This window comes from Alosa pseudoharengus, unplaced genomic scaffold, assembly GCF_046254945.1.
Source record: "Alosa pseudoharengus isolate Yale_2024_CS ecotype anadromous, Long Island Sound unplaced genomic scaffold, YU_APseudo_1.1 YU_APseudo_1.1_scf_23, whole genome shotgun sequence".
In the NCBI taxonomy this organism is placed as follows: Eukaryota; Metazoa; Chordata; class Actinopteri; order Clupeiformes; family Clupeidae; genus Alosa; species Alosa pseudoharengus.
This window is the reverse complement of record NW_027468685.1, coordinates 11,871,030-12,010,829: the sequence shown is the minus strand read 5'-3', so window position 1 is coordinate 12,010,829 and position 139,800 is coordinate 11,871,030. Positions and strand designations below refer to the sequence as shown.

General features: G+C 41.1%; 12 protein-coding genes across 19 annotated transcripts in view; 6 read left to right on the top strand and 6 right to left on the bottom strand.

The window, feature by feature from the left end:
- Positions 1–2,946, top strand: part of rpl11 (ribosomal protein L11) — a 3,801-nt gene extending 855 nt beyond the window's left edge. The window contains exons 2-6 of the mRNA XM_076301511.1: positions 1–58; positions 327–433; positions 630–761; positions 2,593–2,703; positions 2,854–2,946. The exon at positions 1–58 is cut by the window's left edge and continues 93 nt beyond it. Coding sequence (XP_076157626.1) covers positions 1–58; positions 327–433; positions 630–761; positions 2,593–2,703; positions 2,854–2,883 — 438 coding nt within the window. The 3' untranslated portion in view covers positions 2,884–2,946. The remainder of the gene's footprint in view (positions 59–326; positions 434–629; positions 762–2,592; positions 2,704–2,853) is intronic.
- A 719-nt stretch (positions 2,947–3,665) lies between these two features.
- On the bottom strand, positions 3,666–12,708 carry klhl43 (kelch-like family member 43). Its single transcript, XM_076301509.1, has 6 exons — positions 12,497–12,708; positions 7,981–8,582; positions 7,154–7,500; positions 6,403–6,702; positions 6,051–6,226; positions 3,666–5,935 (listed from the first exon to the last, which is right to left on the bottom strand). Exons 2-6 carry the CDS (start codon positions 8,441–8,443, stop codon positions 5,146–5,148), a joined length of 2,076 nt encoding a protein of 691 aa, XP_076157624.1. The 5' UTR covers positions 8,444–8,582; positions 12,497–12,708; the 3' UTR covers positions 3,666–5,145.
- Positions 12,709–14,427: 1,719 nt separating this feature from the next.
- On the top strand, positions 14,428–27,377 carry eloa (elongin A). 2 transcript variants are annotated; one of them, XM_076301507.1, is made up of 12 exons: positions 14,428–14,579; positions 15,466–15,522; positions 16,130–16,242; positions 16,708–17,351; positions 17,664–17,953; positions 19,120–19,231; positions 19,703–19,855; positions 20,412–20,509; positions 20,961–21,141; positions 22,367–22,499; positions 23,466–23,602; positions 26,602–27,377. In XM_076301507.1, the coding sequence occupies exons 1-12, from the start codon at positions 14,469–14,471 to the stop codon at positions 26,661–26,663; spliced, it is 2,091 nt and encodes a 696-aa protein (XP_076157622.1). In that variant the 5' UTR covers positions 14,428–14,468; the 3' UTR covers positions 26,664–27,377. The 2 variants fall into 2 exon arrangements, with proteins under 2 accessions (XP_076157622.1, XP_076157621.1); XM_076301506.1 differs by lacking the exon at positions 14,428–14,579 and adding an exon at positions 15,277–15,354.
- A 661-nt stretch (positions 27,378–28,038) lies between these two features.
- pithd1 (PITH (C-terminal proteasome-interacting domain of thioredoxin-like) domain containing 1) lies at positions 28,039–33,550 on the top strand. The gene is made up of 6 exons (XM_076301505.1): positions 28,039–28,372; positions 28,631–28,674; positions 28,869–28,946; positions 29,085–29,189; positions 29,672–29,780; positions 33,223–33,550. The coding sequence occupies exons 1-6, from the start codon at positions 28,175–28,177 to the stop codon at positions 33,322–33,324; spliced, it is 636 nt and encodes a 211-aa protein (XP_076157620.1). The 5' UTR covers positions 28,039–28,174; the 3' UTR covers positions 33,325–33,550.
- An 821-nt stretch (positions 33,551–34,371) lies between these two features.
- On the top strand, positions 34,372–44,557 carry lypla2 (lysophospholipase 2). Of its 4 annotated transcripts, none has more exons than XM_076301500.1 (10): positions 34,372–34,421; positions 36,339–36,434; positions 37,426–37,457; positions 37,624–37,689; positions 39,968–40,015; positions 40,245–40,315; positions 40,587–40,660; positions 41,336–41,437; positions 41,853–42,029; positions 42,207–44,557. In XM_076301500.1, exons 2-10 carry the CDS (start codon positions 36,357–36,359, stop codon positions 42,255–42,257), a joined length of 699 nt encoding a protein of 232 aa, XP_076157615.1. In that variant the 5' UTR covers positions 34,372–34,421; positions 36,339–36,356; the 3' UTR covers positions 42,258–44,557. The 4 variants fall into 4 exon arrangements, with proteins under 4 accessions (XP_076157615.1, XP_076157617.1, XP_076157618.1 ...); XM_076301502.1 differs by having other exon boundaries at positions 34,388–34,421; positions 36,342–36,434; XM_076301503.1 differs by lacking the exon at positions 34,372–34,421 and adding an exon at positions 36,158–36,179.
- A 666-nt stretch (positions 44,558–45,223) lies between these two features.
- LOC143140533 (uncharacterized) lies at positions 45,224–58,638 on the bottom strand. Its single transcript, XM_076301499.1, has 2 exons — positions 46,006–58,638; positions 45,224–45,830 (listed from the first exon to the last, which is right to left on the bottom strand). Exon 1 carries the CDS (start codon positions 58,603–58,605, stop codon positions 46,042–46,044), a length of 12,564 nt encoding a protein of 4,187 aa, XP_076157614.1. The 5' UTR covers positions 58,606–58,638; the 3' UTR covers positions 45,224–45,830; positions 46,006–46,041.
- Positions 58,639–58,674: 36 nt separating this feature from the next.
- Positions 58,675–68,449, bottom strand: LOC143140740 (uncharacterized; the record flags this gene model as incomplete). The annotated part of the gene is made up of 1 exon (XM_076301816.1): positions 58,675–68,449. A coding segment is annotated over exon 1 (9,717 nt), but the record flags the coding sequence as incomplete, so codon positions are not given.
- A 25-nt stretch (positions 68,450–68,474) lies between these two features.
- LOC143140739 (uncharacterized) lies at positions 68,475–73,431 on the bottom strand. Its single transcript, XM_076301814.1, has 2 exons — positions 68,581–73,431; positions 68,475–68,495 (listed from the first exon to the last, which is right to left on the bottom strand). Exons 1-2 carry the CDS (start codon positions 73,426–73,428, stop codon positions 68,475–68,477), a joined length of 4,869 nt encoding a protein of 1,622 aa, XP_076157929.1. The 5' UTR covers positions 73,429–73,431.
- Positions 73,432–73,438: 7 nt separating this feature from the next.
- On the bottom strand, positions 73,439–79,222 carry LOC143140738 (uncharacterized). Its single transcript, XM_076301813.1, has 2 exons — positions 73,501–79,222; positions 73,439–73,453 (listed from the first exon to the last, which is right to left on the bottom strand). The coding sequence occupies exons 1-2, from the start codon at positions 79,207–79,209 to the stop codon at positions 73,439–73,441; spliced, it is 5,724 nt and encodes a 1,907-aa protein (XP_076157928.1). The 5' UTR covers positions 79,210–79,222.
- Positions 79,223–79,228: 6 nt separating this feature from the next.
- On the bottom strand, positions 79,229–101,359 carry LOC143140737 (uncharacterized). The gene is made up of 7 exons (XM_076301812.1): positions 101,196–101,359; positions 100,447–100,517; positions 97,377–97,625; positions 92,107–96,320; positions 80,658–90,930; positions 79,301–80,561; positions 79,229–79,232 (listed from the first exon to the last, which is right to left on the bottom strand). Exons 2-7 carry the CDS (start codon positions 100,466–100,468, stop codon positions 79,229–79,231), a joined length of 16,023 nt encoding a protein of 5,340 aa, XP_076157927.1. The 5' UTR covers positions 100,469–100,517; positions 101,196–101,359.
- Positions 101,360–104,555: 3,196 nt separating this feature from the next.
- sfpq (splicing factor proline/glutamine-rich) lies at positions 104,556–130,700 on the top strand. 2 transcript variants are annotated; one of them, XM_076301498.1, is made up of 12 exons: positions 104,556–105,235; positions 106,026–106,214; positions 106,320–106,621; positions 106,713–106,808; positions 107,035–107,231; positions 108,165–108,249; positions 110,281–110,395; positions 110,527–110,572; positions 111,690–111,787; positions 129,171–129,220; positions 130,409–130,502; positions 130,603–130,700. In XM_076301498.1, exons 1-10 carry the CDS (start codon positions 104,720–104,722, stop codon positions 129,195–129,197), a joined length of 1,671 nt encoding a protein of 556 aa, XP_076157613.1. In that variant the 5' UTR covers positions 104,556–104,719; the 3' UTR covers positions 129,198–129,220; positions 130,409–130,502; positions 130,603–130,700. The 2 variants fall into 2 exon arrangements, with proteins under 2 accessions (XP_076157613.1, XP_076157612.1); XM_076301497.1 differs by lacking the exons at positions 129,171–129,220; positions 130,409–130,502; positions 130,603–130,700 and adding an exon at positions 115,060–116,395.
- A 6,063-nt stretch (positions 130,701–136,763) lies between these two features.
- The window catches only part of LOC143140531 (zinc finger MYM-type protein 4-like), a 26,309-nt gene continuing 23,272 nt past the window's right edge, over positions 136,764–139,800 (top strand). For all 3 annotated transcript variants that reach the window (XM_076301495.1, XM_076301494.1, XM_076301496.1), the window contains exons 1-3: positions 136,764–136,905; positions 137,716–138,765; positions 139,121–139,168. In XM_076301495.1, coding sequence (XP_076157610.1) covers positions 137,739–138,765; positions 139,121–139,168 — 1,075 coding nt within the window. In that variant the 5' untranslated portion in view covers positions 136,764–136,905; positions 137,716–137,738. The remainder of the gene's footprint in view (positions 136,906–137,715; positions 138,766–139,120; positions 139,169–139,800) is intronic.

Below are 139,800 nucleotides of genomic sequence, written 5' to 3'. Positions count from 1 at the left end.
ACCAGAGCCGCTAAGGTGCTGGAGCAGCTCACGGGGCAGACTCCTGTCTTCTCCAAGGGTATGTGTGGCACCTTTTGGATTAATACTGAGAATGTTGGGGATGTCCTTGAATGTGTGATCTTGTGGACAAATATGAAAGTGAAGATGGAGTTGTCAACTGTTGAGCGGTTTCTTTTGTGTGATCTATAGGCCAAAGCATACCACTACTACTTAAAATATTGCAGTTATTCCTTACAGACTTTTCTTGACCTAGGTAACATTCATGTGATTAACTTGAGTTGTTTGTAAGTGTGTAATGGAATTTCTACATCCTTTCTCCATTCTAGCCCGCTACACTGTGCGATCATTTGGTATCCGTAGAAACGAAAAGATTGCGGTCCACTGCACCGTCCGTGGTGCTAAAGCTGAGGAGATCCTGGAGAAGGGTCTCAAGGTGAGCGTACTTCTGATGCTTCACTTGCATGCTAATAGATATGTAGATTTGGGTGTGTGTGTGGCAAACCTGACACTACTGCTAGGTATAGTTCATCATTTTTAGGTCAAAAATGATCTTTATTTGCTTTTGCCAGTTGTCTATAGAGATTGAACAGTCTGAAGCTTCCCGTCCTAATATTTCTCTCTGTGTATAGGTGCGTGAGTACGAGTTGAGGAAGAACAATTTCTCTGACACCGGCAACTTCGGCTTTGGCATCCAGGAGCACATCGATCTGGGTATCAAGTACGATCCCAGCATTGGAATCTACGGCTTGGACTTCTACGTGGTGAGTTCCTCTAACTTTTTTGGCTCCTACTTTGGGGTAGAGTCTCTTTTCCTTTTCCACCGTAATAGGGTAGGTTATGCTCCATTCATTTTAGCCTTTGCAACGTCTCCAGAAATCCACCTGAAACAACAGCAATCAACCACCAGTCTTTCTCTGATTGTTTCGTCTTGTGAGTGGGTTGTGTATGAGTTAGTTTGGTGTGGAGATTGTAGACAACTAAACGAGAGAAATATTTAGCAAACATGACAATGTTTAGCAAACATGACAATAGTAGGCTACATAAAACACCCACCCAAACATTTTTGTCCTGCTTAAAAACGGCCCTTGGAATTGTGTAGTTTTAGTGGTAGCCTCATCAGTCGGTAGCTCATAAAACTGGTAGAACCTTGTTGAGTCTGAAAACACTTTTTAAACTGCGCATAGAATTGATCTTCACCCAGTGCCCTTCATATTTGAGGCACAAGGGTTGAAATATGACACTGGAAAACTTACAAGACTGAAAAGGTAACTCCTGGAGCGTAAATTTTCCCAATTGAGTGTAATACTGATGAAATACAGAATCAACATATACAGAACTCAAAATATGAAAATACCTGTTTGTTGAGTGACTACTCGACCTGACTTTGTCAAACCGTCCAACGTCTTGGTTTTTCATTTGCACAGTATGTTTGATCAAGTTGCATAACTGAGATGAGATATTGGTCCTGATTTATAATGTTCATGGTGTAGTTGGTGTGAGCGTGGGGGGATTTTGCGCTCCCATCAGGGCAGCCCTTGGTTATATACAGTTGTGCCAACCATTCTGTCATTGTTAAAGGAACCTTATGTAAGTAATGTATTTTAATTAATCATAAAATGGCCCTGATATGTCACTAGACATTAAGAAATCATGTTCATTTCAAATATATCACTAACAACAGTAGTCCGGCCAGGATATTGTCATTTAAAAAGTGAAGTTGCAGCCCTCAACTGATGTTGATGTTTGTCATGTTGTGTTTTGGCCTGATGCGCCACCCTCCACCTATCTACTAATCACAAAGTCAGTAGTGTTTCGGCATCCGGGTTGCCAGCTCTGCCAGTCAGGGGGGAGAGGGAGGGGATACACCGCTCTACAGTAATTTGAAAGTGATTGCAGTACCAGTTTTGGCCACAATCTTACATACGGTTCCTTTAAGCTCCCCTTTATTTGATTGGACGATGAGATGACCGGAAATGAGTGAGATGGGAGTAAGCTCAGGAAATGGCCTCAGGCCGCACTAGTACCTGATTCCCTGTGGTCACTGAACCCTGTTTATGATAGACTCCAACACTACCATTGCACTACGGCTCCCCCGTTCCTACCTCTGTTAACTTCATTATTTACAATTTTAGCAAAACGTGTTCCTTTTGCCATCTTAATTACATAGCCTAAGCGGTCACTCAACAGTGCAACCTGTCCAGGCACATATTCTGCTGTGCTTTTGGTGTCCACTAATAACACTGAACACTAGAGAACGTGTGTTTTTTTTTTTTTTGGTGTCCACTAATAACACTTTAAGCACTAGAGGATCCCAGAAGTTGGTGACTATTAATGATTGAGGTGCTTGCTTGGTGTCAGTAATGACCTCTAAACTTGTAGTGTTTGGTATCGGCTGTTGGAAGCTGTGTACGTCAAAGTTGTAGAGAAGACCTGAAGACTACTTGTTGCTTGTTTGATTTGTAACAGTGGGTTCCCTAAAGTCCAACCCAGCGTTCCTGTCTTTGGAGCTCTGTGTGGTTGTGTGATGCCTGAGCTGTCACTTCGTGGGCTTCCCGTAGAGCTGTTGCTCATGATGTCCCGCTCTGTTTGCAGGTTATGGGCAGACCTGGCTTCAGCATTGCCGATAAGAAACGCAAGAAGGGCCGCATTGGCTTCAAGCACCGCATCCGCAAGGAGGAGGCCATGCGCTGGTTCCAGCAGAAGGTATTTTCTATAGAATTCTTGCTAATATTTCACCTCCTTTTGTAACATCTTCCTCTACTTTAAACTATGAAGTCGCATATGCATGTAATTTGTTAAGCAGCAATTTAGATCCGTTTCAATCCTGTTTCCTGTTTTTTTTTCTCTCAACAGTATGATGGCATCATCCTCCCCGGGAAGTAGTGGACCATCGTTTTTGATCTTGTTTATATCAAACAAATAAAAAAAGAAAACCCATTAAGTTTATCATTTGTGTTGCTTTCAGTTATATACTTCTGATGTCCTGAGTCATGGCATTGAGACGTTCAGTAATTCGGATTTTAGAAAATATGCCATATTTTATGTATTGAAAGTGTTAGGTTTATGAACTTGTGACCTCAGAACATTCTGTCTGCATAGAGTTTTATAACATATTGCTCAGTTCAGATGATCTATTTCTTCAGAGTGGCAGTTGGTTGTTTTGAAATGGCCATAAGTATTTGCAGAGTTTATGCACAGAGGTCAGACACACAGCACTCAAAAAGTCCTCCATAGAAATGCATGGGGCTAGTTTGTAACGCCAATATCAACGCCAATCGTGGTGCAATGTGAATACACTGAGCCAATCATATGCTGTGTTGTGAAGACATCGTGCCAATCATGTGTTGTGAACTCGCTGCTGGAGCAAGATTGATGTCGTGAAGCCTTGTGCACGCGCATTTCTGCCGAATAGGATGTCTGATGAGTGCCCAAAAAGCGTTGCAATATGGCTGCCAAGTGAAGGGACTTGCCTAAAAGGACTTTGGCCAAACTGCGCTAGTGGCTTGACTTGTACAGATGTATACTCTTAATGTAAGTCTTTAGGCACACATGAAATGTTTGTTCAGTTGAATGGTGAAATCAACATGGAATGGGTGATCAGTGATCCAATACTCAGTGTATTTAGAGAATGTTAGTGGTTGAGTCAAAGAAACACATTTGCAGGATTGGCTTAAGTTGGCTTTATTCAGTGAAACTTTTGGGATCTGACACAACCATTGCATCACTTTTCTGTGTCCCCTCGGAGGCTGTTGGCCTTCAGAACCCCATCCCCTCAATGACAACCTGTTCCTTTTCCCCAAACTTCATGAAGGGGCTTGCATACTGCAAAATAACAAAAGACTTTGCCACATTAATAAACCAATTCAATGTCGTCAATTCAATTCCATCAATTCCTCTAGCTTTTGTGCCCTGCTGCCCTATGCTGGTGTCTGGGCAAGCATCCCATCATCAGTTCCACTGGCACTCATGGCGTCATAAGGTGAGTGGTCAGTAGGGGGTGACACCCCTGCAGTCTCAGGCCATTTAGCACCTACAATTTAGACCTACCATACAGCTCAGGTCTGTAGCTTTTTTAATACATTCTATTGTAAAATGTGTGTGTTATTTAACACGTTTGTGTCTCGGGGAAGGAATTCGAAAGTAAGTGCAGGTGTTTAGTATTTGTTAGGGTCAAGGTTTCTAAAGCTAAGGGTTTGGCTCATGAAAGCTTTTGTAGATAAGTAAATCTACGGGGGCCACTAAATCAGCGTGATGACTAATGACTGAGGCAGTGGCTATCAAGCTGCATGTGAGGGACATTCTCCTCTTACGATGTCATAAAGCAGTCATCTCTATTGGTGCGTAGTGGGGCAGTGGGGGGGGGGGGGAGTAAAGGAGGCGGGTTCTGGTCCCCCTTTTGGCCTGTGACTGCATGGTGTGGGTGTCATGTTCACATTCTCATGTCTATTCCTCACCATAGCTCCTCTAATATCTCGGCATATAAAAATCATCCATGTCACTAAATTCTTTTTTTGTTTTTTGTTTTCAGAATGTTTTTTTTTTTTATTTAAACATTTTGTCAAGTATTGAGCTAAACTATTTTGAGAAATATTTTAGCCTATTACATAGCATAAGAATAAGCACTGTATATATTGATATATGATATATATTTAAATATATGAAATCTTCGGTTATTGATGTCATTTGCAGAGATAATTCTATACTCTGGGGCAAGAAGTGCAAAGATGATATCATTTTTGTCAAAGAACATTGTGGCTCAAATGCTAAAATTCACTCACACAAACTCAGATGCACATGTTCAGTCAGCTCTTCCACCAGCTACACACACACACACACACACACACACACACACTCAGACGCACTCAGACGTGGCTACATCACAGATTTTCATGTACTCATGTTGTACACACTGAATGCATTTCACATTCTTTAATGGCGTGGGCCCTGATTCGATTCCTCCGTACTCGAGAACACCTCAAACCTCATTTCCTCTGCCCTGTCCTGCTCAGACTCTCCTCTCTTCTCTTCGTCCTTCCACCTGATCTCTCTCCTCCCTCACCCCCTTCCTCTTCTCTACTGTTCTTATCTGCAACTACTCTCTTTTTCTCCTCTGTCCTTTCTCTATCCTTCCTCTCTCTCCTTTCTTCAAGCAGATGTAGGCTGCTCCTCGTGGCTAACTGAGGTGTTTGGTGGAGTGATAATTGAGGCGTTGTTCGGCGAGTTTGGGGTGTTGCGGTGACGCCGGGAGGCATGGCGTGGGGGCAAGGCCAGAGCGCAGCATGACACACCCACAGTGGGCTCAGGCAGCTCCTCGCTGGAGGCCCAGCTGTCGGTCTTGGGGTCGTAGCGCTGCACGGCCGCCTTGTACCGCTTCTCGGCCTCGTTCCAGCCGCCCAGCAGGAAGAGCTGACCGCCCAGGACCGAGAGTCCGGCGGTGCTCACGCCGAGCGGCAGCGGTGCCATGCGGCTCCACGCGCCGTCCTCGGGCTGGTAGACCTCCACGGACTGGACGTCCACGCGCTCGCCGCTGGGCCCCAGCTGACTGCCCCCCACCACGTATATGCGGCCCTCCAGGGTGGAGCTGCAGTGCCAGCCACGCGGCGTCTCCATAGGGGCCACCTCCTGCCAGCTGTCACTGTCCACGCTGTAGACGGACACTGAGCGCGTGTAGGCGCAGTTGACGTAGCCGCCGGTGACCAGGATGTCACCGGACGGCATCACAGCGCTGGCGTGGCAACATCGGGGGGCCTCCATGGGGGTGCGGATCTGCCAGGTGTTGGTCGAGGGGGTGTAGCTCTCAATCGTGGCCAGCAGCCCCTCGGTGTTGCGGCCGCCGAGGGCGAAGAGACGCCCCCCAGTGGCCACCAGGCTGAAGTGTGTACGCTTCTGGCGCATGCTGGCCAGGTGCAGCCAGGTGTTGAAGCGGGGGTCATACCTGAGCACAGGAGAGACAAAGTACAGAAACAGGTAATCAAATAAAGTTCTGGCCTGTTATTCAAGTCGAGTGTCGACTGGTGTGTGCTAATAAGTGTATGCTGGTATCAGCCTACCTGCTCAGGGTGCTGACGGCATGCTTGGCTTGATTACGAGCATCGTTCTGGTCCTCTCCTCCGGCCACATACAGGAAACCGTCCATCACGGCCACACATTGGTTAAAGCTCTTAGCAGGAAGCTGGGTCAGGTGACGCCAGGAAGCCACACCGTCACGAGGGTCTCTCCACAGAACCTGTTTCCAATATGAGGTTTGTGTTTTGCTGATTAATATTTTTTACAGGATAGGATAACAGTTTTTCTGTATTTTTGTGTTTACAGTGGTGTTTTATAGTGACTTATAAAGCTATTGTGTGGCGTTGTGTATGTGTGTGTGTGTATCCATCCGTCTGGTCTGTCTGTCTGGCTCACCTCACGGCTCAGTGTTCTCTCGGTAAGTGATGGTCGTCCGCCGATGGTGAGCAGCGCCACCTGGCTGCCACGCACAGCGGTGCGCTTTGACTGCAGCAGGTTCTGCTGGTGAGGCAGCAGGTGGTAGTTCATGGCGTCCACCATCAGGCGGTGGCACTGTGGGTCCAGCATCATGCGGGCCACGGGCTGAACCTCGCTGACCAGCTCGCTGGCCGGGATGGTCTCAAAGCGCACGTGGGACAGAACCTCGGTCGCATGGGCCTGACGCTGAGGGTCAAAGTCCAGCCACTTCATAGCCACCTGTCACACAGCCATATTTAAACACACACACACACAAAGCCACATTTAAATATGTACAGACCCAGTGTGCTTTATTAATAGTCAGCTTTCGGTGGATCCCACCTCTTCCCATAGACACACAGTTAGACTTCCTGTGTAAATATAGATAGCTGTAAATAGTATTCCCCTGTGGCTGGGTCTGAAATTCAGTTTACAGTGTCTCACTGATTAATATAGATGCAGGCCTAAGTGTTGATATATTTAAGGCATCAGATCATGGTAGTGTTTTTTTACAGCTGTGACACATTGTATCAGGTGTTCAGCACAAGCAGGTGTTGCCTTGCTAGCTGTGTGGCTAAGGTGTGTGCTAACTTGTCTGAACTGCACTATTTGGAAGCAGAGTAAAATGAGCAGAGTGTGTGTGTGTATCTGTAATGCATGTGTGTGTATTTTGTGTGTGTGTGTGTTTTACCTGGAAGGTGGTGATCTCTGAGGGCAGCACGAGGGCATCGTCCTGCAGGAAGGAGATGATCTGCTCCAGGGTGAGCTGGTTAAACTGGGGCGTCTCGGCGAACTGGGCGAAGTTCTGCAGCGCGTAGCGGCGGGAGGCCTCGCGCACGGCGTTCAGGCCGTAGGCAGTGGCGATGTTCCAGATGTAAACGCACGTCTGCATGCTGAGCTCGGCCAGGAGGAAATCGCTGCACATCTGCAGCAGGTGGGGGATGCGCAGCACCATGGCGGCCCATAGAGTGCAGCCCACCGTGTACAGAGACATGTGCACGCGGCCCAGGTAGGCGAAGGTGATCACATTAGCCAGACCTGAGGAAGGAGAGGTGGTGTCATGGCTGCTCATGTGGTGATGTCAGTATACTTCTGTAGGTTCATTTTCTGGCCTAACTATAACCAAATCAAGTCATGATCAACATGAGATTTTCATAGATTTTCACGTTTTACAGTTGTTTGATAGATGCATCCTTAAACACTGCAGGACTTTGCACATACCCTTTTCTCTCTTTTTAGACCCTAAGCTATGGATGAGGACAGGGGCGTCGGACTGGGGGTAAAACCACTACTGATTATAGGGGCCCAAGGGGACAGGGGGCCCTTGAAAAGTCTGGAATATATTTTATTTTAATAAAAGGAACATTGGGGGCCCATCAGGACTGCCTATGTAGGGGCCCAGGATCTTGTGCTACGCCCCTGGATGACGATGTGGAATGCTCACTGAGTCATTATTTACAGCATCAGTTGCAGTGTGCAACTGTGTTAGCCTACCTAGAGGAGAGAGTGTGGGCCTACCTAGAGGAGAGAGTGTGGGCAGCTCCAGGCGTTTCAGTGTCGGGTCTTTGGCCAGCACCTCCCTCAGGTACTGGCTGACCGAGGAAATGACCAGCTTGTGCACGTCGAAGGCCTTGGTCTTGCAGGCCAGCTCCATGTCGGTGAGGAAGCGTTCCTGGCGCATGCGGCTCAGCTCCTCCAGCATGGCAGCGCTGTGGAGAGGGCGTGTCAGCTCGTTCCCGATGCCCAGCCCCCTCTCTCCCGGCCGGAGGATTGGAGGAGGGAAAGGAAGTGGGAGGGGCAGGCCGTTGAGGCGGTTGAGGTGCTCCACGTTCAGCGGCGCCTCCAGCTTCTTCACACCTTCGGAGACGACCACACCCTCCGATGACAACATGGCAGGGCTTTCAGGTGATTTCACCAAACTTTCTGTCGGCTCCGCCACAACTTCCACCTTGGGGCGAGAAGCCTTCTTTTTTGGGGACATTCTCTTCAGTGATTCACTTCAGCGATAATCTGAGACACACGCTTTGCACGCGCACAGACAGACAGACAGGCAGACAAGCCTTGCAGATGGAGTTGGACAGCTGGTAAGCGGTGGTTGGCGTCACCGTGGATCACAGCTCCTGGGAAGACGTAACGATAAACATTAATTATCAGAGTGGGAGATGGATTGTCACTGTCTTTCAGTACCGACACATACAGGCAGCCGCATCGGGTATCGTGCCGATGCAGCCATCCTGGGTCTGGGTGACTGACAGCTGTGAGTGGCCCTGGGGGTAGGGCAGGGGAGGGGGTCAGAGATGGGGCCAGGGTCAGGTTTTAGTTCACAGTTCTGATAAATGCTGTTTGCGTTCAATAGGCTCGCTCATAAATTACACTTTGTGGGCCTTAATAAAAATGAAATTCCCAGAGCCATGCAAGATTTCTTGTTATTTATTTAGCTGTCATCCATAAATGACTTGCTTTAGGTGTGCATGACCATCTGTTCACCTAAAATACTGTACAGATAAATATATTTTATCTAAAAATAAATACAAATTCAGCACCAATTAAGTGAGCCACTCAGCTAATCTTAAATAAATATACAGTATGTGACTCATGTGAATTCACAGAATTAAAGTAGGCTGAAACATGAACATTCACATATGCACACACACACATGCTCAAGGCTAACCTCTCATATGTATACACAAACAGCAAGGTCTCACATGCAAACACTCACATGTGCATGCACAATATAATAATAACTGGGGCGATGCACACAAGTCGCTGTCTAAAAATATGTTCCATCCGAGGGGTGGGTGAGTCCCTGGCGCTTAAATTACCCTCCATCTGTCATTCTTACTGTGTGTGTGAAATCCCCTCCACTCTCTCCTTCAGGAATGCCCCCTCCTCTCCACTCCTGTCTGTGTGTGAATTGTTCTCTCTGTTTTCATTGATGACACGATGAAAGTGAATTAGATCTACTCTTTTATTCTTTTTCTGTGCACATTGGTGTTTGGTGTGTTCTTTTGTAGTGGGATTAGTTGGAAACTTTTTGTCCTGGTATTTATCAAACAGGGTATAGTTTACCCCAGGTATTGATGTGCCTATAGGGGGTATCTATCTACCCACTTACCATAATAGTGAGATTGTCAGGGAAATGCAGTGTCTTAAAGCAGGGATGGCCTGCATTTACATATCTGAGATCAGCCTCAGTAGTCGAACTGCATTGAACGTTTCCACGGAAGTTTCAAGAGTGCTAGGCTCTAAAATGTTTTGTTTCAACCAGGGTTCTGGTTTCAACTAATAGAGTACCTTCACAGGGCAAGGACTAAGGACTAGGATTTTGATAAGGTGAGTTCAACATTTAAATTAATTTGGATTATGATGTCCATTCTCCTTGGATATACACACACTCTCTTTTTCTGTGATCGTTTGTTCATACAATGAACTGACAGATAAGTGCTGAGGATATCTGAGCTTTTGATGTCAGCAAAGTCCTCAAAGTAAAAGAACATTGAGATCTCACACAAAGGACAGTAAGAAATCAGGTACTCTGTGTTCTTTGTAAACAAAGTGCCTGATGTTATAACCTGAGGCATAATGCCACAGCGATTAGCTGGAACAGGTGTGCTCCCCAGCCTGTTTCATACTTGAAGTCTGATACTTGCCAGCGGGGACTATTTATTCTCAGGCCCATGTTTACTAATAGCAGGTGGAAGTGCAGAAGAGTATTTGGGTCACAAGGCAGGAATGATCACCCAAATCAACCCCCTCATCTTCATCAAAACAACGTTCACCACAAACGTCATCAGGGGTGCTGACCATCAGGGGTGCTGACATTCAGGGGTGCTGACCAAAACCATGACCTTTAAAAGAAGGTGAATAGAACTTTCCAGAAAGATGGAAAAACAACTCTAGATGTGTAAGACCCAGACTAATGTGATCTTTACAATCTGATGTTATTATTAACAACAAAACTAAATAATGTATAAATTCACTCACTTCAGACTGGCGGTGTTGATGTTTTCTGAAATGTGTTATGAGAGTGTTTTGCTTTCTTGGATGTCTTTGTTCACAACATTCAGGTAGGATGTAATACGATTTAACCAGTTTATGTGTTTCAAGATATCCATCTTTTGTTTTGGTGCAGGCTGTTTTAGGTTTTGGGTATATCATTTTACTGAGATTGACAGAGATTGCAGGATTGTAGGATTTGCTATCAACTGGGATAGAGTGTGAAAGCATGGCAACAGGTCAATCAATCAATCAATTTATTGTCTGTAGTGCAGTATCACCATGCAACATGGTCTCAACACACTTGGTGTGAGATCATGTTCTGCAGCATGCGGTGGTTTTGAGGCTACTGCAATTGGATGAGATTCACACTGAAAGCAAGTCATAAACACAGGGTCACTGCCCTGACCTCTTTCTCGCTCTTTCATCAGCATATCAGTACTATAAAGTGTAGCATGACACTACAAACAAGACAGGCACTAAAATAATGCCCACAGACAGAATATTCATAGCAACACTACAGCTACAAGTGCATGACAAACATCCACTTGACCACCACCAGATATGATATAAAGCTACCGCTGCCGTCCCCAAGACATGTGTGTGTTAAACAAGGACGCCAAGTCCTAGAGAGAAAGAAATAAAGACATAAGAAGAGTGTCAGAGAAGGCTAAAGAGGGAAAAACAAAACAAAAGAATATTGCTTGGAGTAGTTTCAAACTTGTCATCAATCCTTGGAAAGGGAAGGAGGAAGCGCTGAGGAAGCGCTGAGAAAGAGGAGCTGACAGATGAGGATGATGTAAGTGTAGACGAAGGTGTGTTGGGTCAGTATGGAAAGATTGTGGAAAATGAGAAGAGCGCAGGAGCAAGGGGAGAGATGGGCGGAGTGGTGCAAGGTTCCAGTGGCTGTCTGCAGCTGTTGTGTTTGTCAGAGCAGGGGGGCCATCCTGAAGTAGTTGCCCCATCAGACTGGCATGTCAAAGTCACCATGCACAATATTCAGTCCTCGTTCCACCCCACCACCCCCATGAATGCCTTTTGCTATCGCGGCTAGTTATTTATAGGACTTCAGAAACACTCTGCGGACTGCACAGAGCACAGTTCTTCAGCAGTACACACACACACACACACACACACACACACACACACTGACACAAACAAACAACCAAACAAACAAGAATACCCAATCACAACCACTCCCATTGAGATATCTAGAGAGCTTGCGTAAAAGAAGTTAACTAATGAATGTGAATGATACTGTGGTGAGCTGTCAGGGTGAGAGAGAGAGAGGTTCCCTGCTGATTTATTCAGATAAATGTGACCACAGAAGCGTAAAGCAGAGACCCATGCACCCCCTTCTGTGCTTGTTAAGGCCCAGGGCTATGGGTGTGTGTGTGTGAGCATGTGACTTTTGTCATCAGATTTGACAGACAAGATGAAGCTGAGTGTAGCCAACAGTGGTACAGTCTATGACCTGCTCTTCTTGATGTAAGAGATGAATATCAGATATTTTCCAACTATGCTGACGTGCTTCTGTCCCTAAAAAGGTGTCTCAGTGGTTAAAAACAGCACTCACTGTGATGCACTTGTTCTTATTGTACTCTACCTTGTTGTTGTTTTTAAATAGTTTTAAAATGTTCTAGAATTGTTGGGAGAATTGTTTAAAAAAAGCTTTAAACTGTTTACCATGTTTTTAAGTCTCTTTGGTTAAAAATGTGTCAGCCAAATGTAATGTAATGTAATAGTTCGATGCCGTCTCTGCCAACTTGTTGTTACACATCAATAACCACTGTGATGGGTCCCAATGTAACCATATAATGATGGGCTTTAACAGCCAAGAGTGGTAATGGTCATCTGTTTCCTGTCAGCTCAAGTGTGTCATTCAGGTCTGTCTTAATTGGGCTATCTGCTGTTTCCTCTCAGTGCTTGGCAGCCATGCATTCAGTTGCACATTACTGAGTTATATCAGTCATGTCACTCATTGTTAAGACATAACCTTTGTGACAAACATAAACTCCACTTCAAGAGTAATATTTACCTTTATCTCTCTTGCTTGCTGTCTTTCCCCTTTGTTTCTTCCCTTCCTTATCCTTCTCTTTTCTCTCGTTATCCTCCTCTTCCACGTAGCAATGTCCCTCTGTCCTCTGCCTGTCTGACAATGTTCTGAGTGAGCCTGTGTGTGAGCAGGCATGTGTTTGAGTAGCCTGGCCTCCGACCAGACCTACGTAAGACGAACCCGCCGCTCATGCTCCCAACTATGTGTCTATCTCCAAATACAGACACACACACACACACACACACACACACACACACACACACACACACACAAGCTCACATACACACCGCCAAATACAGACAGCTAGCCTGCCAGAGTCACTCCATATTCAGTTACCCCTTCCCTCATATGGTAAGGGGCTGGTTTTGTGTGTGTGTGTGTGTGTGTGTGTGTGTGTGTGTGTGTGTGTGTGTGTGTGTGTGTGTGTGTGTGTGTGTGTCTGTATTTAAAGCCAGGCCTGATGCTTTGAAATACCTCTACTCTGAGTATATAATGTGCCTGCCCACAGAGGGCACTAAGTTGCAAAGCACTAGTAGGATAAAATAACAATAGCAGCACACTGATCAGGATATAATAATAATAATAATAATAATAATGATAATAATACATTGTATGTATAAAGCGCCTTTAAGATACCCAAGGTCGCTTCACAGTAGGACTTAAAATACAGACAATTTACAAACACAAAATAGCTTAATAAGTCATCATGGGCATCAAATCAAGCACAAGATGCCAGACTGAGCAGCGCACTCACACAAGATTCCCGTAGGGACAGACATCAACACATAGGCCTAGAAAAAAACATCAAGACAAGAGGCCACACATTGACACACAAGACAAAAGACAGAACGGAACAAAAACGAAATAAACAAAAAAGAATAAACAATAATATAATATGTTATATCATAATAAAATACATAATATCCCAACACCCAATGAGAAAATGCACATTACACACACAATATATTGTTTATCAATATATTTTATAGATAAATATTGTTTATCAAAATATATTGTTTATCTACCACAGGGGGATACAAAATATGCCTGCCGCTCAGTCCTGCACATTCTCTCAGCCAAAACAAATCACACTTGTCAATTTGTCTCCATCTCCTACTCCATTTTGTGTATGAGTGTGTGCATAGTGTGAGTTTGTTTGTGTGCGTGCGTGCGTGTGTGTGTGAGTGTGCACGCGCGCGCAAGTGGATTTGCTTGTGAGTGTGTGTGTGTGTTTGGGGGAGGGGGGTGATGGTGTGTGTGTGTGTGTGTGTGTGTGTGTGTGTGTGAGTGCGTCTGCATGTGTATGTTTTTTTTTGTGTGTGTGTGTGTGCAAGTGTGCTTGTGTGTCTGTTTCACATTTTTATATTTCAATTTGTGATCTAAACACCATAGTAAAAGTCCATGAAAATCCAGGTAGTGGAAATATGTTAAAATTATTTTTATGCATTATCCTTCTGCAAATACTGACACAACTGTAATTAGAGTGTTGTAGAATAAGCATTCTAAAGAATATCTGACTTCCTGAATCTCAATATTCTGATGAAGTGTGGGCAAATTATAGTCAGCAGTCAGAGGCTACATTAATTGTTTTGCACTTTTCACCAAAAGTATTGGTTTTAGCGAAAATATTTGCCAAGAGAACTGTATACTTACTTGTAGGCCTAGTTCAGGGACATTTGGTTTATACCTAAGGTTTGGAGTTAAGTTTGATCTGAAGGAAACTGCATACGTTCATTGTTTCTTTATATTGGTTGATTTTTATTTCAATTTCATCAGGAGAAGCAATTGTTCTATTTTCCAGCACACCAAACATCGTGTCCTTGCTGGATAATGATAATAAAATCATCAGGTGGAATCATCAGAGACTTATCCACTTTCTCCTGTCAGCTGTTTAATGACGTAGTTCCGGGATCTCCATGCCAGTAAAGGCAGACTGAAGCCGCGGAGCTGGGGCATGAAGCAGTTTCCGGGGCCTTCGGTTCCACTTGTAAACATGGCGGAGGAGCTGCTTGAAACGGTGGAGAGATTGCAGTCCAGACTCTCCGAGAACCAAGAGCCTCGGAAGGTAAAGACCAGTGGATTGGAGAGGGAAGGATGTAACCTAATGAAGGTCGATCGTGTTGTTTTTGGTTCTGTTCCAATGTGGCAACGCAGTGTAGGCTACTGAAAGTAGTAACTGCTTTACAACAGCACGTCACGCAATAAATGCGTTCACTTTCAAGCAGATTATGTGTATGAACCGCAGTTAGCTATTGTAATAATTTACTGTTACAACCATAACTGAAATGTAACAATCTCTTATGATCATTCAGTAGAAATCACGACGACACTTTTAAGCCGTAAACGTAAGCATAAGAAATGTCAACGACAGCTATTCCTGAAGTAGTAAGCGTAACGGAAACACACAGTGGTTGTAATAGTGTTGCTTGCACTTGTCATACAATGATGTTGCTTCTCAAATAGTGTTGGATAAGACCAGTTGGAAATATACGACACCACAACAGGGAATATAAACTCGATTATATTCTTGGCCTAGAAAAGAGTGAATATTTCCCCAAAGCCTCGTCAAGCTGACTTGCTGGCAAACAGAACTCTCGTTCTCGTAGCTCTTACGTAGGCTACTTCCCCCCACTCATGATTAGACCCACGTCACCATGCGTAGACACCGCCACCATGGTCACGCACGGGCGCAGGGCAGGAGTCAGATTTCTTCTTATGGTTGCACCTGGTGCCAGGTGTTGCGTGTCAACATAAAGTGCGAATGTAAACTCAGAGGGTCTGCTTCTTCCGTACTCCCTTCTGTTGATACATTCGGAATTAGACGTAATCCCTGCTTTCATGTAATAATTTGCTAAATTGACAGCACAGATTTCAGTGTTACTTCCTGCGTGTACTGTAGGTTGTTATTAACTATGTGTGTGTGTGTGTGTGTGTGTGTTTTATTTATTCAGCTGCTCAAGACGTTGAAGAGGCTGGCAGAGCTGCCCATGACTGTGGACATCCTGGTGGTGAGTCTGCACTATTCCTCCCTTTTGTCCTCAGAGAAACAGCAAGGGCATTATTATGAGGGGATTATGTACAGATTGCCTCGCGTTGCCCAGGGTGACTGTAGCACATCTTCATCACCAGTCTGTTTCAGCTTGTTATGGCTCCATCATGGCTTCTTTATTGAATGTAATAACACTAATCTGTGCTACTGTACTTACACAGCAGTCTTGTTGAGATACTGTCGTGGCAGAAGGGAAGGGTCTCTTGCCTCTGAGGTGTTTACACACTGTGATGGAAATGAGATTTTCTATTGCCATACAAAACCCATGAGCATGTGTGTTTCTATACTGGGACAATCGGAGAGTGCCAAGGTGGTTAGGAACTGGTACTCACTACTAGGGCTATTACTACCTTTTGCTGTACTCCCAGTTTCTCCCATCTGGGTTGAAACTCACTCCCTTTGAAATTTTTAAGATAATACTCTGTTCATGTCCTTGAGACACTGAATTTCCCAATAACTTCCACCGAAACATGAATCATGTTATTACTGACTAGAATGACAGTGTGTGAGACCTTTGTTCTGCACACACACAACCTGTAAAAATTATCTCTGTTCCTCCCTAACAGGAAACGGGTGTTGGGAAAACTGTGAATTCTCTCCGCAAGCATGACTTAGTGGGAGAGGCAGCAAAGAGCATAGTGGCTAAATGGAAGAAACTTGTTCCCCAGTCTGCAGACCGGTAAGCTTATGTTTTTGGTGGTTAGCCACCTCGTTTGCTGTTTAGACATCCAGTAATTTCATATAATATAAGGAAGTAGAGGGGATTATCTTGATGAATTTGTTATCTGAGAGAATGACCGACACCCTACAGTAGTGTCACAGAGGTCGTAATTCGTCCGCCGCTCACGGCCCTCGAACCCGCCACCTCGACACACACCGGCATGGGAGTCGAATGCTCTAACCACTGAGCTAAAAGCCCAGGCTTACAATTCAGCAGTTAGAAGCATTCTTCAGGTTAGAAGCGTTCTTAAGGTTAGGGGTGTGAGGATTTACACGTGCAACTAGCAAGCTAGCTCAGTTCGCATCCGTTACACTAGCAATGCATTTTAATGTTCAGTCGTAGTTCTGTTACCTGTTGCCCATTGACTCTGTTCTGTCATGGAATCTGTTTCAATTGGTTGTCTTTGATCATGTTTTCCCGTAGGCCTACTCCCACAAAAGATGATCACGCACACTCGCTAGCAGCAGACTTTAACCGGGGCCATAAACGGGTCCGTGAGCCTTCTCCTGAAGAGCTGCGCCACGTAGAAGAGGAGGAGGAGGAGGAAGAGGAGGAAAGGGAGGAGGAGAGGGAGGAAGAGTATGAGCACCATGGGCAAGAAGAGGAGGAGGAAGAAGAGGAGGAGCAAGAACCCATGAACCGCTACCAACATGGTTATTCCCCCTCTCCTCCGCAAGCGTACAGCCCTACAGCGCCCAGTCTGACTGGCCAGCGCCTGCCCCAGTACCAGCAGGCCTACGACAGCCCTCAGGAGGAGCCTGCGCCCAGTCCCCCACGGAAAGAGCCCCGCCACAGCAAGCCCCACCGAGACCCGGCCAGAGACCATCGAGACCGGCCAAGAGACCGCCACAGCGCCTCTGGTGGGCCGGAGCAGGAGCGGCGGAAACGACCCCCTCAGCCGCCGGCGGGTAGTGGGGGTGTGGAGGGGAAGAGGAGCAGCGACCGGGAACAGAGCAGCAGCAGCAGCAGCACGCATCGATCAGACAAACACAAAAACACACACACATCGCACGACAGGAAACACACACCGCATGACAGCAGGAAGGAGAAGAAGGGAGGAAGCGAAGGTAAATGTGTGTGTGTTTGCGTGTGCCGAACATGTGTGTGATTGATGTGTTTGCAAGTGGTGGTGTTCTTGGTTTGCATTTATGTTTGTTGTGGTGAACAAGACTTGTGTGTATGAAGTGCTTTTGTTTGCATGTTAGGTTTTGTGTTTGTGTGCATCTGGTTATATTGGTGTGTGAGTATACTGGAAGTATAGGACATGTATGGCTATTGGTGTATTGTTGGTGTATTGATTCTGGTTTCCTCAGCAATCCCACAGAAGGTCCTGTGAACATGGCTGACCAATCCCTATGTATGTGTGGTGTCTTTGGCAGGGAGGGCTCATTCGAAGCGGGACGAGACAGAGCCTCAGGAGGAGGAAAGGGAAGAGTTTGAGACCCCAACCATGTCCTTTGAGTCGTTCCTGACATATGATGCGCCCACCCCGACCAAGAAGAAGAAGAAGCTGCTTAAACCTTCTCCCAAGCCTGCAGCAGCTGCTCCACCCCCGACTCCCCCCTCCAAAGCCAGTGCCACCAACGGGGCTCGCAGCAGCAAACGCTCGGAACGTGCCCCATCCCCCACCTCCACTCCCATCACCCCTACACCAGAGAAGCGCAGAAAGGTGAGGCCCAATGCAAGGCAACCACCTGCCTCATCCGGCCATTATCCAGCCAACTCCTTGTACCCCAAAGTATAACAAAAGCAAGCTGGTACATATCTGTGCAGTACGTTGTGTAAACCTCTCTCCTGAGTCGTGCTAGTGAGAGGCAATGGTAAATTGCATTGCATCCGACAAAATTGCTAACTTTGTTAGCAACCAAGTTGCTATTTTAGTGTGTTCAGATTTGACGTGTGAGGATTTTGTGTGATCTGCTATTCACGTTAATGTTTTATATCTCAATTCTCCCTGTTCTGGAGAAATGTAAAAAAACATTTATTAGTATGATTCATCACTGCCAGCCACTAAAGCTTACTCACATAGAGCTCCTCACAAGACTGACTAAAGGTTGGAATGGATGAATTGAAAGAGAATGTGGCTTGGCAGAGAGCCATAGATGGAGCTATTTCTAGAGGAACTTGCTCCTCCACTCATTACACCACATGCCTGGGCCCAGCCTAGACCTCTCAGCTATGCCCTGGAGTCTGCACATGTGCTTCACAGCCATAGAGTGCATTTACATGCACTTTAGTATCCTGGTTATGAGGCTTATCCTGATTTTGGTCATATTCAGGATATGGTGTTTATGTAACCTGCGTTGTGTTCAACCTGCGCAATTCAGCCTTGCACACGACTCAAACCCGTGAACAGCAGCACCTCGGATCGGGAGGCGAGCGTGCTGACTGTTGAGCCAGTAGCCCAGGATACTAGCTCGCATGCCAGCAGCACTCTTGAGGCGTCGGGGAGTGAGGTTTACAAACATTCCACACGCACAGCTAAGCTAGCTGGCATCCCTTACATTTACATGAACACAGAGAAACCTGGTTATTGATATCCCTGTATACGTGATGAATATTAGTATTCTGGTTACCAACGATATAGTTCTATAAACACTCCTTATCCCGGTTTCTAATGTAATCGCCCGTTTGTCTAAGAAACCGGGATAAGGTATATACATGGAACAGTATCCCGATTTCTTTCAGAGTACTCCACCTAGCATAACCGGGATACTCAAAACACAGTAAACACAGTCATAGACATACTCATGCAATAACTCAGCAGTACTCCACACTCAGAGACTCTCCATGCAATACTTTACGATGACCGCATGGTCTCTGTCATCTCTTCAGGTGGTGGACGTGATGCCCACCCTGCCTGACATTCCTCTGCCAGCCATCCAGCCCAACTACCGGCCCCTCCCCTCAATAGAGCACACGCCGGTGTCCCCGCAGAGACGCAAAGGTGAGTTTCCATCTGTCTGGCTTCAGTCTATTTTCTTTCACTCCACCCTCTCTCTGTCTTGCAGTAGTATATGGGCAGCCTTGGCCTACTGGTTAGCGCTTTGGACTTGTAACCGGAGGGTTGCCGGTTCGAACCCCGACCAGTAGGAACGGCTGAAGTGCCCTTGAGCAAGGCACCCTCACTGCTGCTTGACCCCTCATGGGATCAAAAGAGTATACTTATACTTATACTTCCATCTGTCTGGCTTCAGTCTATTTTCTTTCACTCTGCCCTCTCTCTGTTTTACAGTAGAAGTTTTGATATAAATGTCAGTTTTGCTGCTGTATAAAAGTAGTAATGGCAGTGCTCTTGGTATTATATGACTTATTATAAATCGTGTTGTGTTGATCAATTCATGTGTAGCTCTGAGTGGTAAGATGTCTGTCCTCTCTGTCCAGCAAATCAATCAATTTATCTTCCTTCTTCCTCCAGTTCCTGTGTCGTGTGATGAGGAGGATGCCGGCTTCACGGGCCGACGGTTTAACTCTAAGATGGTGGTGTACTCTGGGTCCAAGACCGCCTACCTGCCCAAGATGATGTCTCTGTATGAGCAGTGCATCCGCGTCCTCCAGAACAACATTGACTGTAAGTCCCTGTAAAAGAGACTACTGTATTTCTGCTGTTTGAACGATTGTGTTTGTAGGCGTACTTCACTTAAACACACAGTATGGAAGAACATGCAGGTGATATAATCTTGTTACCTCATTTTATCAGAATATTCTTGTAAGTGTTTGTTTTGGGATATGGTGTACATATTGAATGCTGACATGCATGTATATGTGGTGATGAGTTCTATCAGGTATGCAATAGATGACTCCAGTATGTCCGTCGGGCTACATCGGGTATGACGGACAGGCTACACCGGCTGTGAAATTGTTCATGGAGCGTAGACATCATGTTAGACATCGTCTAAGTTTTGTACACGCTGCTGTCACATCAGTTGTAGCCAGTTCCATTGATTATAGTGAAAGCTAATTGTTGCATATGCTCCGTGAACAGAACTTTTAAGTGCCTGATGTAGTGTTTCTGTGAGAGGTATCAAATTTATCAAAGTATCAAAGTATCAAATTTAAGTATCAAAGACACCATTGTTGACCCTGTATTGCATTGTATTAAATTCTGATTGATGACGTTTACATAGCAATCGATGAAGTTGGGGGCGTACCATTTGAGATTCTGGAGCCAGTGATGGAACGCTGCACCCCAGAACAGCTGTACCGCATTGAAGAATGCAATCAGGTGGATAATGCACTCACAGAAATACACACTCATGTATAGCCTGCACGCACACGCACACGCACACGCACACACACACACACACACACACACACACACACACACACACACACACAAAAGAGTACCTGTACTATAGGAGGAAGTCATCTTTGTATGAATCCAACCTGGATACAAACACACAGACACTATACTTGACACTCATACTTGACTCTGACAAAGACGTGGCACACGTTGAAACGTTAGTCCTTATGTTGGCACCTGAATAATAAAAACGATTAAAATTCAACATCTTTGTCGCTCTGGTGAACTCTCTCTCTCTCACACTGGATTCGGTCCTCTCGCGCCGATGCGCTAGATGTGACCCGCAGTAGCGCGGAGGTACATTTGTTTTTCTACCCAGACACTATATTGTGTTCTCTCATTCTCATTCTCTCATTCTCTCTGTCTTTTGCAGCACTTTTTGGAGGACACAGATGAGCTGTGGATGAAGCACTGCCAGCGTGACTTCAAGCGCCAGTCTCCGCTGGAGTATGAGTCATGGCGGGAGCTGTACCTCCGTCTGCACGATGAGCGAGAGGAGCGTTTGCGCAAGCTCACGCAGAACATCAGCTCTGCCCATGCCAACCGGCCCAAAGGTAAAGGCTAAGGGCTGAGCTACACCAGGCGCGTAACTGAAGCGTTCCGTTCGCAACGCGTAAAAATCCATTTTAGATGAATGGTCTATTTTTTTCGAACGTACGCCACACTGTCACGTCCTGTGTAGCTACTTCCATTGATTATAATGGAAGCTAATTGTTGCAGCAGACGCAACGCGAGCGGAACGCTTCAGTTACGCGCCTGGTGTAGCTCAGCCCTAAGGGCACAAGCAACAAAGAAACATGTAGCAGCCTACACATCTTTTTAAGTTTATTTAGAAGTGTATATAAATATACACAAAATATACATGATTTTCTTTTGTATTGTTGGATAAAAACATGTAACATATGTAGATACACTGTTCTCTAACTGTATTGAAGTTTATTTAGAAGTGTATTAATTCGCCTTATTCACCCGGTGGCTAGAAAGAGGCTAAAGGGTTACACTTGCCATTACACCTCAGTGCAGCAGATGGTGGTGGTAATGCACCAATGCAAAAAGAAGAAGGGTTCACTGGCCTGCTCTTCTTCTTCAGTGAGTTTTTTTTTTGGCAGTTTGCAAACGGAGTGCATTACCACCATCATCTGCTGGACGTGTAAAAAAAGATGAATGAACTGGATGAATGAACTGACAACATCGCAAGAAATAGATGCCCGATAACTGCCCAATGTGCATTACAGGATGGCCAAGTGTGGGGACTTTGATTAGGACTTTGATTTAATGCTGGTTGCATGTGATTGGTTAATTCAAATTCACTTCACCTTCAAGTCTCGCCCATTTCAGAGGATGAATGAAGGAACATAACCTTCAGCTGAACTTCTCTAAGACTGTACTGCTGGTCCTCCCAACCAAACAAACTATACATCACATTATCAAAATTGACTCCCTATCTTTTAATTTAGGTGTCATGATTGATGACCAATTAGCCTTCTCTGACCATGGTGCCGCAATCACCCTGCCAAGGCATGTCGCACTGTTCAATATAAGAAAAATTAAGCCATACCTAACTCAATATGTCACCTAACCGTAAAGGGGGCCTCCTGGCCTGTACAGTGAAACCCGTAAAGTATAAGTATAAGTATATATACTCTTTTGATCCCGTGAGGGAAAGATCATCCAGAACATGCTGGCACGTCTGGTCTTCTATCAACCGAGATATAACAGTTGAATTTGGTAGCATATGTTGCAGCTGTCTGAGCACTCACACTTATCCTCTCGTGACAGGTCGTCAGGTGAAGATGGCGTACGTGAACTCGGTCGCCAAGCCACCACGTGATGTGCGTCGCCGACAGGAGAAGTTTGGCACGAATTCCGGAGCCAGCTCCAGTGCCAGCTCTGCATCCTCAAATCCAGTCCGGTAAGACACCTGAGCAGGTGACACGGTGTGCATGTTTTCTGTGGTGCAACGGTGGTTACGCAGAGGCGTGAACTGTCCGACGCGAAGCGGAGGTTGCTTCCGCGAAGTCCATTTATTTCTGAAGGGCATTATCCCATTAACAGGCAACGTCTTTTTATAGGTGTCAACTATAGACCATGGTATAAATAGTTGTTAATCTAGTAGTTAGGAATACTTACTTAAAATGAGGTGGTCAATCATTTGCGCTTTATACAGTACGTACATTTTTCTTAAAATGTTTCATGGTATTTTGTATACTAGTAATCTTTTCATCAAAATGATTAAGCCTCAGGTTTATAGAAAATGTCCTGTCCTGTATGAAATGTTCTATTTTGGATAGCTCTAATACTTACAAACTGATGTACGAACTGGTGTAGAGATATTTCCAAAGCAGTGTATAGTTTGTTTTCAGTTAAAGGTACACTATGCAATATTTTTACCTTAATATAACCTCTACGAAGCCAATTTGATGATAAACGAACTTGTAATAGGGGAATCGTGCACCTAGCATAGCCATAGAGCTTTGCCGTAGCGGGTCGTTACCGAGAGAACCAGCAATGCAACTTCAAGAATTGCCGACCTGGAGACATCTAGCGAGAATCGTGAAACATTACCTTGTTGTAGATATAGCTCTTTGGAGATAGATTTTGCCTATTGTTAGTCGTTTGCCACCACAACAAGAACATTTTCATTATGTACAGGGGGAACAAGCCATGAGAAGTAGACTATTTACAATGGCAAAGTAAAATATAAATATATAGTGACTCTATGGGGAGCTTTAAGGAATCGCCAAAATGCCTGAAAGTGCATAGTATACCTTTTAATATCAAAACTTATTTCAACACTTGACAACTGTAAAGCTGTCTGCTATGTTCAACTTCAGGTCTGATTGATTTAAATTTGTGTCTGCCTTTATGTTCCCATCAGGATCAAGCCAGCAATGGCTTACACCTCCCAGTCGGATGACGGGGGGCACTCCTCATATAGCAGCCCCCCCGAGACATCTCGCCCCTCTATGTCCGGTGGGGGAGGGCCCAGTGCACGTGACAAACCACAGGTTAAAAGTAAGTCCTGCATCTGTCTTCTGGTCTCTAAGGCAGGGGTTCTAAATTTTTTTGGTTCCAACCCCTGCTCTAAAGCGACTCCCATGGACCTGCCTCTGTCTCATATTCACTGTTACATTGATTCACTGATTACACTGGACTCTACACATACAGATGACCAAAAAGTGATCAGATACCATATCTGCTGTGTGGTTCTTGGACTACAGTTATTAAGCGTGCAATATTTAGAAATGGTCAAATTCAAATGATTTACCTTACATTTTATAGATTCAATTTTGCCACAATCATAATTTCGGTCCCATTATATGAAAGTATCGAGTTGGGACTAGATGGAATGTTTTGAGTCAAATATATCAAGGTTATTAGAGCAGAATCGGGGGTTGGGTGATTCTTAGCAAATGGTGCGATTTGTGTCCTCATGGTATAATTAAGTACAAGTTGTGTAAAAATGTGTTATTTGTTCCACCTTGCTTACTAAATGAAACCTTTCTCCACTAGGTAATACAAGGTTTATACCCTCAGGGTTTATTAACTCTAAAATAATTACTCTCACACTGTAAGCACTCTAAAATGCCATGTCCACAGTCAGTATTTATTTTTTAAATTCAGTTGCAAATATAAGTAATACAAATCAAATAATGTTTTTAACTATAATTGCAAAGAACTATTTCTGATACATCTCACCACATGATATTTGTTAAATTAAAAATATATATTGATATTTAAAATCTTGAAATATGGTCTGTCCCCCTGTGTTACTCTGAACAACAATCATTCTGGACACGCCCTTTGAATGTATCTCTAGTTACCTGACTCAGGAAGTAGGATGCATTTCCGGAGGAAAGCACCTACAAACAGCTGAGTTAATATCTTTCTTTAATCAACACTTTTTTCAATGTTTTAGATTGGCATACTGATGTGGTAAAACATATCATGCCCCCCTTGTTATCTGAATTTATAGTGGAAATATTTTTTTTTTTTTGTGATTTTGAAGATATGGCTAATTCTTCACAAAAAAGTCTTATTGTGCAGTCACCATGGGATATCCTGTTGTTTATCACATGAGTAATAATAGCCAACTTTAGCCTAATTTGTCCCCCCACGTTACTGCCCCCCAGGGTGGTATTGTTTTAACATTGGTTTTATATGCTATGCTATTACATACACCCCTTTACCATTATTGAACTGGCCCAATATATTTTTGTCATAGTATAACATGTCCTTCAGATAAAATTAGTCAATAAAAAATTAACATTTTTAAACTAGATTTCTACCCTCCAATGGCACCATTTGCCTTACGTTTTGGTTGATAGTTTTTTTAGACCTAAAATTTGAATTGTATTTCAATCTATTTCATATACAGGGTTGTTAGTAACCTCTAACTTGTATTGATCACCTTGAGCATGCATTTTTTCAACAAATGTTGCAAAATGACATGTTAATGTAAAGTCAAACATTAATGCCATTCACAAAGCTACTCACAAAAGTATTTAATATGTACCGTTTATGGGATTTTATATCAGTAAACTTTTAACAATTTTCTTTTCCTTTTTACTTCCAAATGCAAGTAATGCATAGGATGTTAAGAGTTTGTTTCCCTGATTCAAAATAGGAAGCATGTTTTTGCTTTTTGTTTGCATAATGGTTTCCCGAGCAACAAATATGTGCATGGTTGTATGGTATGCCAGTTTTAACTGAATAATAGCCCTCTAAGGTGCTATTGCATGGAGTGAGTTAAGAACCAAGAGTAAAACCTTAAAACCAATTCTAGAACCTACAGGAAACCAGTGACGGAACTTTAAAACAGGTGTGATGTTGGCTCTCTTTCTGGTCTTAGTCAAAACATGCCGCTACATTTTAAATGATCTGTAGCTTATCTATGGTTTTCTTTGGTAAACTAGAAGACAGAGCATTACAATAGTCGAGCGTGCTAGTAATAAAAGGATGTGCTAATTTCTCTGTTTTTGCATGGGTAAGAAATGGCTACATTTCTTTCTCTGTATTTCTCAGATAATAAAAAAAAAACATCAGCCCAAACATAAGCAAACAGTGTAATTACATTAGACGAAATCAGCACCTACTTTTAGTCAGACCCGTTGTCACATTTTACCAATATAGTGGTATTCAAATGTTTCACAGTGATTGCATATAAGGAATTACAGTGTTGTTTTTTACGATTACAGTGAACTTTTCTATGAACACAATGAAATATACATTGTATAGTGCTCAGATGAAAATTAGTGTAATGCATAAGACATTTTGGTTACATTTTTAGGCCTGTATTTAGAGAGAATCCTGGTTCTCACTCGAGTTGATGTTAAAATGTCTTGCTCAGATATAAAATGTACTTGCAAAATTGCTGAGAGGAACTTGCTAATGCAATGCAATGTTTTCGGTTCAGGGGAAGTCACTATCGTGAAGTAATTGTTTACACAATAAAGATGTAGAAAATGCTGTTTTTCCTTATGTGGCCATTAAGGTGACCACAATAGATGCTTATGGAGATGAGACATTTTATTAAAAAAATGACTCAATTCCAACCTAAATCTAACTGCTGCACAGTTGTTTCCTATGGCCGTGCTTATAAAAGGTTGTGTGGTATTCCTGATTGTGACTGGTCACTGAAGTCTGTGCATTCCTTTCAAATCATGCAAATGCTGTAGTTTCTTAGCTTGAGATCATTGACTGTGTCCAACTACTGACTCAGGACTCCTCTCTGGCAGCCAAGTGTTCAGAGAATGTTTATGATTAGGCCTTAAGAGCCCAGGGGTTGTTGTAGGTGTGGGGAAACACCATTAAAATGCCCTGTGGACCACACTTCCTGTTCCAGTTCAGCTTGTATGTGCTGCGTTTGGCCCTAGGATTTATTGTTAGCATTGGAAGAATACTGTTGGTGAATATTTAAAGTTGATTTTGAATTTTGAAACAAATTTGTCTTGTCTTTGTCTTGTGATCTGTTTATCAGCCTCTTAAATTACTCATTTGTTTTTTCCCTTCAGAAATTGCTCCAATGATGGCCAAAACAATCAAAGCATTCAAGAACCGTTTCTCTCGGCGATAAGGACAGAGAGTGACTGACTGCGGTGAAAGACTGTAGTTTAGTTTTTTTTTTAACCTAACAATGTCTTTATGGTTATAAATGTTCTGGACAGACCACTGGACCCCCTCAGTCATACCAGAACACACACACACACACACACACACACACACACACACACACACACACACACACACACACACACAAACACAAACTCATCCTGGCATGTGGTCCTTTTTATTTTTCACTCAAACGCTGGCACTACAAATGGCTTGAGACACCAGGCTATGAACTTTTACTGCATTCAGATTTTTTTAAGCACATACCATTTGGTAGGATATCAAATAGCCCAAGGAATATGAATTTGGATCTTTCATTGACATCAAATGAGCTACATTTGATCTCAAATCAGCTACATCCCACTGTTCCCACACTGTGCAAGTTTGAGCGTGACGTTCACACTGCGGTATGACTTGATGTATCAAAAAGAATGTGTTTGTGGAGAGCTGGGTTAAGCACCACCGTGCAGCCTCCCTTTGTTACAGCATTTTCAAGAGAAAGAGAGAATGGGGGAAAATGAGAATTTATAGGAATCTGCAACTTAATGCAACTATTTATTTAAATCCTCGGGGCCAGGCTCCCCAGAGCCTGCCAAACACAAGTGGATCAAAATATTAATTTTAATAGATTTTAATTATGTAATATGAACATTTTTAATAAAATTGACTTTTGCCCTCATTTGCTTGAGAATTGTTTTTGTTTCCAAAACATGTAGCCTACTTCCCTAATGGTTCTTATCTATTAGCCTACATATGTGTTAACAAACACACTTTTTTTCAGGTGTCATGTTATTGTAACATCTTGAACATGGGCTACTTGGGAACTTATCTGAGCCAGCAGGTCAGCTCATTCATCTTATCAGTACGATTTAGCACACCCTTTCTGCACAGCACATAGACTGTTTTATATACAGTCTATGGCACAGCATGACAAGGCGTTTTATCGGCCTACATTTCATGGAGAGGCTACTACACCTTTATCTTGATTAATTGAATTAGGTTACTTGTTTCGTTAGGCACCTGTTTCGTATCAGCATGCTGCCAGACAGTTATATGCCTTTCCAGTGAAAACCTTTGAAATGTAAGGCGGGGGACTCTAGTGAAGCAAATTTCAATGCAGCCTACCCACTGAGCCGAGTGTATTTCTTAAAATGGCCACTGAGTGGCGCAGGATAAAACGGAACGTTATTAAAATAGCCAATCAAAGAATTTGTTTTCTGTTACGTCTAAACTAGGCGACTATACATTGAGTACATGATTGGCCGAATCACTTGAATTCATAACCAATCAAACCTGAAAGTTATATTTTGCCTTGATTTTACAGGTTCGTATGTCGTGCCTTGGTTGGATGTTGTGTCACACGTGATAGTGAACTTCGTGAGTAAGCTCGTACACATTATTTTTGGGAGTTGTTCAGCAGCAAGTAGAGAGAGAGAGAGTCCACAAAGTTAGCTAAGTAGTTGCAGTGCTCATATAATGGCTGGACACGGCCATGGTCACGGTGGACACCATCACGGGTGTTGTGAAGACGAGCATGAGGCACCGGAGCGCGGCGTGGAGTATGCGCTTTATCTGCGCATTGACTTGGAGAAAATGCAGTGTCTGAACGAGAGTCGTGACGGAGACGGAAAGCTCGTATTTAAACCGTGGGACCAGCGCACAGACCGCGAGAAGGTAGACTGCTTTGAGGAATATGACAGTTTCATAATGGTTTGGGATGACGGTCAACCTGGCATCCTTTACATTTAACGCGACCCCCTTATGGTGTTTTATCGAAGACAGGCACGGGCTTTCTGTAGTAGGCTGGTGACGATAATCTCACTGCAGCCTGATCTCATACCAGTTAGCAGCTACAGCTATTGTTGAGTTGTCTACAATTTAAAGACGTTTCATGTACAGAATTTAATTTTGCTTTCTACATATTCTTTTCAGTTTGTTGAGAGTGACGCTGACGAAGAACTGCTCTTCAATATTCCGTGAGATTTACCAATCTACTGTCTGACGTTCTCACTGTCATTATCATCCTCATCCTCTTCGCCATTCATCTTTCTCTTTTGTTACGATGTGTTTAGTTTGTATGTTGTGTTTGCACGGCTCCACCCATCTGTAATGCCATAATGCAGCAACCAACCGAGACTATTGGAGGACGATTTCATGTGCATCTCTGCAGGTTTACTGGCAGTGTCAAGCTGAAGGGAATCATCATTTCAGGAGAGGATGACGAGTCTCACCCTTCAGAGATGAGACTGTGAGTGAGTGGGCTTTGAGCAGATATGATTATGATATGATATGATATAGATATAATATCAGTTCCTTAATTGGTGGGCAGAAATGTGCATGGTAGCTCAGTTCACTGTTACTGTCTTATGTCCCATCTTTACTTTAGGTACAAGAATATCCCACACATGTCATTTGATGACACAGAACGGGAGCCGGAACAAGCCTTTCGTCTGAACAGAGATCCGCTTGCCGAGCTGGAGTACCCAACAAAGTAAAAATCAGTATTCCGATATGTCAGCCACACAGACAGGCACTAACTCACTCACTCCCTTCCCCCTTCTTCCCCACCCTTTCCTTTGGCTTTTTTCGTGTAGTCATGTCTTTCTCTCTATATTGTCTGTTTATATTTGTTATATATATATATATATATATATTGTCTGTTTATATTTGTTACAGTAGATTGTGTTTTTGGCTCTGTCTGATGCAGTAGACCATATTCTATTCATCGGACTTCAGTATCACTACCTATGTGGTTGACATCCATATAGTAACAGTATCACTATGTGGTTGACATCTAATATGGCTTCAATTTTCTGCAACTGATTATCCGTCCCTTTTATGTATATTATGTGTATATTCTGTTAATTGGACAGTGTGCAGGGCTCTATTAGTCTAAATTAGTCTAATTATCATGATCAACCAGTGACTTAATGATCAACCTGTGACTTAATCTGCCTCCTGCATTCTCCACAGGATTGCCCGCTTCTCTAATGTAGAGCACCTCTCCATCCATTTGTCCCGAAACTTTGGTGCAGAGTCTACGCGTGTCTACTATATTGGATTGAGAGGGGAGTACACTCAGGTAGGTGCCAAAACATGATGTGGAACTCTGATCTAGTGTTTATAATATTAGACCTCATTTTAACTTGATGGCAAAATACAACCTTTATAAGGATGACCAGTGTTGCCACAGTTGCCTTGAAAAAGTAATCTGATTACTGATTACTCCTTTAAAAACTTAGTTACTTTACTGATTACTTGATTTTAAAAGTAACTAAGTTAGATTACAAGTTACTTTATTAGTTACTTTCAACAATGTATAGCAGACATCCCAACCTAACCTACTTAGATACTGAAATTCAGATGTTTGTTCAATAATGTCTAGTCAGTACACCATATAAGGAAGGCCTATTGATAGAAATTGTGATAGTAAAATATGTAGATTTTGGTAGTTTGTAGCCTAGAAATGTAGACTCACCCTAGCGGCGGCAAATTAATTTGCTCAGCCTGTACGTCTAGTATCAAACCATAGGAATTTCTATTGGCTGACGCTGTGGACGTCATCCAATCACAGTGCTCTATTTTGTTAGAGAGTCTTAAGGCGGGTCCTGCGACGGTAGCAACAAGGAAGGTGGCTATGGCGAACGAAGAGCGGTTGTTTGAATCTGTGTTGGCGTCAACTTTGGAGGAGTTGGACTTGTGCTTTTCTTTGAAAGTTGAGCAACACAATGCACTTAAGTCATTCCTTTCGAAGATTCGATTCCAGACTATACATTTCAATGATATAGGATGGCCTGCCAGGCTAGGTAGTTTGGCCTTTTTATGTAGCCTTGGCAACTAGCCATCTAGTATAGGCCTGAGTAATATGCAAATGAAATGACACTTGTTAAACTCACCTCAACAAGTCTTTTTGCGATCATTTAACCCGCCGTGAGCAATGCTAAAGTCACTGTTACAAACAGTGCATTGTGCAAGACTATCATTATGTTTTACTCTTATGAGACAATTGGGTACACTTTTTGTAGTCTGATGTGAAATGGGTCTTAAATGTTCCTTTTTGAGGGGCACTGACTCTGCCATGACGCTCCTGTTCCTAGATACACTAACTGAACTGATTAATTAAATTCGGGAGAAAAGAGATATAAGCTAAGCCCACCTACACTGAAAACTGATTGGTTGATTTAGCAAAACAGACCATGCTCTGTCTTGGATGCGCTTGCAGGCACACACGCACCACTCCTCTCTCTCTCCCTCTCCGTTGTGTGCGCGTTAAACTCAGATGCACATGCGATTTGAAGTCCGGTCTGGCTTGCGTGCTCTTGTTCGCTCTAGGTTCCGGGAGATTTTATGTAATTTGCGGGCGTCAGGATATCAATATGTGGGTTTTGACTCCCAAAACTTCGGGAGACTTGGGATGTCTAGCTAGACAGCACTTTGTCGCCAGCACAGAATGTACAATGTACCTTAATGTTGTCATGTTTAGCTGACACAAACTCAAAATAATGACTGTATAGATAAAATGTGCATCTCTCTCCTCCCTCCATTGTTTACGTTTGTGTCGCTGCGTGGTTTCACACGTGAGTTGTCTTCAAGCTGAAAAGGTTGGCATAGCCTACATGCCATTAATCCCCGAGACAAGAAGAAAGCAAAGAATATCTTTTTACTAAGGAAAGTGACAAAAATAGTAACACACAGTGACTTAGATAAGTAACTTTAATCTGATTACTGGTTTGTAAATAGTAGCACGTTAGATTACTAGTTACCAAAAAAAGTGGTCAAAATAGACTAACGCGTTACTGGCATCACTGAGGATGACCAAATCAAGCCACAATTGCTCTTATCCTGACCTGGGTACAGTCAGAGACAGTTAATCGAGAGTGCGGCAGAAATGCCGTTCGCTCTATTAAGAGTTTGTGTGGCATCGAAATGATTTTGGAAACGTTATTTTAAGGTAAGAAAACTCTCTTTAAGTGTAAGTTAGGAAAGCTTGTCTGGTCATTGCGTGCTCAATATTGAATGTAGAGTGACCAGTGGCCATATTGTTGCTCAAATTAACACACAAACCAAGTGTTGTGTTACACATGCATTGACCAGATGTATTGTCCAGACATGTCAGTTCATCTATGCTTGTTGTCAGTTGTCATAGTATTTCATTGTTAATTACTAACAGTCTTGAGAGTGTTTTCTACTAAATGTTGGCTCAGCAGTGAAGATGAAAGTAGCTGAGCCTGGCAATCCAGATCAGATCCAATGCTGCACAGTGATACATTTTCTCAAATATCAGAAAGCTGAGCAAAAGGCAAACTTAACAATTTTTGTTTTTGTTTTTGTTGTCAGCGATTTCACTCGTTTCATTTTTCTGTTAAACGCAACGCTGTTAATGATTGGCTGAATGCCGCTGACATCTTGACTGTGATCTGAGATTGTATTCCATAGCCTACTGTGAGTCATGGGGTTCATATCATTTGTCTTTTTATTTCATTTTGTCCATCCTCCCTCCCTTCCTTCCTTCCTTCATTCATTCCTCCTGTCCTAACCCCTCCTTCTAATTGTTTTTGTGAAGGAAACGAGAAAGGAACGATAGGAGGATGGAGGAATGAAGGAGAGACAGATATAAGAAATGAGACGTCCTGCTCACTCACGCATCATTTTCAAGAGACGTAATTTACTGATGATGCAGTGCATCACCGCTTAGGCTAGAACAGACGCGCAAATTGCAGAGAATATGAACTTACACCAAAGCCTCAAATTGTCATATGAACATGGACTCTTCCCACTTATTGACCCTGGTAATGAGGTAATGTTTGATAGTTCTCGAGACATGAATGAATACTTATAAGGCTATACAATGCGTGAACAAAACAGGCATGAACTTTTTAAAAAAGTGGTAGTGGTAATGGTAGTTTGTGATAATTCCAGCATATAAAGGTCTTTTCTAGTTCTACTAGTTTATTGTCGCAAATAAATCCCTATGAACTTGTTTGAAACCGAAAGTTGACAGACGTGGGAGGAAATTTTTACCTTGGCAGCTTGGACCAATGATCGCACAATTCCGACTGAAAACGCTTCCGCGTAGGATACTCTTGTATTTCCTCGCGTATCAGGCCTTCCACCATCCTCCTCTCTCCTTGGTCTTGCAATTAGATAACTGACACATCCTCGATGACGTAGAGCTTTGAACGATTTCCGGGGCACAATCTGGAGGACCGAGGAGAGATGGCGTATGCAAATAGAGCTTTGAGATGAAGCCATGGTGTCTATTTGATTATTAAAAGATCTGGAGGGCATTCTAAGTACATGGTTAAGAGACAAACATGGGTAATAGCCATGAAGCTAGAAGTGGAGGTTTACCACAAACTCAAAGTCAATGTTTTGTCACTGAACCACATACTTGGAACCCCTGCTGGCCCTGTGGTATGGTTCTTTAGACATATATTTTATGGGCCTCATCTTCTTACTGTTTCTACACACTGGTTCTTTAATTTCTTTTCTCTTCTTTGTTTCCTTCTTTCTTTGACTTCTAGGCCCACCGACATGAGGTCACCATCTGTAATTACGAGGCTTCCGCCAACCCAGCTGATCACAAAGTGCAAACCATCACTCCCCAAACACACTTCATCTCCTGAAACACAAACAAACGTGCACGCAAACGCACAATAACTGCAACTGGATGGAGCCTCACTGGTAAAATGGACCTGGCAGGTAGCGATGCTGTGGACAGGGAGGAACTGGACTCAGACCAGAGGACATGAGAGCACCGCTGCAGACGATGCAGATGCCCATCATCTCTAATGTTGGCACATGTAACTGTATTTTTGGTGCGATAATAAAATTGAGAGAATTGAGATTAAACTTGCAGTGATTTTACAGAAGGTAGTTAGTGACCAATGGGTACAGAAAATGGTAGACTTTCTGGCTTCTCATTGCCACCACCTGTTAAACATTTACCCACCAAATGCAGGGGCATGCATCTAGCACACCACTATCACATATAGAACGGGATGGTCATGATTCTGGGTTATCGGGGGTCTGCTACATTTTCCGAGGGTAGTCATTATTCGCATGTGACTGACAGTATGTTAGTCTGTCTCAGCGAGTCTATTGCCCACAAGCTCATCGTTTGCTGGGACCATAGTTCTCGCTTGTGACATACATACAAAGGTCTGCACATGTGCCATTGTAAAGTTGAATGCAGTGTTGCTGAGAGTAACTAGGCTTAGGGCTAGGGTATAACATGGTGAAGATACAGTGTCAGCATTCAGAATTTGTGCTATGAAAATGTGTACTGCAGCTTGTTTTCTTTCTTTTCTTTCTTTTTATTAACTGTAAATCTTCAGCAGAATAACTACATCATCGTATGATTTCGCATAATCTTAGTGGATGAGGTTTTTTTTTTACATTTATTTATCTTGAGTGAATAGTAATGTTAGTTTCCAATAAAATCATTTTTGGAAAGTAGGCTATAACGATCAATTTGTTAAATTTTCAAATATATACAGTATCCGGAGCCTGTAGACTAAAACAATAATTTCTTAGTTATGTCACTAATGTTTAACTTGTTGAAAATTCTAATTAATACAACATTAGTAAAATATTTTGATGTCCCGTGAAGACAGGAGCTCTCCACTAAAACGCGAAAGGGTGTGGAATTTGTGATGTCAGTTATTCTCCGCCCCTTTTTGGCAGCAGCAGGAAGTTCCGGTGTGACCTGGGATAGCAAGCGGTGAGTGTATGAATTTCTGCTAAAGGGCCGCTGTTTTATTATACTACTATTTTAATTATGGACCTGTTCCAACACAGACCAGTTGTCACAAGTTGGTCGCTGGTCGTTGGGGCGTTTATTGACCTTTATAGTCGGTCGATTTGAGGCCTTAAGTACTGCAGAGGTTAACTGAGCTAGTGAGACAATACAGCCTCATCTGCGGGGCTACTGGTTCATTGTGAGACTGAAGAGCTAGCTAGCTAAACAGGATTAAGCTGGGTGCTTGTGGGGATGTATCGTATTCACAGTTGTAACAGTCTGCTGCGTCTCACTCATCCATTCCTGAATTCCACAATCTCGATCAACAACGTTAAGCTGCTTTAGAATCCCCATTATTTTTCCATCCCCACCCCTCCTCTTCCTGTCTTATTGATTTAGCTCAAGCTTATTCGCGTCATGTTGCCGGTCATTTATGTGTTTTTTTTTCTCCCAGTCTTTAGATAAAAGCGTAATATGATTGACATCCTTTGAGCGGTCGATGCAGGGGGTGCTTTGTCGTATTGCCCTGTAGTGGCGTGCGCACTGACCCAGGTACCCACCACGAGACAGTGGTTCATGACACTTCTCTAATCCAGTCCCGGGTTGGTGGACATCAGGAGTGCGTGTGATGGTGATCGTCTTTCGTTTTATATTACCATACAAGTTAATGTTGTGGTGTCTTAGCAGTCATTTGCTTACTGTAGTCTTCGTTGCAGCGTCGGTCACTTTCATTTCATGAGCGTTTATTGATGACAGAATCAGCTCTGCGGTAACGTTCCGGATAATTGGCGATGGGGAGAATGATACACACCACTGAGCGCGGCTGTTGATGTAGGATAATGATGTTAAAGTTAAGACCAGCACGAAACACAAGCCCACTTGTTTTCTTTAATACAAGTCAGATGGCAACTCATGATGTTGTTACTAGAGGTTCTCATAGCAAGCATTGTCTGCAGGCTACCGTACGAAGAAAGCGCAGCGGTGAGCTCAGAAGCCGATAGGGCATTGCCTTCTCATATTGCATGTCTTACCCCCTTCCTCTTATTGACTGATTTAAGGCCATTACTTTGACAGTTGTGGCACTACAGATGACCATGACGAACTCTGAAGTGGGATGTCACTCAAAGACTATTATGACCCCTGTCATTTTTAGACATAAACGCATATTGAGGCAGGTCAGTGGGACCTTTAGTGAGGCGTTCTCTCCATAAAGGAAGTAAACTTGCATTGCAGACTACAGAGACAATATCAGCATTGTGTCCTCCCATGCTCATTTTTAATGTTGCCTGTGTTGCTGGGGGAAAAAAACAGGCCACAGGGCTACATTCATCTTTGTAATCCTCACTTAACTCTAATCGTGGTGGTCTTCTCTCATGATCATCAGATACATTTTCAGAGTGTTTATGAGTTAGTTACTGCATAATCAAGCAGGTTTAACCATTAACTGATGTTCTTGCCTGTTCAATGCGCCCTTCTCTCTCTGTTTCAAGAATTTCCTCCTCTTATCTCCCCCCTCTGTGCACTCTACCTGTACCAGGAAACGCAGCCTTGTTTATCTTGATTGCTAAATGTTCTCATTTCATGATTAATGGGATTTCTCTGCAGCATTATGGATGGGCACCATAAGCAGCAGCAATTTAATATCTGAGGAGTTTGTAGAGGCCTGTTTAACGTCAGAGTTGACAAATGGAATGCTGACATTCCTCAGTCACTGTGGCCGTGCAGACTGTTGTTCCTGAGGTGTGTAGGACCATCTATTAGGAACGGATGTCTGTGTAGATCTGATATCCTTGACGGACACCCTCCCCCTATCCCCATGGCAGCATCATTATAATTGTGTGTGGAACCCCTTCTCACTGTGTGTGTGTGTGTGTGTTTCCGTGTGTTTCCTTCCTTCAGTAGCACCTGCTCCAGTGTATGTGTGGCAACAACATGTCTGTGCCGCTGCTTGCCGAAGCTGTGACGGTGTCGGGGACCGAGAAGGAGACAGCCGCAGTGAGTCTTCCTGCACACACACACACACTCCCTTCCTTACACACGCACACAAACACATACAGAGAGTCTCATACAGTCACAACAGAGTTCTCTTACTGACACTTCTCTTTAGTACATTGCTAATCCTGATGTTGAATACCAGCCAGATAGACGCCTGCTGTTTCTGCACCATATTGATCTCTCAGCATTTGTGTTCATAGTCAGGAAGATTTCTCCTTTTTCTGCAGATCAGTTCTTTTCCATGAGTCTTTGGTTCATAGCTTGTGAGTCAATATGAATTAATGCCAGTCCCAGAGATCTGACTGTGCAGAGAGTAACACGTTAGTGATATCTGCTGTCATGATTTGTCATTAGTATTGTTTGAGGTAAGCTAGTGTGGTGAGCTATCCGTAATACCCTTGGATGTTGATTTGAATACTTCCTCTTATGTAGATGAAATGTGGATTAGCTTATACAGGGTTTCTGTGGAGAAGTCTGGAAAGTTTTCAGTTTAATAATATTAAATGTAGGGCTTAAATGGTCTTACATATATTAGAATATTGTGCACTAGGTCTTACATATGTCTACAGTTACAGATAAATCACAATGTAACCCCCCTACAAACCGGATCAGTTTGGAACTGATTACTGATACAAACATGTATTTATTTACTATTCTAGTAATTATGAGACTATGAGGCTGGTTAAACATTTGTGTTTGTGAATCTGGTCTTGAATTTCATTCATAATGGTCTTAAAAAGGTCTTAAAAAGTCATACATTTGACTTATTGAAACCTGCACAGAAACCACGTTGTAACACATTGTTGACATCTTATGCTATAAGTAATGCCTATAAACCTATAGAATAACCATTCTAATGTCTTCAGTGCCTAGTAAATGCCATCAAAATCAAGACATTTAGACATACAGATTGCACAGAATAGACATATTGCTGAAAAATTTTCTTCACTTCACTTATCACACAAACACTATTGCTTGTTTTTTTCTACAGGTCATCTTCCTCCATGGGTTAGGTGATTCTGGGTGAGCTTCGCTTTTCTTGTTTGGTTCTTGTCCTGTGATGTAATAGTTCTCATTAATTATCTCTGTCTTGCCCCAAACACTCTCTCTGTGCATGCGTATATTTATGTGTGCGTGTGCGCTCGTGTGTTCGTGTGTTCGTGTGTTTGTGTGTGTTCTTGTCCCACAGACATGGCTGGGCAGATGCCATGACGTCCATCCGACTGCCCTATGTGAAGTACATCTGCCCACACGCGTGAGTAAACCTGCTCTGATCAGTTATGGATCTGCCCACACGCATGAGTAAACCTGCTCTGATCAGTTATGGATGTGCAACACAACAGCGTGTTTATGGGCCATTTGTACTGTGGCGCTCAGAGGGAGTCTCTGTTCTGGGAAGAGGGCCGTTTCAAGATTCAACAGCCAAATTATCCTCATAATTGAATTGTGACTCCCGTTGTCCCATTGCCATGATTCATAGGCAGTTTACTGTACTTCATCGTCCTAGCAACAGGTGTTCTGAATTAGCATCACTGACCTCACATTTAAGTGTGCTAAAAGGGTACAGCCTTTATGCTCCTTTGACTTACACTGACCCATTTAAGCAGGATGAAGTAGATAGATAGATAGATAGATAGATAGATAGATAGATAGATAGATAGATATACTTTATTGATCCCTAGGGGAAATTCAAGGTCACAGTAGCATACAGACAACACACACATTCAATAACAGCAGAAAAAGTAATTAAAAGTATATAATATAAAAACACAACTAAGCAATAAGGACTGTAGAAGATAAATAATATACTAAATATACAAAATACAAATTATTATTATAATAATAATAACTATATTATATAAAAGTATACTTTTATGAATGAAACATGCCCATGCATAATCTTACAGATTGATGTACATACTTCCCTTTAAAAGTGTGATACTCCGACTAGTCTGAAGTGCAACTTTTTGAAGCATAACATTTTTCCATAAGTGGTACTTGTATCCCTTCTTCATCTCTCCCAGGGTGTCCGCGGGGTTGTAAAAAGTATTAAAAGGTAGTAAATGAAATTAGCCAAATTTAAGGCCATTTAAAAGTATTAAAAAGTAATAAACGTCATCTGATTATCTAACTATGATGTTTTCCATTTGTGTTAAGTGCAGGCCTATCTCCTAAAATTCACGTGAATTTATTTATATTATATTAATTATATGTGCGAGTAGGACCTGAGAGATATGTCAGTGTGCGTTCGCGGTAAAAACTTTTAGCGCCCCCTCAAACTCTATGCTCAAACTGGATATACGGCTGGCTTACTGCCTAAACTTGTTGCCAAAAGTTCGCTACCATTGACGATGTCATGGTTAGAGGACTCGAGATTCAAAGACTGGCTTAGGCTAGTTGGCAACAGCCAAGAGGCTAATTACCACGTCTGTAAAAAGACAATAAATGCCCCTGGATGGGAGTGAATGCCTTCAGGTCACATATGGAGTCTACCAGAGCCATTTTTGTTTAGGCTATAAGATAAGGTTTAGGCTATAAGATTTAACATTTTCTACCCTTAGTAAATGTCATGTTAAGGTTAGTTTAACAGGTGTTACCTTTACATTATTCAAAGCTTGCTCAGGAGCTATAGGGTTACTCCCTTGATGTAGTATGTGATGAGATCAAAGTCCCAATAGACTTGCTTAAAATTAGTTGAATATAAGAACCTGTGTAGGTTTGTATAGGCTGTATTGTAATATGCTATCAATATATTATAATATAATATATTTTAAGTCAATTTGTCAATTAGTTTCTCCAAAATTCAACAATTTAAGAGGTTATTTTTCAAAATTTTCGTCACAGGGAGCATGCAGGCCCAAAAGTATTTTATCACATGGGACCCACATTCTCCAGCAGCACCCAATTAATAATTAGTATTTTTGTAAAATGTGACAGCCTATTTTTGAATGTGATACCTTGACTGGCAAATTATATGAGACAGCAAGGGTGTGTGTGTGTGTGTACTGCGTATGGTCGTGGGCCTTTTTAGAAGAAAGTCCAGTATACCTTTTCTGATTTTCATTTGTCATTTTGTCTTGTTGAGATAGAATGATAGTGAAAGAAAGAGTGTAGTGCTGGAGAAATGGTGTGTGCTCTTCCTACACATAACAATGAAATAACTTTTTTATGGGTTAGGATTAAATAACAAATAATTGTTTATAGGCCAGTGTTTTTATTGAAGCAAAAAAGGAACAAAGTATCCAGTAACTGTAATAATAGATACTTGATTTGAATTGTAAGCATTGCTACAATTTCTTACTCAGAAAGTTAAGTAACAAAAATGACAGTAATCTGTTACTTTATAATTAGTTACCCCCAACACTGAATTTCGAAAGGTTGCCGCTAGTTGCAGCTCGAAGTCGTGTTGGTATTAAACAATATTGTGAAGGTATTAAAAAAGGTATTAAAAGGTATTAAATTCAACTTAAGAATTTCTGTATATACCCTGTCTCCTGACCTGCAGTGCTCATCTCTGATTCTCTACCCCACAGGCCTAGAATACCTGTTACCTTGAACATGAAGATGACTATGCCCTCATGGTGAGCTGGGTTTTTATGTGGGAGTTAGATTATGCCGGTGTCTGTCTGCGTATGTGTAATGAAGTAGGTGCTTGTCTGTGTGACTTATAGGGGTGTGTATTTGTGCATGTAGATGGTGTGTGTGTGTGTGTGTGTCTGTGTGTGTGTGTTCGCTTGTGTGTGTGTGTGTGTGTGTGTTCGCTTATGTGTGCGTGCACTGTTTTGTATAAAAATGTGTATCCATACTCAGGTTTGATCTGATGGGTTTGAGTCCAGAATCTCCAGAAGATGAGGCTGGCATCAAGAGGGCAGCGGAGAACAGTGAGTGAAGAAAAGCTAAACAGACACACACACACACACACACACACACACACACACACACACACACACACACACACACACACACACACACCATTGACGAGACTCACCACTTTGCAGGGACAATGTTTCCTTTAAAGCAAGTGCTACACACACACACACCATTGACCCATTGATGAGACTCACCCACTTTGCAGGAACAAAAGTCAGTGCTTTAGAAACAACAACATAAACCAGACGTGCATTCTTAATGTACCTAATTTCTCTTCTCCAGTCAAGGCCATTATTGACCATGAGGCTAAGAACGGAATCCCCCCCAGCCGGGTGCTCCTCGGGGGCTTCTCACAGGTGAGCCAAACTGCAGGATCAAGCCATCCAGTCACTGTGTTCCACAGCAGGGCAAGGTCCCACCTTTGAAAGTTTTAGAATATCTTATTAGCATAGATATTAAGAAACATATTTAGGTTTCTATAACACACAATGCTCTGGCCATTAAATAGCCTTAGTTGCGGAAATGGCCTTAAATTAAACAAACAAACAAACAATCTCCACAGCAGGGCATCTACATCACTATTATTTAGATACACAAATTTAAAAATGGCATACGGAGATAGATAGGCATCCAAATGTTGGACTATAGTGAACATATCTAAAAGCACGTTGAGGCCCTGCACCGTACGCCGATGACCTGGGTTCGATTCCCGCCACGTGGTCCTTTCCGGAGCCCACCCCCAACTCTCTCTCCCACTCACTTCCTGTCTCATTAAAGGCATAAAAAGCCCCCAAAAATATACTTACATTATACATACATATGACATTGTGAACTGAATAGTCATCATTATTTATTGTGTGGCTGTACCCACTGCTCTGCTCAATCTACTGATGTATGGTGTAAAAGTATTTATACTGGTAGTATGATTTTGCTCGAGCAAATAAGCTAAATGTTACCTCTGTTTTGGTGGGGGTGGGGTGGAGGTAAATCTTCGTCCATGCCATTCCAACATTGTACTTATTGTCCTGCAGGGCGGCGCTCTCTCCCTCTACACTGCGCTCACCTGCCAGCAGCAGCTTGCTGGTGTGGTTGCCCTGAGCTGCTGGCTACCACTACACAAGACCTTCCCTCAGGTAACTCTCTCTCTCTCTCTCTCTCTCTCTCTCTCTCTCTCTCTCTCTCTCTCTCTCTCTCTCTCTCTCTCTCTCTCTCTCTCTCTCTCTCTCTCTCTCTCTCTCTCTCTCGCACACACAGAAGTACAGTACTTATTTAGGTTATTGGTCTCTTCTTTGAGTCATGATTCTGTCAGTATTTATGTGAACTACTTCATGGGATGTACTTTAAAGTGTTAAGCATCTCAAAAGCACAAAGGTTCCAATCCAAGTGGGATTGTAATCTACAATGTTTATGGTAAAGAAAACAAAGAAAAGAAGGCCATACTTTGTCTGCGTAAGAGGAATGAAGCTCTTCACATGTGGGTGTACTGTATGCCAGGGTAAGTTAGGCTGGGATGTTTATGTCGTGGTGTTTTGTCTGTCTGCTCCACAGGCAGCGAGTAACAGTGGGAACCGGGATATGCCCATCCTCCAGTGCCACGGGGAGATGGACCCCATGATCCCCGTGCAGTTTGGGGCCATGACATCCGAAAAGCTTAAGACCATTGTCTCGCCACAGAAAGTCAACTTCATTACCTACCCCGGAGTCATGCATAGCTCCTGCCCTCAGGTCAGTGTGTGTGTGTCTGTGTGTCTGTGGTTTTTGTTTGTGTTGTCTCTGGTCTCGTTGGTCTAGTGCAAAGCCCCCATGTCCAGGTGAGGATATGAGGATAGATGTGTGTATGTCTGCTGATGAGTTTCAGTGCACATTAGTCTTATAAATTCATCTCTGTTTTATGTTCTGCAGGAGATGTCTGCTGTGAAGGAGTTTATTGAGAAGCAGTTGCCCAGAATCTGACCTCTCTGTGACCCCACTGTGACCTTTACACACTGATCCCTCACCTTCAACCTGCCATTCTCCCACAGGAAACAGCCATGAACACACCCCCATCACACATACCCACGGAGCTACACACACTCACGCACACACATAAACACACATAAATTCAATCTGTAACAGAAATGCATACCAACACACAAACACACATTCAAAACGGCAAGAAACATATGCATTAATAAATACACAGGCATGGACATTCAGTTGTACATACTGTGAACATTTCAGAAACACCTTGTTTGGACATACTGTACCTTCGTGTACACGAAGTATTTGTCAAATGTTACTGGACACACTGTTTGTAAAAGTACAGGGTTAAAACACAGCGACTAGTTCGTGCTTGCTCTGACAAACACACTCGTCCTGAAGGACCACTTATTCACACAGTACGTCTTAATATGCCTTTATCACACTCTGCCCCAAGCAGCCCTCAACATTCCCTCATCAGCTGGCATTCATACTGTCTCCCTTTTGCTTGACCTCCCTCTGTCTTTCTGTCTGCTCTCTCACTCTCTCACACCCACTCTCATGCTGTGTGAGTAAGACTGCAAGGGAGTTGGACTGAAAACATTAGGCCTTACCTGGGTCTGGACTTGTTGGCCACGACCCATTCCAACCACCCCCACCCACCCTCCCTCCACCCCCACTTGCCCAACTGCATGCTGGGCTGATCTGCTGGGCTGAAGGGCTCAGGTCCTAGCACTGATGCCGCCTCTCGATCTGACTGATCCACACGTTTGGGGTTAAATCATTTAAGAAAAAAGAAGGAAACGATCCGAATAAAAGACACCAGTGCTTCATTCAATCTCTCTATCACCATTCTGTTCTGTTCTTTCATTACCATGTATATTATGAAAATTTGAGCAATGATGAAGTTTGTTTGGATTGTCAGTATGTTTTTTTTGCTATTTGATTGTGCTATACCTGAATGAAGTGACCGAGAACTATTAATGTTACAAAGACAGAGAACATTAATTTGGTGCAAAATCAGTCCATCACAAGGTTTCACATCTTTGGCAACACGTAGCATACTGTAGATATTTTCCGCTAGTAATCAAGTTCAAAAATTACATTACAATCCCAAACATCTAAATTAGTTAGTTGAATAAGATTAGGAAGAGAGAGAAAACATCATTTTGTGTCCTGCTTATACCAGTTGACTTGTAGATATCATCTAGCAGTAAGGTAGAGTTTCATCACATCTTAGTGGTTCTGCACTGTGTTTCGGTTAAGACAAGACCACCTGTGTTTTTACTTTGGTAGTTTGCTGACATGTGAGGATACATTCAGAGTTAATGGTCAGGATTAGTGACGACACACACACTCACTCACACACATACATACATGCATTGGCTGTGGCAACTTGCAATGGGAATATATCTCTTTTAAAACTAAACTGAAGAATCATTTGTTTTAAATAAGTAAAAGTATATAACAGTGAAATCAATAAAATAATCTCCAGTGATTGGGATTCTGCATTGGACTCAGGAATTGGTCCTGCAGTGCCGCTCTGCTTGGGTGTCCTGCACACTTCAGTTCTCCATGGCTTGTGTTCTGTATATCTGAGAAAATTGTTTTAATGCTTAATGTTAATTGAACAGATTGTTGTTTGATAAGTGATGAATGTCTTACTCTACTTTTTGTTCTGTCTTTCTCTTTCCACTCTTTGAATTGTTGATTTTCGAACCTCCTCCCATATATTATGCACACCACTGTTCATCTGTGAGTTTCATCTCTAAACAGCACTGTCTGCTCCATATCCTGTCAAAATTAGTCTTACTCCTCAGAGGGGATAAGTTTACTTTATGAATGAAACTCAAGGACATTAGACCACAAAGGTGTTTTATTTAATTCATCTGTGAATCCACAGCTTTAGACCTCGCAGGGCCCATTTTTGTAGTTGACCCCTTCTCAAGCCCTCTACCCTTCATCCATATGGTCTCCATGACCTCCGTTATAGTTTCCTTCACTGGCTCTAGGCTTGTAAGTTGATTGTAAAGCTGCTCCTTAGATAGGACGGCAGAACTTGGTAGCCTAACTTTGAACCCCAACTTCCAGGCTTATCAAGTCATGTATCCCCAGCCCCGGCCATGTTTTGTCATGGACTGAATTTTTGCGTTCGTTATTGCATTATCTCATTTTGTCAGATTGTTTTGTCATTTTTCCTTGCCATGTTTGTTGACTTACTGTTTTGAAGGACATCTATGTCCATTTTTCCAAGACACCTGTGTATGGAATAAATGATGCAAATCGCATAATCACATACTCGTCGAGTGTTGTTTTTGGCTTGGGCATACAACCAATGTTAACCTTAGTTTGTTTATATTTGAGGGGTGATATTGATTCTGGTGACCAAACGCCCTTCTATCACATCTGGCAAGCAGTTTCTGTGCCTTAGTAGTCCTCATTCATCCACTAGATGGCTCTACTGACATTTGTTAGCAACTGTTAAAGAGGAGTTCAAATGGGCCCTGAATTTTGCCAGAACATGCCTCCCTTGCTAGTTGTTTGAGCCTGGGACTCCATCTACAAAATAGCCAGAACACAGAACCAACCCCAGGGTGTTGGAAATTGAACAGTGAGCTACTTACTGTGTGTACATCTTGCAAGTTCTATTGGCTCTTTTAAGGAATGACAAGAAAGGTGACAGATTTAGGAGGTGAGCAGTTCATCTAAGTTTGATATTAAACTCTTTTACTGAAGTGTCAGCCAGGGATTTACTTCAAGTTCACAAAAGGAATGGCGGGTGAAAGTCTCTGAGCTTTTCTTTTCATGGCTACAATCACAGGATGGTTGGTTGCACTTTTTTTTAGCACTTTCTTGTAGCCTGCTAACTGGTGTATACCTGGTTTCCCCATTTGGTGAGCAGCAGGTATCAAGCTCAACCTCAGCTTCTATAACTTAAAAGAGAAGGTCAGTTTTGTATATAATTTTTTTATTAATTTTATTGAACACACAAATAGTCAAACATATTGTAAATACATTAGATTTTGCACCTTGCACCTCAACACCAGTTTTCAGATAGCTTTCAAAAGTATTATGAAATGTGTGCCTCAAGTGCACTGATATAGCCCATATAATAAGTAAATATTTCTTAAATAAAAGCTGCTCAGAATCATTGTATGAGATACACAAGCATATATGCACTACCATGCTGTAAAATTAAGCTAAGAAATGAAATTAATAAATACATTCATATACAATTTAACTCAAATTCTGACCCATCTCCAGTAGATGATCTCTTCCCTGAGACATTGAAATGTAATGGGCAACTGAGTAAAATACGACTTTGCAGTCACTTATTTAGTACCTTCTACTTGGAAGTTCACAATTCCTGACAAAATATCACCCTCCAGTCGGGTAATGTTGGACAGAGATAATATGAACAAAGAGCATAAATTATATAGATACAATTTCTCAAAATTATCGAGGCAAGAAAGTGCAAAAAAAATAAATGTAGTTGATGATAAATCCCAATTTTGCTCTTTGCAACTTTGAGATGTGTCCATCCAAACTCTAAGGATATGTGAGTTTCTGAAAGGCAAAAAAATGAAATGATCAATTAGAAACATCATGACAAAATATGTTAAAACCTAAAAGTATTGGTTTAACATATTGTTACTCTGTTTAAATTAGTCCTTTGTTAATTTTAACTAATAGTAAAAAGACATCTTTAAATGTAAATGATCCATGTCACTTTGCCTCCCACCTGTATGTCATGATGTTTTTTTCCCCCAAAAAGCCCTTAGTGGAGCTCTTCTTCGTGAAGCTCCACCCACTGATGTTCCTGTCCCCGGCGTTCTGTTGGACAGCAGCAGCAACAGCACCGCCGCCTGACCCACCACAGCAACCTCTGACCCAGAGTAGTCCGCTGTACTCTTCCTGTCTGTGTCCCTTTGCTCTCCCTGGGCCCCCATCGTCCGCCTTCCACCACAGAGCTGACCATCACCAGCCCCCCTGTGGACCTCAGACGAACCTCCTGTTCCCCCTGCAGGTGAGAGGTGGCCACTCCTCTCTGGCTCTGCTCTGTCTGCGTCTGCACGGCGCGGTCTGTGGTCCTCAGCAGTGACCTCTCCAGCCGGGATATCTGTAGTGCTAGTCTCCACAGCTCCTCAGTGCTGACACGTCTGTCTGTGCTCCTTAGTATTTCAATTTCCTTGAACATTAGCTCCTTAATAACCTCCACCTCTCTTCCCCTTGCCATGGCTCTCTGCCGATCCTTCTTCAGCTCACTTTGGAGCATTTCCTTGTATTTCTCTACGTCGGCTAGTCTAAGGTCCACTTCTCTCTGTTTCTTCACCTTCTCCCTCTGTTTTTGTTCAATGGATTCCCATCGTCTCTCTAGTTCTTCTTTCATCTCATGTATCTTCTTTTTCATTTGTTCAATTTCTTCTCTTTCTGTGATTTTAGTCTTTATAGTTTCTCTCTCTTTCTGTTCCAGTGTATCAGTGTCCCAGCCTCTCAGTCTCCATTCTGTTGTGAGAAGTTTTAGCCTTTCTGCGCATTTTTTTGCCTCCCCTCTTTCTAGCTCTTGTAGGCATTTCTGAATTTCAGCTCTGTCCCTCAACAACATCTCCTTATCTTTTTCTACTTTCCTCATATCGTTCTCATTTTCTACTCGCTGTCTGTTTATCTCCATTTCTATCCGTGAAAGTTCCTCCCTCTGTTTGAGGTATGCCGCTTGCCAGCGCTTCAACTGGTCCATGTCCTCTCCTTGATCTTCATATGGTGTTTGTGTGGCAGCATCTTCTTGTTGCATGATTTTTACAGCAGTTGTAACAGTCATTGTTGCCATGTCTTTCCTTTCAGTTTCTTTGATTTGCTCTTCAATCGTGTCTTCTTTTCTAGAAGGTTCAATGTCTGCCTCTAGCATACTCTTCATATCCTTCAACTTGCCCTCAATCAGTTGTAGCTCCTTCGTTTTTCTCTGACACTCATTTAACACATGCTTCAATTCATCCGTCTGTCTCTCTATCTGTGACGTTAACTCTGCAAGGTTGTCTTTTCCCCTCTGGCTTCTCTCCATTATACTCTCTGCCTCCTCTCTCTGCTCTTTAAGTAGAATGTCCATTGCAGTCTTCGATTGCTGTATATCATCTGAGGTTTTCTTCAGCTCTGTCTCTTTTAGTTTAATGTGTTCTGCTCGTTTTGCAATCTCCTGTTCTTGCCTCTCCACGGTCTCCAACTTATGCCAGTCTCTGGCCACAGCGACTCGGGTGGCTTCTAATTCTTCACCCTTCATCTCTGTCTGAACTGATTTCTCAGTTTGTCCCTTAATTTGTTCAGCATATGCTCTCTCCATTTCTGCTCCATCATCCCCCTCCTTCTCCTGCCTTTTCCTCTGAATCTCCTCACAGACTAACTCCAGCTCAGCTCTTTTCTGTAGAGTCTCAGATGAAAGGCTCTCCAGGTCTTCCTTTAGCTTCAGAAGCTGTTTGGCTATTCCGCTCGCTGTCTCCTTCTCTCTCTGGTTCACCGCCCTGATCTGTTCCAGCTCATCTCTTTCAGTGTTCAGCACCATTTTGATGTTCTCCGTCTCCACCCTCTCTCTTTCTAGGTCGGCTCTCTTTTGCTCCATATCAGCTTTCACTGCTTCTAAAGACTCTATCAGTTTCTGTCTCTCGGTCTGGATCTCAGTTGCACTCTTGTCATCCACCTCTCTTGATTCTTCCTTCTGATCCCCTTCTCTGACCTTTATGTCCACCACTGGTTTAACAACATAAGGACTCTCCATCTCAATTACATGTGTTTGTGTTGCAGCATCTGCCTGTTCCATCAGTTCCACCTCAGAAGTTTGAGTGGCAGCATCAGTCTGCTCCATCGTAAACAATACTGTTTCAACATCTGCAGGTTCCATCCCCTTTATGGCTGTCTCAACATGTTCTGTAGGTACTGCAATTGTTTGGGTTGAAGGATCAGCTTGCCCCACCTCTACTGCTAGAGTTTGTGTTTCAGCATCAGCCGTGTCCTTTATCGCTGGTTGTGCTGCATCTGCTTGCTCAGGTGCTGTAGTATCAGTAGGCTCCATCTCCTTTGCAAGCGTTTCACTAGCCTCTTCTACGGGCACCACCAATGTTTGAGTTGTGGCATCAACCTGCTCCACTTCTCCTGCAAATGTTTGTGTTGTAACATCAACCGTCCGAATATCCACAGCAAATACTCTTGTTTCAGTCATGTCATCTGGTACCACAGGTGTTACTGCATCAGCCTGCTCCATTTTAACGTCAGGTTTTGAAACATCAATCAGCGTTTTCTCCTCTGTAATAGCCAGCTCCGTAGGCATTGAGACTGTTTGTGCGGCAGTGTCAGCATGCTCCACCTCTGCCAATAGAGTTTGTGTTGAAGCATCAACATTATCTAACTCCATGGCAGCTCTTTCAATTGCTGCAGCAGTCTTTTCTGTCTCTACGACAGCTGTTTGTGTTGCGGCATCGGCAATCTCCTTCTCTGCTGGTTCCTCTGCATCAGCCTGTTTGATCTCCACCACAGGAGTTTGCGTTTCAGCATCAGCCTGCTCCATCTTAAACAAAGGTGGTGCAACATCAACAGGTTTTGTCTCATCTGCAGGTGTTGCAATTGTCTGTTCTTTGGGCACCACCTCTGTTTGTGTCACTGCATCAGCCTGTTCCATTTTAACGTCAGTTTTTGAAACATCAAGGAACTCTTTCTCCTCTGTAATAGCCAGCTCCGTAGGCATTGGGACTGTTTGTGCGGCAGTGTCAGCATGCTCCACCTCTGCCACTAGAGTTTGTGTTGAAGCATCAGCCTTATCGAACTCCATGGCAGCTGTTTCAATTGCTGCAGCAGTCTTTTCTGTCTCTACAGCAGCTGTTTGTGTTGCGGCATCAGCCATCTCCTTCTCTGCTGGTCCCTCTGCATCAGCCTGTTTGATCTCCACCACAGGAGTTTGCGTTTCAGCATCAGCCTGCTCCACTTGAAGCATTTCAATCTTCACGGTAAGTGTTTCAGCCATGTCTTCTTGGACTGCAGGTGTTGGTGCAGTAACCTGCTCCATTTCAACAACAGGTGTTGTAACATTAACCATCTCTTTCTCCTCTGTAAAGGTTGTTAAAGCTTCTTCCATATCTAAAGTTGTCTCCTTCCTTTCTTCAGATGGTGCTGCAGCAGTCTGTTCTGTCTCTACAGAAACTCTTTGTCTTTCAGCATCAGTCTGTTTGATCTCCACCACAGGGGTTTGTGTTTCAGCATCAGTCTGTTTGATCTCCACCACATGGGTTTGTGTTTCAGCATCAGTCTGTTTGATCTCCACCACAGGGGTGTGTGTTTCAGCATTAGACTGTTTGATCTCCACCACATGGGTTTGTGTTTCAGCATCAGCCTGCTCCATCTTAAACAAAGGTGGTGCAGCATCTGCAGGTTCCATCTCCTCTGCAGGTGTCTCAGTCTGTTCTGTAGTCACTGGAACGATTTGTTTTGTAGTATCAGGTGGTGCTGCATCTGATCTCTGTTCTGAGGGCACCATCACTGTTTGATCCATGCTCACAACATCTGTTTGTGTTGCAGCATCAGCCAGCTCTACTTCTGCTGTAAGTGTTTGAGATGTAGCATAGGCCATGTCTATCTTAACCATAGGTGTTAAAACAAAAGTGCTGTCCATTTCCTCTGTAAGTGCTGCAACAGTGTGTTCTGACTCTGCAGTAATTGTCTGTGTTGCTGCATCATCCATTTCAATCTTCACTGCAACTGGTGCTGCATCGACTTGTTCTTTCTCCACCACAACTGTCTGTGTTGTAACATCCACTTGTATTGTACCATCAGCTGCCTTCACCTCTACATCAAATGTTTGGGATGCAGCAGTGACCGTCTCAACTGTAAGTGTTTGTGTAATTGCATCAATGTGTTTCTTTTCCACTGTGGCTCCTGCAACATCAATCTTTTCTGTCTTGACAGTAAGTGTTTGTTCCACACCATCATCGTGCTGCTCTGTCTCCATAGGTGCTTGTGTTGTAGCATCAACCTGTTCTATCTCCACGGGAACTGTCTGTGTTGTAGCATCAACCTGCTCTATCTCCACGGGAACTGTCTGTGTTGTAGCATCAACCTGCTCTATCTCCACTGGAACTGTCTGTGTTGTAGCATCAACCTGCTCTATCTCCACGGGAACTGTCTGTGTTGTAGCATCAACCTGCTTTATCTCCACGGGAACTGTCTGTGTTGCAGCATCATCCATCTTCAACTGCATAGTAGTTTTTGTTCCATCAGCCTGCTCAATCTCTGTCAGAGGTGTTTCTGTTGCTGCATTAGGTCTTGGAACATCAACAGACTCCAACTCTACTGAAAATCCTGCAACAGCCTGTCCCATGTCCACTACAGGAGTTTGTGTTGTAGCATCTACTCTGACCAACTGTTGTACGCTTTCTTTGTCTATCTGAATTTTGTTTTTTAGGAGCTCTGTCTTTTCCTTCTCCAGATATTTTTTTTCCTCTTCAATTATGAGTTTGGTTTCTTCAAGTTGTTGTTTTTGAATCTGGATATTGGTATTGAACTGCTCAAGCTCATCTTTCCTCTGATCAGTTTTTTCAGCAACGCTCTGGAGGACATCCTTTTCTTTTTGTAGAACCTGTGCTTGTTCGTCCAATCTCTCTTTCTCTTGCATCATCTCCTGCATCATATTCTCAATGTTATTTGACTTTTCTTCCACCTCAGCCATCTTCTTTTGAAGTTCATCCTTTTCAATTTGAATGTTTTCCTTGTAGGGACGCAGCTCGTCCCATTGTTTCTGAAGATCACTTTTCAACTTTTCCAACTCATCCTTGTCTTTCATCATGGCATGTTTGTTGTTTTCAATTTCCTGTCTTTCTTCATACAGTCTATTTTGCAATTTCTCAAATTCTTCTCTTTCCGCACCTAGCTTTTCTTTAACGGTAATCTCACTTGATTCTTTCTTTTCTTCTATGTCAGCCCTGATTCGGTCAAGTTCAATCTTTTCCTTGTTGTGGATATCCATCATATTATTCAGCTCTATTTGTTGCTGGTCGATCTCAGCTTTCCTTTCTGTTAGGTTACTCTCCTGCTCGTTAATGGCCTTCATCATCTCTTCCATGTCGTCTCTCTGTGTTTGGAGTTCTGACTGGAGAAAGTCTAGTTGGTCCTTCCTGGATGTCAGGTCCGACTCCTGGTTCTGCAGGACATTTTTCTTCGATTCCGTTTCTTCTTGAAGTTGTTTCAGAGTGTCCTTCTCTTCCTGTATTTCTTTCAGTAGGTTTTCATACTCTTGCCTCTGTTTCACTTTTTCATTTTGTAACATGTTCATTTCTACATCCATATCTGACTTTTTCATCTCCAAATCACGAGTTTCTGCCTCAAGAATGAGTTTGCTTTCTGCTAATTCTAGTTTTTGTTTCTGAATTTCAATACTACACTTTTCAAATTCAACCTTCATTCTTTCTGTTTCTTCAGCAACCATCTGGAGGACATCCTTTTCTTTTTGTAGAACCTGTGCTTGTTCGTCCAATCTCTCTTTCTCCTGCATCATCTCCTGCCTGATATTCTCAATGTTATTTGACTTTTCTTCCACCTCAGCCATCTTCTTTTGAAGTTCATCCTTTTCAATTTGAATGTTTTCCTTGTAAGGACGCAGCTCGTCCCATTGTTTCTGAAGATCGTTTTTCAAGTTTTCCAACTCATCCTTGTCTTTCATCACGGCATGTTTGGTGTTTTCAATTTCCTGTCTTTCTTCATGCAGTCTATTTTGCAGTTTCTCAAGTTCTTCTCTTTCCGCACCTAGCTTTTCTTTAACGGTAATCTCACTTGATTCTTTCTTTTCTTCTATGTCAGCCCTGATTCGGTCAAGTTCAATCTTTTCCATGTTGTGGATATCCATCATATTATTCAGCTCTATTTGTTGCTGGTCGATCTCAGCTTTCCTTTCTGTTAGGTTACTCTGCTGCTCGGTAATGGCCTTCATCATCTCTTCCATGTTGTCTCTCTGTGTTTGGAGGTCTGACTGGAGAAAGTCTAGTTGCTCCTTCCTGGATGTCAGGTCCGACTCCTGGTTCTGCAGGACATTTTTCTTCGATTCCGTTTCTTCTTGAAGTTGTTTCAGAGTGTCCTTCTCTTCCTGTATTTCTTTCTTTAGGTTTTCATACTCTTCCCTCTGTTTCACTTTTTCATTTTGTAACATGTTCATTTCTATATCCATTTCTGACCTTTTCATCTCCAAATCATGAGTTTCTGCCTCAAGAATGAGTTTGTTTTCTGCTAATTCTTGTTTTTGTTTCTCAATATCAATACTACACTTTTCAAATTCAACCTTCATTCTTTCTGTTTCTTCAGCAACACTCTGGAGGACATCCTTTTCTTTTTGTAGAACCTGTGCTTGTTCGTCCAATCTCTCTTTCTCCTGCATCATCTCCTGCATCATATTCTCAATGTTATTTGACTTTTCGTCCACCTCAGCCATCTTCTTTTGAAGTTCATCCTTTTCACTTTCAAGGTTTTCCTTGTAAGGACGCATCTCGTTCCATTGTTTTTGAAGATCATTTTTCCAGTTTTCCAACTCATCCTTGTCTTTCATCATGGCATGTTTGTTGTTTTCAATTTCCTGTCTTTCTTCATGCAGTCTATTTTGCAGTTTCTCAAGTTCTTCTCTTTCCGCACCTAGCTTTTCTTTAACGGTAATCTCACTTGATTCTTTCTTTTCTTCTATGTCAGCCCTGATTCGGTCAAGTTCAATCTTTTCCATGTTGTGGATATCCATCATATTATTCAGCTCTATTTGTTGCTGGTCGATCTCAGCTTTCCTTTCTGTTAGGTTACTCTGCTGCTCGGTAATGGCCTTCATCATCTCTTCCATGTTGTCTCTCTGTGTTTGGAGGTCTGACTGGAGAAAGTCTAGTTGCTCCTTCCTGGATGTCAGGTCCGACTCCTGGTTCTGCAGGACATTTTTCTTCGATTCCGTTTCTTCTTGAAGTTGTTTCAGAGTGTCCTTCTCTTCCTGTATTTCTTTCTTTAGGTTTTCATACTCTTCCCTCTGTTTCACTTTTTCATTTTGTAACATGTTCATTTCTATATCCATTTCTGACCTTTTCATCTCCAAATCATGAGTTTCTGCCTCAAGAATGAGTTTGTTTTCTGCTAATTCTTGTTTTTGTTTCTCAATATCAATACTACACTTTTCAAATTCAACCTTCATTCTTTCTGTTTCTTCAGCAACACTCTGGAGGACATCCTTTTCTTTTTGTAGAACCTGTGCTTGTTCGTCCAATCTCTCTTTCTCCTGCATCATCTCCTGCCTGATATTCTCAATGTTATTTGACTTTTCTTCCACCTCAGCCATCTTTTTCTGAAGTTTGTCCTTTTCACTTTCAATGTTTTCCTTGTAAGGACGCAGCTCGTCCCATTGTTTCTGAAGATCATTTTTCAAGTTTTCCAACTCATCCTTGTCTTCCATCAAGGCATGTTTGTTGTTTTCAATTTCCTGTCTTTCTTCATGCAGTCTATTTTTCAGTTTCTCAAGTTCTTCTCTTTCTGCACCTAGTTTTTCTTTAACGGTAATCTCAATTGCTTTTGTCTTTTCTTCTATGTCAGCCCTGATTCGGTCAAGTTCAATCTTTTCCTTGTTGTGGATATCCATCATATTATTCAGCTCTATTTGTTGCTGGTCGATCTCAGCTTTCCTTTCTGTTAGGTTACTCTCCTGCTCGTTAATGGCCTTCATCATCTCTTCCATGTCGTCTCTCTGTGTTTGGAGTTCTGACTGGAGAAAGTCTAGTTGGTCCTTCCTGGATGTCAGGTCCGACTCCTGGTTCTGCAGGACATTTTTCTTCGATTCCGTTTCTTCTTGAAGTTGTTTCAGAGTGTCCTTCTCTTCCTGTATTTCTTTCAGTAGGTTTTCATACTCTTGCCTCTGTTTCACTTTTTCATTTTGTAACATGTTCATTTCTACATCCATATCTGACTTTTTCATCTCCAAATCACGAGTTTCTGCCTCAAGAATGAGTTTGCTTTCTGCTAATTCTAGTTTTTGTTTCTGAATTTCAATACTACACTTTTCAAATTCAACCTTCATTCTTTCTGTTTCTTCAGCAACACTCTGGAGGACATCATTCTCTTTTTGTAGAACCTGTGCTTGTTCGTCCAATCTCTCTTTCTCCTGCATCATCTCCTGCCTGATATTCTCAATGTTATTTGACTTTTCTTCCACCTCAGCCATCTTTTTCTGAAGTTTGTCCTTTTCAATTTCAATGTTTTCCTTGTAAGGACGCAGCTCGTCCCATTGTTTCTGAAGATCATTTTTCAAGTTTTCCAACTCATCCTTGTCTTCCATCAAGGCATGTTTGTTGTTTTCAATTTCCTGTCTTTCTTCATGCAGTCTATTTTTCAGTTTCTCAAGTTCTTCTCTTTCTGCACCTAGTTTTTCTTTAACGGTAATCTCAATTGCTTTTGTCTTTTCTTCTATGTCAGCCCTGATTCGGTCAAGTTCAATCTTTTCCTTGTTGTGGATATCCATCATATTATTCAGCTCTATTTGTTGCTGGTCGATCTCAGCTTTCCTTTCTGTTAGGTTACTCTCCTGCTCGTTAATGGCCTTCATCATCTCTTCCATGTCGTCTCTCTGTGTTTGGAGTTCTGACTGGAGAAAGTCTAGTTGGTCCTTCCTGGATGTCAGGTCCGACTCCTGGTTCTGCAGGACATTTTTCTTCGATTCCGTTTCTTCTTGAAGTTGTTTCAGAGTGTCCTTCTCTTCCTGTATTTCTTTCTTTAGGTTTTCATACTCTTCCCTCTGTTTCACTTTTTCATTTTGTAACATGTTCATTTCTATATCCATTTCTGACCTTTTCATCTCCAAATCATGAGTTTCTGCCTCAAGAATGAGTTTGTTTTCTGCTAATTCTTGTTTTTGTTTCTCAATATCAATACTACACTTTTCAAATTCAACCTTCATTCTTTCTGTTTCTTCAGCAACACTCTGGAGGACATCCTTTTCTTTTTGTAGAACCTGTGCTTGTTCGTCCAATCTCTCTTTCTCCTGCATCATCTCCTGCATCATATTCTCAATGTTATTTGACTTTTCGTCCACCTCAGCCATCTTCTTTTGAAGTTCATCCTTTTCACTTTCAAGGTTTTCCTTGTAAGGACGCATCTCGTTCCATTGTTTTTGAAGATCATTTTTCCAGTTTTCCAACTCATCCTTGTCTTTCATCATGGCATGTTTGTTGTTTTCAATTTCCTGTCTTTCTTCATGCAGTCTATTTTGCAGTTTCTCAAGTTCTTCTCTTTCCGCACCTAGCTTTTCTTTAACGGTAATCTCACTTGATTCTTTCTTTTCTTCTATGTCAGCCCTGATTCGGTCAAGTTCAATCTTTTCCATGTTGTGGATATCCATCATATTATTCAGCTCTATTTGTTGCTGGTCGATCTCAGCTTTCCTTTCTGTTAGGTTACTCTGCTGCTCGGTAATGGCCTTCATCATCTCTTCCATGTTGTCTCTCTGTGTTTGGAGGTCTGACTGGAGAAAGTCTAGTTGCTCCTTCCTGGATGTCAGGTCCGACTCCTGGTTCTGCAGGACATTTTTCTTCGATTCCGTTTCTTCTTGAAGTTGTTTCAGAGTGTCCTTCTCTTCCTGTATTTCTTTCTTTAGGTTTTCATACTCTTCCCTCTGTTTCACTTTTTCATTTTGTAACATGTTCATTTCTATATCCATTTCTGACCTTTTCATCTCCAAATCATGAGTTTCTGCCTCAAGAATGAGTTTGTTTTCTGCTAATTCTTGTTTTTGTTTCTCAATATCAATACTACACTTTTCAAATTCAACCTTCATTCTTTCTGTTTCTTCAGCAACACTCTGGAGGACATCCTTTTCTTTTTGTAGAACCTGTGCTTGTTCGTCCAATCTCTCTTTCTCCTGCATCATCTCCTGCCTGATATTCTCAATGTTATTTGACTTTTCTTCCACCTCAGCCATCTTTTTCTGAAGTTTGTCCTTTTCACTTTCAATGTTTTCCTTGTAAGGACGCAGCTCGTCCCATTGTTTCTGAAGATCATTTTTCAAGTTTTCCAACTCATCCTTGTCTTCCATCAAGGCATGTTTGTTGTTTTCAATTTCCTGTCTTTCTTCATGCAGTCTATTTTTCAGTTTCTCAAGTTCTTCTCTTTCTGCACCTAGTTTTTCTTTAACGGTAATCTCAATTGCTTTTGTCTTTTCTTCTATGTCAGCCCTGATTCGGTCAAGTTCAATCTTTTCCTTGTTGTGGATATCCATCATATTATTCAGCTCTATTTGTTGCTGGTCGATCTCAGCTTTCCTTTCTGTTAGGTTACTCTCCTGCTCGTTAATGGCCTTCATCATCTCTTCCATGTCGTCTCTCTGTGTTTGGAGTTCTGACTGGAGAAAGTCTAGTTGGTCCTTCCTGGATGTCAGGTCCGACTCCTGGTTCTGCAGGACATTTTTCTTCGATTCCGTTTCTTCTTGAAGTTGTTTCAGAGTGTCCTTCTCTTCCTGTATTTCTTTCAGTAGGTTTTCATACTCTTGCCTCTGTTTCACTTTTTCATTTTGTAACATGTTCATTTCTACATCCATATCTGACTTTTTCATCTCCAAATCACGAGTTTCTGCCTCAAGAATGAGTTTGCTTTCTGCTAATTCTAGTTTTTGTTTCTGAATTTCAATACTACACTTTTCAAATTCAACCTTCATTCTTTCTGTTTCTTCAGCAACACTCTGGAGGACATCATTCTCTTTTTGTAGAACCTGTGCTTGTTCGTCCAATCTCTCTTTCTCCTGCATCATCTCCTGCCTGATATTCTCAATGTTATTTGACTTTTCTTCCACCTCAGCCATCTTTTTCTGAAGTTTGTCCTTTTCAATTTCAATGTTTTCCTTGTAAGGACGCAGCTCGTCCCATTGTTTCTGAAGATCATTTTTCAAGTTTTCCAACTCATCCTTGTCTTTCATCATGGCGTGTTTGTTGTTTTCAATTTCCTGTCTTTCTTCATGCAGTCTATTTTTCAGTTCCTCAAGTTCTTCTCTTTCTGCACCTAGTTTTTCTTTAACGGTAATCTCAATTGCTTTTGTCTTTTCTTCTATGTCAGCCCTGATTCGGTCAAGTTCAATCTTTTCCTTGTTGTGGATATCCATCATATTATTCAGCTCTATTTGTTGCTGGTCGATCTCAGCTTTCCTTTCTGTTAGGTTACTCTCCTGCTCGTTAATGGCCTTCATCATCTCTTCCATGTTGTCTCTCTGTGTTTGGAGTTCTGACTGGAGAAAGTCTAGTTGCTCCTTCCTGGATGTCAGGTCCGACTCCTGGTTCTGCAGGACATTTTTCTTCGATTCCGTTTCTTCTTGAAGTTGTTTCAGAGTGTCCTTCTCTTCCTGTATTTCTTTCTTTAGGTTTTCATACTCTTCCCTCTGTTTCACTTTTTCATTTTGTAACATGTTCATTTCTATATCCATTTCTGACCTTTTCATCTCCAAATCATGAGTTTCTGCCTCAAGAATGAGTTTGTTTTCTGCTAATTCTTGTTTTTGTTTCTCAATATCAATACTACACTTTTCAAATTCAACCTTCATTCTTTCTGTTTCTTCAGCAACACTCTGGAGGACATCCTTTTCTTTTTGTAGAACCTGTGCTTGTTCGTCCAATCTCTCTTTCTCCTGCATCATCTCCTGCCTGATATTCTCAATGTTATTTGACTTTTCTTCCACCTCAGCCATCTTTTTCTGAAGTTTGTCCTTTTCACTTTCAATGTTTTCCTTGTAAGGACGCAGCTCGTCCCATTGTTTCTGAAGATCATTTTTCAAGTTTTCCAACTCATCCTTGTCTTCCATCAAGGCATGTTTGTTGTTTTCAATTTCCTGTCTTTCTTCATGCAGTCTATTTTTCAGTTTCTCAAGTTCTTCTCTTTCTGCACCTAGTTTTTCTTTAACGGTAATCTCAATTGCTTTTGTCTTTTCTTCTATGTCAGCCCTGATTCGGTCAAGTTCAATCTTTTCCTTGTTGTGGATATCCATCATATTATTCAGCTCTATTTGTTGCTGGTCGATCTCAGCTTTCCTTTCTGTTAGGTTACTCTCCTGCTCGTTAATGGCCTTCATCATCTCTTCCATGTCGTCTCTCTGTGTTTGGAGTTCTGACTGGAGAAAGTCTAGTTGGTCCTTCCTGGATGTCAGGTCCGACTCCTGGTTCTGCAGGACATTTTTCTTCGATTCCGTTTCTTCTTGAAGTTGTTTCAGAGTGTCCTTCTCTTCCTGTATTTCTTTCAGTAGGTTTTCATACTCTTGCCTCTGTTTCACTTTTTCATTTTGTAACATGTTCATTTCTACATCCATATCTGACTTTTTCATCTCCAAATCACGAGTTTCTGCCTCAAGAATGAGTTTGCTTTCTGCAAATTCTAGTTTTTGTTTCTGAATTTCAATACTACACTTTTCAAATTCAACCTTCATTCTTTCTGTTTCTTCAGCAACACTCTGGAGGACATCATTCTCTTTTTGTAGAACCTGTGCTTGATCGTCCAATCTCTCTTTCTCCTGCATCATCTCCTGCCTGATATTCTCAATGTTATTTGACTTTTCTTCCACCTCAGCCATCTTTTTCTGAAGTTTGTCCTTTTCAATTTCAATGTTTTCCTTGTAAGGACGCAGCTCGTCCCATTGTTTCTGAAGATCATTTTTCAAGTTTTCCAACTCATCCTTGTCTTCCATCAAGGCATGTTTGTTGTTTTCAATTTCCTGTCTTTCTTCATGCAGTCTATTTTTCAGTTTCTCAAGTTCTTCTCTTTCTGCACCTAGTTTTTCTTTAACGGTAATCTCAATTGCTTTTGTCTTTTCTTCTATGTCAGCCCTGATTCGGTCAAGTTCAATCTTTTCCTTGTTGTGGATATCCATCATATTATTCAGCTCTATTTGTTGCTGGTCGATCTCAGCTTTCCTTTCTGTTAGGTTACTCTCCTGCTCGTTAATGGCCTTCATCATCTCTTCCATGTCGTCTCTCTGTGTTTGGAGTTCTGACTGGAGAAAGTCTAGTTGCTCCTTCCTGGATGTCAGGTCTGACTCCTGGTTCTGCAGGACATTTTTCTTCGATTCTGTTTCTTCTTGAAGTTGTTTCATAGTGTCCTTCTCTTCCTGTATTTCTTTCAGTAGGTTTTCATACTCTTCCCTCTGTTTCACTTTTTCATTTTGTAACATGTTCATTTCTATATCTATTTCTGACCTTTTCATCTCCAAATCACGAGTTCCTGCCTCAAGAATGAGTTTGTTTTCTGCTAATTCTTGTTTTTGTTTCTCAATTTCAATACTACACTTTTCAAATTCAACCTTCATTCTTTCTGTGTCTTCAGCAACAATCTGGAGGACATCCTTTTCTTTTTGTAGAACCTGTGCTTGTTCGTCCAATCTCTCTTTCTCCTGCATCATCTCCTGCCTGATATTCTCAATGTTATTTGACTTTTCTTCCACCTCAGCCATCTTCTTTTGAAGTTCATCCTTTTCAATTTGAATGTTTTCCTTGTAAGGACGCAGCTCGTCCCATTGTTTCTGAAGATCGTTTTTCAAGTTTTCCAACTCATCCTTGTCTTTCATCACGGCATGTTTGGTGTTTTCAATTTCCTGTCTTTCTTCATGCAGTCTATTTTGCAGTTTCTCAAGTTCTTCTCTTTCCGCACCTAGCTTTTCTTTAACGGTAATCTCAATTGCTTTTGTCTTTTCTTCTATGTCAGCCCTGATTCGGTCAAGTTCAATCTTTTCCTTGTTGTGGATATCCATCATATTATTCAGCTCTATTTGTTGCTGGTCGATCTCAGCTTTCCTTTCTGTTAGGTTACTCTCCTGCTCGTTAATGGCCTTCATCATCTCTTCCATGTTGTCTCTCTGTGTTTGGAGTTCTGACTGGAGAAAGTCTAGTTGGTCCTTCCTGGATGTCAGGTCCGACTCCTGGTTCTGCAGGACATTTTTCTTCGATTCCGTTTCTTCTTGAAGTTGTTTCAGAGTGTCCTTCTCTTCCTGTATTTCTTTCAGTAGGTTTTCATACTCTTGCCTCTGTTTCACTTTTTCATTTTGTAACATGTTCATTTCTACATCCATATCTGACTTTTTCATCTCCAAATCACGAGTTTCTGCCTCAAGAATGAGTTTGCTTTCTGCTAATTCTAGTTTTTGTTTCTGAATTTCAATACTACACTTTTCAAATTCAACCTTCATTCTTTCTGTTTCTTCAGCAACACTCTGGAGGACATCATTCTCTTTTTGTAGAACCTGTGCTTGTTCGTCCAATCTCTCTTTCTCCTGCATCATCTCCTGCCTGATATTCTCAATGTTATTTGACTTTTCTTCCACCTCAGCCATCTTTTTCTGAAGTTTGTCCTTTTCAATTTCAATGTTTTCCTTGTAAGGACGCAGCTCGTCCCATTGTTTCTGAAGATCATTTTTCAAGTTTTCCAACTCATCCTTGTCTTCCATCAAGGCATGTTTGTTGTTTTCAATTTCCTGTCTTTCTTCATGCAGTCTATTTTTCAGTTTCTCAAGTTCTTCTCTTTCTGCACCTAGTTTTTCTTTAACGGTAATCTCAATTGCTTTTGTCTTTTCTTCTATGTCAGCCCTGATTCGGTCAAGTTCAATCTTTTCCTTGTTGTGGATATCCATCATATTATTCAGCTCTATTTGTTGCTGGTCGATCTCAGCTTTCCTTTCTGTTAGGTTACTCTCCTGCTCGTTAATGGCCTTCATCATCTCTTCCATGTTGTCTCTCTGTGTTTGGAGTTCTGACTGGAGAAAGTCTAGTTGCTCCTTCCTGGATGTCAGGTCCGACTCCTGGTTCTGCAGGACATTTTTCTTCGATTCTGTTTCTTCTTGAAGTTGTTTCATAGTGTCCTTCTCTTCCTGTATTTCTTTCAGTAGGTTTTCATACTCTTCCCTCTGTTTCACTTTTTCATTTTGTAACATGTTCATTTCTATATCTATTTCTGACCTTTTCATCTCCAAATCACGAGTTCCTGCCTCAAGAATGAGTTTGTTTTCTGCTAATTCTTGTTTTTGTTTCTCAATTTCAATACTACACTTTTCAAATTCAACCTTCATTCTTTCTGTGTCTTCAGCAACAATCTGGAGGACATCCTTTTCTTTTTGTAGAACCTGTGCTTGTTCGTCCAATCTCTCTTTCTCCTGCATCATCTCCTGCCTGATATTCTCAATGTTATTTGACTTTTCTTCCACCTCAGCCATCTTCTTTTGAAGTTCATCCTTTTCAATTTGAATGTTTTCCTTGTAAGGACGCAGCTCGTCCCATTGTTTCTGAAGATCGTTTTTCAAGTTTTCCAACTCATCCTTGTCTTTCATCACGGCATGTTTGGTGTTTTCAATTTCCTGTCTTTCTTCATGCAGTCTATTTTGCAGTTTCTCAAGTTCTTCTCTTTCCGCACCTAGCTTTTCTTGAACGGTAATCTGAATTGCTTTTGTCTTTTCTTCTATGTCAGCCCTGATTCGGTCAAGTTCAATCTTTTCCTTGTTGTGGATATCCATTATATTATTCAGCTCTATTTGTTGCTGGTCGATCTCAGCTTTCCTTTCTGTTAGGTTACTCTGCTGCTCGGTAATGGCCTTCATCATCTCTTCCATGTTGTCTCTCTGTGTTTGGAGGTCTGACTGGAGAAAGCCTAGTTGCTCCTTCCTGGATGTCAGGTCCGACTCCTGGTTCTGCAGGACATTTTTCTTCGATTCTGTTTCTTCTTGAAGTTGTTTCAGAGTGTCCTTCTCTTCCTGTATTTCTTTCAGTAGGTTTTCATACTCTTCCCTCTGTTTCACTTTTTCATTTTGTAACATGTTCATTTCTATATCCATTTCTGACCTTTTCATCTCCAAATCACGAGTTTCTGCCTCAAGAATGAGTTTGTTTTCTGCTAATTCTTGTTTTTGTTTCTCAATTTCAATACTACACTTTTCAAATTCAAACTTCATACTTTCTGTTTCTTCAGCAACCATCTGGAGGACATCCTTTTCTTTTTGTAGAACCTCTGCTTGTTCCTCCAATCTCTCTTTCTCCTGCATCATCTCCTGCCTGATATTCTCAATGTTATTTGACTTTTCTTCCACCTCAGCCATCTTCTTTTGAAGTTCATCCTTTTCAATTTGAATGTTTTCCTTGTAAGGACGCAGCTCGTCCCATTGTTTCTGAAGATCGTTTTTCAAGTTTTCCAACTCATCCTTGTCTTTCATCACGGCATGTTTGGTGTTTTCAATTTCCTGTCTTTCTTCATGCAGTCTATTTTGCAGTTTCTCAAGTTCTTCTCTTTCCGCACCTAGCTTTTCTTTAACGGTAATCTCACTTGATTCTTTCTTTTCTTCTATGTCAGCCCTGATTCGGTCAAGTTCAATCTTTTCCATGTTGTGGATATCCATCATATTATTCAGCTCTATTTGTTGCTGGTCGATCTCAGCTTTCCTTTCTGTTAGGTTACTCTGCTGCTCGGTAATGGCCTTCATCATCTCTTCCATGTTGTCTCTCTGTGTTTGGAGGTCTGACTGGAGAAAGTCTAGTTGCTCCTTCCTGGATGTCAGGTCCGACTCCTGGTTCTGCAGGACATTTTTCTTCGATTCCGTTTCTTCTTGAAGTTGTTTCAGAGTGTCCTTCTCTTCCTGTATTTCTTTCTTTAGGTTTTCATACTCTTCCCTCTGTTTCACTTTTTCATTTTGTAACATGTTCATTTCTATATCCATTTCTGACCTTTTCATCTCCAAATCATGAGTTTCTGCCTCAAGAATGAGTTTGTTTTCTGCTAATTCTTGTTTTTGTTTCTCAATATCAATACTACACTTTTCAAATTCAACCTTCATTCTTTCTGTTTCTTCAGCAACACTCTGGAGGACATCCTTTTCTTTTTGTAGAACCTGTGCTTGTTCGTCCAATCTCTCTTTCTCCTGCATCATCTCCTGCCTGATATTCTCAATGTTATTTGACTTTTCTTCCACCTCAGCCATCTTTTTCTGAAGTTTGTCCTTTTCAATTTCAATGTTTTCCTTGTAAGGACGCAGCTCGTCCCATTGTTTCTGAAGATCATTTTTCAAGTTTTCCAACTCATCCTTGTCTTCCATCAAGGCATGTTTGTTGTTTTCAATTTCCTGTCTTTCTTCATGCAGTCTATTTTTCAGTTTCTCAAGTTCTTCTCTTTCTGCACCTAGTTTTTCTTTAACGGTAATCTCAATTGCTTTTGTCTTTTCTTCTATGTCAGCCCTGATTCGGTCAAGTTCAATCTTTTCCTTGTTGTGGATATCCATCATATTATTCAGCTCTATTTGTTGCTGGTCGATCTCAGCTTTCCTTTCTGTTAGGTTACTCTGCTGCTCGGTAATGGCCTTCATCATCTCTTCCATGTTGTCTCTCTGTGTTTGGAGGTCTGACTGGAGAAAGTCTAGTTGGTCCTTCCTGGATGTCAGGTCCGACTCCTGGTTCTGCAGGACATTTTTCTTCGATTCCGTTTCTTCTTGAAGTTGTTTCAGAGTGTCCTTCTCTTCCTGTATTTCTTTCAGTAGGTTTTCATACTCTTGCCTCTGTTTCACTTTTTCATTTTGTAACATGTTCATTTCTATATCCATTTCTGACCTTTTCATCTCCAAATCACGAGTTTCTGCCTCAAGAATGAGTTTGCTTTCTGCTAATTCTAGTTTTTGTTTCTGAATTTCAATACTACACTTTTCAAATTCAACCTTCATTCTTTCTGTTTCTTCAGCAACACTCTGGAGGACATCCTTTTCTTTTTGTAGAACCTGTGCTTGTTCGTCCAATCTCTCTTTCTCCTGCATCATCTCCTGCCTGATATTCTCAATGTTATTTGACTTTTCTTCCACCTCAGCCATCTTTTTCTGAAGTTTGTCCTTTTCACTTTCAATGTTTTCCTTGTAAGGACGCAGCTCGTCCCATTGTTTCTGAAGATCATTTTTCAAGTTTTCCAACTCATCCTTGTCTTCTATCAAGGCATGTTTGTTGTTTTCAATTTCCTGTCTTTCTTCATGCAGTCTATTTTTCAGTTTCTCAAGTTCTTCTCTTTCTGCACCTAGTTTTTCTTTAACGGTAATCTCAATTGCTTTTGTCTTTTCTTCTATGTCAGCCCTGATTCGGTCAAGTTCAATCTTTTCCTTGTTGTGGATATCCATCATATTATTCAGCTCTATTTGTTGCTGGTCGATCTCAGCTTTCCTTTCTGTTAGGTTACTCTGCTGCTCGGTAATGGCCTTCATCATCTCTTCCATGTTGTCTCTCTGTGTTTGGAGTTCTGACTGGAGAAAGTCTAGTTGCTCCTTCCTGGATGTCAGGTCCGACTCCTGGTTCTGCAGGACATTTTTCTTCGATTCCGTTTCTTCTTGAAGTTGTTTCAGAGTGTCCTTCTCTTCCTGTATTTCTTTCAGTAGGTTTTCATACTCTTGCCTCTGTTTCACTTTTTCATTTTGTAACATGTTCATTTCTATATCCATTTCTGACCTTTTCATCTCCAAATCACGAGTTTCTGCCTCAAGAATGAGTTTGCTTTCTGCTAATTCTAGTTTTTGTTTCTGAATTTCAATACTACACTTTTCAAATTCAACCTTCATTCTTTCTGTTTCTTCAGCAACAATCTGGAGGACATCCTTTTCTTTTTGTAGAACCTGTGCTTGTTCGTCCAATCTCTCTTTCTCCTGCATCATCTCCTGCCTGATATTCTCAATGTTATTTGACTTTTCTTCCACCTCAGCCATCTTTTTCTGAAGTTTGTCCTTTTCACTTTCAATGTTTTCCTTGTAAGGACGCAGCTCGTCCCATTGTTTCTGAAGATCATTTTTCAAGTTTTCCAACTCATCCTTGTCTTCTATCAAGGCATGTTTGTTGTTTTCAATTTCCTGTCTTTCTTCATGCAGTCTATTTTTCAGTTTCTCAAGTTCTTCTCTTTCTGCACCTAGTTTTTCTTTAACGGTAATCTCACTTGCTTTTGTCTTTTCTTCTATGTCAGCCCTGATTCGGTCAAGTTCAATCTTTTCCTTGTTGTGGATATCCATCATATTATTCAGCTCTATTTGTTGCTGGTCGATCTCAGCTTTCCTTTCTGTTAGGTTACTCTGCTGCTCGGTAATGGCCTTCATCATCTCTTCCATGTTGTCTCTCTGTGTTTGGAGTTCTGACTGGAGAAAGTCTAGTTGCTCCTTCCTGGATGTCAGGTCCGACTCCTGGTTCTGCAGGACATTTTTCTTCGATTCCGTTTCTTCTTGAAGTTGTTTCAGAGTGTCCTTCTCTTCCTGTATTTCTTTCAGTAGGTTTTCATACTCTTCCCTCTGTTTCACGTTTTCATTTTGTAACATGTTCATTTCTATATCCATTTCTGACCTTTTCATCTCCAAATCACGAGTTCCTGCCTCAAGAATGAGTTTGTTTTCTGCTAATTCTTGTTTTTGTTTCTCAATTTCAATACTACACTTTTCAAATTCAACCTTCATTCTTTCTGTTTCTTCAGCAACACTCTGGAGGACATCCTTTTCTTTTTGTAGAACCTGTGCTTGTTCGTCCAATCTCTCTTTCTCCTGCATCATCTCCTGCCTGATATTCTCAATGTTATTTGACTTTTCTTCCACCTCAGCCGTCTTTTTCTGAAGTTTGTCCTTTTCAATTTCAATGTTTTCCTTGTAAGGACGCAGCTCGTCCCATTGTTTCTGAAGATCATTTTTCAAGTTTTCCAACTCATCCTTGTCTTCCATCAAGGTATGTTTGTTGTTTTCAATTTCCTGTCTTTCTTCATGCAGTCTATTTTTCAGTTTCTCAAGTTCTTCTCTTTCTGCACCTAATTTTTTTTTGACGGTAACCTCAATTGCTTTTGTCTTTTCTTCTATGTCAGCCCTGATTCGGTCAAGTTCAATCTTTTCCTTGTTGTGGATATCCATCATATTATTCAGCTCTATTTGTTGCTGGTCGATCTCAGCTTTCCTTTCTGTTAGGTCACTTTGCTGCTTGTTAATGGCCTTAATCATCTCTTCCATGTTGTCTCTCTGTGTTTGGAGGTCTGACTGGAGAAGGTCTAATTGCTCCTTTCTGGATGTCAGGTCCGACTCCTGGTTCTGCAGGACATTTTTCTTCGATTCCGTTTCTTCTTGAAGTTGTTTCAGAGTGTCTTTCTCTTCCTGTATTTCTTTCAGTAGGTTTTCATACTCTTGCCTCTGTTGCACTTTTTCATTTTGTAACATGTTCATTTCTACATCCATTTCTGACTTTTTCATCTCCAAATCACGAGTTTCTGCCTCAAGAATGAGTTTGCTTTCTGCTAATTCTAGTTTTTGTTTCTGAATTTCAATACTACACTTTTCAAATTCAACCTTCATTCTTTCTGTTTCTTCAGCAACACTCTGGAAGACGTCCTTTTCTTTTTGTAGAACCTGTGCTTGTTCTTCCATTCTCTCTTTCTTTTGTATCATCTCCTGCATCATATTCTCAATGTTATTTGACTTTTCTTCCACCTCAGCCATCTTCTTTTGAAGTTCATCCTTTTCACTTTCAATGTTTTCCTTGTAAGGACGCAGCTCGTTCCATTGTTTCTGAAGATCATTTTTCAAGTTTTCCAACTCATCCTTGTCTTTCATCATGGCATGTTTGTTGTTTTCAATTTCCTGCCTTTCTTCATGCAGTCTATTTTTCAGTTTCTCAAGTTCTTCTCTTTCCGCACTTAACTTTTCTTTCACGGTAATCTCAACTGCTTCCCTCTCTTTTTTTATGTCAGCCCTGATTCGGTCAAGTTCCATCTTTTCTTTGTTGTGGATATCCATCATATTATTCAGCTCTATTTGTTGCTGGTCGATCTCAGCTTTCCTTTCTGTCAGGTCACTCTGCTGCTCTTCCATGTTGTCTCTCTGTTTATGAAGCTCTTTTTTGACAACGTCCAGTTGAAGTTGTCTGGTGTTGATGTGTTGTCTTTCTATGTTTAGTTCCTTTTTCTTATTTTCTATGTCAACAAATAATGATTCTATAGCCATTTTTTCATCTTGTATTTCTTTTATTCTGATGTTTTCCTGTTCCTCTGCATTGAGTCTCTCTCTTTTAAGTTCATTCCATTCTCTATGTAGATCTTCCTTCATCTTTTCCACCTCCATCTTTTCTTTTGATATGAGTTTGTTGCTTTTTTCAATGTCTTGTTTTTCTTTTTCCAGTATTTTTCTATTGTTTTCCAACTGCTCCTGTTCTATCGTTATATTTTCCATGGTGTTCTCCAAGTGCTGTGTTTGTATTTCTATTTCAATCCTAAGTTTTTCCAAGTTATCCAACTCCAATTTATTTCTTCTCATCATGTCATCCACCTGCAGCTTTTGGTAGTTTAATTCAGCCATTTTGCTCTCAAGATGTCTCTGCTCCACCATCACAGTTTGCTTTACGTCATCCATCTCCTCTGATTGCTTCATAAGTTCTGTCTTGTAGTGCTCAAAGTACTGCATTTCCATTTCCAGGTGTTTGCTCTCCCTTTTGATATCTTCTTTATGTTTCTCTATGTTTGCCTGCAACTGATCTAGAGAGTCTTTCTCACACTGAATTTGAATGAGTCTCTCTGTTATGTCTAGTCTTTCTTTTTCAAGCGCAAACCTTTTTTCTTGAATATACATTTTTTCTGTGGCTAGGTCACACTCATGTTTCTCCTTTTCTTGCTCAAATTCCAACTTCAATAATTTCAGGTCATTGCTGCATTTAATGTTATTTTTCACTATGTCTTCAATTTCTTTCTGTTGTTGGTCAATTTTAATCTTTTGTTGTGACAGCTGATATCTTTCCTGTTGAATGTCATACTTTTCCATTTCCATAACTTTCCTCTGTTTGTTTATGTCTTCCTCTTGGAGAGACAAGTTGTCCATTTTGACCTTCAGTGCTTCCTCTTTTTGTTGTATCTCCTCTCTGAAATTCCTTACTTCGTTAGGAATTTGATGTAAATCTTCCCATTCCTTTTCTAGAGTAGCCCTCTCGTATTCCAACATATCTTTATCATGTTTTAGACCATCTCTCTCATTTTCCAGAGCCTTCTTCTCCTGTTCTAGAACCTCTTTCTGATGTTGTATTTCCCTTTCCAGTTCCAGCATCTCTCTCTCAATGCCTTGCTTCCTGAACACTTGTTCTGGTGCTGGTGTAGCCTCCTGGTCCATTTCCTTCTCCTCTGTTTGAACACCAGTATCCACCTGTCTCTGTACAAGTAATTGTGCTTGCAAAAGTTCATCTCTTTCTCTTTTCAACAGCTCTTTTTCTTTTTCTAGATATTCAGTCTTTGATTTTTCCATGTCATTTAGTTTCCTGGTGTTTCTTCTGATGGTGTGCTCCAGCTCTCTTCTTTTAGCCTCCAGCTCAGCTTTTGTGAGTTCCATCTCTCCCATCTCTCGTTTCATCTTCTGCATCTTGTCATCCAGTTCATCCTTCTGCTTCTGCATGTCATCCCTCAAGGTTACCATTTCCTCCATCTCTTGCTTTAGCATCACCAGCTTCACCTCTGTTTCCTCCTTTTGTTTCTGTATGTTACATTTTAATTTCTCCAGTTCTTCCTTCTCAGCTTTCATTTCAAACATTTCCTTTTCAAGCTCCTCTTTCTGTCTTTGAACATCAAATTTGACTGTCTCAAGATGATCAATCTCCATTGTTGTCTTCTCCATTTTTCTGTCAATTTCTTCTCTTTCCCTTTTCAATTCATCCCTCAACTTCTGTAGTGTGTCCATTTCTCTCTGCATTTCTTCCATTTTTGTGTTGAGTTCTTCATGTGCTTTGGCAAGTTGTTCTGTGTCAACCAGGGCTTCACTAATTCTGCCTTCGAGAACATCTTGGCCATCTTTTTTCATCTTGTCTACCTCTGCCTGAAGATGCTCCATCTCCATTCGTCTATTGTCTATATCTTCCCTTTCTTTTTCCATTTCCTTTCTTTCTCTTTTCATATCTTCTTTGGTTTTCTCCAGCATTTGCCACTCTGTTTCAACTTTAATTCTTTGTTCTTGAAGCTCACCTCTCATTTTATGTCTTTCTTTCTCAATGTCTTGTCTAGCTGTCTCAAGACTTTGTGTTTGGAAATTAAGTGAACTTTCAGTTTCTGTCACCTTGTTGCTCTGAATTTCCAATAAGCTGATCCGCATGTAAAGCTCACTTTCCAAGTTTTGAAGCTCTTTTCTATCATTGTCAAACTGGCCCTGTAACATGGCTCTCATCTCATTCAGCTCCTCCCTCTCAAGAGCAATTCTATTCATTGCTTTATTCAATTCATCTTTAGCTTGTTGTATGTCAGTCTTTGATTGTTCCATGTCATTTAGTTTCCTGGTGTTTCTTCTGATGGTGTGCTCCAGCTCTCTTCTTTTGGCCTCCAGCTCAGCTTTTGTGAGTTCCATCTCTCCCATCTCTCGTTTCATCTTCTGCATCTTGTCATCCAGTTCATCCTTCTGCTTCTGCATGTCATCCCTCAAGGTTACCATTTCCTCCATCTCTTGCTTCAGCATCACCAGCTTCACCTCTGTTTCCTCCTTTTGTTTCTGTATGTTAGATTTTAACCTCTCCAGTTCTTCCTTCTCAGCTTTCATTTCAAACATTGCCTTTTCAAGCTCCTCCTTCCGTCTTTGAACATCAAATTTGACTGTCTCAAGATGATCAATCTCCATTATTGTCTTCTCCATTTTTCTGTCCATTTCTCCTCTTTTCCTTTTCAATTCATCCCTCAGCTTCTTGAGGGCATCCATTTCTCTCTTAATTTCTTCCATTTTTGTGTTGAGTTCTTCTTGTGCTTTGGCAAGTTGCTCTGTGTCAACCAGGGCTTCACTAATTCTGCCTTCGAGAACATCTTGGCCATCTTTTTTCATCTTGTCTACCTCTGCCTGAAGATGCTCCATCTCCATTCGTCTATTGTCTATATCTTCCCTTTCTTTTTCCATTTCCTTTCTTTCTCTTTTCATATCTTCTTTGGTTTTCTCCAGCATTTGCCACTCTGTTTCAACTTTAATTCTTTGTTCTTGAAGCTCACCTCTCATTTTATGTCTTTCTTTCTCAATGTCTTGTCTAGCTGTCTCAAGACTTTGTGTTTGGAAATTAAGTGAACTTTCAGTTTCTGTCACCTTGTTGCTCTGAATTTCCAATAAGCTGATCCGCATGTAAAGCTCACTTTCCAAGTTTTGAAGCTCTTTTCTATCATTGTCAAACTGGCCTTGTAACATGGCTCTCATCTCATTCAGCTCCTCCCTCTCAAGAGCAATTCTATTCATTGCTTTATTCAATTCATCTTTAGCTTGTTGTATGTCAGTCTTTGATTGTTCCATGTCATTTAGTTTCCTGGTGTTTCTTCTGATGGTGTGCTCCAGCTCTCTTCTTTTGGCCTCTAGCTCAGATTTTGTGAGTTCCATCTCTCCCATCTCTCGTTTCATCTTCTGCATCCTGTCGTCCAGTTCATCCTTCTGCTTCTTCATGTCTTCCCTCAAGGCTCCCATTTCCTCCATCTCTTGCTGCAGCGTCACTAGTTTTGCCTCAGTGTCCTTTTGTTTCAAGATGTCATATTTTAGCGTCTCCAGTTCTTCCTTTTCAACCTTTGTGTCAAACATTACCTTTTCAAGCTCTTCTTTCTGTCTTTGAATATTGGATTTGACTGTCTGAAGATGGTCAATCTCAATCTTTGTCTGCTCCATATTTCTATCAAGTTCTTCTCTTTCCCTTTTCAACTCATCTTTAAGTTTCTGAAGGGTGTCCATTTCAACCTTAATTTCATCCATTTTTGTGTCGAGCTCTTCCTTTGCTTTGGCAAGTTGCACAGTCTCAATAGAGGCTTCTCTAATCGTGTCTTCGAGACCAACTTGGGCTTCATTTTTCATTTTGACTACCTCCATTTGAAGCTGCTCCATTTCAACTTGTCTTAGGCCAATTTCTTTCCTTTCTTGATCCAGTTCCATTCTTTCCCTTTTCATCTCTTCTTTAGCCTCGACCAATTTTTGCCACTCGTGTGTTAGGATATCTTTCTGTTCCTGAAACTCATCTGATATTTTACCTCTTTCCTTTTCCATGTCTTCTCTAGATGTCTGAAGAGTTTGTCTTTGGAGTTGAAGTTGATTTTGAGTGTCTCTCAGTTTGTTGTTCTCAATTTCAAACAACTCCATCCTTTGATGAAGCTCCCTTTCCATCCTTTGAAGCTCATTTTTATCATCCTCAAACTTGCTTTGCAAAACCACTTTCATTTCATTTAATTCTTCCTTCTCAAGGGTGATTTTCCTCATTGCATTATCCACCTCCTCTTTAGCTTGTTGTATGTCAGTCTTTGATTTTTCCATGTCATTTAGTTTCCTGGTGTTTCTTCTGATGGTGTGCTCCAGCTCTCTTCTTTTGGCCTCTAGCTCAGATTTTGTGAGTTCCATCTCTCCCATCTCTCGTTTCATCTTCTGCATCCTGTCGTCCAGTTCATCCTTCTGCTTCTTCATGTCTTCCCTCAAGGCTCCCATTTCCTCCATCTCTTGCTGCAGCATCACTAGTTTTGCCTCAGTGTCCTCCTTCTGTTTTAAGATGTCAGATTTTAGCCTCTCCAGTTCTTCCTTTTCAACCTTTGTGTCAAACATTGCCTTTTCAAGCTCTTCTTTCTGTCTTTGAGCATCAAATTTGACTGTCTCAAGATGATCAATCTCCATTGTTGTCTTCTCCATTTTTCTGTCAATTTCTTCTCTTTCCCTTTTCAATTCATCCCTCAACTTCTGTAGTGTGTCCATTTCTCTCTGCATTTCTTCCATTTTTGTGTTGAGTTCTTCATGTGCTTTGGCAAGTTGTTCTGTGTCAACCAGGGCTTCACTAATTCTGCCTTCGAGAACATCTTGGCCATCTTTTTTCATCTTGTCTACCTCTGCCTGAAGATGCTCCATCTCCATTCGTCTATTGTCTATATCTTCCCTTTCTTTTTCCATTTCCTTTCTTTCTCTTTTCATATCTTCTTTGGTTTTCTCCAGCATTTGCCACTCTGTTTCAACTTTAATTCTTTGTTCTTGAAGCTCACCTCTCATTTTATGTCTTTCTTTCTCAATGTCTTGTCTAGCTGTCTCAAGACTTTGTGTTTGGAAATTAAGTGAACTTTCAGTTTCTGTCACCTTGTTGCTCTGAATTTCCAATAAGCTGATCCGCATGTAAAGCTCACTTTCCAAGTTTTGAAGCTCTTTTCTATCATTGTCAAACTGGCCCTGTAACATGGCTCTCATCTCATTCAGCTCCTCCCTCTCAAGAGCAATTCTATTCATTGCTTTATTCAATTCATCTTTAGCTTGTTGTATGTCAGTCTTTGATTGTTCCATGTCATTTAGTTTCCTGGTGTTTCTTCTGATGGTGTGCTCCAGCTCTCTTCTTTTGGCCTCCAGCTCAGCTTTTGTGAGTTCCATCTCTCCCATCTCTCGTTTCATCTTCTGCATCCTGTCGTCCAGTTCATCCTTCTGCTTCTTCATGTCTTCCCTCAAGGCTCCCATTTCCTCCATCTCTTGCTGCAGCGTCACCAGCTTCACCTCTGTTTCCTCCTTTTGTTTCTGTATGTTAGATTTTAACCTCTCCAGTTCTTCCTTCTCCGCTTTCATTTCAAACATTGCCTTTTCAAGCTCCTCCTTCCGTCTTTGAACATCAAATTTGACTGTCTCAAGATGATCAATCTCCATTGTTGTCTTCTCCATTTTTCTGTCAATTTCTTCTCTTTCCCTTTTCAATTCATCCCTCAGCTTCTTGAGGGCATCCATTTCTCTCTTCATTTCTTCCATTTTTGTGTTGAGTTCTTCTTGTGCTTTGGCAAGTTGCTCTGTGTCAACCAGGGCTTCACTAATTCTGCCTTCGAGAACATCTTGGCCATCTTTTTTCATCTTGTCTACCTCTGCCTGAAGATGCTCCATCTCCATTCGTCTATTGTCTATATCTTCCCTTTCTTTTTCCATTTCCTTTCTTTCTCTTTTCATATCTTCTTTGGTTTTCTCCAGCATTTGCCACTCTGTTTCAACTTTAATTCTTTGTTCTTGAAGCTCACCTCTCATTTTATGTCTTTCTTTCTCAATGTCTTGTCTAGCTGTCTCAAGACTTTGTGTTTGGAAATTAAGTGAACTTTCAGTTTCTGTCACCTTGTTGCTCTGAATTTCCAATAAGCTGATCCGCATGTAAAGCTCACTTTCCAAGTTTTGAAGCTCTTTTCTATCATTGTCAAACTGGCCTTGTAACATGGCTCTCATGTCATTCAGCTCCTCCCTCTCAAGAGCAATTCTATTCATTGCTTTATTCAATTCATCTCTAGCTTGTTGTATGTCAGTCTTTGATTGTTCCATCTCATTTAGTTTCCTGGTGTTTCTTCTGATGGTGTGCTCCAGCTCTCTTCTTTTGGCCTCTAGCTCAGATTTTGTGAGTTCCATCTCTCCCATCTCTCGTTTCATCTTCTGCATCCTGTCGTCCAGTTCATCCTTCTGCTTCTTCATGTCTTCCCTCAAGGCTCCCATTTCCTCCATCTCTTGCTGCAGCGTCACTAGTTTTGCCTCAGTGTCCTTTTGTTTCAAGATGTCATATTTTAGCGTCTCCAGTTCTTCCTTTTCAACCTTTGTGTCAAACATTACCTTTTCAAGCTCTTCTTTCTGTCTTTGAATATTGGATTTGACTGTCTGAAGATGGTCAATCTCAATCTTTGTCTGCTCCATATTTCTATCAAGTTCTTCTCTTTCCCTTTTCAACTCATCTTTAAGTTTCTGAAGGGTGTCCATTTCAACCTTAATTTCATCCATTTTTGTGTCGAGCTCTTCCTTTGCTTTGGCAAGTTGCACAGTCTCAATAGAGGCTTCTCTAATCGTGTCTTCGAGACCAACTTGGGCTTTATTTTTCATTTTGACTACCTCCATTTGAAGCTGCTCCATTTCAACTTGTCTTAGGCCAATTTCTTTCCTTTCTTGATCCAGTTCCATTCTTTCCCTTTTCATCTCTTCTTTAGCCTCGACCAATTTTTGCCACTCGTGTGTTAGGATATCTTTCTGTTCCTGAAACTCATCTGATATTTTACCTCTTTCCTTTTCCATGTCTTCTCTAGATGTCTGAAGAGTTTGTCTTTGGAGTTGAAGTTGATTTTGAGTGTCTCTCAGTTTGTTGTTCTCAATTTCAAACAACTCCATCCTTTGATGAAGCTCCCTTTCCATCCTTTGAAGCTCATTTTTATCATCCTCAAACTGGCTTTGCAAAACCACTTTCATTTCATTTAATTCTTCCTTCTCAAGGGTGATTTTCCTCATTGCATTATCCACCTCCTCTTTAGCTTGTTGTATGTCAGTCTTTGATTTTTCCATGTCATTTAGTTTCCTGGTGTTTCTTCTGATGGTGTGCTCCAGCTCTCTTCTTTTGGCCTCTAGCTCAGATTTTGTGAGTTCCATCTCTCCCATCTCTCGTTTCATCTTCTGCATCCTGTCGTCCAGTTCATCCTTCTGCTTCTTCATGTCTTCCCTCAAGGCTCCCATTTCCTCCATCTCTTGCTGCAGCATCACTAGTTTTGCCTCAGTGTCCTCCTTCTGTTTTAAGATGTCAGATTTTAGCCTCTCCAGTTCTTCCTTTTCAACCTTTGTGTCAAACATTGCCTTTTCAAGCTCTTCTTTCTGTCTTTGAGCATCAAATTTGACTGTCTCAAGATGATCAATCTCCATTGTTGTCTTCTCCATTTTTCTGTCAATTTCTTCTCTTTCCCTTTTCAATTCATCCCTCAACTTCTGTAGTGTGTCCATTTCTCTCTGCATTTCTTCCATTTTTGTGTTGAGTTCTTCATGTGCTTTGGCAAGTTGTTCTGTGTCAACCAGGGCTTCACTAATTCTGCCTTCGAGAACATCTTGGCCATCTTTTTTCATCTTGTCTACCTCTGCCTGAAGATGCTCCATCTCCATTCGTCTATTGTCTATATCTTCCCTTTCTTTTTCCATTTCCTTTCTTTCTCTTTTCATATCTTCTTTGGTTTTCTCCAGCATTTGCCACTCTGTTTCAACTTTAATTCTTTGTTCTTGAAGCTCACCTCTCATTTTATGTCTTTCTTTCTCAATGTCTTGTCTAGCTGTCTCAAGACTTTGTGTTTGGAAATTAAGTGAACTTTCAGTTTCTGTCACCTTGTTGCTCTGAATTTCCAATAAGCTGATCCGCATGTAAAGCTCACTTTCCAAGTTTTGAAGCTCTTTTCTATCATTGTCAAACTGGCCCTGTAACATGGCTCTCATCTCATTCAGCTCCTCCCTCTCAAGAGCAATTCTATTCATTGCTTTATTCAATTCATCTTTAGCTTGTTGTATGTCAGTCTTTGATTGTTCCATGTCATTTAGTTTCCTGGTGTTTCTTCTGATGGTGTGCTCCAGCTCTCTTCTTTTGGCCTCCAGCTCAGCTTTTGTGAGTTCCATCTCTCCCATCTCTCGTTTCATCTTCTGCATCCTGTCGTCCAGTTCATCCTTCTGCTTCTTCATGTCTTCCCTCAAGGCTCCCATTTCCTCCATCTCTTGCTGCAGCGTCACCAGCTTCACCTCTGTTTCCTCCTTTTGTTTCTGTATGTTAGATTTTAACCTCTCCAGTTCTTCCTTCTCCGCTTTCATTTCAAACATTGCCTTTTCAAGCTCCTCCTTCCGTCTTTGAACATCAAATTTGACTGTCTCAAGATGATCAATCTCCATTGTTGTCTTCTCCATTTTTCTGTCAATTTCTTCTCTTTCCCTTTTCAATTCATCCCTCAGCTTCTTGAGGGCATCCATTTCTCTCTTCATTTCTTCCATTTTTGTGTTGAGTTCTTCTTGTGCTTTGGCAAGTTGCTCTGTGTCAACCAGGGCTTCACTAATTCTGCCTTCGAGAACATCTTGGCCATCTTTTTTCATCTTGTCTACCTCTGCCTGAAGATGCTCCATCTCCATTCGTCTATTGTCTATATCTTCCCTTTCTTTTTCCATTTCCTTTCTTTCTCTTTTCATATCTTCTTTGGTTTTCTTCAGCATTTGCCACTCTGTTTCAACTTTAATTCTTTGTTCTTGAAGCTCACCTCTCATTTTATGTCTTTCTTTCTCAATGTCTTGTCTAGCTGTCTCAAGACTTTGTGTTTGGAAATTAAGTGAACTTTCAGTTTCTGTCACCTTGTTGCTCTGAATTTCCAATAAGCTGATCCGCATGTAAAGCTCACTTTCCAAGTTTTGAAGCTCTTTTCTATCATTGTCAAACTGGCCTTGTAACATGGCTCTCATGTCATTCAGCTCCTCCCTCTCAAGAGCAATTCTATTCATTGCTTTATTCAATTCATCTTTAGCTTGTTGTATGTCAGTCTTTGATTGTTCCATCTCATTTAGTTTCCTGGTGTTTCTTCTGATGGTGTGCTCCAGCTCTCTTCTTTTGGCCTCCAGCTCAGATTTTGTGAGTTCCATCTCTCCCATCTCTCGTTTCATCTTCTGCATCTTGTCATCCAGTTCATCCTTCTGCTTCTGCATGTCATCCCTCAAGGCTCCCATTTCCTCCATCTCTTGCTGCAGCGTCACTAGTTTTGCCTCAGTGTCCTTTTGTTTCAAGATGTCATATTTTAGCGTCTCCAGTTCTTCCTTTTCAACCTTTGTGTCAAACATTACCTTTTCAAGCTCTTCTTTCTGTCTTTGAATATTGGATTTGACTGTCTGAAGATGGTCAATCTCAATCTTTGTCTGCTCCATATTTCTATCAAGTTCTTCTCTTTCCCTTTTCAACTCATCTTTAAGTTTCTGAAGGGTGTCCATTTCAACCTTAATTTCATCCATTTTTGTGTCGAGCTCTTCCTTTGCTTTGGCAAGTTGCACAGTCTCAATAGAGGCTTCTCCGATCGTGTCTTTGAGACCAAATTGGGCTTCATTTTTCATTTCGACTACCTCCATTTGAAGCTGCTCCATTTCAACTTGTCTTAGGCCAATTTCTTTCCTTTCTTGATCCAGTTCCATTCTTTCCCTTTTCATCTCTTCTTTAGCCTCGACCAATTTTTGCCACTCGTGTGTTAGGATATCTTTCTGTTCCTGAAACTCATCTGACATTTTACCTCTTTCCTTTTCCATGTCTTCTCTAGATGTCTGAAGAGTTTGTCTTTGGAGTTGAAGTTGATTTTGAGTTTCTCTCAGTTTGTTGTTCTCAATTTCAAACAACTCCATCCTTTGATGAAGCTCCCTTTCCATCCTTTGAAGCTCATTTTTATCATCCTCAAACTTGCTTTGCAAAACCACTTTCATTTCATTTAATTCTTCCTTCTCAAGGGTGATTTTCCTCATTGCATTATCCACCTCCTCTTTAGCTTGTTGTATGTCAGTCTTTGATTTTTCCATGTCATTTAGTTTCCTGGTGTTTCTTCTGATGGTGTGCTCCAGCTCTCTTCTTTTGGCCTCTAGCTCAGATTTTGTGAGTTCCATCTCTCCCATCTCTCGTTTCATCTTCTGCATCCTGTCGTCCAGTTCATCCTTCTGCTTCTTCATGTCTTCCCTCAAGGCTCCCATTTCCTCCATCTCTTTCTGCAGCGTCACTAGTTTTGCCTCAGTGTCCTCCTTCTGTTTCAAGATGTCATATTTTAGCCTCTCCAGTTCTTCCTTTTCAACCTTTGTGTCAAACATTGCCTTTTCAAGCTCTTCTTTCTGTCTTTGAATATCGGATTTGACTGTCTCAAGATGGTCAATCTCAATCTTTGTCTGCTCCATATTTCTATCAAGTTCTTCTCTTTCCCTTTTCAACTCATCTTTAAGTTTCTGAAGGGTGTCCATTTCAACCTTAATTTCATCCATTTGTGTGTTGAGTTCTTCCTTTGCTTTGGCAAGTTGTACAGTCTCAATAGAGGCTTCTCTAATTGTGTCTTCTCTCAGTTTTTTGTTCTCAATTTCAAACAACTCCATCCTTTGATGAAGCTCCCTTTCCATCCTTTGAAGCTCATTTTTATCATCCTCAAACTTGCTTTGCAAAACCACTTTCATTTCATTTAATTCTTCCTTCTCAAGGGTGATTTTCCTCATTGCATTATCCACCTCCTCTTTAGCTTGTTGTATGTCAGTCTTTGATTTTTCCATGTCATTTAGTTTCCTGGTGTTTCTTCTGATGGTGTGCTCCAGCTCTCTTCTTTTGGCCTCTAGCTCAGATTTTGTGAGTTCCATCTCTCCCATCTCTCGTTTCATCTTCTGCATCCTGTCGTCCAGTTCATCCTTCTGCTTCTTCATGTCTTCCCTCAAGGCTCCCATTTCCTCCATCTCTTTCTGCAGCGTCACTAGTTTTGCCTCAGTGTCCTCCTTCTGTTTCAAGATGTCATATTTTAGCCTCTCCAGTTCTTCCTTTTCAACCTTTGTGTCAAACATTGCCTTTTCAAGCTCTTCTTTCTGTCTTTGAATATCGGATTTGACTGTCTCAAGATGGTCAATCTCAATCTTTGTCTGCTCCATATTTCTATCAAGTTCTTCTCTTTCCCTTTTCAACTCATCTTTAAGTTTCTGAAGGGTGTCCATTTCAACCTTAATTTCATCCATTTTTGTGTCGAGCTCTTCCTTTGCTTTGGCAAGTTGCACAGTCTCAATAGAGGCTTCTCTAATTGTGTCTTCGAGACCAACTTGGGCTTCATTTTTCATTTTGACTACCTCCATTTGAAGCTGCTCCATTTCAACTTGTCTTAGGCCAATTTCTTTCCTTTCTTGATCCAGTTCCATTCTTTCCCTTTTCATCTCTTCTTTAGCCTCGACCAATTGTTGCCACTCGTTTGTGAGGATATCTCTCTGTTCCTGAAACTCATCTGACATTTTACCTCTTTCCTTTTCCATGTCTTCTCTAGATGTCTGAAGAGTTTGTCTTTGGAGTTGAAGTTGATTTTGAGTTTCTCTCAGTTTGTTGTTCTCAATTTCAAACAACTCCATCCTTTGATGAAGCTCCCTTTCCATCCTTTGAAGCTCATTTTTATCATCCTCAAACTGGCTTTGCAAAACCACTTTCATTTCATTTAATTCTTCCTTCTCAAGGGTGATTTTCCTCATTGCATTATCCACCTCCTCTTTAGCTTGGTGTATGTCAGTCTTTGATTTTTCCATGTCATTTAGTTTCCTGGTGTTTCTTCTGATGGTGTGCTCCAGCTCTCTTCTTTTGGCCTCTAGCTCAGATTTTGTGAGTTCCATCTCTCCCATCTCTCGTTTCATCTTCTGCATCCTGTCGTCCAGTTCATCCTTCTGCTTCTTCATGTCTTCCCTCAAGGCTCCCATTTCCTCCATCTCTTGCTGCAGCGTCACTAGTTTTGCCTCAGTGTCCTCCTTCTGTTTCAAGATGTCAGATTTTAGCATCTCCAGTTCTTCCTTTTCAACCTTTGTGTCAAACATTGCCTTTTCAAGTTCTTCTTTCTGTCTTTGAATATCGGATTTGACTGTCTGAAGATGGTCAATCTCAATCTTTGTCAGCTCCATATTTCTATCAAGTTCTTCTCTATCCCTTTTCAACTCATTTTTAAGTTTCTGAAGGGTGTCCATTTCAACCTTAATTTCATCCATTTTTGTGTCGAGCTCTTCCTTTGCTTTGGCAAGTTGCAGAGTCTCAATAGAGGCTTCACTAATTGTGTCTTCGAGACCAACTTGGGCTTCATTTTTCATTTTGACTACCTCCATTTGAAGCTGCTCCATTTCAGCTTGTCTTAGGCCAATTTCTTTCCTTTCTTGATCCAGTTCCATTCTTTCCCTTTTCATCTCTTCTTTAGCCTCGACCAATTTTTGCCACTCGTTTGTGAGGATATCTCTCTGTTCCTGAAACTCATCTAACATTTTACCTCTTTCCTTTTCCATGTCTTCTCTAGATGTCTGAAGAGTTTGTCTTTGGAGTTGAAGTTGATTTTGAGTTTCTCTCAGTTTGTTGTTCTCAATTTCAAACAACTCCATCCTATGATGAAGCTCCCTTTCCATCCTTTGAAGCTCATTTTTATCATCCTCAAACTGGCTTTGCAAAACCACTTTCATTTCATTTAATTCTTCCTTCTCAAGGGTGATTTTCCTCATTGCATTATCCACCTCCTCTTTAGCTTGTTGTATGTCAGTCTTTGATTTTTCCATGTCATTTAGTTTCCTGGTGTTTCTTCTGATGGTGTGCTCCAGCTCTCTTCTTTTGGCCTCTAGCTCAGATTTTGTGAGTTCCATCTCTCCCATCTCTCGTTTCATCTTCTGCATCCTGTCGTCCAGTTCATCCTTCTGCTTCTTCATGTCTTCCCTCAAGGCTCCCATTTCCTCCATCTCTTGCTGCAGCGTCACTAGTTTTGCCTCAGTGTCCTCCTTCTGTTTCAAGATGTCAGATTTTAGTGTCTCCAGTTCTTCCTTTTCAACCTTTGTGTCAAACATTGCCTTTTCAAGCTCTTCTTTCTGTCTTTGAATATCGGATTTGACTGTCTGAAGATGGTCAATCTCAATCTTTGTCTGCTCCATATTTCTATCAAGTTCTTCTCTATCACTTTTCAACTCATCTTTAAGTTTCTGAAGGGTGTCCATTTCAACCTTAATTTCATCCATTTTTGTGTCGAGCTCTTCCTTTGCTTTGGCAAGTTGCACAGTCTCAATAGAGGCTTCTCTAATTGTGTCTTCGAGACCAACTTGGGCTTCATTTTTCATTTTGACTACCTCCATTTGAAGCTGCTCCATTTCAACTTGTCTTAGGCCAATTTCTTTCCTTTCTTGATCCAGTTCCATTCTTTCCCTTTTCATCTCTTCTTTAGCCTCGACCAATTGTTGCCACTCGTTTGTGAGGATATCTCTCTGTTCCTGAAACTCATCTGACATTTTACCTCTTTCCTTTTCCATGTCTTCTCTAGATGTCTGAAGAGTTTGTCTTTGGAGTTGAAGTTGATTTTGAGTTTCTCTTAGTTTGTTGTTCTCAATTTCAAACAACTCCATCCTTTGATGAAGCTCCCTTTCCATCCTTTGAAGCTCATTTTTATCATCCTCAAACTGGCTTTGCAAAACCACTTTCATTTCATTTAATTCTTCCTTCTCAAGGGTGATTTTCCTCATTGCATTATCCACCTCCTCTTTAGCTTGTTGTATGTCAGTCTTTGATTTTTCCATGTCATTTAGTTTCCTGGTGTTTCTTCTGATGGTGTGCTCCAGCTCTCTTCTTTTGGCCTCTAGCTCAGATTTTGTGAGTTCCATCTCTCCCATCTCTCGTTTCATCTTCTGCATCCTGTCGTCCAGTTCATCCTTCTGCTTCTTCATGTCTTCCCTCAAGGCTCCCATTTCCTCCATCTCTTGCTGCAGCGTCACTAGTTTTGCCTCAGTGTCCTCCTTCTGTTTCAAGATGTCAGATTTTAGCGTCTCCAGTTCTTCCTTTTCAACCTTTGTGTCAAACATTGCCTTTTCAAGTTCTTCTTTCTGTCTTTGAATATCGGATTTGACTGTCTGAAGATGGTCAATCTCAATCTTTGTCTGCTCCATATTTCTATCAAGTTCTTCTCTATCCCTTTTCAACTCATTTTTAAGTTTCTGAAGGGTGTCCATTTCAACCTTAATTTCATCCATTTTTGTGTCGAGCTCTTCCTTTGCTTTGGCAAGTTGCACAGTCTCAATAGAGGCTTCTCTAATTGTGTCTTCGAGACCAACTTGGGCTTCATTTTTCATTTTGACTACCTCCATTTGAAGCTGCTCCATTTCAACTTGTCTTAGGCCAATTTCTTTCCTTTCTTGATCCAGTTCCATTCTTTCCCTTTTCATCTCTTCTTTAGCCTCGACCATTTTTTGCCACTCGTTTGTGAGGATATCTCTCTGTTCCTGAAACTCATCTGACATTTTACCTCTTTCCTTTTCCATGTCTTCTCTAGATGTCTGAAGAGTTTGTCTTTGGAGTTGAAGTTGATTTTGAGTTTCTCTCAGTTTGTTGTTCTCAATTTCAAACAACTCCATCCTTTGATGAAGCTCCCTTTCCATCCTTTGAAGCTCATTTTTATCATCCTCAAACTTGCTTTGCAAAACCACTTTCATTTCATTTAATTCTTCCTTCTCAAGGGTGATTTTCCTCATTGCATTATCCACCTCCTCTTTAGCTTGTTGTATGTCAGTCTTTGATTTTTCCATGTCATTTAGTTTCCTGGTGTTTCTTCTGATGGTGTGCTCCAGCTCTCTTCTTTTGGCCTCTAGCTCAGATTTTGTGAGTTCCATCTCTCCCATCTCTCGTTTCATCTTCTGCATCCTGTCGTCCAGTTCATCCTTCTGCTTCTTCATGTCTTCCCTCAAGGCTCCCATTTCCTCCATCTCTTGCTGCAGCGTCACTAGTTTTACCTCAGTGTCCTCCTTCTGTTTTAAGATGTCAGATTTTAGCGTCTCCAGTTCTTCCTTTTCAACCTTTGTGTCAAACATTGCCTTTTCAAGTTCTTCTTTCTGTCTTTGAATATCGGATTTGACTGTCTGAAGATGGTCAATCTCAATCTTTGTCTGCTCCATATTTCTATCAAGTTCTTCTCTTTCCCTTTTCAACTCATCTTTAAGTTTCTGAAGGGTGTCCATTTCAACCTTAATTTCATCCATTTTTGTGTCGAGCTCTTCCTTTGCTTTGGCAAGTTGTACAGTCTCAATAGAGGCTTCTCTAATTGTGTCTTCTCTCAGTTTTTTGTTCTCAATTTCAAACAACTCCATCCTTTGATGAAGCTCCCTTTCCATCCTTTGAAGCTCATTTTTATCATCCTCAAACTGGCTTTGCAAAACCACTTTCATTTCATTTAATTCTTCCTTCTCAAGGGTGATTTTCCTCATTGCATTATCCACCTCCTCTTTAGCTTGTTGTATGTCAGTCTTTGATTTTTCCATGTCATTTAGTTTCCTGGTGTTTCTTCTGATGGTGTGCTCCAGCTCTCTTCTTTTGGCCTCTAGCTCAGATTTTGTGAGTTCCATCTCTCCCATCTCTCGTTTCATCTTCTGCATCCTGTCGTCCAGTTCATCCTTCTGCTTCTTCATGTCTTCCCTCAAGGCTCCCATTTCCTCCATCTCTTGCTGCAGCGTCACTAGTTTTGCCTCAGTGTCCTCCTTCTGTTTCAAGATGTCAGATTTTAGCGTCTCCAGTTCTTCCTTTTCAACCTTTGTGTCAAACATTGCCTTTTCAAGTTCTTCTTTCTGTCTTTGAATATCGGATTTGACTGTCTGAAGATGGTCAATCTCAATCTTTGTCTGCTCCATATTTCTATCAAGTTCTTCTCTATCCCTTTTCAACTCATTTTTAAGTTTCTGAAGGGTGTCCATTTCAACCTTAATTTCATCCATTTTTGTGTCGAGCTCTTCCTTTGCTTTGGCAAGTTGCACAGTCTCAATAGAGGCTTCTCTAATTGTGTCTTCGAGACCAACTTGGGCTTCATTTTTCATTTTGACTACCTCCATTTGAAGCTGCTCCATTTCAACTTGTCTTAGGCCAATTTCTTTCCTTTCTTGATCCAGTTCCATTCTTTCCCTTTTCATCTCTTCTTTAGCCTCGACCATTTTTTGCCACTCGTTTGTGAGGATATCTCTCTGTTCCTGAAACTCATCTGACATTTTACCTCTTTCCTTTTCCATGTCTTCTCTAGATGTCTGAAGAGTTTGTCTTTGGAGTTGAAGTTGATTTTGAGTTTCTCTCAGTTTGTTGTTCTCAATTTCAAACAACTCCATCCTTTGATGAAGCTCCCTTTCCATCCTTTGAAGCTCATTTTTATCATCCTCAAACTTGCTTTGCAAAACCACTTTCATTTCATTTAATTCTTCCTTCTCAAGGGTGATTTTCCTCATTGCATTATCCACCTCCTCTTTAGCTTGTTGTATGTCAGTCTTTGATTTTTCCATGTCATTTAGTTTCCTGGTGTTTCTTCTGATGGTGTGCTCCAGCTCTCTTCTTTTGGCCTCTAGCTCAGATTTTGTGAGTTCCATCTCTCCCATCTCTCGTTTCATCTTCTGCATCCTGTCATCCAGTTCATCCTTCTGCTTCTTCATGTCTTCCCTCAAGGCTCCCATTTCCTCCATCTCTTGCTGCAGCGTCACTAGTTTTGCCTCAGTGTCCTCCTTCTGTTTCAAGATGTCAGATTTTAGCGTCTCCAGTTCTTCCTTTTCAACCTTTGTGTCAAACATTGCCTTTTCAAGTTCTTCTTTCTGTCTTTGAATATCGGATTTGACTGTCTGAAGATGGTCAATCTCAATCTTTGTCTGCTCCATATTTCTATCAAGTTCTTCTCTTTCCCTTTTCAACTCATCTTTAAGTTTCTGAAGGGTGTCCATTTCAACCTTAATTTCATCCATTTTTGTGTCGAGCTCTTCCTTTGCTTTGGCAAGTTGTACAGTCTCAATAGAGGCTTCTCTAATTGTGTCTTCTCTCAGTTTTTTGTTCTCAATTTCAAACAACTCCATCCTTTGATGAAGCTCCCTTTCCATCCTTTGAAGCTCATTTTTATCATCCTCAAACTTGCTTTGCAAAACCACTTTCATTTCATTTAATTCTTCCTTCTCAATGGTGATTTTCCTCATTGCATTATCCACCTCCTCTTTAGCTTGTTGTATGTCAGTCTTTGATTTTTCCATGTCATTTAGTTTCCTGGTGTTTCTTCTGATGGTGTGCTCCAGCTCTCTTCTTTTGGCCTCTAACTCAGATTTTGTGAGTTCCATCTCTCCCATCTCTCGTTTCATCTTCTGCATCTTGTCATCCAGTTCATCCTTCTGCTTCTTCATGTCTTCCCTCAAGGCTCCCATTTCCTCCATCTCTTGCTGCAGCGTCACTAGTTTTGCCTCAGTGTCCTCCTTCTGTTTCAAGATGTCAGATTTTAGTGTCTCCAGTTCTTCCTTTTCAACCTTTGTGTCAAACATTGCCTTTTCAAGCTCTTCTTTCTGTCTTTGAATATCGGATTTGACTGTCTGAAGATGGTCAATCTCAATCTTTGTCTGCTCCATATTTCTATCAAGTTCTTCTCTATCCCTTTTCAACTCATCTTTAAGTTTCTGAAGGGTGTCCATTTCAACCTTAATTTCATCCATTTTTGTGTCAAGCTCTTCCTTTGCTTTGGCAAGTTGTACAGTCTCAATAGAGGCTTCTCTAATTGTGTCTTCGAGACCAACTTGGGCTTCATTTTTCATTTTGACTACCTCCATTTGAAGCTGCTCCATTTCAACTTGTCTTAGGCCAATTTCTTTCCTTTCTTGATCCAGTTCCATTCTTTCCCTTTTCATCTCTTCTTTAGCCTCGACCATTTTTTGCCACTCGTTTGTGAGGATATCTCTCTGTTCCTGAAACTCATCTGACATTTTACCTCTTTCCTTTTCCATGTCTTCTCTAGATGTCTGAAGAGTTTGTCTTTGGAGTTGAAGTTGATTTTGAGTTTCTCTCAGTTTGTTGTTCTCAATTTCAAACAACTCCATCCTTTGATGAAGCTCCCTTTCCATCCTTTGAAGCTCATTTTTATCATCCTCAAACTTGCTTTGCAAAACCACTTTCATTTCATTTAATTCTTCCTTCTCAAGGGTGATTTTCCTCATTGCATTATCCACCTCCTCTTTAGCTTGTTGTATGTCAGTCTTTGATTTTTCCATGTCATTTAGTTTCCTGGTGTTTCTTCTGATGGTGTGCTCCAGCTCTCTTCTTTTGGCCTCTAGCTCAGATTTTGTGAGTTCCATCTCTCCCATCTCTCGTTTCATCTTCTGCATCCTGTCGTCCAGTTCATCCTTCTGCTTCTTCATGTCTTCCCTCAAGGCTCCCATTTCCTCCATCTCTTGCTGCAGCGTCACTAGTTTTACCTCAGTGTCCTCCTTCTGTTTTAAGATGTCAGATTTTAGCGTCTCCAGTTCTTCCTTTTCAACCTTTGTGTCAAACATTGCCTTTTCAAGTTCTTCTTTCTGTCTTTGAATATCGGATTTGACTGTCTGAAGATGGTCAATCTCAATCTTTGTCTGCTCCATATTTCTATCAAGTTCTTCTCTTTCCCTTTTCAACTCATCTTTAAGTTTCTGAAGGGTGTCCATTTCAACCTTAATTTCATCCATTTTTGTGTCGAGCTCTTCCTTTGCTTTGGCAAGTTGTACAGTCTCAATAGAGGCTTCTCTAATTGTGTCTTCTCTCAGTTTTTTGTTCTCAATTTCAAACAACTCCATCCTTTGATGAAGCTCCCTTTCCATCCTTTGAAGCTCATTTTTATCATCCTCAAACTTGCTTTGCAAAACCACTTTCATTTCATTTAATTCTTCCTTCTCAAGGGTGATTTTCCTCATTGCATTATCCACCTCCTCTTTAGCTTGTTGTATGTCAGTCTTTGATTTTTCCATGTCATTTAGTTTCCTGGTGTTTCTTCTGATGGTGTGCTCCAGCTCTCTTCTTTTGGCCTCTAACTCAGATTTTGTGAGTTCCATCTCTCCCATCTCTCGTTTCATCTTCTGCATCCTGTCGTCCAGTTCATCCTTCTGCTTCTTCATGTCTTCCCTCAAGGCTCCCATTTCCTCCATCTCTTGCTGCAGCGTCACTAGTTTTGCCTCAGTGTCCTCCTTTTTTTTCAAGATGTCAGATTTTAGCATCTCCAGTTCTTGCTTTTCAACCTTTGTGTCAAACATTGCCTTTTCAAGCTCTTCTTTCTGTCTTTGAATATCGGATTTGACTGTCTGAAGATGGTCAATCTCAATCTTTGTCTGCTCCATATTTCTATCAAGTTCTTCTCTATCACTTTTCAACTCATCTTTAAGTTTCTGAAGGGTGTCCATTTCAACCTTAATTTCATCCATTTTTGTGTCGAGCTCTTCCTTTGCTTTGGCAAGTTGCACAGTCTCAATACAGGCTTCTCTAATTGTGTCTTCGAGACCAACTTGGGCTTCATTTTTCATTTTGACTACCTCCATTTGAAGCTGCTCCATTTCAACTTGTCTTAGGCCAATTTCTTTCCTTTCTTGATCCAGTTCCATTCTTTCCCTTTTCATCTCTTCTTTAGCCTCGACCATTTTTTGCCACTCGTTTGTGAGGATATCTCTCTGTTCCTGAAACTCATCTGACATTTTACCTCTTTCCTTTTCCATGTCTTCTCTAGATGTCTGAAGAGTTTGTCTTTGGAGTTGAAGTTGATTTTGAGTTTCTCTCAGTTTGTTGTTCTCAATTTCAAACAACTCCATCCTTTGATGAAGCTCCCTTTCCATCCTTTGAAGCTCATTTTTATCATCCTCAAACTTGCTTTGCAAAACCACTTTCATTTCATTTAATTCTTCCTTCTCAAGGGTGATTTTCCTCATTGCATTATCCACCTCCTCTTTAGCTTGTTGTATGTCAGTCTTTGATTTTTCCATGTCATTTAGTTTCCTGGTGTTTCTTCTGATGGTGTGCTCCAGCTCTCTTCTTTTGGCCTCTAGCTCAGATTTTGTGAGTTCCATCTCTCCCATCTCTCGTTTCATCTTCTGCATCCTGTCGTCCAGTTCATCCTTCTGCTTCTTCATGTCTTCCCTCAAGGCTCCCATTTCCTCCATCTCTTGCTGCAGCGTCACTAGTTTTACCTCAGTGTCCTCCTTCTGTTTTAAGATGTCAGATTTTAGCGTCTCCAGTTCTTCCTTTTCAACCTTTGTGTCAAACATTGCCTTTTCAAGTTCTTCTTTCTGTCTTTGAATATCGGATTTGACTGTCTGAAGATGGTCAATCTCAATCTTTGTCTGCTCCATATTTCTATCAAGTTCTTCTCTTTCCCTTTTCAACTCATCTTTAAGTTTCTGAAGGGTGTCCATTTCAACCTTAATTTCATCCATTTTTGTGTCGAGCTCTTCCTTTGCTTTGGCAAGTTGTACAGTCTCAATAGAGGCTTCTCTAATTGTGTCTTCTCTCAGTTTTTTGTTCTCAATTTCAAACAACTCCATCCTTTGATGAAGCTCCCTTTCCATCCTTTGAAGCTCATTTTTATCATCCTCAAACTTGCTTTGCAAAACCACTTTCATTTCATTTAATTCTTCCTTCTCAAGGGTGATTTTCCTCATTGCATTATCCACCTCCTCTTTAGCTTGTTGTATGTCAGTCTTTGATTTTTCCATGTCATTTAGTTTCCTGGTGTTTCTTCTGATGGTGTGCTCCAGCTCTCTTCTTTTGGCCTCTAACTCAGATTTTGTGAGTTCCATCTCTCCCATCTCTCGTTTCATCTTCTGCATCCTGTCGTCCAGTTCATCCTTCTGCTTCTTCATGTCTTCCCTCAAGGCTCCCATTTCCTCCATCTCTTGCTGCAGCGTCACTAGTTTTGCCTCAGTGTCCTCCTTCTGTTTTAAGATGTCAGATTTTAGCGTCTCCAGTTCTTCCTTTTCAACCTTTGTGTCAAACATTGCCTTTTCAAGCTCTTCTTTCTGTCTTTGAATATCGGATTTGACTGTCTGAAGATGGTCAATCTCAATCTTTGTCTGCTCCATATTTCTATCAAGTTCTTCTCTATCCCTTTTCAACTCATCTTTAAGTTTCTGAAGGGTGTCCATTTCAACCTTAATTTCATCCATTTTTGTGTCGACCTCTTCCTTTGCTTTGGCAAGTTGCACAGTCTCAATAGAGGCTTCTCTAATCGTGTCTTCGAGACCAACTTGGGCTTCATTTTTCATTTTGACTACCTCCATTTGAAGCTGCTCCATTTCAGCTTGTCTTAGGCCAATTTCTTTCCTTTCTTGATCCAGTTCCATTCTTTCCCTTTTCATCTCTTCTTTAGCCTCGACCAATTGTTGCCACTCGTTTGTGAGGATATCTCTCTGTTCCTGAAACTCATCTGACATTTTACCTCTTTCCTTTTCCATGTCTTCCCTAGATGTCTGAAGAGTTTGTCTTTCGAGTTGAAGTTCATTTTTAGTTTCTCTCAGTTTGTAGCTCTCAATTTCAAACAACTCCATCCTTTGATTAAACTCTGTAATCCTATTTTCGAGAACATCATGCCTTTCTTTTCTGTTTGTTTCTATCTCTTTCTGAATTTCCTCCATCTGTACTCTTCTCATGTCTATTTCCTCCCTCTCCTGTTTGATTTCTTCCCTTTGTTGTTGTATCTCTTCTATTGCTTTGTTAAGCATTTGCCTTTCATTTCCAAGGATATCGCTTTGTTCTTGAATCACTTTTGCCATTTTACCTCTTTCACATTCTACATCTTCCCTAGTTTTCTCCAGAGTTTGTATTTGTATTTTAAGTGCATATTCATTTTCTCTAAGTTTGTTGTGTGTAGTTTCAAAAAAGTTGATTTTCTGGTCAAGCTCCTTCTCAATCCTTTTAATCTCCTTTCTGTCTTTCTGAAACTGGGTTTCTAAAATAGATTTCATCTCTTTTAGCTCTTTCCTTTCCAGTGTTATCCTCTCCATAACTGCATCTAGTTCTTCTTTAGCCTGTTGTATTTTTGTCTTTGATTGTTCCATCTCATTAAGTTTTCTGGTGTTTCTTCTGATGGTGTGCTCCAGTTGCCTTCTCTCGGCCTCCAGCTCAGCTTTAGTGAGTTCCATTTCTCTCATCTCCCTTTTCATCTTCTGTATTTTGTCATCTACATCTTCTCTCTGTTTCTGAATGTCATTTTCAATGCTTTTAACTTTTTCCATTTCTTTTTTCAAGAGTTTTAATTTAGCTTCTGTTTCCTCCCTTTGTCCGGATAAGTCATTTTTTTCTTTCTCTATGTGCTGTTTTTCCCTCTTTGTCTGCACCATTCTTTTTTCAAGTTCTTCTTTCTGCCTTTTTATGTTAGTTTCCTTTTCCTCTAGTATTTGTATATCAATTTTCACTTTTTCCATCCTTACCTCAATTTCATCATGTTTCATCTTTACCTCCATTTTTTCTCTCTGGAGATCAGCCCTATTTTTTTCCATGTCAGCCATTTTGTTTTTTAGTTCCTCCATTTCTTTCTGAATTTGTTCTTTCTTCAGTTTTTCTGCTTTTATTGTGTCCTCCAAGAGTTTCTGAGCATCTTGTCTTTGTTGTTGTATTTCAGCCTGCAGAAATTCCTTCACTTTTTCTAAATCTTTCCATTTTTGTTCAAGTTCATTTCTGCTCTCATTCAATTCTTTAGTCTGTTTTTTAATTTCTTCATCAAAGTCTTCCTTTTGTTTTGTAAGTTGCCCTGCTTGTTCCTCTATTTCCCTCTTTTCTCTTTTCATTTCATTTGAGATTATTTCCAATTTTGTGGTTTTCTTTTGGATCTCTACATTTTCAGTTAGTAATTCACTCTTCTGTTTCTCAAGCTGTTCCCTATCGTTTAGTATTTCTTGTCTTTGTCTTTCTATCTCTACTTTAACTATGTCTAGATCTTCTCTGATCTTTTTGGCATCTCTCTCATTGTCTTCTTTTTCTTTTAGCAGTTCTAGTTTCTTTTCCCCCAGAACTATTTTGTCTTTATCAAGTTGAGCTTGGCTGCGCTGAACATTTTCTTGCTTTCTTTGAATCTCGGCATGCATCAGTTCAAGCTCTTGCTTCATTCTGAATGAGTCCAAATTCATATGGTCAACCTTTTCTATCTCTTTGTTGAGCTGTTTTGTCATTGTTTCCAACCTGCTGTTTTCATCTTTGATCCTGTCCTTCATTTTTTCTATATTGTCTTTCTCTCTGTCTATCTCAAGCTTTATTTCCTCTAGTTCACATCTCTGTGTTTGGAGTATCTTTTTCTGTTGCTGTATGTAATTTTGCTGTTCCTCCATCTCAGACATACTGATTGAGAACTGATGTTTTTCTAGCTCATCTCCCATCCCGGAGTCATCCAAGTCTTTGTCGTCTTTCATTTCCCGTTCAGGTGCATGTCTGAGTTGCATAATCTCAGCCTTTAGTATTTCCTTTGAAGAGACAGAAAAATAATACATAATTTAAAGAAATATATGAATAATGAACTATTTGTGTATATACACAGATGAAAAAGGACTGATTGCATTTTAAAAAGTAGGGCTGTGTTCACGGAGTAGACCGCGTTTTTTTAAAGAAGTCCTAAGCGCTTTTTAAAACTTTTACAATGAGACGTCCATATAGCCTAGTGCTCAAACATTTTAGAGCAGAGCACTCTGGAATCTTTGTTAATAGTGGAGAAGCTTATTACGATTGACTTTGAGCATAGTCAGCTATATGACAGTCAAATGGCATTACAAATATTCATTTGTGGAGTAAAACTGGACATGCGCCCAAATTTCTGGTCAGTGTATGTGTTTATTACATTGCTAAAAACTAGCTTATTAGCTATCATTATCACTACATTAGTATTATATTACAATAAAAGACATCCTCAACTACTTCTTGCTGCCAGCAGTTTTGGTAATTGAAACGACCTGTGAAAAAAAATTTCTCGTCAAAAAAAGATGCATGTGAACATAGCCTCAGTAGAAACATTTCAGTGGCAAATTTTCTCTTGCAGTTCTTAAACTAAATGTTAATAAAAGAGTTTGTATTCTTTCCATATATTTTTCAGGCACCCTGTAGGGAGCTGTCTGGTTTAAAGTGGTGTTTTTCTTAAATCCAAACCATAGTCCACAACTAGTATCGCTTTACAAACAATTACATAAGAGACTAAATTTGTGTTTACTGGGGTGCAGCAAATCTTGTTATATCATTTTGTTTAGTTTATGTTTTAACATCCTAGTAATACCAGCTGTAAAATTCTTTTTTGACTTAATTAACATGTGGGTATATATTGTTTCTATGTTTTGTATGTATATTATTTATATGTTCCTAATATCCAATGTTTCTAATATGGCACACTCAGGCTGTAAAGGATTACTGCTCTAAAGGATTACTACTGCTTTTTAGATGGTGTAAGATAGCAATTTTTCATGCGCCAGACCACACCTTATGTTGTTAATTGCCACACCCCTGGGCGCATTGTTCAATAAAAGTGAAGCGCATGGCGAGAAATCCGAGCGTAAGATAGGAAAAAGCTTTGCGTCGGGATAATAATACGCTTTGCGCTGGGTTTACGATTGCGAAAATAGGGCCCGTAGACTTACAAATCTAAACATGTATACCTTCTGTTTGTTCAGGTCTTCGAGGTCCAACTGCAGCTTCTCTTTCTCTTCTTGGGCCTGTTGTATGGCTTCTGAGTCTCGTTGCATATCCTCTCTCTTGGTCTCTACCTTCTTTGTTTCAATCTCACACTCTCTCAGCCGTTCTTCCACCTCATTCCGCTGTTGTGCTAGCTTCAATTTCAAAATTTCCAGCTCATCTCTCGCTCTCAGGGTTCTTTCAAGTCTCTGGTCCAGGTCTCTTCTCTTTCTTTGTATCTCTAGCCTTACCATTTTCAGCTCATCCCTCTCTCTCTTAATGGCATATGCACTTTGGTCAGTTTCTAGTTTAATTCTTTTCAGCAACTCACGGATGTGCTCTATCTCTTGAATCAGTCTTTGCAGCTCAGTGTTCATAAGCTCTCTGTCGCTGATGTCTATATGACACACTTCCATTTTACTCTGCACGTCCATTTTTGTTCTCCAAACCATTTCTCGGGTTTTCTCCATTTCCTGAATCAGTCGGAAGATTTCTGTGTTGATTTTATCCTGTTCCTCTGGGTCTCTATCACTAAACTCTGCCTTGCTGTCAAATTCATCTCTGGCTCTTTGCAGTTCAGCCATAAACCTCTCCATATCTCGTTTCTCTTTCTCTGTCTCTTCCCTTTTGAGTTGAAATTCATCCTTTGCCTTCTCTATCTCCACTTTCATCTGTTCCATCTCATCTCTCTTTCTCCTGGTTTTCCTCAGTCTCTGCTCTAGCTCTTTCCTCTTTCTCTCCATCTCAGCAGTCATATACTCCATCTCTGCCATGTCTCGTTTAGTCTTTTGCATTTTGTCCTCTAGCTCCTCTCGCTGTTTCTGGATCTCATCCCTCTGTCTCCTCATTTCCTCCATCTCCATTTGGGCCTGTTGCATCTTGATCTCTACCTCCTCTCTCTGTTTCAAGATGTCTGAGCGTATCCTCTCCAGCTCGTTCTTCTCCATTTTTGTCTCTGCCATTTTACTCTCCACCTCCTCTTTCTGTCTCTGTATATCAGCTCTCATCCTCTCAAGATGCTCCATCTCTCTTTGGATTCTTTCCATCTTGGCTTCAGTCTCATGTTTCTGCTTCTTTAAGTCATCCTTCATGCCCTGGATCTGGTGCATTTCTCTCTTCATCTCTTCCACTCTCTTGTTCACCTCTTCTTTTTCTACCTGTAACTTTTCTCTCTCCTCCCTTTCCTCTCTCTCAGTCTCATCCCACATTCTCTCAATCTCTGCTCTGACTCTGTCTATTTCTTGTTTTACCCGCTCATATGGCTCTGCCTCTTTACGCGTTTCCTCTCTCATTCTTTCCAGATTCTCCCTTTGGTTCTCAAGCTCGACTCTCATCTGTTGCAGTCGTTCCTCCTCCTGTCTTGTTTCTCTCAATGTTCTCTTAATATCCTCTTTCTGTTCCTCCAGTTCTGTCCTTATTTGTTCTAGCCTCTCCAGCGTTACTGTCTCTCTGGTGTGCTCAATCATTTCTCTCTCTCTCACCACTGCATTTGTGGCTCTTTCTATATCCTCTCTCTCTTTCTGGTGTTGTGCCTTCTGTTGTACCTCTTCTCTAATGCCATCATACCTACTCTTATCCAGCTCCTCCTTGAGTCTAACGGTTTCCTCACGTACCTGCTCCAGCCTATCCCATTCTTTCTCTGATTCCCTTTTTACCTTATCAAGATCATCTCTCTCCCTCTGCATAGCAACTTTCAACGGTTCAATCGTTTCTTTTTCTTGCTTGTTTTCTTGCAGCATGCTCTGTAAGAGCTGTCTTTCATCAGCATATTTCACTCTCTCCTGGTCCTGTTGTAATCTAAGTATTTCTGTCCTCATGTTTTCCAGTTCTTCTTTCTCTCTTTGCAGCTCTGCTCGTTTCTCCAACTCCTCCATCGCCACCTCATACCTCCTTTTCTCCATCTCCTCTCTTCCTTTAACAGTCTCCATTCGCTGTTGTTCCAGGGTGCTCTCAGCTTCCTTTACTGTTTCCTTTATCTCTTCTGCCTCTTTGTGGACCCTTGATGCTTCAGAAACCCTTTTCTCAAGCTCTCTCATCTGTTGTTTCAGTTCTTGTCTCATTTGGTTGATTTCATCCCTCTCTTTTTGTACATTGGTCACTCTGCTTTGGATATCTTCGTTCTGTGCATCAAGTTCTTGCTTTAACTGTTCTTCCCTTTTCTTTACATCCTCTGTTCTTTTCTTCAAAGAGTCTTTCTCCCCTTTTAAGAAAGCTTTCATTTGTTCAATCAGCTCTTTCTCTTGTCTCATTTCTTCCCTGTTCATTTCAATGTTATCTTTTTCTTTTTGAATCTCCTCCTTTAGTTGGTCCAGATTTTTTTGTTCTTGTTGGGTTCTTGTTCTCTGTTCCATTTCTTCCTTCTCTGTCTCAGACCATTTTCTTTCCATTTCATCTTTTAGCTGAATGATTTCAGACTTTATTGACTCATAATGTTCTTTTTCCACCTTATTCTTCTCCCTTTGGGTTTCCATTTCATCTTTTTCTCTCTGGATCTCTGCTTTCATGAGGTCCATTTGGTCCTTTGTTTGTTTTGTTTCTTCAATTTTATGCTCAATATCATCAATCTGAAGCTGTATGTGAGCTTTCATTTTCTCCATTCGCTCTTTCTCTCTTTTTATAATCTCGCGGCTCTGCTCTGTCTCTTCACTGTCCTTTAGTAGACCATACCTCATAGCCTCCAGCTCTTGCCTTTCTTTCAGAATCTCAGTACTCCTTCTCTCTATGTTTTCTTTTTCTATTTCTATCTCAGCTTTCATTCTTTCAGTTGTCTCCTTATCCCGTTGTACTTCTTCACTCCACTGTCTCAGTTGTTGCCTTTCTTTCTCTTCCTTTATCCTGTTCATCTCACTAACCTTCTGGACCTCTGCCTTCATCCTCTCCACTTCATCTCTCTCTCTCTGTATTCCAGCTCGCTGTTCAATCTCCTCTTTCATTGTGTCATACTTTCGTTTCTCCATTTCTTCCTTTGCCTTACGGGCATCATCCCGCTGTTTCTCCAGGATGTCTTTGGCCCTCTGGACCTCAGCCCTCACCTGCTCCAGTTTTCGGCTTGCTTGTCTTTTCTCCTCTATCCTCCTGTCTATGGTCTTTGTTTTCTTTTGGATGTCAATTCTTGCCCAGTCTAGCTTTTCTCTCTCCTTACTTACTTCTTCTTTTTCTCTCTCTAGCTCCTCCTGTGCTGTTTCTAACTCCCATCTTACCTTCTCCAAATCCTTCTCTTTTCTGGAGACCTCAGATTTTCTCTTGTCAATTAAATCCTTTTCTAGATGTAAATTTGTTTGCAGACTGTGTAGTCTCTCTCTCTCTTGACTGGTTTTCTCTTTGTTATTTTCAATCTCCTCCTTTGCTATTTCCAATTCAGCCTGCAAACTCAATAGTTGATCTTTCTCCTGTTGAATGAGCACTCGCTGTTCCTGCTCATCTTTCTCTGCTTCTCGCCATCGCATCTCCATCTCTTCCTTAACTGTATTAATTTCATTTTTTATCTGTTCGAATTGCTCTTTCTGCTTCTTTATGTCATGTCTCTTTTTCTCTAAGTCATCTTTTTCACTTTGTACCTCAGCTTTCATCCGTTCCATGCTTTCTTTAGCTTGTTTTGTCTCTTCAATTTGTTTTTCTATTTCGTAAATCTGACCTTGGATGTCACTCTTCATCTGATCCATCTTCTCTTTCTCCAGTCTAGTGATCTGTTGGTTTCTCTGTGTCTCCTCCTTTGCTCTTAGTGTCTCATATCTTATCAGCTCCAGCTCTTGCCGCTCACGAAAGATGTCCTCACGTCTGTGCTCTAGCATCTCTCTCTCTGTCTGGATGTCAGCCCTCATCTGTTCCATTCCCTCTCTCTCTCTGTCTGCATCCTCCCCACTCTGTGACATTCGCTCCCTGGCATGTTGTAGCTGAACTCTCAGCTGATCGATAGTTCTCTCATTTTGTTGTTTCTCCTCCAAAAGCTGAGTGATTTCCCCCTGCTGCCTCTGAATCTTCTCTTTCATGCCGTCTACTTCTCCTCGCTCTCTTTTCGTGCCCTCCCAGAGTCTCTCTATTTTCTCAATGGCTTGCATGGTTTCCTGTCTTCTGCGTTTTAAGGATTCCCTCTTGGACTGGGTGTCATCTTTTCGCCATGCTCCACTCTCCTCTCTCCTCTCAACAGGCCCCTGTGCCACATCTGTTTGAGTGCTCTTGCTGTTCTGGTGTCTCCTTTCTGTAGGGAAAACAGTTCATAGTGTAATAATAAAATTTTTGTTGAATTTTGAGATGTCTATAAGTAACGGATAATGCCCGACGAGGTATCCATTATCAGAAATAAATGGACGACGCGGAGGCGTGAACCATCCGACGCGAAGCGGCCGTGAAGTCCATTTATTTCTGATAATGGACGCATCGAAGGGCATTATCCCGTTTATACCATGGTCACTTACGAAATAAATAAATATGAAATCAATTATTAATACTAAATGAGTTTTAGAGCTAAAATCGTTAGTTTTTTTCAGCTGTTTACAGTTGATTCCATTGTTGCGAAGCCTGCCTCCAGGCTCAACCGTCGCCCTACTATCGTTGTTATAGTTACCATTCATAAGCATTGATATGAAACGGCAATTAAACTTTTTTTTACCAGATCTACTTCATAGGTGTAGTATATCACTTTTTAAACGACACCCTTTTCAACCTAGACCATGGTATAATAGTCTATAGCAGGTGTGTCAAACTCATATTAGGTAGTGGGCCGGATTTGTTGGAATGAGACCTCGTGGGGGGCCATCATTGTCATGGTCATTATCATTTTTCTGCATGGGTATATGGGGAGTGTTATGTGATGATATCATTTATGAGCGAGCAAACAAATACAAATAATGCACTGCTGTCATATTCTGCTCGTTCTCTCTTGAAATACTTCAATCTTAGTTTTTCTGCTTCTTCAGTCCTGAGGATGGTTTGTAGTGCTAGGTTTTAATACATTTATCAATTATCATAGAGATATTGCTTATTACACATTGTTGAAAACAACTGGATGTGGATATCTTTTTTCTAATTTTCCCTTCCTATCCAAAACATCTGGGGGGCCGTATGAAACCTGCTGGCGGGCCTGATCTGGCCCCCAGGCCTTATGTTTGACACCCCTGGTCTATAATATAAAAGTTTGTCTATAATATGGTGAATTCCTTCTATTTAGGAAATGAAATGATTTCACAATCTCAGATGTCACATTGCTGTGCCATGAAGAAAGCAAGTATAAAAAATGTCTTGGGAATGAACTCACCCAGTTCCTCCATGAGTTTAGGTTCATGTAGCCTCAGTATCAGGAGAAAGGACTCTCTGCTTTGTGGTTGTGCTGTCTCCAGAGCCTTAAACAGTCTTTTTAGTACCTCTTGGGGGGTCTGAGCAGTCTGCACATCGAACGCTGCCTCCTCCGGGACCAGCTGCTGTGAGATCACAGCATTTGCTATCAGCCCAACATGCTGCACCTGAGAGATGATTTGCTCCCTGAACTCCTCCAGGAACTCACCAGCTGGTGGAAAATAGTGTCAGAGGATAAGAGGAGGGTAGGGGTAGTCTATTTGAGCAGTTTTCACTGTATCAGGAAATTATGTTCGTATAACCAGATACTCTCATTTTCAACTTGGATGCCTTGTTGTTGAATTTGAATGTGAATATGGGAATGTGTGTATTTCATTTTAATAGGCTTCCCTTAGAGTCACAGAATGTTTATATTTTGTATATCATGAGTTGAGCCCTTGGACACCAGTATATGTGCATATGGAGCCGAAGGACTAGCAACAGGCAAAGACAATCTCTAAAGCAGTGTTTTTCAACCACTGTGCCGGGGGATTAGAGATCATCAGATGTGCCGCAGAAAATTACCCAAATGTCACTCACTGGTCCAGAAAAGCAACTGTTGCATCAAAGAATTTATAACCACATACTCTCATTGATTGTATGATTGCACTATTTGTGGTATGCAGGCATTGTACAACGGGGGCCCCATATCCAGTATTCACAGAATCATCACATATCCAGTTCAAAACAACAATTAAATTAGATATAGTCACCTACAAATGAAACAGAGGGCGATTGTTATATTGAGCAGGTCTTGCATAGAAGCCATAATAAGGCCATATCTGTGTATTATTTGAAATTTTAGGCTATGGTATGTTTATTTTTTCTTCACACAGGATTAGTGTGTTAGTGTGCCGTGGGACATTTTAAGTGTCAAAAGTGTGCCGTGGCACAAAAAAGGTTGAAAAACACTGCTCTAAAGAGCCATGTCTACTGACCAGGTAAAATTTCACAATTCTCGCGATATGTCAGTGGGGCACCAACAGCCAAATTGCAAGGTTGGTTCTCTGCTTGCGGGGCACTGCTAGGTGTGCAATTCTCCCTATTATAAGTTTGTTTACCATCAAAATAACTTTGAAGCTGTTATATGAAGGAAAAAAACTTGCATAGGATTCCTCATCCAAATTATTTATGCTGAAAAATGGATTGATCTGAAATGACATACCAAACTACTTCACAATATGACTTTCACTGTATGAACATAATATTTCACAGTGTACAAAAAGTGTGAACAATGCATTTTTCAGGTTTGCTCATTTGGTTCTCTATTAGGTTTGCTTACCGAGATTAGAGACTGTAATTTGAAACCGCAACCACTCAGTGAGAACAAGCGATGATACCAATATTTGCTATTTCATTAACACAATGCAGGGACTATCAAGCATAAGTAAGTTGAGTAATTAGAAGCGCTTTTCAACATTATGGCCCTGAGTTTGGCAAGTAATTTTATGTCAACGAAGGGACACTGAAAGACCGGGCTGTACGAAACTTGGTAGGCAAGTAGCCCCACCAGGATGAAATAGAACCATTGATTTTCGTTTTGATCTGTCGCACCAGACCCCCCGAAATGTGGGTAGGGCGGACCGTTTTCTGTGAATATCTCGAGAACCATAGAGCCCAGGAGGACCAATTTGTTTTTGTATGTTGGTGTAAAGGGGCCATCTCAACCCCTCCCATAACCACTCACACACACACAGGCATGCACACCACACATAAACACACCCACAACACGCAGGCAAGCAGGCACATTCATACAAACACATAAACACACACACACATACACACACACACCATTATTCCCACACACACACACACACACAGACACATAAAACACACACACACACACAACACATGCAGGGAAGCAGGCACACACATACAAACACATAAACACACACACACCCCATTACTCCCACCCACACACGCACAGACACATAAAACACACACACACATATGCAGGCAAGCAGACACAAGCACACACACACACACACACACACACACACACACACACACACACACACACACACACACACACCCCCCCCCCCCCCCCCCCCCATTACCCCCACACATACTTACAAGCAAAAACTCACACACAGAGAAGCACACACAAACGCATTCATGCACACATTCATTTACATACACAAAAGTTGCAAGAGTATAGATGGAGACAAATTGACAAGCGTGATTTATTTTTGTGGAGAGAATGTGCAGGACTGAGCAACGGTCATACTTTGTACTTCTTTGCGGTAGCCTACATCTAGTTTCATGGAAGAATAGTCATGTTATGGAACATAAAGATGGGAGCTGAAAATATTTGTTTGTTCCCATTGATTAGCAGTAGGCTACCAATCCAATATCAATATCAATCAAACAGCCTACACCATGATCAAATTGTTGTCTAGTGTCTATTGGTGTCTATTTAAAGTAAAGGACAAGTCTACAAAGCGTCCACTTGTGTTTAAAGCCTGCTAGAGCAGTTGACTGCTTGTATGTGAACACAAGCAGTGAGGCAGCAATTTGTCGCATCTCTTTTAGACAAGTCATGCGGCATAAAGACATCTCTTATCCCCATGAATATTGCACAATTTTATATACAAAGGCGTTGCCATTAATTGAAATCGAGACAGATCAAAGAGAGGGAGAAAGGTTACACTTATGGGAGCAGCACAATAAAACTGGCTAGTGAGGCCAAACTGGCAAACTAAAAATCACTCAATATGAACAATACGCAACTTCCTTCAATACTTAGCTATCTGAATAGATTTGTTTTGTGAAGAAACCACCTGTATGAGGACCTTGGCAGATTACAATGAACCACGTTCTTGCATGGTAGAGGGGAGAGTTGTGTTTGAAACCCATAAATGGATGAAAGTGAATGAACTAGTAAGCCAGCAAAACCTTTAACAAAGATTATTAAGATTATATTATGTAGTTTCCAATGTGAATGCATTCAATCGGTTGTAGCTATGCCCTTCACATGAAAGACTTAAGCCTACCATAATCATTTGATTCTGCCATTGCTGTGATAAGGCTCCTCTCTTGGCAGGTTCCAAGGGGAACTACTGGCCTATGGAGATATACACTCACATAAGACCAAAAACAAAGCAATAATAACAATTACAAGAATTGAGATAAATACAATAAATACATACAGAAACAATACATACACAGAGAAATAAGTAAAATATGAAAATTCAATAGTGTAATGGTTTATGGTTAAATAAAATGAATTAAACTATCTGTACATTTAAACAGAAATTCTAGGTTTCATGACAGGACACTAGGCTACTTGATCAGATGAAGGAACTCCCTTCAGCACCCAACCCACAGACACCAAACCTGTCAGCCTTACATGCCAGTCTTAACATCGCATTAAACAGGCTATTCTGAAGATAAAGCCATAAATATAAAATATGTGCTGAATCCTAATGGATAAGCAGATCCTATTCAATAGGCCACAAGTGTAGGATGTAGCCTAACTCTGGGCTATCTAGAGGACATAAATAAGATTGTAATGTTCCCAGAGTGTATGGAAATTAACATCCTATAAACTAGGCGAAGGCCATGGATAGCTGTTTCTTATGTAGGCCTAACCTAATAAAAGTTAGCCTACAGGTTATGTGGTTAACAAATTAGACCTACTGCCAAAAAAAAGTTAACTGAAGTAGCCTAGAATTATGAAAATGAATAGCATCATCCATTCTAACCTTAGGCTACAAGCTAGGCCTACTTATTGACGACATACCTTGTGAAGTTACCATCGAAGTAGTTTCATACATTGTGCAGCTGTGTTCATGAAGGCTACAGGTCCGAATAAGCAGAAAGAACTATAACCATGCGACAAACAGCTTCTATACTATCTTATAGGTACACACCCACAGAACCCACCTAATTCGAACAGGAGCAAACTTGTGTTATGGAACATAGACTGCTTGATATGACGGGCTCTACACTGTCTGGTTCTTGCTGATAAGTCTGGCATAGGCTAGTCCATGTTGACGAGTGGGCATGGATGGATCAGAACGACCCTACAACGACATCGACTTCACTACCAAGGCCTACTCACTAGATGGCAGAATTTCACTGCACAGAACACGGCATCGTGAAGACTGATCAAAAATGCCACCCAAGCACACAGTCGTCGAAAACGAAGTGCCAAGCAAGCAGGGAACCAATTGTCATTATTAAAGCTTTTAGAATTCGTTATTTGCAGACGCTGTTGCAGCAAACTAATTTCAGAGCCGTAAAGACAGCAGCCATAGAGATTTATGCGGCTCTGATCATTTGTTATAGGCTATATAGCGACCTCATTTGTTCATACATTGCATTGCTGCCTGGCATACTAACCTATATCGCCGTTGACATGGAGGAGCCCCTGGCTGCAGTGTGAAAATCGGGGCGGGGCTCAATGTGGGCGGGGCTCAACGTTGAGTTCAGCCCACCTTTATCATACCCTTCACAGTCATCTGTTACATTTACAAGTTTCCTTACTAATTCTCAACAATTTTCGAAGAAGGTTCAATTAAAAATTGTCACAAGGATGCACAGTGACAATATTAATGCCAGACCAGTTACAATAATATATATTGCACACACTGCCTTTCATCAAATATTGCACAATTCCACTAGGTCCATATTAGATATTGCACACTGTCCTACAATTGTTGTCAAAATGGTCTCACCCAATAAAACCAGGAAACATACTCACACATACGCATGCACGCGTGCGCACGCACACGCACACGCACACACACACACACACACACTGCAATATTCCCCAATAAAACCCATTAGTTGAATGCAGCCTACAACAGATGTTGCACTATACCACAATGAAGCCATAGATAGCCTATTTCACATTGCCCAATTCCACAATATGGTACATAAACATGCACATGCATGCACTCACACAAACATTATTTTGTGTTTATTTGACCTCAATATCCATGCAAGTAAATTTATATTTCAAAGAAACACACATGCCTTGTTCTTCTGCAGAACATTCCAAATGCCATGTGTCTGGAATATCATTATCGTGCACCCAGCGCAAGGTGGCGCAAAGCGCAACGCGAAGCGCAACGCAAAGCTTATCTTACATCCAGTCAGTGGTGGAGTTAAACCTTGCGCCCAGGGGTATGGTAATTAGCAACATAAGGTGTGGTCTTGCGCATGATCCAAAAATCGCTATTTTACACCCTCTAAAAATCATTATGCCACTGACCAAGAAAAACCTGGTCTAAACGCATATAAAGCACAGCTGAAGATGCACTGTCAGAAAATTTTACATGGTTGTTAAAAATGACTATTGGCGATCAGTTAGGGTCTCACTCATTGGATCCAAATAACAGAAATAGCAAACTCCAAGTCATGGTAGGGTAAGTTAAGCTATAAGCACATAGCCAATTTAATATGAAAAAGTGAACGGGACACATTTTGAAACTATTTCAGCTTTTGTAGGCCTATCAGTGCTTTCTGAACATATTGAACACACTTTTAAAAACACCGTGATAATACCGAAAACCGTGATAATTTTGGTCACTATAACCGTGAGATTAAATTTTCATACCGTTACATCCCTAGTGTCAACTGCTAGGTTCAGTATAAGAATGTCCCTTGACATGTACATGTCATGCTTAGCCTATGTTGAACTGCAAAGAAAATAAATTAAAAATGATGATGAAGTTACATGTTTCTCTAAACTCTTTACTGGAGTTGACCAGTAACTATGTTACATTTACACATACACGTAGCCTAGCCAATACATTTATGAAATGTAACCCGTATTTGACAAAATAATAATCAACTGAGCAAAAGGCTGCTAGGAACTGCTATTTGTGAATATCGGACCTGTAGATAAATAAATTGTATAATAGCCAATGTGCAGTGTTGATGTTTCAAAAACTTCCAGACTTGATGGGTCAACAACTCAAATGAAGTGTTGAGTCCTGCGGGTACATGGATAGGTTACTGAACGGGCCTACCAGGCCCAGGCCATGGGCCCAATGGCTCAGGTGGCCCTTAAGCCTAAGACTCTTTGTGAAGTCGCTACTATCTGATATCTCAGTCAAATAACACATGTTGTAATATGTCTTATTAGGGTCCCTCAATCATATACCATGGGTTATATGTTATTCACTCCTGATATCTGAATGGGGCCCCTCAGTCAAATAACACATGTTATGCTTTGTGTGATAATCATGCTTTGTAATTGCCATGTTTTTTCACAGGAAGATGCCTTGAATCTGATGATAGTTATGCCATATTTGTAAGTCTCACTCTGTCAATTTCTTTCCACAAAACGCGGCATGCCCCTGAAGAGGACCACCCTACATAGCTGAGTTATCAACTTTCTGAGGCGGGCAGGGGGGCCCTTTTCACGTCTGTGCCCAGGGGGGAAATCAAACACTGTGAGTCAGTGTGGGCTGTGCTTAATGTAAAGCTCCGCCCATATTGAGCCCAGTCCCGATCTGCACACTGCAGCCAGGTGAAGGGGTTAATCAAGGAGCAAGGGGTAGGCTACTTGGTTTTAGGCAAAAGCCATCTGTGCCTGCAATCAATATAGCACAGATGGAATATTGATTCAGCGAATATTGTTCAGAGATGTAGCTGTTCAGAAAATTTAGAGCGCTCCACACAAAATCTGTGGTGTGTTTCTGAATCAATATCCCATCTGTGCGATAAAAAACTATAGCCTACTGAAAATCATTGATGTTATCAACAATGAACTCTTAGGATATTTATTGTGACAAGTTGATCAAGACGAAAACAAAAATCACCTCTAGTCTTTATTGTAAATCATAATGCAGGCCTAGGAATTGGGCCTACTGCCCACATTTCAAAGGGCCAAAGGGGCTGATTCATAGCTTGTTTTCTTGAGTTGTGTTTCATTTTTTTTTTCTTACTTGTATTGAACACAATGGTGTGTCTTTATTATTAGACTGTGCTCATTAGGGAAATGTATTTTATGTTTAACCTAGGAAAACTCATTATTTTTCACAGACGCTCTGACGTCGATATTATTGTTCAAGAGTTGTGGGTGGAGCTTTGGGGTGGAGTCAAAATACGTAGTCGCACGGACAAAGGCCAAAAACAAGTACGCCAGCTAGCAGCCATTTTAGGACTGTGCAGTGGAGGTAACGGCCGTTGGATAACTGGCTGTCCGAGTGTTATATTTAACAGATTATTGACGTAGTGTCGAATTTGCCGAAAGTGTGCATAACCCTTGATACATTTTATTTTTTAAAAGAAAACGTCGTTTACCAAGTAGCTATGTCTCGGGATCGGTTCAGAAATCGTGGAGGAGGATTTCAGCGTCGGGGTGGCGGTGGCCCAGGAATGAGAGGAGCAATGGGTAGCCCACATTTCAGAAATCAGAATCAACCTTTTCAGAACCGTGGACCTCCTCAACCTGGACCAGCTCTAACGAAACAACCTAACGTTAACAATCAGGCCAATCAACCAAATCAAGTCACTCCTCAAAAGCCACCAGGGCCTGTTGTTGGACAACCTGGCGTCCAAGTACAGCAGTCTCCCATCGCTCCTCAGAACAAAACACCAACGCCGCAGGCCGGTAACGTTAATGCAAATGCAGGCCCGCCGAAGATTCAATCGCCTCCTCCCGTTAAGAAAGAATTTACTTCTCCACAGAGCCATGCAAACAACAAAAACCAGCACAAACCAGGAGCTGGTAACGACCATAAACCAGGCCCTGGTATGAACAAGCCACAACCTAACGTTAACGCCATTCAACCAAAGCCTGACAACGACCAGGGCGACCAGCCTCATGTAAGTTAATGTGACTTTAACAGTGGTAATGCTAATGAATCATCTGTTTAGGTTGAAGTCAGCCAAGTAGACATATGAACAATATATAAAAAAATCTAATTTATCGTTGGTCTGTCTTCCGACATAAGTTCCAAGTTAACGTAGCAACATTGGCATTCTTTGTCTTGTGAACTGCGTAACATTAGCTGTCGATAGCATTACGCTAACGGTTTTTTTTTTGCTAACGTTAGCACTACCTTGCTAGCATTAGCTAACCTGAAACTCATTGCGTAGCAGTCAGTGGTTAATTTTACTTTCCCATGTGTTGGGATGCCTATCTGTTAGTAAAAAAAACACCCGCTTGTTTATTAGCATGTTGACGGCAATATTTAAATACTTCTTAAATGTACCCTTTAACGTTAACACTAACGTTTTAGTGTTACGCCAGGCAATGCTAATTAGCACAACGTGCTGCAGCATTGTCGACCTAAGAGTTGTCCTTTGCTGACTGGGCCGCCATTTTGTGTTTAAAGACTCGTCGTGAAATGGCAACATGCTAATTTATACAACCGGCAACGTTAATTGCCATCAACGTGTTGCCAGATATTTATTTTCCGTATGTTTCGTCTGATCGGTAGACAAAATTGCAGGCTGAAACCACACTTTTTAGGCACCCGACAGTGTGGCTTAAATTATTAACGTTACATGACCTACTTAAGAGCGACTCGTTATTTTTAAGGTGGATGAATCATTTTACGGTTAGCATTGTTGTATTTAAAGGTGGTTAATATGGATGTTTCTTCCATTACAGGAATTGAAAGCCACGTTGTCCTTGCTTCGAAGACCCGGTGAAAAGACATACACTCAGCGATGCCGCCTCTTCATTGGAAACCTGCCTAACGACATAACTGAAGCTGAGTTTAAAAAGTTGTTTGCAAAATATGGGGAGCCTAGCGAGATATTCATCAACCAAAGCAAAGGGTTTGGCTTCATCCGACTGGTAAGATTCGTTAACGTCTGCATTTAAATGTCCTTTTGTAAATAACAGAAAATACAATGAACTGTAAAAATGGTATTTAATATATTTTAATGTTATCCCTCCCAGGAGTCGCGGGCTTTGGCTGAGATTGCTAAAGCAGAACTGGATGATGTGCCGATGAAAGGACGGCAGCTTAGGGTGCGGTTTGCTACACACTCTGCTGCCCTGTCTGTGAAAAACCTCTCTCCTTTTGTGTCTAATGAGCTGCTGGATGAGGCCTTTTCTCAGTTTGGATTGGTGGAGAGAGCAGTGGTTATTGTTGATGACCGTGGAAGGTCAACTGGCAAAGGCATTGTTGAGTTTGCCCACAAGCCTGCTGCTAGGAAGGCCATTGACCGCTGCAATGACGGCGTGTTCTTGCTGACCACGTAAGGCTATATTTATGTATATTATAAAAAATATTTGTTTGACTTGGAAAGGATCTTTACTAAGTCATTGTTTTCTTTTCCTCTCTCCAAGGACACCACGCCCAATTGTTGTGGAACCACTTGAACAGTATGATGATGAGGATGGATTGCCAGAAAAACTTGCACAAAAGAACCCCAAATATCAGAAGTAAGGATCATGCATGTTCACCTGTGTGCTCCAAGCCATCTTTGTGACTGCCTTTCTGAGTAACTATATAGAGAAGATACCGATTCATTTCATGGGCTGTTAACAGTTGTAAGCTTGCACTGTATGGTGCTTTGGGTGTGTATTAACAATACGTATGAGACTTTGTAGGTCTTAATGCATAAGGTTTTTTTCCCAGCAATCTACTGACTAATCAATGTCCTCACAGAGAACGCGAGCAGCCTCCCCGCTTCGCCCACCGTGGCACATTTGAGTTTGAGTACTCCCAACGCTGGAAGTCTCTGGATGAGATGGAGAAGCAGCAGAGACAACAGGTTGAGAAGAACATCCGTGAGGCACGGGAGAAGCTGGAAAGTGAAATGGAGGACGCCTTCCATGAGCACCAGGCCAACATGCTGCGCCAAGGTGTGTGGATTTGATCAGTTTGACCAGACATTGATTATTTAGCCTTATTTAGGACTAGGACTAAACTAGGTCTGGCCTGCACAAGATTTCTGCGTTGAATTCATTCCATAAGGCAATAGTTTACCACTTGTTATCTAAGCTTGGGTATCCATATTTAATCGATTCTGAGTATGTTTATTGATTCTGATTCCTACGGACTACTCATTTAGATTCATAAAAGTAAAAACAATTGTTAAGAGTAAATAAAGATGGGTATAGTTATGATTTTATTATGCAATATGAAACTCATTATTTTCAATGGCTTGCACGCACAAGAGCTAGTCTGCCACTGCGCCGAGCAAAGCGCAGCTCATGCTGCATTTTGCCTCTTGCGTGTGCCGCTTTCAAACCATGTTCAACTTTGACTGCGGCACGCTGTAAATCATAAGTATTTTGTGCTGAGCCCGACGGCAAGCACAACAAATATCTTTGGGACATTACCTCCACCAAGAGCAACCTAGCGGTGAGTGTGATGTCCCCCTAAAATCATGAAGCTCAGTTACAGGACTTAATGTTTTGACTGTGAACTACACAAGTTTTAATTTAGTGTCCTACCGTGTAGGTCAACATGAGTGGGTTGCTTGCTGTAATGTGCATGCCAATACTTTCGACACAAGTGTCCCTCCCTCCAGCCTCTCCACAAGCCATTTGAAAGTGCGAGAGCCATAAATGTTCTGGAAAGTGACAAGAATGTTAGAATGAAGCAACGTTACACAAATACTGTTAGCAGCACCGTCAGTCTCTGGTCTTAATGATATTTATGTAGTTCTGCTTGTTTCTTGTCGATTTTACTCTATTCTAATATTTCGGTTCCGTACCCTAGTGTTATCTGGCCTGTTATTTTGCAAATCAAGCCATGTTTAAGTCTGAACTAATGTATTTTCTTTTTCACAGATCTGCTGAGGCGGCAGGAGGAGCTTCGCCGCATGGAGGAGATGCATAACCAGGAAATGCAGAAACGCAAAGAGATGCAGCTCAGGTAACTAAGGGATTAGACAAACTTGTATTTTTTCCATTGTAATCATAGGGTCTGAAATAATGTTGATTGCGCGGCGTTTGTGACAGTTTGCCAAATTTAGATGGTTGAACCGCTGTGCTATTGTTTCCAAACTTTCTGGAGAGAACAAAGTGGCGGAATAAAGTGGTGGTCCTCGGTACCTGAGGGCCAGATGTACTAACGCTTTTGCGCCCACTTCAGGCGTATTTATTTCGCAATGTGCGTGTAAAATCATTGCGAGGTATGTACAAACAGGCCGCAATGACATAAAAGCGCAAACTGCCTGTTGCGGGAGTTGAAAGTGGCAGATTGCGTTTGTCATGTCATGCATATGCATTAGGGGTGTAAAGATTAACCGATACGTATCTGTATCCGTTTTTAACGTGTAAGATACGGCTACATCGATACGTGAAGCCCCGTATCGGAATAAAACTGAAATGAACCGGTCGTTATATCGATTTACTTGTTACGAATCGGTTCACAACCTTTTCTGCTCGCTCAAACTCTCATTTACGTTCCAAGCAGCGCGTTCATCCCACGTCCAGTTTTGAAACTATACATGGCACGAATTGTGGGTAATGCAGTTCGTTTTTGGCTACATTCATTGCCCAAAGTTGTCAAATTACCTCATTACCCATACATCTACTGCAACTTAAGCATGTGATAACTCTCACTTGGTCGTTTGTTGTACAGTTTTTACTCTTTTGTTTTTCAAAATCCAGCGCGAAATTAAACACTAAACAGCAACGATAGTCTGTAGAGTATAGCCTTACGTTTGATGAAGGGATTTCCTTAATGTTAAATAATAATTTGGCCCTTGCTAAAACGATGCACAAATTATTAGCCAATTATTTTGTTCATATTCACTCAGAGTTGTGGCATTATAGGTTTCTGCATTAGGTCTACCGTTGGAACAAAATAAACCCAGAGAGTTCATTGATATGTTGGCCTATTTTATTCTTGTAGGCTATATGAGAAAAGGCCAAGAGTGTCTTAAGCACTGTTTTATTTTATTTCGGTATTGTCTAACCTCAACAAGGCTGCAGCTCCATGAAAACAATCAGATATAACTATAAAATCTATAAAGTCTATAAAAAAAATGTATTTGGCTGCTGTGTTTGACTGAAATGTAGACTATTCTTTTTTCATTTCAATACAGTATATGAAACAAACCTAAGTTTAGATAATCATATTCACACATTTCTTTTGCCTAATTGATGACCATGATGACTAATAATATAAAATTAATGTGCACCTTGAGCAAATGATAAAAAATCTTTCAGAATGCTTTCCATTCTTGAACTGCATAGAATTGCATCGAATCGTACTGAATCGTTTTTTATGAACATGTATCTTTTCTTGTATCGAATCGTGCCCATGTATCTAGATGCGAATCGTATCGTCTTTTACATGAGAGATTCGCACCCCTAATATGCATTCATGGGAGGATCCAGGGGAAAGTGGGAGTTTAGCGTACAAAGATGGGAGGGGAAGAGTAAAGAGCGCCTAATTATGTATTCCGCGGTATGTACAAAGACTGAAAGCGCACGTCTATTCTGCGCCTAAATACTTCCGCCTTGTAAAAGCAGGTGTTAATCCAAATTGCAGTTCAATGCGTCAATAAGAGAACCTACTAGCCTACGTGCACAAGTAGTTTGAGTAGAACTACTGATCTTTATTATCTCCCTGCTTGTTTTCATCTTATCATGTATGGTATTATTTCATGATCGCTAAACGTTTGATTCTTTTTAATGTTGTCATCAGTTAACTTCATTCAACTGCGCTTGAATTCAGTTGTGGACGTTCGTAAATTGCGTTTATGGGCGGAGAAAAGCAGAGAAAGGCGCAGTTTACACTAAGGATTGAACGATTGATAAATACGACGGAAACTTGGGTCTGACAGCGTTCCCAATCTGCGGTGTGTCCATGACGCTGATAACGCTACGTTCGCAAATGTACGTACATCTGGCCCTGAGTGACCAGTTTGAAGACCTTGACCACTTTTCCTTGCAGACAAGAGGAAGAGCGGCGAAGGCGTGAGGAGGAGATGTTGCGGCAGCGAGAGATGGAGGAGCAGATGAGACGCCAGCGTGAAGAATCCTACAGGATGGGAGGCTTCATGGGTGATGTAAGTTTCACCTTGAATGTACTTCAGGTATATGTTTCAGACTAGATGGGAGCATTGAGATGCTCTGGCAGGCTTTGTTGTGGCAATTTCATTGACTTTTTTTTTTTTTTTTTTTTTTTCCCTGTTTGCAGAGAGAGCGGGAGATGAGGCTGAAGACGGGTGCTGGCATCTTGGCAGGTAAGCAGCCAGCCCTCAATTATCTTGATTTGGAAATGGTTAACACCCAAGAAGACAACTAAAATTGAAAAAGAAGACAAAAATTGTTTTCAGATATGGTGTAGGATGAGACAACCTAGTCTGTGGGAAGTGAAGGGTCAGTGTCATAACGCCTATATAACGCCCCCCCCCCCCCCCCCCCCCCCCCCCAGATATTAGGTATTTGTATTTATTTTATTTCCTATTTGCCATTTTCCCAAATGTTTTATTGTTTTATTGCCCTGTAGAAATGTACGCATCCTTTGTCCATCCTAATATGCCAACTTTGTCTGAGGATGCCAATTTTATGGCTTATTAAAAGACATTAAGGTTTTAATGTCAGGACTCAACAGTTTTTGTTGTAAAGTTTTTGTGAGTAAAAATGTCTAAATGCAAAAATATTTAGTTGCAAGCAATTTTCAAGTGGTAATATCAACCTATGACATCTTCCACATAGAAAAGCATTGGAGCCCATATGATTTAAGTAAGCTTTTACAGTTTTGCAGCATTACTTAAACTGCTAACACAAGTAAACTAGAGCTCAAATCAAAAGGGTCAGGAAATTGACAAAGAAAATGTGAATAGGTAGCGTGGCTAGTAGCCTAAAGAAAATACTACGTTTAAACCTGTGGCTGGGTAATATTGAATGACTTAGATATGAGACCTAATAGTGAGCTCCCTTTATCAGAATGTACTTTCTAACCTGCATTGGACAAGATGCCATACAGTTATCAAACACAATGTTTGAGGCATTTTCTTGTAATTACACTGCAGGTAAGCACTTAAGCAAAAACCATTGTCCTGTTTAATGACACTGGGACTTGATGCATCATTCTAGCTAACTACATTACATAATTACGACATGGTCTCTGAGTCGTAAAAAAATCTGCTGAATTGTTACTTGAAATAAGCATTCTGTTATGGTTATTACAATGCCAGCCAATCACTGTTTAGCTTTATTTTTTGATTGAAGTTGCATGCCTTTTGGTCAGATGTAAGTGTTGGTACACAATGTGTGTTAAAATTGTATTTTCAGTATAGAGCTCTCTTAGGTTTGTCTACCTGTGTCCAGATGTTTATGAATCTTTATCCTTTTCAGACACTCCCTTTGGCACACCAAATGCGAAGTTCTTGGGTGGGCTTGGCTTCGATGGGGGCATTGGCGGTGCTCCATCTGGTGGACTAATGGGCGAAATGGTAACGTATCCCTTCATGGGAATTTTTTTTGGAGTGTGTGATTGAGTGAATGTTGCTTTCACTTTTCATTAGTGAAAGTATTTGAGTGAAGGCTTTTTTTTTTCCCCCGTACTCTTGGCTATATCTGGATGCAAAGCCAGTAGACCTTTATGCTGAACTCGGCCTGTCACTTTACATGTAGTCTTTGAGAGTACACTGTCCAGCAGTCAACATCAGTTCCTCAACTATGTGGTCAGTTCAGTGCTGCAGAGCTGGTCAATCTGTACTAAACTCTTGAGATGCTGTTCTGATTTTGGTATTGTCAGCGTTTTTGTAAGTCCTGTCTGGAACGTGAAGTGAAGACAGGCAGGTTTCACTTTGCACTATGTGCATCTGGACTAAGCCCTGGTTTTCAAATAGTTTCACCATCTTCACACTGTTTGATGTGTAGCCCCTTAGCTACCACATGGAATGGAGTGGTTTGTATGTGTGTGGACAGAATGTTCTGTGTACTTTATTTTTACTCTGTAGCGATGCAACATTTAATCCTGGAAATGTTTCTCTAGAAAGTCCACTTTGGAATGGACCTCTTGTGCAGCAGTGTTTGTAATTCCTCTGTAGCGTTCTGTAGTATACAAGCTTTGAAGGGCGTTAGTGCAGGTTGACTCTGTTTGCAGTAAATTTTTAGTCCCCTGCGTCCCTTTCAAAGGGGTAGACTTGGCATTTGTTTTCAGTTGAGGAACTTGATGTGACTGCTTATGTTGTGTACACCTCAGTGGCCCTGTGGCTGAAGTACCTGACAGATTTAAAGATCTTCAGAGATTGTGTTAAACCTTCTCTGTGTGCGTATACTAGCCTAGTGGATGTAAGGGAGTATAAAAGCATGGCTGAAAAGTATGACCAAGCAACTTGACTCGCCTGAAACAAGTGGACAAGTTTGATTGAACTGCTAATTGCGATAGATATTTACGTTTAGGTTGTGTGGTGCATGTGAAAAAAAGTCAACTATACAGTAGTGCCTTCATGGATTAGTACGTTCAAGGTTGATTGCCACACCATTCTTTGTCAACAAGGCCAGTTTTTTTATTTTTATTTTTTTTCTTTTCTGGATTGACAGTGGCACAACTATGAAGTTAAGAATGGACGCTCCATGGCATAAGAGCGTTTCACTAGTATTCATCTCTGAATGTTTCATCACAGAATTAACACTGAACACTGACTTTTTCTCCTTTGAGTTGGGAAGGCTGTAGTGCTGACAATGGAGAGAAAATGAATGACTTTTTAATTCTTGATGGAAATAAGCCAGTTTTGTGCTAAATAAAGCAGGCTCCTGCTTTTGGCTTTGATGCTATTCCTTTTTGAATGGACAACCGGTGACCAGGATTTTTTTTCCTCCCCCATTTACTTAAGGTTCTTTACAAAGAAATATAATAACTTACAATGACCTACTGAGGATGTGCAGGATTGCAACACAAACCGATCTGTCTTTTTTGAAGCCCATAATACAGCCATACTTATACAAATATACATATTATGGCCCATAGGCTACACTACACAGCACGGAACTATCAACTGACCTATGACTATCTACCAAACTGAGTTCATGAACCATTCCAACCGTAGTTGCCAGTTGTCTCATCTGAAGTTATCTTTTTTGGTGTTCTATTTCCCTTTGCTTTCCTATTAGCCACACCTTGTTTTAGGATTTAGCAGTTATTCACATACTGTTTTAATTATTTGAAGCATACACACTATGATGTGAGTAATCACATTTTTGTGTCTAGTCATGATTTAACCCCCCCCCCCCCCCCAAAATTACAGCACCATGTCTAAAGTCAATTGAAAGTCCATACATTAGTCCTTTAGCCACTGGTTCTGCTCCATAATTGGAACTATGTCTGAATTTGGCTACCTGAGATACTATATTATTATTATTATTATTATTATTATTATTATGATTACTATTCTACTACTATTTTTTCAGTATGATGGAGCAAGTAGTTTGGAAACAAAAATCCCTGTATGTTACACTACACCTCACATCTGTAGCGTGTTAAGTTTCAAGAGTTGATATGTACAATCGGCCGCATAAGTATTAAGTATTTGCAGGGTTAAGGATTGTAGTGGTTGACACCATCAAGAACCGATGGAAATAAGGCTGACTTTTACTTGAAAAATTGACAAACTCCAATCATCTTTTCTGTAATCTGATGAATCTGGGGGTTTTCCAGCTTCACCTTCAATAAGACGTTGGATTGTTCTAGAATGATTTAGCTACCCTTTTCAAAAGTCACGCTTGGTCACCTACCCATGCACTATATTGCTTAAATCAGTAGCATAGACCTATATCCTAATAGTCCAATTTGTAGCTCTTGTTGAGTGGCCAGTCATGGCTAAATGTTATCCATGGTTAAGGCAAATTCAGACATTGTCCAACTAGCTGAAGGACCAGCTGAGCTTTTATTTATTTATCAATAGGTATCATGATCAGCAGTGTGAACTGTATTGTGAAGGCTTCTGTTAGGGTTCATCTCCGTTTTTATTGTGCCCTTGAGCTACCTCAACTATAACTGGAGTGGTGGGGTTTCAAGAGACATTTTTGTAGTTAAAAAAAAAAAATATATATATATATATATATAAATATATATATTTTTTTACTTCAACTGAAAGATGAAGCATTTTTATGGTGTCTATGCAAGCCCATAGCTCCAATCTATGAAGTTGCCAGCATTACTGATATTGGGTCACTTTTTTTTTTTACCAAGATAATAATTTCTTAGTGGACCAAGTATAGGATCGTAACAAAAGCCTTGCTGAATTAACATGGTGCTTAAAAAATAAAAGTTAATGAATTTATCGAAGAAAGCTAACACACAGATGACATCTTGCGCTGAAAGGCACATCAAATGAGTCCTCATTCAAAGAAATCTGAAAGTGTCTGGAGAATGACAGACCTCTAAGCTGTATAGCATTAGGTCTGTCTTATGAAATGCCTCCACGACTCTTGGAGCAAGCTGTGATTTAGGACTTGACTAACAGAAACATTACCCTCTCTTCCTTTTCTATGTTACCTGTGGCACCTGTGGATCGACATATTGGAACTGTTTCTACCAACGTTTTCCTTGGACTCCTGCCATTTTATGTTCTTTTATACATTCAAAACCCTGTGTTCTCTTCGGCCTTACAAATGGACTGCTACACACACACACGCATGCATGCACGCACACACACACGCACCCCTAAACACACACTTGACCACTAAACCCTGTGTGGTTTGCTGAACTGAAATGTAGCGAAATGAGCGCTTCCCTCAGGGAGGCCCGGGAGGCCCAAGAGGTATGGGCCCGAATAACCCAGGGTTTGGGCGGGTGCGCGAGGAGTTTGATGGGCCTGCCAAGAAGCCTCGGTTTTAAAGCCATTATCAGTTCTTTTTGATAAAATGCGCTTTGTCTAGATTGAGTCATGAGTCATAATTTGCTGTATATGAGGACTATATTACATTTTAAGCTTGAAGTCTTGTCTGTTTTGTGGCAAAGTTCCTTTTTTTGCATTTTATGTTGTGCTTGGATAGATGGAAATTCTTTAAGAAATTAGTGGTCATTTGACCTGCCCTTTCCCTTGTCATGTCCCTCCACTATATCATGCTCTGTGATGTGACGTGACGTGATGGTATATTTCCACTTACCTTTCTATGGTTGTCTTTTGTTTTGTGCCATTTAACTTTTGAAGTAAACCCTGTAACTTCACAATAAAGAGTACAGACGGTTATTTCCAAACATTCTATGTTGGTTTTGGTAGTTGTGCTAATGGCTAACTAGTTATGAGGCACAGATGGGAAGGGGCTGGGGCGTGCTTTCATAAAACTGATCCGTGCAGCAGATTTCGGCAGCAAAAATCCTATTCTATACTGTGCTTTGGCATGGTAGTTGGATGGGTTTGACAAAGAGCACAACAAGATTGGAGAGGAATTGATAAATTGCACAAAACTTGTTCTAACGAAGTATTTCAATAGTAGGCCTAGTTATCCCAAAATTGTGTAAAATGAATTGTACAAAATTGTGTAAAATTATTTGTAAATCAAAACAGACCTAACCGCTTGCCTAAACAACTATAGGCTAAATTTGAATTGATGAAATGGCCTGTTTTTAAACATCAACACTTGATTATATTATTACTCTTGGCACGACTTCATTTCTTTATGGTGACATTTCAATATTGTATGCACTTAAAAGAAACTAGCCTGAGAAAGTAACAACCCTTTTTTGTTACTTCCTTCTGCTAAGTAGTCTTACTGAAAGTCAGTACTAGCTTGGAAGACCCTTTAATCTATAGACAGTAAAAGGGGCTACTGCCATCACAGATTCTCGCAATAAGAATTGGGCTAAATGAGCCGTTTTGTCACCTTGTACATATAAAACAAAATCTAAAAAGGCTCCTTTATAGTCCTGTAGTTTAAAGAGCATTAGTCTGTGGGCAATTGTGAGGTTTAAAAAACTAAATAAATGTATCAGTTGAAATAATGCCAGACATGGAAATGCTTCAAACAATGAACACTAGTCAGTGTGAGTTCCCAAACTGGACTACGTAATGATAAATGTGTTTCTGAGAGTAATAAAGTATCAATGAGAATTTCGCCTGTCTTGTGTTGTATTTTGAATGTATGGGTATAACTTGGACAACTAGAAAGCAACAGGCATGTCTACCATGAAATTGAAATTATGGCAGTAATTGGTATGGAATGACTAACATGGCTAAGTTGGGGAAGGTGTAACTCTGCTCGTTTTTTTGCGTTGATGGAGCTTGACCACCTCATACAGACTTGAGGATCCTGTCCTATTGTAGCCATACTGTGCTGGTGGATGCCATCCATCCACTGATATATATATATATATATATATATATATATATATATAAAAAAATTTTTTTTTTTTTTTTTTTTTTTTCCCCAATTTAGTTTAATTTACCATTAATAGTCCAAAGGCGCACATTTTATTACAGAGATGGATATTGGATGTTTACATGGAACTGCTCATGTAAACCAAGTGACAAATGTCACAGCAACTGCTTTTACAGGACTATACAAAAGAAGTGGAAGGTGATTGCTATGGCCGTTGCACCACATTTGAATACTAAGATGGAATTATACAGAGCAACTGTCTGGTTCAGAAATCCGAGAAAACAGAGAAAAGATGTGAACTCCTAGGAAACTAGGAGTTTTCAACCGTAGGCTTTTTTTTTTTTTTTAAATAGCAGGGTCAACATTTTAAAAAACCGGTGCGAAATAGAATTAGACCTGTATTCAGCTTTACAATGCATTCTTGTGGGGCAGGAATGCACGTCAACGTGAACCGTTTGTTTTGCCACTGACGGGCTCATAAATTATATTCTACGTCTTACCACATTGAAAGGATCCCCATAGAGATACACCTGTGTTTACCTCAGTAGCTGGAAATGAACTGCAACATCCTGTAACATCAGTATGTTTTGAGCGCAACTTCACAACAACTAAGTATTCTTAGCAAAAAGCGCTCTGCATGGTAGGCAAAACTTGGCCTACATCTTTGTAAGTTACTTGTTCAGATGAGCATTACAAATTATTTGGTAGGAATGTGAGCCGATCAGTGTTTATTGTTGAGCAGATATTTTATATCTTCAGCAGTATTTCCAGTGGATAAAAAAGTTTGGCGCATGGAGGCAATGATTAACTGATGGATGATGATGAGGTGTTTGGGGTTTGTGTAATCTGCCTGACCTTGGGTAAAAATAAACATAAATGCACAATTTTACACTTAAATTGCAAATTTATAGTGGTTATTTCAATCAACTGAAGGTAGTCATGTAAATATCACAAAAGGAAATTATATTTAAATATAGAATGCAATAAATGCAAATGCCATTAACAGCTTCTTTTTTACTTTAAACTCATTCTCTCCTGCGAACTACAGATTTCCCAAGTCTCAACATGACTCAACTTGAAAGGCATGCAACACATACAGTGTGAAGATACTTTTATTTTGAAAATTTTTTTTATAGGCAAACACTGAAGCAGGCTTTTCCTTTGGCAAGAGTTTACAACTACCGAGGTCAGCTTTGTAGGCTGGTTAGTGCGTGCAGCTTGTTGGGTTACAAATTAAACTGCCCAACAACCTTGCATAAGTTTGTGAATTCACCTAAGCTCCGTGTCAGCTGTAGCTTACATTAGAAACCGCACTATATAGCCTGTTTTTACCATTGCAGATACATGGATTGATATCAAAACCAAGCGACTCTCTAACTTGGCCTATGTTTTAACACATTTTACAAATTATTTGCAATAATTAACATGTTAATTTTGACAGCACACATGTCTAGTTATAGCTAGGCTTTTGTTAAATTAAGTCTTCAATGTAGTTCATCCAGTTCTTGCAGGTTTGTTGTGTGAAGTGAGTCTCTCTGTTGATGACCAACTGAATTTTCTAATGTGTGCTGGGCTCCTCACCAGGGCAAAGGGATTGAATGAGATAATTGTGATTTATTTATTTTTTGCCATGGCGGCAAGATTTTTGCTATGGCGCGCAGACGCAAAAAGCTGCAACCAGCAGACACTGCTATTTCTTGTGAAAGTGACTGCCCTTGTCGTGGTATTGTGCCTTATTCATTGTACAAACTGCCCCTACCTGTGTATAACAAGGCAGCAAAGAGAAATGTTTCTCAGTGTGGCTGTTTAATCACAAACTTCAGCCCTGCTTTAAGGAAGCTAGTATTGCTAGTTAAGATAAGTGCTTAGATCAGCTATTGTTGTCGGTCAAGGTAGATGCTACGGAAAATGTAATTTAAAGAAACATGCCATCTTTTTGGGACATGGCCTTATTTGTGGTCTACCCCAGAGTTGGATAAGATGATTCATACACTTCTGTTTGTGTGTGCAATAAGTCAGACCCCCTTAGTCTAGCCTAGCGTGGTTCACTGGAAGTGCGTTGCACCAGTTGGCCTGTATGTAGCCTATAACAAAATAGGACCTATAGGCTAACTGATGTAACCCTCTTCCAGTGAGTGAGTCTTAACATGTATTTGGTCAGACATGTATGGTGTTGTGGTTTTTAGTTAGTTTAGATTAATAACAATAACAAATATGGATTTGTAACTTCTGTGCACACCATGTAAAGCATAGCATAGCTTTCCTCTATACATCCACACTATGTAAAGCATAGCATAGCTTTCCTCTATCACTATGAAAATATAGAAGTTACTAAAACTGAAATACAGAGTTGCTCATAATAAAAACCTCTTGATTTACAGACATTCCCCCTGCTAATGATTTGTACATGAGATCTATGCACTGATGCTTACTCAAACCAACAATTTTATCTACGAAGCATAAGTAAGTGAATTTGCCACAATGGTTATGGTATTTAGCAGACGCTTTTGTCCAAAGCGACATACACATAATACAGTTAAATTTACGTGCCGGTCTAGTTGCGGTCAGTGAAGATGAGCTCAGTTTTTGAGAGATTAGGCCGAAGGTGGCGATCCCTCATCCAGACTGAAATTTCCTTAAGGCATGCAGAAATCCGATGCCCTCGGAGTCCTCAGGTGGGAATATAGGTAAAGTTGAGTGTCGTCCGAATAGTCAAATCCATGGGCGCGAATGGTCTCACCTAAACAAGTGGTGTAAATAGAGAAAAACAAGGGCCCTAATACTGATCCCTGAGGTACACCGGTGGTGAGGTCATGAGACTTTGATACCTGTCCCTACCAAGACGCGCTAAAAGAACACCCTTTAAGGTAAGATTCAAACCAGTCAAGAGAAGAGCTTTCCCAGAAATTCCCAGTTCAGATAGTGTAGAAAGGAGAATATCATGGTTAACAGCATCAAAGGCAGCAGATAAATCTAGTAGAATTAATACTGATGACTGGGCTGAGGACTTAGCTGCTCTCAATGCTGGTCACAAACAATAATGGGCATGCACCGCTGGAACACTTTACAGGACCAGGAGTTTCACTGTGTTCGTTCAGCAGTTTGTCACTAAGATTTATTGAATTATTGGCAGTAGACCCAGCCCATATGTGTGTTCAGTTTCTTCAATGGATGTGTCAAAATGGGCAAAGCCCTTTTAAGTTTGCTGCCAGAAACAATAGTGTCAGTGGCATTTGAATTAATTTAAATTATTTGTTTGTTTTGTAAATTATCATTAAATAGCTTAACATTATGTATCTTGTAGAAAGCATCATCCATAGGCCAATCAGTGTAAAAGTCAGGAAAAGCTTGTCTTGACCGTTTCTCCATAAATGCCTTGTAGTTTTGAAGCTTTTTGGGAGATATGTGAACTGAAATCTTCAGCTCAAGGAGAAGTTGCTGTAAGCATTCCATGCTATGGGACTTGCTTGCCTGGTGTAAAAGATGAGTAGAGCTGTGAATGTAGATTACTCAGATGTCCACCTGGATATGTGCTGGCCAACAGTCGTTGTGGCAAAAAGGACCCTCAGGTAACCCTGATTTCACATATCTGTGTTGTGTTTGGCTTTCTGTGCGTTTTTGTTTCTCTTAACAGGTGAATCACGGCAGTTTGTATTTCTGCAACATTTGTTTCAAATGAACCAAATGGTCGTACCCGACCCCACTCCTCGTCTGTGTAGTCGGCGGATTCTTCCTTTGCTCCTTTTGCAACCATAGAGGTGGATCAAACCTAAAAACTAGTTAGTCAAACTAGTTGACTAGTTATGATTTTTGTTTGTTCCAATTTCAACACTACTATTGAGCCCTTCAGTTTGAGCTACTCTTAGCATTGTGCATTACTACACTGAGCCTACCCTGCAAATGGACATTAGGATATAAAGGCATCTGTTTACTGTAGGTGCTGAACTTTAAGTGATGTCAATGTCTTGCTTATCTGTGACTACAATAATTGCGAGACTTGCTCATCTAGGCATTTTCTTGAGACTTACTCTAGGCTTTAAGAACTCTAAGTGAAAACACATAAAATATTTGTTACAATCATGTATACAGAGTTTTAAGAATCCTGTTCATGTTAGCAAGTATAGTATTCATTATTGATATATGCTTTTCCCTAATTGGGCTGTATGGAAAATGCATGTCTTGAGTTCCATCATTTATCTTAATTGAAATCCCAGCATGTAACGTACAGGAGGTGCAGTTACCAGGATCCCTCGTTGTTGTCTATAATTAAATCCATGTTTTGTTCACAGGTATGGAAATTAATGTTCACGTTTTCCTAAAGTCTCCAAAGGCCTCTGTAAAACCATGGATAGATAAGACATTTCTGTAATCGACTGTCTGAAAAGGCAAGCAAGTTCAAGCTGTACGTAATTCACTTGACTTGCTTTTGGTTAAATACTTCACTACTTATGGAAATCTTGCCCCCTGCAGAAGTATTCTCAAAGATATGACTCGAGTGCACTATAGAAAATTGTTGAAAGTTGGATTCTTCAGCAGCTTAAAATGACAACTTTTAGAATTTGCCAAACCTTTGCTTCTGCCACTTCCCAAACAGCAATAATCCCAAACAGCAATAACCCTAAACTCCTATCTGTCAACCAGAGCTGCAAATCAGATTTTAAAAGCCAACCTTGGGTTAGAGTGGCAAAATTATCAGTAGCCTCATCAAAATACCAGGCAAAGTGTACTTAGTTACTCGAAGGGTACTTATTTAAACCCTGAGTGGATCGAGACCGAGGACATCAGAACATCTTTGTGGCACACCTTCTGTGAAGATCATTGTGAAGCATTACAAGTACAGAGTTCTGAAGTTGGCTGCAACATTACCAACACAGTTTTGTAGTGTGCTTAGTACCATGTCAGAAGACCGTTTGGCTGTCTCTTTCAGCCCATTGTAAGGACACGCTCAAGCCTTCGGTTGTAATTCATCTTTTATTTTGCTTTTCCCAAGAATCACAGGAATGTTCCGAGTACCTCTTCTGTGAATAAGGTGCTACCAACTTTTTGGTCCTTCCTTGGATAAGGAAATAGTACAGAACAGTACAGACAAATCACATTCTTCCTTTTTCCCCTACCACTATGTTTGGAGTGCCTTTCACTGTGTAGTTCTCCTTCAGGACTGGGTCACAAGGGGTAGGGATTGAAAACCTTTACTCAGGAAATCGGACACACTCTATGCATCTTCTGGCCAAATTTGCAGGACCGAACAAGACTAATGAATCTGTTGACCAGGAGCGGTTCTAAGATGGGGGCCGACAGGGGCCAGTGGCCCTCTAACACTGACCCTGGCTCCTGCAGTGTCCCCTGTGCTACAATCTCTTTTCAGTAGGCTATGTTCTGATAACTCAAGTAGGTTAGTTTGATTTTCTCTAAAAGCCACTTGAAACGGGGCTTTCAAGTCTAGCGCAAGTTGTCTTTGCTTGCTCCGATGTAGCTTATAACTTATTTTTGTACATTATTATTTCATTTATGAAATTAATTTAAATCTAATTTATTAAATTATAAGTGATTATTAAATAACTGTTCATCTGATGACTGGATCTGTTAATTCTGGCTACATGCAGACTCGTTAGGTCAAAACACACACACACACCTAACCTGGAGATAAACCTCAAAATGAGTGTACAAGTTCGAATTCTTGCATGGCAAGGAGTGTTATCATATTATTGTATGGTAAGGAGTGAGAATAACCGAATGACTAAACTCATGCAGCACATTGCTTTCTGCCTAGCTGGTAGGCTATTGATTCCTTATTCATACAATCTAGGAAATCAGTGATCGACTGAAATAACTGCAAGGAAGGGGATTATTATAACATTAGTTGACTTCAAAGTAGCCTAATGCCATATCAACTATCAAACTCAGTGCAGTGATGGAAGGATTACTATTCAACAGTGCAAAACTATAGAGAAAGAAACCAGCAGTTTATATCATGTGAGCGATGGATGGAGAAGAGCCACCAAGAGATGTCAGGAAAAGGCCTGGTTTGAAGCCTTCTCAAGTGAGAGTGAAGCCATACAGGTCCTGATAAATGCTATTCAGGTGATTTAAAGATAATGTGGTGGTGATATTTGTAGTCTACACCTGATATCTCTCTTTTTCTCTGTCTATCCCTGCAGACACACGTCACTGTCAGACACCCACAGGCACATCTAAAACTATGTACTATGCATGTTGTCATGTAAATAGAAGACATGGCATCTAATGACTCATTTTTGCTTATAAAAATTGTCTAATGACCCACTAGACCCCCCCCCCCCCCCCCTTTTCCCCCAGGGGAGAAATTTTCATCTGAGCTGAAACTTGATCGCCCTGCATTTATTGTGAATACATTTAGAAAATGAGATGTAGCCTAAGCAACTAAACCCAATAGTACTCTGCTGCAAATACTGTAAGGGTAACTCCCTTGTTAAATTGTTCCGACACCACTAGGCCATCTTGTTTTTTCTTTTTGTGTTTTTTTTCATGATCCATGATTCACGTTTCTTTGTAGAAAAAGTATAGGTTTTTTTATGCTCCAATGAAACGGAACTAGAGGTTTTGAACGCTTAAAGACTGTCTTCAAAGACTTTTTCGTCCTGGTTGAGCAAAACCCTACTACTACTACCCCCCCACCCCCACTGGCCCTGCTGTAAAATTGGTCAAGAACCGCCACTGCTGTTGACAATAGCTAGAAAGCATGTTTGTTGTTTTTAAATACCAAGCGAGTGAACAGAAGAAGGCAGTTTACCGTATATGAGGGGCAGCCGCGGCCCACTGGTTAGCACTCTGGACTTGTAACCGGAGGGTTGCCGGTTCGAGCCCCGACCAGTGGGCCGCGGCTGAAGTGCCCTTGAGCAAGGCACCTAACCCCTCACTGCTCCCCGAGCGCCGCCACTGTAGCAGGCAGCTCACTGCGCCGGGATTAGTGTGTGCTTCACCTCACTGTGTGTTCACTGTGTGCTGTTTGTGTTTCACTAATTCACGATTGGGTTAAATGCAGAGACCAAATTTCCCTCACGGGATCAAAAAAGTATATATACTTATACTTATACTTATACTTATATGCTAAAGACAGACTCAAAGTTAAAATGTCTTTATAGAACAGGTAACACAGGCTATTTCAGTGTAGTAGAATAGAAATTCCTCCCTACAGATGACCATGGACGTGCAGGAAATTTGCACTGGATTCTTTTTCTTTATTTTCATAGACATTGAAATGCAGTGATTGTATATTGATATCTTAAATAGCATAATCCCACAACAAAAAGTCAGATTTTATAATTTGACAATTAAGTTATACTAAAAATGTGTGGGTTCCTTTCCCTGCATAGCTAACAATCTTTCTGTCACACTAACTTTAGTTCTCTGTTTTCTGGTAAATTTATTTTACTCCTCAGTTTCAAGTCTTCAGCTGTAAATGCTACATTCGGAGGAGTAGATCACCACTACCTCTTGATCTCCAAAAAAATCGGATTCCCTACCCCTACATGGGAACATGCAAATGGAAATTGGGACCTTTGACTCCTTGTTCCCATTTGGAAATGAAGCACATCTAAAACATTCCTCCAACATGTATAAACTCCTGGCTGTACATTAAACAATGTATATTCAAAGATGGACAGCCCCAGAGAAGAACATTGGTCACACTGATACTGGAACTGACAAGGAAGTAGTTCAGTAATCCTGATCCAGTAATCTTACTTTCACCATTGAGAGATGAGATTGAGATTGAAAATAACTATTAGACTAATCAGCACCAGGGTGATTGGTGATCTTGCCCAGTGGGAAACCATGTAAATTAAGCGGCGATCACACAGACATACTTTTTTCACCTTCAAAGTGAGAGTATTCCAAAGTGAGTTAAAAAAAAAAAACGTGAGGTCAAAACTGAATGTACATGTTTTTGCTAGGATGCGTTATATTTAGCTAAATAGTTAGCTCCTTGACTTCGCCAAGGCAGGCAACTAAGCAACGACCCATTATAGAAAAAATCGTGACTTCAAAAGTTCGACTATGTTTGTTTAATTTTGAGTCACGTTTTTAGTCAAATTTTTTTTTTTCAGCTTGCGGCCCATTTTTATAAACGCAAGGCACGTAACATTGCAGTCACAACCTTCCACTAGGAAACAATTGCATTTGAGTGCCTGGAGGTGAAAAAAGCGTGTCTGTCTGATTGGCCCCTTAAGTAGTCACCCAAATCTGTGAAAGCCCCATAGTTTATAGCATATTGTGATTACAATTGAGTTTTAATGAGGCTTTTCTTTGATTGTCAGCCAGTTAGTTAAAAGCACTAACTAAACCCAAGCTTGTGGCACTGACGCTTTGTCAAGGACTTCACATAGGGTTTGTCTTTTAGTACACAGGCCTGATAATACACATATTACACAGCCCTGATTGCAAGGCGTCTTCACAAAAGGCTATAGATTTAGCTAAAGACAGTCTTAGATAATTCATGGCACATATGCTATATGGGATTTCCAGCCCTATTAGGTTTATTCTAGTCTAGCTTTCTGTATCAACTTGTTCTCTGAAAATGCAAGACTTTTCCATAATTCCACAGATGCCACATACGTAAGCCCACCCAACTGTCAAGCTCTCCTCACCTTGGCTTTCTTCGTTTGGTCTTCAGGGCCTCAGCTCCTCTCAGAGGTCTTGTCTCCTCAGGCAGAAGTGTGTGTGTGTGTGTTGTGTGTTGTATGTGTGCCGGCACGTTAGCTGTGCGGTAGGAGGGTGCAGCTGGCCGATTGCATATGGATGAGGATGAGTAGTGCTGGAGAAGTCAGTGGACTGTAGATGCCAAGACTTGTGTGCATCACCAGGTGTTCTTACAGATCAGCATAAGAGGTAAGTCTTCTCGTCCCTGTCTCACATTATATAAAAAAAAAAAAAAAAAACCTTGACCTAGTACAAGTGCAAAGTCTTCTGGAGTAATGATGGGACCATTGGCACTTCTGCTATCACACTTCTGAAATGGATTCACAGTGCAGAACATTGTGTGTCCCTGGTGGGGCATGTATACCTTCAACTGTGAAGTGGATCACGTCAACTTTTGTCAGTGAATTCAGCTGGTGTGTGTTGATGCTGTATTTGGTACTGTGTGATGTGATGTGATTGCAAGCAGCTTAGTTCCATTTCATGTGACGGGAACTCTTGCGCTTGGTAAAGAATGGTCGGATTTGCACCAACGTAAACATTTTGACCTCGACCTGATGCGAGTTCAATGTGATCTTCAATGAGGATGGTTTTTCCAACCTTGCAGCAGTTGATGTTTGTGGCGTTTGAGTTGGTTTTGGAAAGACAAAGTAGTTGTCATCCATCACTCCTGTATGAGGCAAGTAACACCTTCCACTGTCACTTTTTGAACAGCCTATTCTATGTTCCTACCGTTTTGTATGAAATGGCAAATCCATATGACTCGCCTCATAAAAATTTCACTGACACAAAACTGAGACATCTATAGATACCCCTGAGCTATGTCGAAGAAATGACCTTTTGCAAATGGATGTCTTGTGGTGTAAAGAATGAATGTATATTTTCACAGCAACAGCCTTCATGACTCAATACATCCCACCTCTGAAGTTAAGATTTATTGTGTTCTGAACTCTGAACTTACAAAAGGTCTGAGTAATTTGTCCAAGAAGTAGACAGAACTACTGAGCCTAAATAAAGTGTCTTCTGTAGTTCCAATTCCAGTACTGTAAAAATTGGAATTGTGGAATGTATGTGTACTGAAAATCAGTGGCAGCCATAAATGAATGATTTTATTTGGAAACATTTGTGGACAAAGCCCAGCACGTTCTGGTGAAACGTGGACACACTTTTCCATGCAGTGATTCCAAATTATTTCATGTCAATCTCCCCTATTCACCTATTCACGAAGGATAAAATAATTGCCCACCCTCCCCCTATCAAATTGGTTTGCCTTTACCTTTTTTATTTGTTAACATCTATGTTGATCAGCGATGGTCAGTTGTATGAATAATTAGGCTACCTATACCTCGGACACATAGGCTAAGCTATAGGTCTTGGCCATATTATGCATCGAAACCTGGTTCTAATATAGCATCGGTGCCGACTCAAGCGGTAGAAGCAACATGAAATAACAACGTGGATTTTGTTGCCTCATTTCGATGATATTTAAAAAAATGTTTTAAATGCGAGGCATCACTGCATGTCGTGCCATCTAACGTCTTGCTCTGATAGCACCACATCCAGATAAAGTTAGCTAACATACACTAGATGTATAAGCTTAAAGCAGAGGGTTGCACCACATAGGCTAGTGGACAGTGTTTGACAGCTCGCGTGAGCCCATGCCAAGTAGCTTACTTTAAAACAATATCACAAGTTCTTGTCAAAATCTAGCAGTAACTACACACAAGCAAAAGGCTATGAAGCATCAACAGTATACTTTGCACAATAACCTTGCTAATGCGTTAACTGGCATCTATTTGAAATGTTACCAGCAAAGTTGTAATGTGAGAACTGTTTCGCGGTGTGTTCCGAACAACATAATGACATGGCATTAATCTTTCATGTGCATGAGGCCCATATAGCACCACAATGAATGTGTAGGTTACAATCTTACCTCTGCATTGATATCTCTGAGCTGTCAAAGAGCCTACGCAACCATCTCTGTTATCTCTAATGAAGCTGCTCTGACAGGGCAATTAGAGCGTTGTTAAAATGCCTACTAGCTTTAGACCATTTTATTGTAAAAACAAATCACCGCTTCAGGCACTGCTTTGACACCGGCACCTTTTTAAAAGTATTGATTTAGCATCGGTATTGGATAAAACCCAAACGATACCCAACCCTATAAACCAGTCACCAGAAATGCTCCTCTGTAAAGAAAACAGACTACAGGTCTAATTATGCACACTTGACCATTTTTTTTAGGCTGTTCCTAATTACTGTAAATATCTATGGAGACAATTGAGACCACTAACTTTGCGGTTTTAGAATCTCAGAATTGAAGGACCTACAGCTTTAACTCTGATACTGTGCACTCTTATCTCTTCCTGCTCTTCTTTTTTTTTTTTTTTTTAAATATTCAGTTATCAATACACTGGCAGTGTTCTGCAGAGGTACCGTGCGATACTCTGGACTGCACAAGCCTCTGCCCTGTGTGATCTTGAGCCTAGCATCATAATTGTCAGAAATATGACACAAAGCCCTGAAGGTCCTGAAGTGTTTTGCCAGTGAGCATGGACCAGCCTGTGAGCTTTTTGGAGGTGTGCGTGTTTGTACAGTAGGTGTGTTCGTCTTCTGCACTGTGATCCATTTCATTTACAATGCCCCATGCGGAGTCCCTCGTCTCAGTTGCTGTACATTGACTCCAAACCAAGCTGAGGTGTGATGCCAGAAGTGCCCATCAGGGAAAGCAGGCGGTGCTGTTGCAGAATCGTACAAGCGAAGGGTGATGCGGTCCTGGCACGGGTACGGCAGTAGAACCGGCACCAGACTACTTGAGTTCGGTAGGGTTTGCCTATGATGGCAGACTTGTGTATATGCATTCCTGCTTCAGCGTCTGAAGATGTCAGTCTCAGAAGATGCCAGTGAGACACGGAGCCCATCAACCCTGCCTGTAAATTGGCACGTTACTGCCATTGGCTGTGCGTCAGATTTCCTCCAGTACATTATACAATGCTCTCTACTCCTACTGCCTACCAAATGTGTACAACACTACTGTGTGTTTACGTCCACTTCACGGTCACACTTTATATGTTGTAACACATCCTGGATGTAACCTTGGGCGTTGGCTATTGGACCAGATACTGGTAGATAAATGCTGTTACTCTTAAACTAAACCATTTTTGTAATTTTCTTTTCGATTGTGTAGTGGTTATTCCTTTTAGGGAGTTTTGGCGATGAAGTTGACCTTTGAATCCAACTTTACTAGCTCTAATTCTGGTCTAAAGCAATGCCCATGTACTAGCCTGCTTAATAGATTATGTGCACTGCTTGGAGAAGATGGTAAACCTAGCAGTCCATTAGTTTAGAATAAAATAATTTGACATTTAGCTTTAGGTATAATTATTTATTTCTTTATTTTTTATTTATTTTTATTTTTTTCCCACATTACTACTTAGCATGTCATTCCTGAGAATCCGAGAAAACATTTTTTAGACCTGATTTCAATTAGGTTCGGGTCATGATCTACAGAAAAGCGCTCGCCATTATGTTGTCAGGAGCAGCATGTGAATCCAGTTTAGATGTACGATTTCCTGCTGCTGCTGACAAGCTGATTACATTTGTCTTTTCGGCATCTGTTTAAGGCAATGATGGACGTCTTTTTACCAGTATCTGGGCCAACAGTCTCACACTTAACCTTAATGCATGTTTATCCTCTTGTTTTTGTTTCCATTGAATAAGGTCTAAATCACATCAAATGACCTTGTACATTCATGGACATCAAGTGTGCTGTTGAGTGATGGGTTTGCTCTGCAGGTCTGTATCTGTGTACTGATTGTGTTTCTTTTACCACAGGGACCTTTGGCCATTGAAGGAGGATGAGCCAGACTGCGCTGAAGTTACAGGTGTGTTAAGACTCTGACCATAGAACAGTGGTTCTTAAACTTTTTGTCTGGCGACCCCACAAAAAAGTATGGCGAGGTCTGGCGACCCCACTTTCCCCAAACCCATTCTAAGTTCTTACTCAAATACCCCCCTCAAACGTTAACAAATCAAGCAAAACTAGAAAGCAAAGTCATTTGTTTTATTTACTCCATATGAACAAGAACCGAGAAAACCAAACAATCACGATTAAACAAGTGTAGGCTGCCACCATATCAGATCAGAGCGATATGTGCGTAGCGCGCGCACACACAGGCTACACAGCATTAGGCCTACAACATTACATTAATTATATTGATGGCGATAACAATAACAATATTTTTTTATTTCCCTTTTCTGGTTTACTATCTTTAACAATTTCAATGGGAAGGGTGGGCATAGCAAGTTAATTCTAGGAGGAATGCTGCATAAGGCGACACAGAGATTTTCCTCCACAGTGCTGAGCCGACATCTGTATTTTGAGATGTCGTTTCATTTTGACAGGTTTTAAGCTCTCATTCACCAGAACATCGCCGCAAATCACACATTGTGGGTGGTCGAGGTTTTCTTTAACTTGGCAAGTGAATGCATATTTCAGAAATTATTTCTGATAAAGCAGACGCGCCGTTTGTTGTTTTTTATTCTCACCGGCCTGTAGACTTGTCCCATCTGAGGATCACGGAGGAGTAGACGCACTGGTAGATGGCACTTCCGAGCTTTTGTTACATTTTTTAAGCAGCCACCTGTCCATTTTGGCTAGTAGGCTACCTATGTCTTTTGTTTTGTTTTACTTAAAATAGCAGGAACAAGTTGAGTTTGCATAGTGGGAGCAGATAGTTACATTGTTTCTATCAGCAGACCAGTAGCCCATAGACTGAACCAGATCTCTTAACTGCGTGTAAATAAGAAAAAGGCAGAAAAGGCCAATATTATTTTCCTTTGTTTCACCTAATTATAATTTCAGACTGAATACAGAAAATAATTGGCGACCCCACGGAAGTTTTTGGCGACCCCATTTGGGGCCGCGACCCCTAGTTTAAGAATCACTGCCATAGAACACTGTCAGAACAATATGGACACAAGTTCAACTTTTTCAGTTATATACACCAGACATTTTTACTGCCTGTTGCAAAGATGTTTCAACATATCTTTCCCCTGTGTGTGTTGGTCAGTGTTAACAGGTCCTCTGAAGAAGCAATATGGCTGTCCGTGTAAAGTCATTTGCCACATGGTTGTGATGCTGAATTGAACCTGAGCTAGGTTCAGGTGAGTTAAATCCTTGTCCATCTTACTGCTTTGTCTTTTGCTTTGCTTTGCTTTGGCAAGGCTCATATATTTTCCTTATTCCCTTCTCTCTTTGGTTCAGTCAGAGATGGGCATCTCCGATGGAGACTGGACAGATGAGGAGCAGTGCCTTGAAACATTGGATTTTTACCCGAATTCAATAAACAAAGAAAAAGTGAACCGTTTTGTCTTGTGTCTTCCTTATAACCACTCATATAAGCACTCTGTGAGAACCCCCATTAAACCTGTGGTAGGTCATTGTGTATTATGGCCTAGAATGGTAGTCCCATACTTAAAATATCTATTTTTCAAGCTAAATGTTGTGTTCTAAAGTTAGTATATCAAAGTCAAAGTCTGCTTTATTGTCAATTTCTTCACATGTCAAGACACAAGAAACAAGACGTTTCCCACTATCCCACGGTGGAGACGACACATTTTACCAATTAGGTCCACAGACAGAAAATAATAAAGGTCACAGTATATAATGCATAAGTAAAGTATAGTGTAAGTATATATACTTTTTTGATCCCGTGAGGGAAATTTGGTCTGCATTTATCCTAATCTGTGAATTAGTGAAACACACACAGCACATAGTGAACAGTGAGGTGAAGCACACACTAACCCGGAGCAATGAGCTGCCTGCTACAGTGGCACTCAGGGAGCAGTGAGGGGTTAGTTGCCTTGCTCAAGGGCACTTCAGCCGTGGATGTGGGCATGGGAGAGCGGTGCTCAACCACTTCCCCCGCACACATTTTTCCTACTGGTCGGGGATTGACCCAGAAACCCTTCGATTACAAGTGTTGGTTTATATAAGGAGCTAGTAAACTGAGCCGGAAATGTTTTTAAAGCATTATAAAATGAAGCCTCTTTAATTTAAAATTTCATTCACTGAATTTTACGGTCACAATTAAATGTGGACCGTTTAGACCTTTTTTTAAGTTCGTTGATTGGAAATCATTTTAGAAAAAACACTTAAGAGTTGGCTTAAAGGCCATCATGGAGAGCAGACAGTCTGTAAAAGAAGCTAGAAGCATGGCACAATTTCTCACTTTTTCTCTGTGGTGAGGTTTTAATTACCATTAGTTGTATCACACCCTCCTGCTGCAACCTGGCAGTTCCCTGTTGTTAACCTGAGGTCATGATTATGCATTTCCTCTTGTTTGATCACTCTTGTATCCTATCGCCTGGCTGTGCCGTAGCTGGCACAAAGGCGGCTATCAGAGGAGCTGGAGGTGCCAAGTTCATGGGTCAGGTTCGTTTTTGCCTGACCTGCAACACTCCCGGGCACTATGCTGGTGATGGATTGGGTTACAGATAGATTCAACACAATCATCCTCATTAGAGTAAACAAAGAACTTGGGGGGCGCTGTGGCACAACAGGGCGCTCACCACATACGGGTTCAAGTGCCCACGGGACGCAGGTTCGAATCCGACCTGTGGTCATATCCCGGCCCCACCCCATCTCTCTCCCACTTACTTCCTGTCTCACTCTTCACAGTCCTATACAAATAAAGGCAAAAAGCCCAAAAAATAAAAATAGAGTAAACAAAAAACCCAAGTGGACATGAAGTGCAAAAAAAAAATGATTTGGTAAGAATTTGTGTCTGAACTTGATAGCTCAGCACAGCACTTAACAGAAAAATGTAAGCTAGTCTTTTCTAAGGCTCAAGAAGCATTACTCAGTACACTCAGGTTTCCAAACTTCATCTGTAAAACATCTTTGTACCTGGAGCTATATTAAGTGCTACAGACATACATACCTTAAAACATCGTAGTCCTGTTTTCATGTGTCTAATTTCATGAGGTTTACTTTAACTAATTTAGATTAATTTAATTAGCCAAACATTGTCCCTTTATAAAGAGGCCAGCAAATGATAAGCCGCACACAGGATGTGTTTAAGTGTGTGTGTGTATCATGTGTCCCATGGCTACTTGTCCTGTAGGTTCCACCTGGCCTGGCCACTGTAAGATGACCTCCGCAGTCTGGGAGATAGTGGGAGAACAGAGGACAACAGAGGAAAAGGAAGTAGAAGAATGGTGGAAAGATGGCAGAACAGGGAACGTTTGAGAAAAGAGAGGTTTGAAGATAAAGGGGTTGAAACAGTCAAAAGAGTCCTGGGTAGAGGAATAGGATAGAGATGTTGGGAATTATCAATGGGCTTGACTGCTGTATATTTAATGCTCATGAATCATTGATGTCATCACTTGTCCACCAGCTCTAGAGGGACTGCACATGCGTGTACACACACACACACACCCTCTTGTGCTTGTGTACTGTTCGATGCAGTCATCATGACTACCAATGGATCCATTCTAGAGATGGAAATCGTGAGGCACCAACGGACTCTTCATCAGAGCAAGGCTCGGGCGCGCTCATACCTGCTATCTCGGCCCTTGCCCCCTCTGCCTTCAGCCAGCGCCCCACGGATCAGGGAGGCGGTCCACCTTCCTATCTTGGCCTCCCACAAACCCACACTTGAGAGTCAGGATGCACCCCCAGTATCACTCAGGTAAGAGGACACCTGAGCCCACTGGGGCAGCCAGTCTGACTGACCACAGCAGTATTGAAGGTTCAAGCTAAAGTCATTGTCATGTAATGGTAATAATTGTTTGCTCTGTTTGGATGTCTATGATGGTGTGAGTTTGTTGCTGACTTTTTCTATTGTAGATGGTTTAAGTTCCATTAATGACCATATTTCCTAGAAACAGTAACAAATCCCTGTCCTAGTTATTTTGCTGTTTTGGTCTTAACCCGTTATTTACATAAGCTGTCCTTTGTTGAATTAATCATACCATTAAAAGGAAGAAATACTCAGTGTATCTTTTGTGTCTGTTCTTTGGATGACCCATAAGTGTACGTTTGTGCAATGTTTTCTAAATAGCCTGCACTCAGTGTTCATTTGCTTAGTTGAAACCCCCAAAATCTCTGCAGTCAGATGATACATCCTTGTTTTTAGTACTGGGTAGCTTGGGTTACAATATAGGTCTTCAAGCTTAGTTTCGTGAAGGTATTCCAAAGCAACCCGTGTCCAGCAGGGTTTCCCATTCAATGGGGATTGATAAAGACACAGTATGCTATATTGTTAAAAATAAATGCTGAGAACTTACCAGAATAATTTAACTTCATTTTTAACAACATTTTTGGTAAAAGATTTTATTTCTTCATTTTAAGTATTTGGAAAATGTACACAAATACCTGGCAAAATGAATGTGTATATTGCACAGCCATTAAGGTAAACACTATTTTTGGTTATAAATTATTGGTTCATAACTAGACATTCTTGTGTGCTTTACAACAAAAAAAACCTGTTTCACTAGTGTTCAGTATTCTGCCTTTACTTTATTGAACATTGGCCAGTGATGTGTGTGGTGTTTCTCTGTTGATGTACCTTAAGGTTTCATCTTGGACATGCTTCTATATGTGTAAATGAGTGTCTGTTTTGCATAATTGTACGAGTGTGTGAATGCAAGTTAGCAAAGGAATATGGCTCTTGACATTCTTAATGATATATTAACATGTTTAATATGTTTGTGAACTGAATGCATTTGTATCTACAACTGTCAGTTATTTTGCAAACCTTACATTGTGTAATATTTTTCTAGATTAAGTGTATTAAACTGCTGGTATAGATGTACAAATACATAACATGTACAAATTTTACATTTGGGTAAAAGCTTATGATTGACCTCTTGTGTTTTCTGTCCTCAGCAGAATGTGTTTTCCCCACCCATGTGACATTTGTTTTTAATCCAAAGAAAATTCGTTCTGTGTCCTCCTGTGAACAGTATCAGGGAACCATCACTCTTCACCTCGGAGCCCAAGGTTACCGTGCTTGACAGGTTTCCACACAGACGCCGCCCCCCTCTCCGTAAACGTACACCCCAACTGCCATTCTGCAAGTTATGTGATCCAGGTGGGAGGAGTCAGAGCTATAGACCCACCTACACCCACTTCTCTTATCCAATCAGACCAGCCGTGAAGCTGTCCCCAACTCCACCACGGAGCCAGTCAACATCCGCCACTCAGCTGGGGGTTCGGCGACTGGTGTTTGCGTCCCCTCTGCCCTTAGGTGCACCTCAGGGAGTTCTGTCTGTGAGGGGGACCCCCTGCCTGCCCCCCCAGCCTGGCCCTCCTGCCCAGCCTACACAAGGACGTACCCAGCTTCATGTTTTCCTACCTACAGAGGCGGTCCCCTCAGAGGAGGTTGACAGTGAATCGGTGGATGAGGGTTTTATGGACGAGCTGGACAGTAAGGTCTCCTCTTTGAAGATCCATCAGGGGACATCAAAGCCACCAGTGTAATAAACAGACTTGTTGAATGACAGGACATGCAAACAGAACTAACTCATTCACATACACACATGCACACACACACACATGCATCCAGACGCTTATATATTGAACCATAGAATTGCATGATACATAATTAACTCTCACAGAAGATCAGTCTGTCAGTAGTACTCCAAGCCAAGGCACTGTGTGATAATAGGCCCTTTCGCACTGTAGGGTCTTTTTGCAGTTCCTAGAACATACAATTCCTAGAACCCCTTTTTTCGCACTTTCGGACAGCATGGAAGTCTAGTTCCTTTGACCGCAGTTCCTATAACTATTTGAGCTCTTGCTTTGGGGTAGGGTCTTTTCCCTGTGCATAGGAACCATGGCTGATTTGCATGCCAAGGCAGCAAGCACCATTTTTCAGCTTCTGTTTAAATTTGCTGGACATAAAAACAGCATGAGAAGGCTGCAGAGACTGACTACTGTCAAGCAACAAATGTCTTCTGGACAGATGAGAAGATATTTTATTAACAATGCTGATTCTTTTTTTAATGCTTCCTCATATCATGAGCTTCTAGTTTGTCAATAGACTTCAGTAGTTAGTAAAGAAATAGCAATGCTGTCCATTTCATTATTTTATGTTCATGTAATAATTGGGCTACTATTGTCTGTCAGGTCATCTCAGAGTTGCTACTGCAAATGCAAACAGAAAAAAACCTGTGTAGCCTAGTTCTAGGGATATCCTCTCCAGTTAGTACTTAGTAGAACTGTGTACTTAGAACTGTTGTGTTCGAATGTGCATGTATTCCTTACATAGTCAAAGGCCCCTATGTCTTTTATGTATAATTCTGCTTGATTTAAATATTTCTCAGTATTACATTGAACATGTTTTAGCAATATTGAACAGTTGCTTGCTTTCTCACAGCAACCACAAGGTGAGAGAGCTATTGAACATGAACCAGCTTACTATAACCATTAACCAAGGTATTATCTGGAGAGCGTCAGGAAGTGCTAGAGAAACTACTTCAGCCAAAGATATCTTAAGTTGACTCCCACCATCTTGAAAATGGTGTCTAATTTGGGCTGGCTTCCAGACTCTTCAACTAATTCACAACAAATAGATAAATACAAACAATTATAGGCCTACTTTGTCTTCTTTATTTCTGTAACAGTTAAATAAATCAGATGCAAATACATGATAAAAACAAAAATTGGATTACATGATCTGATCTGATTTTCAGAATCCCTTTACCTGCTTTAAAACAACGCCTTTTCAAAATCTGATCCAATCCAATAGCCGATATCCAAACATATCCCTTTTGAACAACTGGCCTGTCACAAAAACGTCAGATACATAGACCAGAAACCATTAAGACAGTGGACACTAACATTTAAAAATGCAGTAACAAAACACTAACAGTCAACAGTAACAACACAACACAAAAAGCCAAAAGGTCTGTTCTTCTGTTGTACATGCAATAAAGAGAACTATTGCAAATGTATGAAGCACTGTAGCGAGAAAAAAAGATATATCCATATATTTAGGCCTTAACTGAATATGATTTTTTTCTTTAGCTTTTTCAGTTTTCTCCAAGTAAGGAAAGGGCTAGTCATGACATTTCATTGCAATTTCTGGCAGCCAAGTAGAAAGGTAGCATAAAATGTGCTTTTAGGTGTAGGCCTATGCCTAGGCAGAGGTGGTGAATGGGGCCACTTTTACACCACATCGCGCATGCGCGGAGGCACGTGGGTACCCTTGGTGGGAGCCGTTTCAAATATGATTTAGAAACATTCGTAAAACACAGCGTGATATTAATTTACTATGTTATAGTACGGTTAAATAACCGAGTGCAACTGAAAATTAGCAAGACTTTAGTCAGCATATTTCAATTTATTTCAATTGTATGCCGCCTGCTGGTGGACAAGAGAGGTGCATGGTGCGGAAGCAGATCAGCGAAGTGCAGAGACCCTCCTCTTGCAACATTCACTAGCATTTGGTAGCTTTTGTCCAATGCAGTGTTCTATTTTGTTGGTAATTGTTTGGAATAACATTGCAGAAATATATCTGAAGAAAACATTGGAAGTTGTTGTGGAGAAATCATTGGAACGGTAAGTCTCGTAGCGAACAACTGCTGTGGATAAAACGCATTGTTTACAGTAATACAGTGGATAGCTAGCAATGGTAACGTTAGCCAAAAACATGCATGTTCCCCGGGGTAACTCAGCAGTGGGGTGAGGCCACCAGGGTTCTTAAAATGAAGTACCACTAGTTAGTAAACATCATATAATGTGCAGTACATTTAGCGATACTCACAACTGTCGTGGTGTTGTCGACTGTAACAGATGTAAGAAAGACTTTGACTATAATTAACTTGGTGAACTAGCAATGTGGTTGCATGTGTAACGTTAGTTCTTAGAAAGTTTGCGTCAGATAAAATTGTCAATTTTCTTGTGCGTCTTCTGACACATTCGATCTTCCAATATAGGCATTATATTGTTATGTAAATATTCTGTCCCAAACATGCTAGCAGGCTAAAGTAGTCATGATTCTACCAATTCGCCAGCCATAGCGGGCTATCAACCACTAATCTTTTAACCGCAAGACACACAATACTTGAATTTGGTAGAACACTGAAGCCAACCCATAATCCTCTAATAAAACAGGAATTTATTTCAGGCTTAAGTGTTAGACCTTGTGTTCCTATTTACAGGTTGTTTAACCCCAAGACACGCTCAGTTTGTTTCCTGCTGCTTCTCCAATATTTCGCGCCATGATCGTGTTTTTGTTGGAGGGAACATTGGGGGGCGCTCTGGTCTTAATTGCTGAGAGCAAAAACTAACAAAATTTTCACATAACGTTAACTTCAACACACCACCACCATATTGCATAAATACTGTAACTGTGTTTCCCCCCCTCAGCTCACTGTGAGCCTGGCAGAGCGATGGATGGAATTGAGAGTCTGAAAACGGAAGAGCACAGCGGCAGTGGAGAGAATAATGGACTCTGCATCTCAGACTCTGGAGAGACTACAAGCAGAGATGATGCAAACGGAGACAGTGCCAGTGGAGAACTTATCAACGCAGGTTCATCCAAAGGGGACGCTGGAAACATAGAGACACCTAGTGGAGATGATTCTAATGAAAGTAAATCTCCCAAAGGAGAGGGTGGTGATGGCAGGACAGATGGTGTGGATGCTGTTAACACTAGTGGAGATGGTGCAAATGGAGACTCTGCAGCTTCTGCTAAGGGGAACCCCGGTGGGGTGATGAGCTCCTTTCAGACTGGAGACAGCACCATGACACAGGAGGCAGCCAGCGACAGCACACCACCAGAGCCTCACTCTCACACCCCTCCCACAGAACTGAAGGCTGCCACTGGGGCAGAGGAGCACAGGCAGGAGGAGATGGGCACTGAGGCTATGGAGGGAGTAGTGGAGGGAAAACAGGATCCCCAGGGGCAGGGATCAGAAGGAGGTGCTGAGACTTTGGAAGGAGATAAAGAGGAAACAGCAGAGGTTCTGGAGGAGGAAAGGCCCAAGGGGATTGTGGAAGTAAGTGGTGAGTGTTTGAGAGGGGCAACTGAAAGTTTGGACGGGGGTGATATGGAGGTGAATGGGCAGTCAGAGGACAGTGTGTCTGGCGTGCTGGAGATTCCGGTGATCAGTGAGATTAAGGAAGAAATCAGCATGGACTCTGAACCCAGCGGATCCTTAGGAGGGGACACTGCCGACCTGGACATGGGAGTGGACATGGAGATGAGCACCGGAGGTTTGGACATGGGCGTCGAGACGGTTGACACCTCACACTCCGAGGCATCCTCTGAGAGAATGGTTGGGCATGGCGTCAAACTGACCAGTGTGGCCACGGAAACCGACACCGAGGATCTGGACATGGGCGTAGAGACGGTTATGGAGGACAGCACTGACTCATCGTCAGATGGGAAAGACAAGACAAAGACAGCAGACTCAGGTAAATACTGAGGCTAACAGTCATACCTAATTCATGAGATAACACAAAGATGTTAATATGTCAGTGTTTTGTGCATGAATGTGTAGCTACAAACCAAACACAGTGAATATTATGCCCCCTCTTGAACTGAAGCTGTGTGAAATTGTTATTGTGTCATATGTCTCAGTGCTATATGTTTTTTTCCCTTATGGCTGTTCTGTAACCTTTTTCTATGAGATGATATGGATGATGAAGTATTTTTTAAGGGTTTCTGAGGATACTTGATTAAAATGCTAATATCATTTTACCTACTTATAGTAATTGTAGACAGCTGTGAATGAGAGTTCATCTGTATTCCGTCTGAATTCAACTCTAGGCCTGAAGCAGGAGATTGAGAACCCTGATGTACCCAGGAACAGCACAGGTAGCCCTAAGTTAGAATGAGAGCCCTCGTCCTGCCCTTGACCCATTCATTTATCTGGTTTAACTTGTGCCTTTTGTGCTTACATTTATATAACCATAGGGTCATTCCACGCCAACTCAGCCACCCATGTACATGACACCTCTCAGATTTTGCTGAAAAGCGGTGAAAATATGCCTTATTTTACCAAACTGAGGAATCTGAAGTTTCAGGTCAATATCTCAAACGGTTTGCCCGTGGCGTCCATTTGAAATTCGGGTGCCACGGCCCTAATTGACACATTGGAATTTCACATTTCATCCTTTGCCATTTTTGGAAGCCCATAATGTCTGTTCTAATAGTGGTAGAGGGCTGGAAACTGGTGTGGTAGGTCATTGTAGCCTGTACTACACAATTCTGGAGGCAGAATCAACATTCCTTTCTGTTTGGATGAGAGGTGGGTCACCAAAGTCCTAAAAAATATTGACGGCATGTGTGATTTTTCACTTTTTGTGTGGCCGTAGCACCACGATTAATGATCATATTTATTCTAAACAGGATTATTTGTTATATTTGGGAACTTTGCTCTTGCCAAAATTAATTTGAGGGTTATGGTACCACTGATGGGGGTTTTATGGGGGTCCAAAAACCCTCTC

Coding starts and splice junctions, on each gene's coding strand:
- klhl43 (XM_076301509.1), bottom strand. CDS start 8,443: ATGTCCCCAAAAAAGAAGGCTTCTCGCCCCAAGGTGGAAGTTGTGGCG. Junction 6,703..7,153: donor CAGAGATCACCACCTTCCAG/GTAAAACACACA, acceptor GCTGTGTGACAG/GTGGCTATGAAGTGGCTGGA. Junction 6,227..6,402: donor AGAGAACACTGAGCCGTGAG/GTGAGCCAGACA, acceptor TATTGGAAACAG/GTTCTGTGGAGAGACCCTCG.
- eloa (XM_076301507.1), top strand. CDS start 14,469: ATGAAGCAGTTTCCGGGGCCTTCGGTTCCACTTGTAAACATGGCGGAG. Junction 16,243..16,707: donor GTTCCCCAGTCTGCAGACCG/GTAAGCTTATGT, acceptor GTTTTCCCGTAG/GCCTACTCCCACAAAAGATG. Junction 17,352..17,663: donor GAAGAAGGGAGGAAGCGAAG/GTAAATGTGTGT, acceptor TGTCTTTGGCAG/GGAGGGCTCATTCGAAGCGG.
- pithd1 (XM_076301505.1), top strand. CDS start 28,175: ATGGCTGGACACGGCCATGGTCACGGTGGACACCATCACGGGTGTTGT. Junction 28,947..29,084: donor CACCCTTCAGAGATGAGACT/GTGAGTGAGTGG, acceptor TCTTTACTTTAG/GTACAAGAATATCCCACACA. Junction 29,190..29,671: donor GAGCTGGAGTACCCAACAAA/GTAAAAATCAGT, acceptor CATTCTCCACAG/GATTGCCCGCTTCTCTAATG.
- lypla2 (XM_076301500.1), top strand. CDS start 36,357: ATGTGTGGCAACAACATGTCTGTGCCGCTGCTTGCCGAAGCTGTGACG. Junction 37,690..39,967: donor AAGTACATCTGCCCACACGC/GTGAGTAAACCT, acceptor TCTACCCCACAG/GCCTAGAATACCTGTTACCT. Junction 40,661..41,335: donor TCCTCGGGGGCTTCTCACAG/GTGAGCCAAACT, acceptor ATTGTCCTGCAG/GGCGGCGCTCTCTCCCTCTA.
- LOC143140533 (XM_076301499.1), bottom strand. CDS start 58,605: ATGAAAAAGTCAGATATGGATGTAGAAATGAACATGTTACAAAATGAA.
- LOC143140739 (XM_076301814.1), bottom strand. CDS start 73,428: ATGTTACAAGGCCAGTTTGACAATGATAGAAAAGAGCTTCAAAACTTG. Junction 68,496..68,580: donor TCACAAAAGCTGAGCTGGAG/GCTAAAAGAAGA, acceptor CTGAATATCTAG/AAAAAGAAAAAGAGCTGTTG.
- LOC143140738 (XM_076301813.1), bottom strand. CDS start 79,209: ATGAGGAAAATCACCCTTGAGAAGGAAGAATTAAATGAAATGAAAGTG.
- LOC143140737 (XM_076301812.1), bottom strand. CDS start 100,468: ATGGCAGAATCAAATGATTATG. Junction 97,626..100,446: donor GGCAGAATCAAATGATTATG/GTAGGCTTAAGT, acceptor ATTTTCCACCAG/CTGGTGAGTTCCTGGAGGAG. Junction 90,931..92,106: donor AAGACCTGAACAAACAGAAG/GTATACATGTTT, acceptor GTCTCTTCAAAG/GAAATACTAAAGGCTGAGAT.
- sfpq (XM_076301497.1), top strand. CDS start 104,720: ATGTCTCGGGATCGGTTCAGAAATCGTGGAGGAGGATTTCAGCGTCGG. Junction 110,573..111,689: donor GGGTGCTGGCATCTTGGCAG/GTAAGCAGCCAG, acceptor TATCCTTTTCAG/ACACTCCCTTTGGCACACCA. Junction 111,788..115,059: donor GTGGACTAATGGGCGAAATG/GTAACGTATCCC, acceptor ACTGAAATGTAG/CGAAATGAGCGCTTCCCTCA.